The sequence below is a fragment of the Phasianus colchicus genome, chromosome 17, assembly GCF_987193195.1.
Source record: "Phasianus colchicus chromosome 17, bPhaCol1.hap1.1, whole genome shotgun sequence".
Classification (NCBI taxonomy): domain Eukaryota; kingdom Metazoa; phylum Chordata; class Aves; order Galliformes; family Phasianidae; genus Phasianus; species Phasianus colchicus.
Window position 1 is genome coordinate 5,400,719 of NC_143452.1, and position 125,056 is coordinate 5,525,774.

Sequence of the window (125,056 nt, forward strand, 5' to 3'; positions counted from 1 at the left end):
TGCATTTATCCTGAGAACAGAGTCAATTTAATAATATGGAGTTAATACTGCTGGGGAGCGTTGGGTGCACGCTGTGTGTTCAGCACTGTGCTGCTGTGCTGAGGTTATGCAGTTGGGTCTCCAGGGCTACCATGACCAGCAGTGCTGCCAGGATTGTTGCTGGTTCATCTTCCAAATCCGTCTGTTTCAGAGGTGCACCAAAGCCCCACTCTTCCCCTTGAGCTTTCACCTAGGGCTGAGATCTGGGTCTCTATCCAGCAGCTTTGGGCAGAGGTGCAGCCTCAGCACAAAGCCAGAGCAGAGATAGCATGAGGGCTGGGAGTGCCTGGGGTCTCTATACCCCACAGGCTTCTGCTGGCCCCAGGGAATGGAGTGTTCCTGGTGCAGAAGCACTGCTCACCCCCCAGTGCAGCCCTCTGCTCTGCACCATCCCCCTCCCAGGCCCAATATTGACATTGCAGAGGGGAAAGGGTTGGTTTTTAATCACTGCCTGATTATTTGGAGGAAAGGCAGGGAAGCGGGGGGCCGAGGTGGGCCGGCAGCCCCATAGAACATGGAATGAACAATGGGGCCAGTGTTGGGCTGAGCACCACAGCTCTCTGCAGCAACGCCCAGCAAGGAGTTTTCAGCACGTTCCTATTCCCTGCTCAGGTATAATTACACCGGGGAACAAAGAGCCCTTCACAGCTGCCTGCTCCCCCCAGTACAGCCCTGGGGCTCCTTGCACACACACCTCTGTGCCTGCTCTCAGGGACATGTGGGGGGATAGGGGATCATGGTGACAATGGTGAGACAAGCCCTGTCTGATTCTTCTGGGGTCTGTCCACCCTCACTGCAAAAAGCACAGAGCAAATGTCTCCCTGCCCCAATACCAAGCCTGCTTTTTTGGGGTTGTGACATTGCTTTAAGCTGGAGATTGTTTATTAAAGCCTCTTTCCTTATGCCCCATTCACAGCACTGGAGATGCTGTGTTGGGACAGGCAGTGACGCTGTGGTGGAGCAGGTAAGAATCTGGCTCAGAAACCTCTCACCCAAGCTCAGCTCCCAGGGCCAGGCACCTTTCTGGGGTCACATTTGCATTCAACTGTGTTCAAACATCAAAGCAGTGAAAATTATTAGTATTATTTGACACACAGCCCATGCTGACATCTCTGCTCCCAGCCATCTTCACCATGCCAGCACCTCCCTGTGGGGGGGGAGCTGGAGACAGCCCTGCAGGTTTGTAGTCCTCTCCCTGCTGCTTCTCCTCCAGCACCACCAGTAGAGCCCAGATCCACCTGGCCAGCTGGGCTGGGCCCTCGGACTGCACTGACACAGAGCTGGTGGGCACCCATGGGGTCCAGTCCTTCCTTGCACTGCAGGCAGCCCAGGGTTGTGCTAGGAGGGAGTATTTTCAAACTTTGCCTGGTTTACAGCAAAAGAAACAAACCAAATCCCAACTTTCCACACGCTCTGTCTGCACAGGCAGGGCTGAGAGCTCAGAGCTGTGGCCACAGGAGCGCAGTGGGCTCTGGATGTTTTGCAGTGCTTCAGCATCCCTTAGCTCTGCTTCTTTTGGCCTTGGTGTAGCTCCCGCCACTCTTCTGGGTTATTTGTGCCTCTGTCAGTAAAGGATAAGTCAGAGAGGTTTTCTGGGCGCTGCGCAGACCTCCGGCCCCATCCACAGCTCTGGGGCCAGGGCTGCTCTTGGGGGATGCTGTCGGCACGGTGCGCACCAGCCCGGCTGCGGCTCGCTAGGTGGCGGCAGCTGCTCTCCTCCCGGAGTGCGGAGAGAGCCAAGCTGAGATTTTCTTCTCGATGTTTTGAAGGGGCTCTCAGCTCTGCCTCCCTCGTGCTGCGCTTTCCCAACGCCCTCGGGCTTTGCCATCATCCGGAGATGCTCAGTGCTTCCTCAGCCGCTCCAACAAAGCGTGTGCCATAAAACGTAACAACGTGAGCTTGTTCGAAGCCCTTCAAATCAACAAGAACCGCTCCTCCTGCCCTTCAGGACCCGGCTGCTGCTGAACGAAGCAGGGGGCACTTTCCATTCATCAAACAGGAGTGGTGCACAGGAAGGGGAAGGGCTGTGGCTGCAGCTCCTACACAGCGGGTGGGGACTGAAGGAGGTGCTCCGGGGGGTGAGGAGGGATTCTCTGTTTGGGCACTTTGTCTCAGCAGAGCCATGACTGCTGGGAAGAGTTTTCCTTTCTTCCCCCACCCCCCCCTTTTGAAATAATGCCATTTGGGCCTCTAAGTGGGAAAAGAAATCAATAATAACCTGATGCTGACAGTTAGCTGCTGGATGATTCTATTCTATGGAAATAACAAACGTGGTGCAGAGATTTCTCCTATAGATTAATAACACTCACGGTCCTGTTCATTCATGCCCTGGCCTTTAGGTATATGGACAAGGGGCACACTGGGGAGATGGGATGCTCTGTGCCAGCACTGGAGGTAAAACCTGAGGGCCAGTAAAGCAGCACTGAATTGGTAAAGAGTCCATGAACTGTGATTTATTTGTGCCCACACGTGAGATTTCTGCTGTTATAAGAGACAGGTCAGGACACAGCAGGTGGACAGGGGACTCTTGGGCACGGCACAGGGACACTGCTGTCCCCAGGGCTGCTGGCAATGAACGCTGCCCACCCAGCTCACTAGCTCTGCATGAAGAGGTGGAAGTTGGTCCTGGTGAACTCCTGGTGGATGCTGTTGAGCAGTGTGTCTGAGTCCTGTGGGACATCAGCAGGGAGCTGCTGCCCTGGAAGGAAGCTCTGCTCCGGGGTGTAGGTGAAGGTGAAGGAGCTGGAGTAGATGAGGCCATCATCCCTGACCAGCAGGAGTGGGACAGTGATTGGGTACCGCAGCCACCTCCAGTCACTGCCAAAGGCAGAGACGTCAGGGACGACACACATCAGGGATTTGGGGCTCCTGGGAGTAGGACAGTAAAACAAGAGTTCACCTGAAGGGGTCTTGGTGGTGGAGATGGGGCCAAGGACCACCCTCCCCTCTCGTCTCACGTTCCATTCCTCTCTGCCCACTTGTCACCAGCCCAAGGTCCCAGGCCCTGCCCAAACCCAGAGCTGCTCCCCTGCCCCCTCACCTGTACATCGTCTCTGCTTCCACATCCCCGAACCAGACCTTGAGGTGAGCATGGAAATATTCTCCCTGCACCTCCAGCATGGCCACATCCCCTCCGCCACTGAGCTGCATGGGGCGGAGCCACAGTGGGCACAGGGCTCTGCATCTCCTCCGTGTGTCTCAAACCAGAAGCCGAGCAGAGGTGCCAGGGCTCAGCAATGGAGCAGGTGAGCCCACATCCATCCCCCATCCAGAACCATGCCTACCTGCAGGGCTGTGATGAGTGGCACAGGGCTGACAGGCTCACGAGCACAGGCCAGGCTCTCGCTGAAGCTGTACTCCACCGTCTCAGTGCCAATGATGGTCCAGCAGGAGCCGTCATTCAGCAGCTCCCGGTTGGCTTCCTTTGGACATGGCGATGCCTGCAGAGAACATCACAGCTCTGAACACATCATGGTGGGGACAGTGGACAAACAGTGCCGTGACACCTAGTATTTGGTCCCAGTGGAGATCCTTGCAAAAACTTTGGCTAGGAGCAAAGCAGAGGAGCTCAGAGAGAGGATGCAGAGCACCCAGGGGTGTTTGGCCCCCTGTACCTGGAACTGGATGACTTTCTCCGTGGACAAACACAGGTACATGCGGTCGCTGCCCTGGAACTGGAAGGCACACTTGTGGAGCTGGGAGATGGGCTCGTCCACATCCAGCATAGCGTACTGCTTGCTCACCTTCCGAATGATCTGCAGGCAGATGGTCAGCGTGGGGCTGGGGAGTGCTCTGTCCCCACCCGTGTCCCCGTGCATACAGAGCACCTCGTGCCCTTGCAGAGGAGGAGAAAGCAAAGGGACAGTGCCCACATTGCTCTCTGTGAGCCCCTAAGCTCAGGGGGAACAGCAGAGCAGCAGCAGCCCTAGGAGCGCCCATTGCTCATTCCCATGGGGATGGAGCCTTACCAGGGGTGGCAGGGTGATGCCAGTGGCTGTGCAGATGAGTTGGACCACAGAGCCATAGCGGATGTACCCCTCCCGCAGGGGGAACTCGCTTTGGGTGCAGCGCTCATCAGCTTTGCAGGAAGGAGAGAGGTAGAATCACCATCACAAGCAGCAACCTCCAGCTAACTCCCAGTCCTTCAGCCCCCGGGAACCAGCATCATAGGATGCGTAAGCCTAGGCTGGAGGGAGGCAGCCCTGGGGACAGCTCCTTACCCAGGTGGAGGGTGAAGGCTGCCCACTGCCTGGCACTGGCAATGAAGGCTCCTCCCTCCACAGACAGGTAGCGGGTGCTGACGGTCTGTGAGCGCAGGCGATTGAAGAGGGACACTTTGGAGCCTGAGGAGATGCACACTGTGGGGGAAGGCGGCTGGGTTAGGGCTGGAACCACAACCTTGCTGCTCTCTGCAGCTGGACAGGACAAGTCCTGGGTCCTGGTGTGACCAGCACCACAGGAACCAGTGTTTCCCAGCTGCTATTCTCTTTATGGCATCAGGACGTTATACATTGCAGTAGGTCAAACCTTTGGAAGCAGACATCACCTCTGCCCAGGTTCATCTTTTGAGATTCAAACCCATGGGCTCTGAATTTGCCCTGATCGCTTTGGAGCCGAGCCGTGAGCACTCAATGTCCTAACTCACTTCATCCCACTGCACTCCAGCCCATCTCACCTCACTCTGCTCCATGCCATGTCATGCCACGCCATTCTATGCCACCCCATCTCATCCCATCCCACTCCAACCAACCCCACTCAGCCCCACGCCTGCTTTCTCCCTGGCAGAGCCAACTCCATACGCACAATCCGTGTTCTTCAGTGACTGCTTCTTCTGTGAGGGCTTAGAGATGACCTTGATCAGCTTGCTGTGGAAGGTGCCAATCTCCTGCCCGTTGCTGAAGAAGAGCTTCAGGACCAGGCGGAAATGCTTGCGCTTATCCGCATCTGAGATGTACAGAGCCTTGGCACAGCCAAACCCCTGCAGAGGGCAGAAGGAGTGGTTGCTGGATGTAGACTGGGGGCAGCAGGCACAGATATGGTCCCTCCAGCCTTCCTCAACACCCTCCTCACCGCCAGCCCGGGCACGGCGTGCTGCCAGGACATAATGGTGCCCTTTGAAAGAGCCCTGGGTTCATTTACAGGGGGAAATGACCAGAGATGTTATTACAGGTGCAGCGAAGAGCTGGGGATCAGCAGTGGCTTTATTTACACTGGGGGCAGAGAATTCCTCATGGAAATTCATGTTCATGTGTGATTTATCCCACATCACATGAGGGATTGCCCCAGGTTTGGGTTTCCAAACCCAGGCTGGGTGGCTGATAGGCCACGCTCTAGCAGCAGCTCCAGCACTACAAACAAAGGCCCTTTTTGTAATATTTCTGGCCCAGCTCAGACCCCGTGCTCTTTGGGGACCCCAGACAACACTTTTCTTGTTGCCCCTATCAAAAGATGCTAGATCTCATCTCAAGCTCTTGAACTTTAGAAGGGCAGGGATTTCTGTGTGCAATATGTGTGGGAATGGTGCTGGGGGGCTGCAAGAGGGGAGCAGGCAGCAAGCACTGTACCTTTGCATCCGGCTGCTCCTCAAAGCTGAGCTTCTGTGTCTCCATCAGGCTGCTGCCCATGGTGTCCAGCCCCATGTAGCCCCACACACGGAGCCCTGCCTCTCCCACGTCCCTGGCTGGGACAAATGGGGGGAAGGGAAGGGAAGGGAAGGGAAGGGAAGGGAAGGGAAGGGAAGGGAAGGGAAGGGAAGGGAAGGGAAGGGAAGGGAAGGGAAGGGAAGGGAAGGGAAGGGAAGGGAAGGGAAGGGAAGGGAAGGGAAGGGAAGGGAAGGGAAGGGAAGGGAAGGGAAGGGAAGGGAAGGGAAGGGAAGGGGTCACCCCCCAGCATGTACCTGTTAGCTGCTCCTGCTTTAACTTCCATCCTGGTCCACCCAGGTAAACACAAGGTGGGGGGCAAAAAAACCTGCAGAGACCAGAGGGCACTGTTATTGCACCCAGAGAAGGTTCTTGGCAGAGATAGGTGCCTCAAAGTGACCCCAGAGCTGGCTTAGTACTGCTGTCCCGCCTCTGGGTGCTGCTGGTGGGCACAAGGCAGGGACTGGGCAGCAGGAGGGGGTGGGGGTCCCACAACCCACCAGCTCAACCCTACAGAGGCTGAGCTCTGTGCTCTGCCTGCCTGGAATGTGGAGTTTCAGCAGCTCGGGAACAGAGTTTGCATTCACAGCCAGATTTGGAGACCAACGCAAATAAATCTATACCCGGAGTTTTGGAAACCTATTTTCCTGTGTTTTATTTGGGTTTCCACTGTCATTGCACTCGTGTGAATGGTGCAAATTCATTCTCTATTGATACTAGGTGAAATGCCAGCAGCACGGGGAGGTGATATTTTGGAGCCCTAAAGTGCTGGGGTCCTGGTTTGTTTAAACAGACCTCCCCCAGCTCTGGACCACGAGGACATGAAGGAAACCAGACCAGCACCTTTCATCTTTAACCTGGGGGCAGCTCAGCCTTAAAGATAGAGCTAATAAGGGGGGGATTATTTATATCACAAAGACTAATGGAGGATTAATTATACTCCATTGCCACAGCCGACGTCACTGCTGAGGAGTAGCAATTTTGGAGATTCAAGCCAGAACCTCAAGGCACTCTTGCAGTGCGGGTAGGATTTTCAAAAATAGCTTCTGGGAGACCATGGCCATTGATGGAAAAGTCCCAGTGTGACCTTAAAGCAGCAATCTCTCCTCTTTGCAATTTCATGCTCAGAGGTTAAGACCTGAATGGTTTCTCTCATTTTACCCATCTCCCTGACCTTGCTGGGGGGAAAAAGACGAGGAGGAGCACCAGCTCCAGGTTCGTGTGGATGGGGAGGATGCATCCCATTGTCCAGTCCCTGAGGGTGAAGAAATAGCTTTGGGTGCTAAAAGATCATGAATGGGTGGCAAGGGGATATGTTAAATCTGTAGTTCTACATCATTGCCACACCAGATTTGATGAAAGGGCTTTCACAAGCTGAGCTCTGCATATCTGCTTTGGGAAGGAGAAGACTTCTCCTACCTTTTCTCGTTGCCATACGACTTCTGGGCGACTTTGGCATGCAGTATGAGCACTGTCTGCTCTGCTGGCAGCTGCAGGTACCTCCGCACGCCATCCCGCAGCAGGTCAGCTTGGTATGGATTGGACCTACAAGACAGAGGTTCTGCTGAGCACAGTGCACCTGGGGCTGCTCACTGCCTTCTGCAGGGCTGTGGGGTGAGCACAGCTGGATTTGCTGCCCCACAGCCTCACAAAGGGCAGGGAGATGCTGCTCCAGAGCCCTCAGGCTGAGCTTTGCCTGTGGCTTCACCCTTCAGCAGGGTATGGAACAGCTTCACACCAAGGTGAAGCAATGGCAGGGATTGTTTGGCAGCATATTGGCCAAAAAATGTGAATTAAGACGTGTGCTGACAGCACAGTCAGAAGCAAATCCTGCTCTGCAGAGCTTCCTGCAGCAGCAGCTTGGGGCAGGGCCAGGCTTGTGTGGGTACCACCGCTCCCTCCCAGCCTACGTAATGCAGAGGCACAGTGCTGGGTGACTGCACAGCACCTATTAGAGCCCCATCTGCACTAATTACCTTCCTTCTGCTTCAGGCTGGAAGGTGCATGCCAAAGGCAGGTAAAAAGACTGCAGTTTGACATCTAGCAGCAGGAAGAACTACCCAACAACTTTTTCCTTCACTTTATCCTTTCTCTTCAGCCATTCCCTCCTGACTTATGGGGCTATGCTGCCTCAGTGATGCACTCCTGAGCAGTGCTCACCATTCTGACCATGGAGACGACCATCCAGCATCCATCATCTGGTTTACATTTACTCTCAGCAAGTCAAAGGGCCATTGCTAATGGGCGTAGCTACCTACTCAGCTCCTTCTGGCACCTACAGCCCCTTACAGGGAATCATTCACTCCCTCTGACATTTATTATATTAAATTATTAAAATGCTTTGATTGTAATGCAGTGTTAGTTCAGTGTCATGTTAGTAGCACTGCTTGCACTCAAAGCCTTCTTTTCAGAGCCTGAGCTCTCAGCTGGGAATCCAATGCACAAAGTTGGGCATTATGTGGAAGCTGAGCAGGGCACTCCTCAGCTCTGCAGGCCACAACCTCCCCTGGGCTGCTTTTTTGAGCCTGCTCCTCGCCCTGCACAGCCTGGCCTTGCCTTCACTTCGGGTTTGGATGTACTGCAGGAGTGGGTGCAGCTTCTTTGGTTCCACTGAGAACAAAAGCACCCAACCCAGAGGACTGGAGCACCATCCCACCAGCTCTTGTTTGGGTCTACAAGTGCTGCCTATACAATAACTTAAACACCACTCTCAAGTGCAGTTAATTCTGAATTCAAGCAGACTGAGTTTTCTGCTTCCCCTGCCCAGGAACTGCTGCATGCTTTGCTCAGAGCACAGCTGCCCTGCAGCTTGCCACAGAGTGCTGTTGTACTTTCCTGTGCTTGGAGAAACCAAATGTCCTCATAAAGCATATCCATTTTGGAGATCTGGGCTATATTTTGTACAGAGCAGGGGAGAAAATGCCTGCTGGGCTCCTGGGTATGGGCTCAACGCGATGTTTATGCAAAAGGAAAAGCCATTAGAATTCACAGAAATGAGAAGCCTGCAGTTTCTGGCTTCCCTCATTTTTCAATACCTCCTTTAATTCAGAGCAGCCCAACCCGCAAGCCCTTGTATATGCACGGGTATTTATAAATCCTATATTTTCAGTGCTGCACACACAAGTGAAATTCAGCCTTTTCTGAGCTTGGGGGATTTATGGACCACGCCAGCAGCAAACAGCAGAGCAGGGTGGGTGAGCTCTGTGGGGGACCGGAGCTCAGGAGGGGTGGTCCCTGCCTGCCCCACCACTGCCCTGTTTGGTAACACAGCGTTGGCTTGGCTGCCAGAGAGCTCCGATAACGCGGGTGGTACACCGGGGTCCCCTATCTCTGATTTCTGTTAGCACAAAGAGGGAGGGAAGTGCTGTTAAAACACCAAAGCCCAGTGCTGTACAGCGCTAAAGGTGGCTCCCACCACCACTATGTAACGTGAGTGCTGAGATGAGGGGCTGGGATGCTCTGTTCCCAGGTGCCTGAGGGCGATGCTCTCCATTGCTACAGCGCAGCACATCACTTGATGCTGCTGGGAGCTGGACCAGAGGCTCTGCAGCCCCAGCTAGAGAGCTCTCCAAACTCCCACTCAATGGGGCTCAAAGGGAAGGAAGGACGCGGGGTGCTTGGGCGATTTCCTAGAAGCTGATGGGAGACGCAAAGCAGAGAAGGGGAGAAAAATAAACCACCCAACCCAGAAAGCCTCTCGGCAATCACTTTCACGCAGCCCCACGCCCACCCACCCTTGGCGATGCGCTTCCACCTGTGCCCACCTCCCGTTTGCCCACGTTCCTCGGCCGGGGGGGAGTCCTTCTGCCCCTCCCGCCCTGCGCCGGGCCGTTCCGAACAGAGCAGAGCCGAGCCGCCCCGCCTCCCCCCGCCCCGTTAAATGCCGCGCCGCGCAGTAGCGCGGAGCACCGCGCAGCCCCGCGCGTACCTGAGCCAGCAGCGCGGCGGGGAGCGGCTCCGCGGCCGGTACGGGTGAGTGAGGGGCTCCGCTGCATCCGCACCTACGGGAAGGGAAAGGGGAGAGAGTGAGCCCCGAGCTCCGGGGGGGGTGGGGTTTGGATCGGGATGGAGGGTTGGGGTGCCGGGTGCCCCCTTGGAATGAGCGGAAAGCAAAGGGAGAATGGGGAGAGGATAACCCTTGGGCACGGGGCACTTGGGTATCCCCAAGTCAAGGTCCCCGAGCTCTGCTGCCTGCGTGCTTTTCCTCTGCTTCGATGCAGCGCTCGCTGATCCACCTGAGCACACGGCACTGAGGAGTGGGTGCTGCTGTAAGCCCTGCCCTGCCGTCGGGGCAGCACAGCTCGCCCTCTGCCTGCCCTGCTCACCGCTGCCCAGCTTTCGGGCAGGTTCTCGCTTGTACAAGCGAGGATCTCCTTGATCTCCTTGAGAGTAGTAAGCTCTCATACACCTGGGCAAAGCACGCTGCCCATCAGAAGAGCAAAATCCTGCCAAAAGATAAGCTTAAAAATGGGGTTGAATTTAGTTCTGCCCCATTTCGTGGGATGCTGGGTTTGTGCACACCCTGAGTCTGTTTATCCATATACTCAAGAATATGTTCATGCAAGCAATCACCCACCTTTGCCTTATAACTCCAACTGTTCCACAGGGGGAAAAAATAGCTCTGGGCGTATTTGCTACAAGCAATTACATGGGAAAACTTGTTTGGAAAAGCAGAGTATTCTGCTTGGCATGCAGCTGTCCAAGCAGGTAATGCAGTGTGATGGCATGTGCTCCGTTGGGGGCTTTCCCCTTGTTCTGCTGCAGAATAAGGGGGTGCAGAGCTCCCGGATTGCCCTGCAAACAGGAGCTGGTGTGGGTGAGAGGAAGGAAGCAGGGCTCTGCCACTTGAAAGGAATCCACCACCTCTTGTGGGACTGGTGGAGGGGGGAGCGGGCTCCAAGACAGGAGCCCATTCACAGCTCTGCCTCTTCTACGTAAGCTTGCAGGATTTTTGCCTCCGTCAAGCCCAGATTGCATACAGAATTACTCTGAGGTCCTCCCTGTGGGACCCTTTGTAGTATCTCTTGATAGCAACAACAAAATCTTCCTTATCTGTTGTTTTCCTGAGAACAGGAGCCATCAGTTGCAGGCAGCCAGCTTGGAGGCTCTCAGTAACAAGTAGAAAGCGTATTCCACAAGCAGATTCTTGCCATCTGTTTAGGGAATATCATTAGATTGGCATCCGATCCAGGCAGAAAGCCTGAGTGTGGGGAGAAATCTGCTCTCAGATCTCAGCCCTGCTATTTGCCACCAGGACTTGGCAATGCAAAGAGCAGAGTTAACTCCTGGGATAAATCTGGCCTCATCTGAAAGACAAATTCCCATCTGGAAGGCGTGTGAGAGTCCTTCGGGTTCATAGTAAAATGGCACTTTCCATCAAAGCAGACAGAGCTCTGCTGCGTCCAACAGGAGAAAGCTGTTGTTCATTTCTGTGGGAGTTCTAACTTCTTTTTTTCCTCTTAAAGCATTAACTAAACGCTGTGAGATTACTGCAAGTTGGGCTTGGGATTTACTACTGTTGGTGATGGTAGCCACCAGAAGATGCAGCCAACACAGCTGCCTGATGTAGGCAGCCTGCAGTCACGGGACGTGTGTGCTCTGAGCACTCATAGAATAGCGTTTCCCTCGAGGTTGGAATTAGGGGTTAAAGGTTTTCAAGAGAAGCCTTTGTTTGAGCATTTTAAAAGTTTCCAATAGGGGCCCCTTTGTCCGCCTTCCGAGCGGCGTGCCTGCCTGGTTCAGAACTCAGCACTCATAAAATACCATTTATAAATGCTGGATGAATGGGGCTGAAACATAGAGAGAGGCAGCAATAAGCACACACGAGCTACAAGCAGGCCCTACCATCACTGCATAAACCTGGGAAATCACAACAAAAATGATTGAGTGGCACTCATAAAGAAATGTATAAAGATCAGCTGCAGAAAGAGTCCCCTTTGTGTCACATATCCCATGGGCTCCTCCAGCCCTGCTGCAGGCTGAGTGGCTCCTGTGGCCGGTCAGTACCTCCTGCCTTCATATTTCCTCACTTTGGGCCCAAACAGAAGCAAATTGATCACCAAAGCACAGCCCCCACTACCATAAGGGCTCCACTGAGCAAGCTTTCCCCCTCTGTCAGTATTTGCAGCACAGACATGGCTTTAGGCATCAAGTAACATTGCTAGCAGTTGGGTCTCTGTTCCCTCCCCTACCCAGGCTGAATGTGAGGGTTTGAGTTCTCACTTTGCAAGCCCTTGGTTGCATGCATGAATGCATCATGCACTCGTTCCCCCTGGTGCACAACTCCATAGGGATCTGCTGTGACCCCCTGCAGAGAGGTGGCAGTGCCTCAGTTCCTCTCCAAGCACTGAACCTTCCTATCTCCAGGCTGTGTCTTTCTGCTTTGTCAGCTGATTGCCACCCCCTAGTAACAGGATCCTGATCTACACTCTGCAGACCCATAGGAATCCATGGCCCACAGCAGGAATCAGTAGGAGCAGGTCAGCTGAGTTAGCCTCTCTGCAGGAGTCTGCCTTCCCCTTGCTTTCTGTACATCACCACCCTGATGGGAGAGTTGCCTCAGCAGAAAGCTGGGACAAGTCTATGGGGGCTGATGGCCATGAAGTTATATGGAAGGGTTTTCCCATGCTAGCTTTGGGATTGCCAGCGTGAAGACTATCTAGACAAAGACTTCAATCACATTGCTTTTCTGTCTTGAGGAGGGCTGCACAGTCTCTGCCTGCTTTTCTGCAGCAGCCAAGCACTGCTCATTTTCTGCTATTTCAATTAAACGCTTAGCAGGATGGGTAGGATAAAGGGGAGAGGCACATGAGTAGCATTCTGGCATGTTGCCTTATGCCAACACATCTCCAGAGCAAGAAATCTGATATAAAGATTTAAAGAAGGAGGTCAGGCAGCGGATCTGTGATTGTGGGGCTGAAATAGCAGTGGTTGTCTGTGCCCTGGGAGCTCACAGAGGTCAGCTGGGGATAGGGGTTCCTGCAGTCACAGGAGGTACATACCCTCCTAGAAACTATCTGTCTCATTGCCTAAAGATGTTGGTTTTCTTGCTTCAGCAGCTCAGCACAAACATCACACCAGCCCATGAGCTGCTCCAGGACCCTTCTTTTTTCCTTTGTGGTTGAACATGCATATTTCTGGGGAAAAAAATGCACTCTAACACCTTCCTCCCAGAATGAGAATTTGGGCTATGTGTTGCTGCCTCAGCTTCTGGATGGCCCGGACCTCCTCTTCTCCAAAGCCTGAGGCTCAATCCAGCTGCCCTCCAGGTACTCATTAGCTCATTAGATGAGCACTTGATTTTGAAAGAGAATCTGCAAGGTGGATGTTTCCTCAATGGCCATTCTTCTTTAACATCTAAAAGTATTCTGAAGTCCATCCAGATTTGCTCAAAACAGCAGGCAGGAGCAGGGCTGGGTGACCACCTGGTGTTGTCCTCTTAGCCAGATCTTTAACACAAGCTTTGTGAGGCCACGTTTAGTTTGCAGGTACATACAAGCTGATGGGGAAGCTGCCAACTGCTACGTGCCTCGTAGAATAGGAACTGACCTTCTCAAGGAAGTCTGTCCAGCATCCAGCAAGTCTTTCCTGTTACTGAACTCCTGCTGGGGTTGAATCCACGATGTGCTGTCTGAGTACAGCCTTGTCTTTCAAACAACACGTCCTTCCAGGTGGCACTTGGCCCAGAGGAGCTGCCACAGCACTGTAACCAGAGAGTGCTGCGATGTCCTGGAAAGAGCCTGCTCTTGTTCTCCCACACACGTTTGGGAAGAACCAAGGATATGCCAGTCCTTATGGAGGGGGAAAAGCATTTTATCCTCTTTTGTTTTTGGACTAGAAATTCACGCTGTTTCTCTGGTCTCAGCATGCTGGTGCTCCCACGCTCTGGATGCTGCAGAGGTCTCTTTCCTTGGGGGCTTTACAGCACCAGAGGAGGGTGCAAGAGATGCTGGGGCTGAGTGCAAGATCATTGCTGCAGAATGGTCCCCAGGGTGTATTGGTCAGTAATTCAGGGCATGGGCAGCCACAGGCTGGGGTCAGGTATGGAGCCCAGCATCCCTCAGGCTGCACCTGGTTGGTCTGTGGCACACAGGGAGTAACACAGCTGGCTTTGGATTTGCCTCTGTGCCTCAATTTCCCCTGCTGGAATATGAGAGGAATTGCTGTGTGTGTTCTATGCTCTAAAAGAACACAGGTGTTTCAAAGAAGGGAGCTGGGAAATATAATTCTGCTTTGAAATTGGGCTTCTTTCCAGCAAGGAAGAGAAACCAACCTTTGGGCAGCCCTCCAGTACAGCATGGATGCAGCTCCAGGGCAAGTCTGGGCCTCAGCCACCCACACCGCATGAGGGCCTTGCAAACATACACACAACATGCCAGGGGTCAGTGGAGTTTGCACAGCACAACATGATTGACATCAGGAGGTGTCTCCAGGTTGATGCAAGCTCTCATTGCTTCCTTGCCTTTCATGCTTAGGGCAGTACATGCTTCTCTTTGCTTTCCCTGTCCCATCTGCACTTTTTGGGCAGTTCTTTAAGGCATGAACCCAGAAAATGGCTCTGCCAAGGATAGATACACATAGCTACCTATGGCTGCATCCTCCAGCTCCTGCTGGCTTTGTGATGCTGTCCTGAGCATATTCTAGGGTCTCTGACACTTTATAGACCAACAGCCTGAAAGCACAGCAATGACAGCATAGTAGCAAAGTCCTAGACTGCAGCAAGCAAGGTTATGCTCAAATGGGGCAGCCATGGACACAGAAACAAAGGAAAGAATCTGCTTACCCTTAAAAGGCCTCAGGTACGCAGGGATCTCCAGCAAAATACCCTCACCTCCACTGCCAGCCCTTAAATGACATCTGGGAAGGGGTGGATCCTGGCTCCAGCCCTTCTGGTTATTCAGCTATATTGCATACAGCTGAGCTCCCCTGGGTTGGTCCTGCCTTCCCACCAGGTGCTCCATCACAGGTTCAAGCTGTGACTTAGCATTTCTACTACGCACCCAGATAGGATTTGAATTATGCCCTACAAAGCTGCCTTACTGGGTCTCTGTTATTGGGCATGGAATGAAGCAGAGTACACAGAGTCCCATGAGTGGTGGGGATATTGCATCCAGAGCTGCCATCATCTGAAAATCCCAGCACAGAAATAGGTGCTGCTATCTGACAGCTCACACAGCATCGGCGCCGTGCACCTCTGCCGTTCTGCTCATCTTCAGTGTGATTTGTGCCTCAGACCCAGCTAAGCCCCAGAACCATGGGGTCTCCCATGGACAGGATTTGCCCCAAGCTATGAGGTGCTGCCCTATCCTGAGCCATTCACCCCCCACTTTCTGCACCAGCTTCATCCCCCCTGCAAACCACCTGAGAAAGCCCCGATCCCAGAGGCAGGAGCACACAGATCTCTGCTCCTTGCCTGCCTGAGGCGGGATGCGCCCAGGTCCGACCTGCGCAGATGAATCAGAAGGGGAATATTCCGAGCATTTCTGTGAACCTGCGGCCAGCAGAGCGCTGCCAAGGAGGCCAGGCTGAAACCCGAGGCGGCTGTTTTTTTCCCCGAGGCTCAGCACTTGGCAGGAGCGCAGTGCAGTTGTGGTGGGGGGTGGGGAGCACCCTGGGGCTGCCTTACCTGCCTGCCTCTGGGGATCCATCCCTGGTTCTCCTCGTCCCACAGCAGGAGGGGTGCCAAGAGGAGGCTGGGCTCATTGCCAGCCTTTACATGCAGCTCATCCCTTTGTCACCCCATCTCCTTCTGCGAGGCAGAACGGCAGGCTGACTTTCTCCTTGCGTTGCTTTGAAAAATGAGGGAACACTGTGGGGTGTCACGCTGTGGCAGCGCTTATTCCCTCCCACCCCCCAGGCCTTTTCTCCTTTATAGCCCGGCGTTATCTCAAGGTCCCCGTGCTGTTTGCCTTGCCTCACAGCACCTGCCTGCCAGCCGTGTGCTTCCCACCCACCTCCCTCTTTGCTTCCCATCAGCCTTGCTGCTGGGCGCTGCATCGAACGTAGGGTTGCCCACAGCTCCCTGTTGCTGCTGGGTGCATGGCAGTGCCATCGTGCCGTGCTGCTCCCACAGCCCCTCTGGCCACAGGGAGAGTGAAGGCTTCATCCAACACTCAGATGCTGTTAAAAATAGAATCGGTTGTGGACTGGTTTTCTCCTCCTTGGTTCCTGGCCCAGGAGCTCATTCTTCCCTCTGCGCTGGCTTTGAAGCGTTCTGGATGCTGTGAGACATGGCTGGGTGCCAGCCTGCCATTGCAAGGAGAGCAATCTGCAGAAATGCTATGGGTGGCACAACTGTCCCCAAAACAGTATAGTGGTTGGGGAGTGCTGTCTTCTAAAAAAAAAGAAGCACGTGTTGCACTAAAAAGATTCTGCTAGATAAATGGTGAAACCCAGCCAAGCTGGGAGGGGGCTTTGGCTTCACCTGAGTGCTGCTTGTGGGGCACAGAGTTTGGCCCAAGTTAAAGATCTTGCACATAACACTGATATTCTGATTCCTCTCGTAGCCCTTTTCTATCCTTCCAACTTCTTCAATATCATTTTTCAGGTGTGAACACCAGAGAGTACGTTAGGACACAGCTGTGCAACCTATTATCAGCATCCCCGCTGTCAAAAACATCAGGTTCAGGGCTGTGCATAATCGCTCAGCAATTAAGTAGAAACCCTGGTGATGAATTACAACCGAGACCTCACAGGGCTAAACAAATAGCAGCCAATAACTACTGATAAAACAAATTTCCAGTGTGCTTTTTGAAAAAGCCCCACCCCCATGCCTGCTCCCTGTCTCTGGGGGAAGTGGCTCTATTTGTGGTATTCCCTGTTCCCATTGGCTTTCCCATTGGCTTTCCCACTGGGGATGGGGCTCCTGGGTTCCCCACTGATCCAGGGTATCCCACCAGTGCCCAAGCAGTGCCTTTGCTCTCATTGCTGCCATTATTTGGCAGCCTGCAGCGTTTGCCATTTCTTTCAGTGGGCTCTGACCTGGGCTGGCACCTAACCCTAACCCAAAAGCTAAGGCAAGAAATGGGCAGGTGGGGAGGCAAGCACAAGTGGAGGTTTCAGATAGCTGGTCAAAATCTCCATCCCTCAGTTATCCCACCTCAAATGCACCATCCTTCACCCAGGTCCCTGCAAACAGATCTGCACAGGCACTGTCACCACCTGTGCACGTGGAGGTTTTTGCTTTCTGCTTTCCCAAAAGCAATCTATGTTCGTGGAGCTTTTTGGAGAAAATGACCTTTTCCAGTGGCTCTGAGACACTTCTGAGTGGGTTTTTGCCTTTCCTGGCATTTAATTTTGGGGCTTCTGTTCCCAGCACAGAGCTCCCCTCGTCCCCTGGCTGCACAGCGAGCGCTTGGCGGAACATCCCAGCCGCATGGTTTGCAAGTGAAAATAAGGCTTGTCCGGTGGCCAGCTCCACCCAGAGCAGAAAATCAGAGCTTTTCACTTGGCAGATTGTCGCTGCTGTAATGAAATGTAGCTGTGCTGAAGAGTCCCTGCGTGTTGAGCCTGGGGACGGGGCTGGCAGAGCTGCCGCCGCTGTCTGGGTATGTTGGCGGTGCCCGGGCACCCACTGAGTGCCATCAGGGGCTGAGCGCTGACAGCACATCTCCTCCTCCTGTAGTGAGTGCCCAGCTCTGCTCCCACAGCAACGATGAAGCTCCTGCCGCTCGCTGCGTTCCTCCTGCTCGTCCTGACGGCACTGGAAGCCAGACCGAAGCCTGCAGGTGAGCTGTGGTGGCTGGGAATTGCCTGGAACAGAGAGGAGTGTGTGTGTCAGATCAGTGAGACCCCCCCCCCCCCCCCGGAGGAACGCTTGGACATCTTGCTTTCTGGGGCAGCCCTGGGAGGATGCAGGGTTCCACCTGCAGCATGAAGGCAGGGATGTGGTGGGGGACAAAGCAGATCTGGGGCCAGCAGCCTCCATCCTCCCTGGGCAGAGGTGGCCAAATCAGTTTCAGTTTCAGAAGCAGCACCACAGAGAGAGAGAGGAGCACAGGATGTCTCAGAGACCTCTGGGCACGGGGGAGCAGCAGAGCTGACAGCCCTGGGCTGGGCATCGTCCCAATGGGACGCGCAGTGTTTGCTCACCATTAGGGCCAAATTCTCCCAGGCTCAGCTACTCACTAGCCAAGCCAAATATGTTCATTGGCTTTTTGCTTGCTAAACACTCTCGGTTTGCACTGGAAGTTGCACCCATGTATCCAAGAGAGGCTCTTTGGCTCAGTGCTCTCAATGTGCATGCCTGTAGCAGAGCTTTTCACTGTCTTATTCTTTACCCTTAAAAAAAAAAAAAAAAAAAAAAAGAGAAGTGCTGTGTTTAGGCAGGAACTGGCGAAGTGCAGTAAAAACCAGAGACCGTGGGAGGCTGGCACTGCAGGAGGAACAGAAGAATTGCTGCAGAGGTGAAAACACCATTGCCTAAACCTGTGTCTAAGCCTTGTCAGGGTAGATCCAGACAGAGAGAGGTGTTTCTGCAGGAGCAGGGCAGCAGAAGCACTTGGGGACGAGGAGACACTGCCATTCCCTATGGGGATGGTGTCACAGCATGTGTCCTATCCTGTTGTCCCCAGTCCCACTCTAGCAGGCACCCACCATAGGTTTACTTGGCAGTGAGAAGGTGCTGGGCTGCCCAGACCTGCCCTTTCCATCCCCTACAAGGATCCAGTTAAATGGAATGCCTCAGATTCTTGCAGACAAGCACAGGGCTAATCCATCTCCTTGCCCTTCACAGCCCTGAAGTGCAGGACGGGTCCCCTGGACGTTGTCTTTGTGATCGACAGCTCCCGCAGCGTGCGTCCCTTCGAGTTTGAGACCATGCGGCGCTTCATGATCGACATCATTGGCAACCTGGATGTGGGCCCCAACGCCACGCGGGTGGGGGTGATCCAGTACTCCAGCCAGGTGCAGAACATCTTCTCCCTCAAGACCTTCTTCACGCGGGCAGAGATGGAGAGAGCCATCAACAGCATCGTACCGCTGGCCCAGGGCACCATGACGGGGTTGGCCATCCAGTACGCCATGAACGTGGCCTTCACCGTGCAGGAGGGTGCACGGCCACCCCACAAGAAAATCCCCCGCATCGCCATCATCGTGACGGATGGACGGCCCCAGGACCGCGTCTCCGAGGTGGCCGCCCATGCACGGAACGCCGGCATTGAGATCTATGCCGTGGGCATCCAGAGGGCTGACATGAACTCGCTGCGGGCCATGGCCTCACCGCCACTGGAGGAGCACGTCTTCCTTGTGGAGTCCTTCGAGCTGATCCAGCAGTTTGGGAAGCAGTTCCAGGACAAGCTGTGCGGTGGGTGAGAGCCACAGATGTGGCCCTCGTGCCTGCTCCTTGCCAGGCTGGAAGGTGGCAGCGTGCAGCCCCTCATCCAGCAGCTGTCCCCTGGGACACCTTCCCTGTGCTGCAGAGGGATTAAAAGCTTTAAAAGTATTGCAGGCACATTCTTGTCTTCACCCATTCCTGGTAGCTCTGCGGCAAGCCAGGAAATAATGGCAACAGTGATGGCAATATGAGCTAGGAAGAAATGTGGAACTGATTTCCCCAGGTATCTGGGGAGAAGTGATGCCTACCAGAGCCCCATCTGCATTTTGACACGCCTTTAGTAGTGGCTGGGAGCAGGGAGGCTGCTTGTGCCTTGGCCTGTGTTATGGGCAGGGCTAACCAGGTATAGGCATGGGGGCGAGGGTGTGTTCTGCAGCACCATGTCTTTGCTGACGGTACATTGCCCATTGCCTCCTGGCCCCAGTGCCCATGTCCCAGCCGGATCAGCAGGCTCCTGCTCACAGGGATGTGCAGATATATCTGCCTGAGCTTCTTTACATCAATGAACAGCATGTTCCAGCTGAGCTCAAGTTTTCATTTAGCTCCAGCTATCAACACTAAATTAATATTGAGCACTGATTTAGTGCTCTGAACTAAAAAGCTCAGCACTGAAAGCTGAGGCCATTCAGAACCCTGTGCAGAATGTGGAGGTGCCTGTGTCCATGTGCTGGCAATCAGCTCTATGGGTCTCTGCAGGGCAGTGTGGGCAGAGAGCACCTCGGGGGCTGCTCTGATGCCCTCTCTGCCTTCCAGGGGTGGACATGTGCATGGAACGGGACCACGGATGCCAGCACAGCTGTGTGAGCACCCCCAGCTCCTTCTACTGTGAATGCCACCCTGGCTACCAGCTCAACATGGATGGAAAGACCTGTTCCCGTAAAAACCTTTTTTTAACTCTAACAGTTGCATGTCTCTTGGAGGGAAGAGCAGGAAGAGGCCCAGTGAGGCCAGCAGCAGCCAGGTGTTCCTGGTGCAGGGAGGGCAGGGTGGTGTCAGCTGTGCTCTGGGACTTTCCTTTCCTATCTCTCGGGGGGCACCAAAGCAGAGGGTTGACAGCATCTGCTTCCCCGCAGCCATCGACGCGTGTGCTGACGGCAGGCATGGCTGTGAGCACCACTGCATCAGCACCCGAGGGACGTACTCATGCCGCTGCCGCGCTGGGTATCATCTCAACCAGGACAAGAGGAGCTGCACAAGTAAGGTCATCTCCCTCCCTGCTCCTTCCCTTCGTTCTTCTATTGCTCCTTGCTCAGAAGAGTCTCTCTCAGTCCCTCACTGGACCTCCTTTCAGGTTGGGTATCGGGAAAAATTTCTTCTCAGAAAGAGCGGTGAGGTGTTGGCACAGGTTTTCAAGAACAAAAGAAATGTGGCACTGAGGGACGTGGTCCAGAGCAGTTGGACAGGGGCTGACGGTTGGGTTAGCTGATCTCAGTGGTCTTTCATCCTTAATAATTCTGTGATTCGCTGATTCCTTCCCTCCCCAGTGATCGATTACTGCAGCTTCGGCAACCACAGCTGCCAGCACGACTGTGTGAGCATCCCTGCTGGGCACCGCTGCCGCTGCCGCGATGGCTTCATGCTGCAGCACGACGGCAAGTCCTGCCGCGGTGAGTCCAGCACGGGGCTGCAGGAGGCAGCTGCCGTGGCCGTGTCCCCATCTGCGTGGTGGTAACCACCTCTCCATGCCTTGTGTCCCAGCCATCGACCTCTGCAACGGGGTGGATCACGGCTGCGAGTTCAAGTGTGTGAGCAGTGAAGGTTCGTTCCATTGCGTGTGCCCCGAGGGCCAGCAGCTCCATGCTGATGGGAAGACGTGCAACAGTGAGTACTGGGCTTACCCAAAACTAGCCCACTGTGAGGGGATCTGCTTGGGTGGATGAGGGCTTGTGTCCTCGGAGGAAGAAACAACAGGGTTTTGGGAAAAGGTTGAGGACACTGCAGGTGGCTGTGCTGCCGTTCAACAAGACCTGGGCAGGTTGGTGAGTTGGGCAGGCAGGAACACGATGAGGTGTAGCAAGAGCAAGCGCAGGGTCCTGCATCTGGGGAGGAATAACTGCACACATCAGTACAGGTTAGAGTCAGACCTGCTGCAAAGGAGCTGTGAGAAGAAGGCCCTGTATGTCCTGTGGCCAACAGGGTGGCTGTGAGCCAGCAATGTGCCCTTCTGGCCAAGAAGGCCAATGGTACCCTAGGATGCATTGAAATGAGGGCAGCCAGCGGGGTGAGGGAGGTGATCTTCCCGTCTACTCTGCCCTGGGACACTTCCAGGCCTCACCCCAGTCCACGTGAGATCCTGCACATCTCCTCTCACCATCCCATATCCCTGCAGAGTGTGGGGCCGGGCACGTCGACCTGGTGATGGTGATTGATGGCTCCAAGAGTGTCCGGCCCCAGAACTTCGAGCTGGTGAAGCAGTTTGTGAACCGCATTGTGGATCTACTGGAAGTGTCCCCTGATGGCACACGTGTGGGGCTGGTGCAGTACTCCAGCCGTGTCCGCACTGAGTTCCCCCTCAACAAGTACCACAGTGCAGAGGAGATCAAGGAGGCGGTGATGAAGATGGAGTACATGGAGAAGGGCACCATGACAGGCTTGGCCCTCAAGCACATGGTGGAGCACAGCTTCTCTGAACTGGAAGGGGCCAGGCCACTCTCCCACAATGTGCCCAGGATTGGGCTCGTCTTCACGGATGGACGCTCCCAGGATGACATCTCCGAGTGGGCACAGAGAGCTAAAGAGTCAGGTGAGGAGTGCAACCCACTGAGCTTCAGGCATCCAAGGATGGTTCCTTGGCTGGTTGGTTCCTGGGAGGCAGGTTTTTGCTGCTCCAATCCCTGCCTTGCTCAGTCTTGTTTGCTCCAGGCTCAGAATTGCTTGATGCTGGGCAGCTGGCACAGTGCTGAGGATCCATCCTTGCCCTGCAGGTATCGTCATGTTCGCTGTGGGTGTCGGCAAGGCAGTGGAAGAGGAACTGAGAGCCATCGCCTCTGAGCCGGTGGAGCAGCACTTCTCCTACTCAGCAGACTTCACCACCATGACCAACCTTGTGGAGAACTTCAAGCTGAACATCTGCCCAGGTGAGTGTCTCAGCCAGCAGCCTGCCTCTACCCACAGAGCCCATCAGCCCATGGCACATCCATCGGGATGATGCTGGTAAGGACAGTCAGAGGCACCAACCTGAGCTGGGCGCTTCCCCAGGGCCAAGATAGCTGGTATAACCTCCACCAATCCATCCCTCTGTTGTAAATAGTGAAGTGGGGCTCAGGGGGGGATTTGGAAGGGAAGCTGGAGATAGGGTTAATACAAAAGGGCTGCAAGGATGAGGTGGTTGTGTCAGGGAGGATGTGAGCAGGGTCTGCAGTGCATGCCCTGAGCATCCCCAAATCCCTCCAACACAGAGGAGGGCAGAGGGGAGACAGAGATCCGCAGCCCATGTGAGTGCGAGGCGCTGGTGCAGTTCCAGACAAACACCGTGGCCATCCTGCAGAGCTTGACTGAGAGAAATATCCTTTGAGTGCTGCATGGGCTCACTGGGGGGAGGAGGGGAGGAGGCTGCATCCAAATCCAAGCTGGAGGAGGCACGGGGGCCAGCATCAAGGATGGGCTCCATCCTGGGAGCTCAGTCTCTTCTGAGTTCTCCAAGGTGAGGGGCTGGCAGGTGCTCACTTTGTGCTTGCTTTGGGCACATCTCCCACTCTTTGCTCAGCTCACAGTTTTCTTAGCACACGCACTTGCTCAGATGACAGCCAGACTGGAAGCCCTGGAGAAGCAGATTGCCCTCAAGAAGTGATCCTTGCAGCATGTCACAGGGCTCAGAGGGGACCTACAGTAGCTACGTGGCATTGTTATTGATAGATTATGTAAAGCATCGTTGCTTGTTCTTGTATCACAAAATCCCAAGGGGATGTGGAGTGTAATTAAAAAAAATGTTTAAAAAAAAAGGGGGGGGGGGGGGGGAAGAACTCGAGCAAAAACCCTGCTGCAAAGCAAATGGGTTCAGCCCTCACTGTTGCCTCATCCCTCCAGCCTGGCTGGTCTGGGGCAAGGTGGGCAGGGCTTGGAAGAGGAGTCGTGTCACAGCTCCTGATGCAGGTAGGATGGGCAGCAGAACCAGCACTGCTCCCTGCGCTGCTTTGCGTGAGGAAACCCAGCGGTGGCAGCACCCAGAGAGCTGCTATGCCCAGGATGAGCCTGTGCAGCAGGACTGCATGTGGGCTGAGTGCTCCCCAGCCCTACAGCCGTGGGGATGCAGCCCATGGGAGAGCGGGATCCCCTCATCCCTGTTTTGGCAGAATTCTTCTAGAATCGATCATTATCTTCTTTTATTGGGTTGGGGTTTTTTTTTAATCACATAGCAAAATGGTAATAATTCTCCCTATAAATATCTATGTGTGTGTGTATATATATATTTTATTGTGAGAACAGGGTAGTGCTATTTTTAAACCCTTATTTTATATATGGAAATTTCTATCCTGACAATAAACACCCTGGAGATTTGTAGGACACGTCTTGCTCCTTTTTGCTGGGCTGCAGGGCCCTACAATTCCTTGTGCCCGGTCAGAATCCCCCACCCTCTGTCTCTGCACGTCCTCTGGGAAGATCCTTGCTCTATGAGCATCACTCAGGTTGGACCCTCACTGGGGACAAGGATGGGTGTCGCTGAGCCGGAGGTGTGATCCTAATGCCACACACCGCCGAGCTGACATTGCTGATGGGAGCAGCTCCCTGAGGAAACAAGCAGTTTCCCTGAGCTGGGATGTGGGAGACAGCAAAACCCCATTAGGGCAGCGGCTGGGCAGTCCTGCACCGCACCGATAGCGGCGCTCACTAGATGGCACCAGACACCGGCGCTGTCGAGGGGTTGGGATGGGGCATCCTTTCTCATGGGCACCCCTGTGAGCGGGTGGGAGGGATGGAGCTCCAGCCAGAAAGCATCGCATCGCCCCAAGAAGCGGACAGAGGCTGACTGCAGGGCGAAGCTACCCCTGAGGGGCTTTGTGCATCCTCATACAGCCGGGACGTCACTTCCATGGCCAGACCCTGGAGCGAATGGGGAGTGCAGCACTGCTCTCTCCACCCCCAGCAGCTGCCCGACTCCCAGAGATGGTTTCAGAAGTGACCAAGGGCTTGTATCTCTCATTAAAAGAGCTAAATTAGCGGTGCACGTCCCAGAACGCCTGTTTGGGTTGGCTGACTGCTTCCCGGTTGTTTAACAAATGACTTTACAAAGAGCTGAATGTAACCACAGAGTCATTAGGGGAAGTGGGTAATAATTAACAGATACGCAGACAGTTCAAGACCAGTCCCTGTGGCACATGGAGACACAATAGATGGGAAGTCAGAGTTGGAAAGGGTGCAATGAGACATCACAGGGTGAAAGTGGGGCAGGGGGCACAGGGAGATGGTGCCCTCCTTTTCCTGGGCTTTGCCCAAAGCATTGCAAAACCCAGGGCTGCCCCAGGCTGCGTTTGTGGGAACACAGCTGGCTGAGAACTGTGTGCTTGGCTATGGGAGGTGAGGGCACCCCCCTGACTATTCTCCGTGCTCACTTCCAGCACAGCTGGGCTCTGCACGCAGCAAAAATCTCAAGGAAAAGCTTTGGGAACCATTGCACAAGGTAAGGGGGACATTACTCCATTTCCTACCAGAGGCAATTTCCTATTGCCTAAGAGCACCTGAAGAAAACAGCTCTGCTTAGAGCATGGGTGCAACCTCCTCATGCAGGAGAGATATTGCCTGTCCCCAACAAATCCCCAGGAGGGATCACAGCAGGTCACCATCATGTCTTAACCTGGAGAATGGTGTGAGTGCAGCAGGGCACCCCACCACTGCCCAGGGGCTGCTCAGGGGCTGTCCCCCCAGCCCCCCTTCAGGTGCAGCCACACAGCACAGTTGTGCAATGCAGCAACTTTGCTTTTTGAGCAATTGAACAATCGATGTGTGTCTTATGCAAAAGGCTTCCAGAAAACACGATGCAACAGCAGAGGAAAAAGGCACAAACACACCCTCCCAGCTTCCCCCCACCCCATCCTGTCCCCAAGCACTTAAATGCCACTGTCCCCCAGCAAGTCGCGCTTGCACCTCTCAGGAGAAGAAGCAGCATGAAGACTGTTCCTGCCCTCCTGCTTGTGGGGATGCTCATCCTCTGGGCTGAGCTGCCATCAGGTAAAACGCCCAGGGGCAGGGGACTGATTGCAGCAACAAGCCATCCCTGCTTTGTTGCAGGGGTTGCTGCAAAAGGGCAGCTCCTCCTTGTGCTTAAAGAGGAGCAGGTAGCTGCATCAGCTGGGAAATCGTCCACTTAGAGACCTCCCTGGGGTCTCTCAGCTGCAGCAAACCACTTTGTGCTCCTGCAGGCACTGCCTGGTCCTGCCCTGAGGTCCACATCACCTGTGCCATGGCCAACCCAAGGAACGACTGCTACATGGACTGGCAGTGCCCGCGTGGCAAGAAGTGCTGCCAAACCTTCTGCGGGCGGCGATGCATCTCGCGCATCCCTGTGACCTACGGTACCGTCAGCTCCACAGCCACCTCGGGGTGCTGGGGCTGCAGTGACTGTGGCTCCAGGCAGGGAGCTCAGGCTGTTGGGGTAAGCCAGCATTATCTCCTTGCTCTCTCTCCCTTTCCCCAGTGTGAGCTGCTGCCCCCAGCATGGCCAGAGGGTGCCTGCATCCCCGTGCCACCTCCAGCCCCATGCACCTGCAGAAGGACCTCCAGCTCACAGGGGACAGGGACAGCTTCTTGCTCGCATTCCAAGACCTCCTCTGCTGCTACGTGCCATCTTCTCACCCTCTTCCATCATTCTCCGCTGCTGTTAAAACAAATAAAAGCTTGTCCCAGGAGTACTGGTGTGCAGCTCCGTTCTTCCCCTCCCTGCCTCTCGTGGCCCATCCCAGTGCGCATCCCTAGGTGCACCAGAGCTGTGGGATGGGGAGTGGGACTAGTGCTATGGGATGGGGGTACAGCACCCAGCAAATAGCAGGGGCACCCTGCACTGCATGGTGCTGGTGGAGGATACAAACACCAGACGACAAGCTCACCAACCAAACTCAGGTAGGAAATAGGTCATCACTCACCCGCAGTACTGAGTCCTCCCCTGCACCAAATGTACCTATGGAGTGGGAAGCACCATGTCCTGCACGCTATGGGGCACAGCACAGAGTCCCAGTGCTGCACCCAGGCTGGCACAGTGACACAGGCAGAGCACGCATGATGGCATGTCCCATTAGTCACAGTTCCCAGCCCCCCTCCTCCAGCTGCACCAGCTATTATCAGCTATTAAGCAGGCATTTTCATACAGCTGGCTAATTTGATAACGCTGCAATTATCCTGGTTTGTTAACAAGATTAAATCGCTAATTAGTTTGATTAAGCACAGCACTCCAGGCGTGGGGTGCCTCCAGCTGCCCGTCCTGCGGGGACAGAGGAAAGGTGACAGCACAGGAGTGCTTCGTTCCCCTGCAAGCTGCCCTCTGGGACCCGCAGGTCTTGGTGTGGGTGTCTGCAAGGGCCCTTCCTCCAGCCTTTGTCACCACTGCCACCCATCTGGGCAGCAGCAGATGGTGATGGTGGCCTGAGGAGGGGCTGAGGAGCACTGTGTGGGACTCACAGCAGTAGGACCTCCGATCGGGGTCTGAATACAAAGCAGGTTGGTGCTCTGCAGTTACATGAGATCTTTCCAAAGTGTGACTCTGACCCATCTGATAGGAACAGCTTTGCGAGGGGGGGAGGTTTAACCAGCCGTAGTCCCAGCAGGATGCAGCTGCTGCATGGAACCCAAAGAGGGAAATCCCTAGGCTGAGAGGACTGTCTGCTATGTGTAGAGAGCAGCTGGGGATGGGCAAGAATGAGTCAGTGCCACCCCAGTCCCTGCACATAATAAATACAGAAATAAAGCATCCTCCCTGCTGAAGGCTGACCCATGCATGCACTCTCCCTGCTCTGCTTCCCACACAATGGTGCCCCATTTGAGGTTCAGGAAGGGATGAGCCCAGTGCTGAAGCGTGTCTGTGGGCAGCGCTGCCTGCTGAGGAAGGGTGAGGAGGTCCCCCCATAGCAGAGCACAGCTCCTGTCAGCACCAGCACAGGGATTCCTACAACCCTGCCTGTGCCAAGGCACACGCAGCTGCTCCTTCCCCTGATGGCTATGTAGGTTAATGGCATGCAATGTGATTGCGAGACACAGGAAACCGCAAAGCTCTGTCAATATTTAGCTTTTGCACATTTGGCTAATTAGGGAGCAACCTGTGATTCCCTCCGAAGGAGGAGCAGCTGCTCCGCTCACCTCCATCACTCTGAGTGCTCTCACTCTGGATGGGATGGACATCACCTCCTTATTTCTGGAGTTCTCTGCGGTCCCGAACTGCAGTGCCCAGGCTTTGGATGTCAGAAATCATTGCACTAAATACAGCTTCATGCATGATTCATGAGGCAAGGCTCCATGTCTATCAGAGTGAAAGCAGACCGTGGTCCCAACCCAAATGGGCAGACACCAAACATAGGCAATGGGCCGATTCCTGCTGGTACCTTTCTGCTTTGGGAGCTGCTGCAACTCACGTTGCTAATGAGCGTGGGCAGCTGGCACAGCGGCCAGGAGCAGCCCCAGAGATGCAGTGAGCACAGCCAGCTCAGGGCTGATGGAGCCATCTCCTGGCTCGGTGCAGCCTCTAAAAGTAGAGGAATGGTTATTCTGAAATGTCATCGGGAGGATCCTTCCAGCTGCAGAGTGACAGGCATGGGTGCCACGCTGCAGCAGCGGGGATCATCCTGGGACACAAATGCTTCTACCATCACTCCAGACCTCTGGAAATCAGGGAGATGCATCACCTCTTTGTGCCTGGATCTGGCAATGAACGCAGTCCCTGGGCTGTGAAAGACAAGCAACAAGTGAGGGCTGCCCTCGGTGATGGAAGTGGTGATGGAAGCAAGAGATGGAGCAGCACAGTGCAGGGATGTGTCCTGGGTGCAGCACTCGGTGCAGAGATGCTGTAAGATGAGGTTGGAGGTGATGAGCATCCTCCAGGTGTGTTGAAGACAGTAAATCCCTTTTAATTAAAGCAGCTCTGCAAACACGCTATACCCATTTATATTTCCCTCCTATATTTTAATTTCTTGCTACGTCAGCTATTAAATAACAACAACAACAACAAAAAAAAAATGAGCAGGAGGAAGAAAGGAGCAGAGCTGACACGGGATGAGTCACTGCAGCACAGAGATGGCTGCTGGCTCCACTCACTGTGCAGCACAGAGCGTGGCACGTGGCTGCGTCCCTTGGCCCCGCGTGGAGCATCGCCAAATGCTTATCGACAAACCCCCCCGGCAGCAGTGGGAGGAGGGCCACCTTTGAGAGAAGGCAGGAGTGGAGACGTGAAGGAGGGGATGGCGTTTCCAGCTGACCTGATTTCTTCATGTTTCCCTGCGCACATCACTGTGAGTTAGCTCAGGAGCTGTGTTGGTCGCTGGGGCCGTGGGAGCTGCATCCCATGGCGTGGACACACTGATGGTGCTGTGAGCATGGCCCTGTGCTGGGGAACAGCCTGGAAACAGGAGTCCTTCCATCCCACCCCGGCTTCTGGGTGTTAGCGGGAGGTTGGAGCTGGATGATGGGAAAACCCTTCTGCAGCAGGGTTTGTGCAATGGAGGACAATGCACCTGGGTACCACTCGTGCTGCAGCAAAGCTGGAGGGATGGCTGCGATACCAGCACCAGCCCAGGAGAGGCTGGGAGGTGAGCAGTCCCAGGCTGGGAGCAGAGTGCAGGGGCATACAGGGCTGCCCAATGCCTCCTCCCTGCTGCTGGCACAGCCATATAGGGAGACAGGTCTGGGTCTGCCCAGTGGCACTGCACAAATGGGGCTGTGGAGGAGCACTGGCTGTATGTGTAGGCTGCCCAGAGTGTGCGCTGAGCATGTCCCATGGTGAGCCCAAAGGCAGTGCTCTCTCCCAGGAAAACAGAAGGGGAAAACCAATTCCTCCTGGTAAGAGAGCAGATGCATGGGAATGGTGCTCCACAGACCCCAAAGCATCACCCCACAGTTTCTCCCTGCAGCCAGGCAGGGAGCAGCATGCGAGCAGCCAGTGGCAGCATTCATCTCGCAGCTCAGCCATCCCTAATTGCCATCAAAATGAACGCTTCTTGCGTTCGTGTCACAGAACAGAGGAATTTCCCTCACTTAGGTATTTTTTCCGATTTTTTTTTTTCCCAGGCCTCCCTCAAAGTCTCCTCTTTCCCCCCTCCCCCTCCCTCCGTCGCCTCCTTCCCATGTCAACAAGCGCTGGGCGCACACAGCCTGACACATCACGCACATGGCAGCCCGCTGACGGCCCCGCAGCGCTGCCTGGCGCAGGGACGGCGCTGGCACGGCCATGGGAGGCGGGCACACGGAGAGGGGAAGGATGCTCTCCCCACAAAGCAGCTCCTGCACGGCTCCGTGCACACCCAGAGAGAGCTGAAGGCCTGCAGAGTGCTGCAAGCTAAAAGGATGGACGCGGTGTGAAGCTTCGCCTTGTGCTGCTCCAACACGGCTACGATGAGACATCGCCGTGTGGCCACGCGGCCCCAACCAGCGCCCGGCAGAGAGCTCAGCTCATCGCCCTGCCATCTCCCCGCCCTGCCAGCTGGCTCCTGGGGCAGTTTGGGTGCTCGCCCTGCCGTTCCGGAGTGCCCACAGGTGGCCCAGTGATCTGAGCGCAGCGTGTGCCATGCCCTGGGCTCACCGTCTTTGCCCACCTCCGACACGGAGACAGCGGGGAGCCCAGCGTCCGGGGTGGCTCAGCCTGGGGGGGCTGCCCTGGTGCCCCACACGAGCCTCGTGGCAAGGAGGAGGATGGAGCCGGATGGTGTGATGGGATCCCAGGAGGGCCGAGGCACAACGCCTGCAAGGCGCGGAGGGGCACGCTGATTTGGGGGTCCCCACCCACCTCAACAGCTTGCTCTGGGAACTTTGGGCAGGTAAGGACGTGGGATGGGGTACCTATCCTTGGCCACGGCTCCCATCCTGTCCCGCTGCCAGCCCTGGCCCTGTCCCTGTGCATCTGTCACAGGAGAAACTGCCCGCTCACTCCGGAGCTATTCCAATTACCAAGCCGGTTTTGCCAAAAATCGGGTTCCCCCCGGCGTGCAGAACCAGCTCACGCTCGTCTTCAGCTTTCCCAGAGGTGCAGGGGGGGGAATTCCCCAGAGCCCCCCTCCATCTTTTCCCCCGCTCGAAGCGCAGCAGCTCGGGCGGGCGGGGCCGGAGGGCGGCACCCCGCTGTAGGGGAAGGACGGGGGGCGGCGGGGCGGCCCCCCCGGCCCCGCGGAGCTGCCGCCGGCCCCGCAGGGCTCCGCAGGGCTCCGCGCCGGGCGCGCACGTTGCGGCGGGGGCGGCGCCGAAGGCAGGTGAGAGCGGAGCCGGGCCGGGCTTCGGCTGCGGGTGCGGCACCGCGGGGAGCGGGAGACCGGCAATGCAGGGAGCAGCGGGGACCGGGCGGCAGCATCCCGGAGAGCTGCGGGGAGCGGCACGCCGGGGCTCCGGCGTCCCGGGGTGAGCGGGGAAGGGAGCGGCGGGTGAGCGGGGTGTGCCGGCGTCCTCATTCTGGGATGCTGCTGGCAGCCGGAGATCGGGGATGCCCCTCCTGGTCCCTCTGCAGGCGGCGGTAGGGGAGCCCCTCTCACCGAAGGGCTTTCCTTTCACTTCCCTCCCCCCAAGAAGCTCAGGGGCCCGGGGTTCCATACCCCAAATCTGTGCGCCTGCTGCCCAAAACCTGGGAGCGGATGGTGACACAGGGCAGCGCATCGTCTGCAGCAGCGCTGGGCTGCCAGCTCCGAGCAGACACCGGAGCGGTTGATAACCCCCCAGCCCAGAGAAGGCAGGGAATCCCCCGCCGTTTGCCTCCCAGCCCTGAGCACTTCGGTGGCCTCTCAGCGTGCAGCAGGAGCTAACTCTTTGTGTTTCCCAGCCGTGGGAAAACCCCTTCCATGCTCCCCCCCCCTCCGTGTCCCCCAGGCAAACCGCCCAAGGACAGGCGTGCTGCTGAGCATCCTCCACTCGTCGAGCACAGGGATGCACACTGACAGGTATGGGGCACTTCTGCCTCCCCAGTGTTGCCCAAGCTGCCCCCAGCGCTGAGGACAGGATCTCAGCCCCACGGTGCCCCCGGTCCTGCCACATGGGCACCCCACTCCCAGCACACCTGGGGTGAAGGGGTGCATAGGGCTGAGCTGCAGCTGGGGCTGAAGGTTTTCCTCCGCTCCACGTTCCCAATGGCTCCTCTGAGACACGCTGCCAGGAAGCCGTGCTGAGCGGTGAGTACAGGGCTTTTTATTTGGACTGTTAATCTAAATCCATTGTACCTTTGGTTTGGAAAACCCCCTCGTGCAGTACTCCCTGCACTCACCACATCCTACCTTGAATATCTATGAGCATCTCCCTTCCCGCCCCCCTGGGTCCCCTCTGCCAGTTGGAACACGTATACATAACTTCCACTGGAAAGCCTTTCAGAAAAACAAAAAAACAAAAAAACCCATGTTGTCAAGGGAAACTCTTCTAGCATTTCTCACAGATAGGCTCAATCTGCTTTTATACTTAATTTTTGCTGTCATAAATGCATGTATTAGAGATATTTTTTCTCCACAAGGTACGTATTCAAGTGAATGCCCCAATTCATGCTGGGCTCATGCAATTCCAATACTTGCTCCTTAAAACAGCTTACAGTGTATTTCCAAATGTAGCAGGAAGAGACTGGCTTAATCTGTTCCATCATTTATGGAGACGGCAGCGTAACTAAAAGGGAAATTTGCAAATTTGCATTACTCCAGACAGACACATTTGTATTCTCTGCCCGTTGTGCCTTTGCAAAGAAACACACCCGACCTTCCCCATCCTTTTGCAGCAGAGCCCCGCAGACATCGTGCGGTGTCAGTGATCCAACAGGGAGATCACACATTGCTGGGTCCAAACCCAGCCCTGAGACTCAGCTCAGATCCTCACCATTAAGTTAAAGAGCTCTTAATTGCTGCCTTAGATTCCTAGATGAAAGTGAGACGTGGGCAGAAATCATTTGCTCTGTGCAGAAACAAACATTGGAAAGGAGAATCTTCACTGGAGAACTTCGTGCTGCACCCTCAGCTGCTCTCAGCCCCACCCCACCCCACCGGGGGCCATTCTTCAGGGTTCTGCTACCTCCTCTCACCTGCTCTGCTCTGAGCTCCATGTTCAGTCACGGAGAAGCCCCCCGAGGCCACCCAAAGCAGCAGATATATGGAGGGAAATGTGGCTGTGGGGGCTGAGAGCAAAGCCGGTGCCAGGGCTGTGGGGCTGCACCCTGCCAGCTCCACCACTGCCCTGCAAACAGCAGCACTTGGGCACACAAGGTGATCTGTTCTCAAGGTGACTTGGATGGCAAGCAGCATTTACCTTCTTGATTTAAACCTCAGATCAGGATGGGTAAATGTACTTCAGGATGTGGGGATGCTGCTCTCCGTTGGGTGCTAGATCTGCTTCTCGGAGGCAAATGGCATTGCTGCTGTGCAGAAAAGCAGGGCTCCCCAAAACCTGCAAAATGTCAGAACAGTGAAATCAGAACTTCACGTTTTGATCCCTTCTGACATACAGGTTCTTATTTCAGGGCCATCAGTGATTCTGAGTCACGTCTCTGTTATGTTTCAGCACTATAAAAATAAATGGTAATATTTCACACGGCAGGACAGACACGTACAAACACAGCAGGCAGGTGCGCTGTGTTGGCACTTCTGCCATGGAAATTCCCCACTCATTTCCCCCAACAGCACCAAAGAACGAAGCCCGGAGCCACATCCCATTCCCCATTCCCTGCATCCCCCCATCCCAGCCCCTCTGCATCTCCCCTGCAGGTGGAGGGCTTCCCGCTCTGCCGATCATGGTCAACAAGACCTTAACGTACTGGGGTGCCGCCTTCGAGGAGGACCTTATCAACATCAACGTGGGAGGGCTGCGGCGGCGGCTGAGCCCCAGCGCTCTCTCCAAGTTCCCTGACACGCGCCTGGGCCGCCTGCTGTCCTGTGACTCGGAGGAATCCATCCTGCAGCTCTGCGATGACTACGATGTGAGCGCACGGGAGTTTTACTTCGACCGCAACCCCGGCTTCTTCCTCTACGTGCTGCACTTCTACCAGACGGGCAAGCTGCACGTGATGGACGAGCTGTGCGTCTTCTCCTTCTGCCAGGAGATCGAGTACTGGGGCATCAACGAGTTCTTCCTGGACTCGTGCTGCAGCTACCGCTACCACGAGCGCAAGCTGGAGGGCCGGCACCACACCTGGGATGAGGAGAGCGAGGTGAGCAGCGTGGACACGTCGCCCGATGAGATCTCAGACATCAACCACGAGCTGCTGCGCTACAGCACGCTGCGCTGCGGCACGGCGCGCAAGCGGCTCTGGCTCACCATGGAGAACCCCGGCTACTCCATCCCCAGCAAGCTGTTCAGTTTCGTGTCCATCAGCGTGGTGCTGGTGTCCATCGCCACCATGTGCATCCACAGCATGCCCGAGTACCAGCGGGTGGACGAGAGCGGCGCCGTGCTCGACGAGCCCGTCCTGCACAAACTGGAGTACTTCTGCATCTCCTGGTTCACCTTCGAGGTGTCCTCCCGCCTCCTGCTCTCCCCCAACCCCAAGAAGTTCTTCAAGCACCCCCTCAACCTCATCGACATCGTCTCGGTGCTGCCCTTCTACTTCACGCTGCTGGTGGACGTGACGGCAGGCAGCGACTCGGAGCTGGGCAACCTGGGCAAAGTGGTGCAGGTCTTCCGGCTGATGCGCATCTTCCGCGTGCTGAAGCTGGCGCGGCACTCCACTGGGCTGCGGTCGCTGGGGGCCACCCTGAGGGTAAGCTGGCCATCTCCTGTCTCTGAGGGTGAGGGACACTGAGTGAATTCTCCTTCTACACAGAGCCAGGGCTTGCAGAGGGCCAATGTAGGAGCAGGGTGCTGGCATGCTGGAAGGCAGCATTCATGCAGGTCTGGCGAGACAGGGTCCTTATCTCTCGTGTCATGCCCTCTTGTAATAAGAGATGAAGCACAAAGGCACTGAGCCCCTGACCACCTGTCACTGTGGCCCTGACCTCCATCACTGCAGCTCAGCCACCCCGTCTGGTCTCTGCTGTCCCCACCGCCCCTCCCTCATCCATCCCCTCTGAGCTGATGTACCAACAGAGGGTGAAGCTGCCCCCTTCCCTCCTTGCACTCACATAGGAACTCCAGCTAGACGCAGAGGCCAATTAAACCCAGACTAATTTTCTCTCCTTCTTGGTGACCACTCCAAGACAAACCCCAAAGTCAGCCCTTGAAGATGGCCAAGCAGAGCTGCTCAAAAGCAGCCAGCTGGGACTCACGATGGAGCACCACTGGCACAAGGCATCCTGCCACTGGCAAGCTTGGGAGCATGGGCTGGAGCTATGGGGAGAAGCAGCCCTTGAATAGGGCTGGGGAGGAGAATGAGGTCCTGGGAGCATTGTTTGCAATGTAGATGCCTGCAGCATATTTGTTTCTGACAACTCACCTTGGAAGAGCAATTAGCAAGTGGTAACCACACGTAAAACCGCTTGCAGAATTTAAATAAAATTGCACATGCAGGAAAGACTGAGCCCTCTCTGCCCTCCACGTAAGTGCAATGAGGCTGCAGAGGGGCTGCCCAGCCCGCCTGTGTGTCTCCAAGGTGCAGGAACAGCAGTGCTCAGCTCTGCCCACCAACCCCACAGTGATGTGATGGAGTGCCACTTCTCAGGGACCCCGAGCCAGGTGCAGCCAGGGTGGACACAGACAGAGCTGATGCAGCAGCTTGGTGCTGGGACTCACCAGGCACGAAAATGACGACACGGTGTTAATCATAATTTAGTTCTTACTGCATAAAGCAGCAGCAGAGGAACAAAGCCTGCTCACAGCCAGGGAGCGATGGCTTTGGCACGGCGAGGAGCTGTTCACTGCCACCAAAGTGCCGGCAGAGGGATTGCTGCCATTTGTGCATCATAAGCTCTGAGCGATCTTCAGATCACCTGGGGTTTGATCCAGAGTCTACTGAATTTGACAGGAGCCATCCCCTTTCCCTGCTTTTCCTCCCTGCTGTGCACCAGGTGCAGGGTTGGTGCCACTGGCACTGGGCAGTCTGGGCTCCGGGGAACCACGTGGGTTGTCATCTGCCCCTTTGGTGGCCTGGACATGAAGATGGCAGAGCTGGAGTTGCACATCTCAGAGGGGATCTGCGTCACCCAGGTGGGACAGGTGTCACGATGGGCTTGGTCACCATGCTGGTACCTCTGGCTGGGTTCAATCTAGGCTCTTTGATTCATTTTTCTTTCGCTGCACCATGCACGTGCAGTGGGGAAAAATAGCCTGCTTTCCCCTCACCTCTGTCCTCCAACATATCCCAGGGCCATAACTGATGCTCTTAAAAGATGCATGGGGTTATTTGGCTGGGACTTGCAGACATGCTGCTGAGCTCCAGCCCAGAGCATGTTTCTTGGCAACCTGACACATCTGTGAAGCTTGGTGCTCTTCGTCCTTCCCTGGGAGCAGCCCCAGAGCTGCTGTGGGGCTTTTGCAAATAACATACTGTTGGAACTCTGATTCCTTTTCCCTAAAAGATGAAGAGCAAGTCAGCAGATAAGCAGGCAAAAAGAGCCAAGAAATCCACTTGTGACACCCAGAAAGGAAGCGAAATGCAGCGTTCCTGCTCTGTCCCCAGCCCTGTTCCAGCTTCACTCCCCATATTCCTGGGCTCAACCCTGTGTGCTGCCTCTGGATCCCACCCTGTGCACACCTATGTCCCACTGTCACCACCCTGGATCCCCATCTGCGAGCTCATATGTACCCAGGGCTCCATGGGGATGGGTCTGGGGCCCAGCCCAGGGGATGCTCAACCCCACAGGGCTGCACCTTCCTTGCCTATAGGCAGGCAGGTGCTGGGTGATTCTACACACAGGATTTGGGACCACAGAGTGGCAGAACTCAATGCCCTGCATGCGTTCATTTTCACTCACTGTACTCTGCTTTGCCTTCCAGCACAGCTACCGGGAGGTGGGGATTCTGCTGCTCTACCTGGCTGTGGGGGTGTCTGTCTTCTCCGGCATAGCCTACACCGCAGAGAAGGAGGAGGATGTTGGCTTTGACACCATCCCGGCATGCTGGTGGTGGGGCACAGTCAGCATGACCACGGTGGGGTATGGTGACGTGGTGCCCGTCACTGTGGCGGGGAAGCTGGCAGCCTCGGGCTGCATCCTGGGCGGCATCCTGGTCGTGGCACTGCCCATCACCATCATCTTCAACAAGTTCTCCCACTTCTACCGCAAGCAGAAGGCACTGGAGGCCGCCGTGAGGAACAGTGAGAAGAAGAAACCCGAGGAGGTGGAGAGTGAGCAGGACTCGGAGGTGCTGAGCGAGAGCTCCCTGGGGAGGGGCAGCCCCGACCGCCGCAGTCTCACACCCGGTGCCCTCCCTGCTCCCTGAGTCCCGTGCAAAGGACAGGGGGTCTGGGTCGGTGCAGAATGAGCTCGGGAGGAACGGCGGTGCCTGGCACAGGACCCACTCTGAGGCAGGACTGGCTGGCTATGGCCCTCCTTGCATTGCAGGTGTCCCATCCCTGTCCATGGGGCTCCCGCATTCCTTCCAGAGGAGAGGCTGCTGCAGATGCTGGCACCCAGCCCATGCAGCACAGAGCCTGCCGAGGGCTGCCAGGGCATGGGGGACACTGCTGGACACAGAGCAGCTGCCTCTGCTGTGTCCGTGTGCTCCTGACTCCTGGTGCAGGAGGAGCTGGGGCTGCAGCCCCTCTGCAGGAGGGAGCAGCCTTGCTGTGACCCCCTGCACGTTCCCGCAGAGGGAACCTTGCACTGCTCCTCACCAGCTCCAGCCTGACCCCTCACAACCAGGCAGGGGGACACCCCCATCCCATCCGGCTCCCCACCTGGCTGCGCACATCTCAGCACAGCATCAATTCCCTCAGCAACATGCACCCTGCAGCCACCCAACCAGCCCAGAGCCACACAGATGGCTTTCAGGGCACGGCGGTGGGTGGGGATGGCTCTGCTACAGGGACTGCTGACCTCGGGGCAGAGAAGATGAAGCTGGTGCAGACACAGCCCCTCTGCATGGGTGGGAGCAGGGTGTTGGTGCTCACGTCCGTGTCTTCCAGCACCATCTGCCCTGGTCCAGCTCCCATTCCACTGTTACTTGAACAACAGAAGGAGTTTCCCCTTCTCTCCATTAATATTCCAGTAGCAAAATGTACTAAAATAGGAAGACTGAATGACATGTATTAACTAAAAAAGCATTATGCAAATCATTAAAAGAGCATGTAAATTAATTTTCTATCTATGCATGGGATGCATATGGCGTATTTTATTAAAGATGGAAGTGACCCACTTGGGAAGCTGGTTCTCTGTGTCACAGCAGCTCCACCACTGCCCGTCAGAGTGAAGGGACCACACGTCCCTGGGGCAGCAGTTTTCCTAAAAGTGTCTGCGCTCTCATTTGGCACAGAGGGTAAATCAATTAAATGCTGTATCAGGTTATTTCCACATAAATCGCCCTCCACACTCAAGAAGTGATTGATGAAGGAGAGACTGAGTTACCTCCAGGAGATGGTGATTAAGTAGTGACCTTAATAAGCTATTCCATGCAGCTGAGAATTGGACAATGCTGCTTAGGGAAAAGCAAACTTCATTACTTGTTTCAAACTTTTTCCCTTTGCCAGCTGCCACAGCCCTGGCTGCCCTGACCATGCTCTGTACTGGGTATGGGAAAACCAGGAGATCTTAAGGGTTGGGAGCTGGGGGATAGGAGACCCCTCACCACAGCACAAAGGCTGTCCCTGCTGCTGCAACAGCTCTGGGTGGGACTCAGCCTCTATTAAGTTAACAGCAATGAGCTGGCAGGGAGCAGAGCAGGATGCGATTCATAGATGGGATTGAATTGTTTTAAAGTTTTTAAAGAAGTTGGCTGCTTTCCTGGGCTCTTAAATTAAAGGGTAATTAAGTCACTCTCAGTCTGGAAATAGCTGATGGGTGTTTCCTGGTCTGACTATTAAATTTTGCTAGAGTGATTAATGCAATGAGAAATCATCAGCTCTCAAATCAGGGCTGTCAGCCAACACCGAGAGCATTTAGCTGAGCTCCTGCTTGGGCTCCTCTGGCCCACAGACAGAAGGAAAGAGGGCAGAATGAGGGCTATCCATCAGCCATTGTCTGTTAGCCACATGCAATTCATATCTCTGCAGCATGGGCACTGTTGATGGCATGAAAGGAGTGCAGGTGAGGACTCCCCTGGGGTGCAGCCCTCCCTTCGTGCAGGTGTTCTGCAGTTCCATGGTGATGTTGCTGAGAGCACGTAAGCGCTCTGGGCTTTCCTAGCTACTAGGAATGCCTGCAGCCTCCCTCCCATCGGATTCCACACTCCTTCCTAACATTTAAAAGCTCACATCTATTTTATTTCTTCCGGCATTGCTAACACAAGCTGCCTCCTGAATGAATTCTGTCTCTGCCTCAGTTAGTCATCCCTTTGGGACAGATTTAGTAACTGCTTAGGGAAACCACGTAAAAGCCAACAGTTCGCTGTGGAAGGCAGCACCCACTCACTGTCAGCATTCTGAACGAGCGAGCTGAGAGTGCAGACAGGATTAGGAGTGCGACTCGAGCCTCACCTGCTGTGTAGGAAGGGATGGATTGCCCTGCACACGGTCCCAAAGCACCTCCTGTCACTGCCTGCCAGCTCCGTGCATGCGTACATAACAGTCAGGACAAGAAGCTTTCCGTAAGGACAGTTTATTTGCCCCTTTGAACAAATAAGGCAAGAAACGTTGAGAAAGATCAAACACAATCTCCTGTATCAAACTCAGAGGAATGCAATAAAAGTTACTATTTCATACATATATAAACTAAAGACCCAACACTATTATATACAAACAGGCAGAACTTACAAAATAGCATTTCAAGTCAGCACTTTATGCCAGTGTTGCTAATTTGTTACAAAAAAGTTAAAGCTACAAACTTCACATTATTAAGTCTCGTGTGACTGACATCATCAGCATCTCTGGGTTTCAGAAGCAAAGATCATGGTTTGTCCAGAACGCTTTCAGCAATGCAGATGGGCCCAAGGAGCACTTGAATGCAGCTTCACAATTAAGCAACTGTTTTGCTTAAAAACCTTGTCAGAACAGCTCTCCTGCAGGGTGTGAGCCTTGGTCTTAGTCGGTAGGGCTCTGAGAACTGAGAGGGTACAATGCTCTACGAGGGGATCAAAAAGGGAATTAATTTCTCTCTACTTGATAATCAGTGAAGGAGAAAATAATTCGAACTCCAAGAGCAAGAAATATCATCAAGCCTTGGCCACCGCAAGCTTGTAAGAAAGGTTCAAAGGCAGTTGGGCCAGTTTTACTTATTTTGGTTCATTTGCTGTATTTTAAGACAATCACACCAGCAAAGCAGAGCATCTCAACGGCGCTTACATTCAGTTACAGCAGACACAGGTTGCATATTCCAAAAGCATACACCACTATGTGGTGCTTCACCTAAAACTCAGGTTTTCTAATGCCCTACAACCAGAAAGTTACCTACACAGTGCAGAGGTAAAACTACTCCCAGCAGGATCTGCCTGACCAGTGTTACACCCAGCAGTGCACGGTTTGCCATGTGCCACATCCCTATGCCCACCAGAGGTACAAAGCAGGCTTGGCAGAACAGTGCTGCTCACACTGGGACAAACCGATAAGCCAGATCTGCAGGGGGGTACAAATGGCTTGGTTCCTTTCACAGCAATGGAGTATACCTGTTAACAGTAGTCAGCAGTCTGCTGCAAGCAGGGAACAAGAGCCTCTCGAGGCATGGAATGAGCAGCATTTGATTCAGGAGACAGCGATGTTTAGTTTAATTACCTGCAGGATGTACCAAGGCCTATTTCAGAGGATTGCATGGAAACTCTTCTTTCCATCAGAGCATAACAAAAACAAATCAGTAGGAATACGTGGTTCTGTCCAAATATTTCACCATAAGCTAGGTACACCTAAAGCTATGCAGAGGCATCACTCACTCTGTGCCCAGATCTGGGCTCACCTCATGCTACTTCAGTTTCCTCCTCAGCTCCACCAGTGGGAGTGAAGTGCACCATCCTCAGTGATTGTACACGCAGGGAAATTTAATGAGAAAGGAGCACTCAGAGGGACTGGAAGAGAATCAATCTCTTCCCAGACAATGGCTATTGGGACATCAGTCATTGGCCTCTCTGGATCAGCTTTGCCTCCACTCCATCCAACAATGCACATCTCTGATAACCCAACAAATGTCTGCTTTCCGTTTACCTATTTGATGTGCTAAGTCTGGCAGAAATGCAAAGTATTGTGAAGTTTTTATTCCAGCACCTAAAGAGGTAAATTTGAAATGATGAAGCGTATGAAATATTTCACAAACTGCAGAGTCCTTCCAGTGCTCTCAGACACAGCAGAAGTACCAAATTCTGAGAGAGGTTCACCCAACTTCCACCCATTCACACACCGTGCCCTCCCAGCACTCTGCTGTCAGCAGAAGGACATTTCCAAAGGGACAGACAAAGGGGAAATCTGCTTTGTTTTAGGCCAGATCATCGATTGGCTTTCAGCCTTAAGTTAAAGTGGGTTTTAAATTACAGAATGTAACTTCTCCTGGAGGCACAACACACTTTCATCTACTCCTATTAATTCCTAACGTACATAAGCAAAGGACAAAACCAAGTTCTTGAAGAAATCCAAGAAATCCCACTTGATCAAAGCACAAAGTGTAAGGCATGGGGCTTATTACAGGCTTTTTAAAAATGAAATTTAAGTGTCTTCCAAACAGCTGGGACAGTCTGTAGGTGTTCTCATCTACTCTCTCCAGCGACCTAAAACTTATCAGTACCTTAACAGCAGAACCATACAGTCATCAGCTTGAAACAGAGTCTGTGCATTCACAAAGAACAACAAAAACAATTAAAAAAAAACCCCACAACAGATGCAGCCATTAAATACACAATTCATATTAACTTAAAGAAAACGGAGTATGGAAAGGTTCAGTTGAAAAGAGAGTGAGCCATCTTCCATTGGTCTATTTCTATCCACTCATCTGATTTAAAAATAATCCATCTAAAAACAGTAACAGAACTCCTTCGGATACTGCTTTAAATATTGTGCCTAAATTAAAACACACCACAAGGATTCTCCACTTAATGGCATTCCTGAGTTCACAAAGGTGCTATGGAAAAATAAATGAGCAGAAGTATTGCCCTCTATTTTGCTAGCGTATTTCAATAGAAATCAACCTGTTTAGTAGTCACAGAAGCAAGGAGCTGATTGCTGGAGGCTGGAAGGACATTCTACCCGTGGCTCAGAAGTTCTGCTGCCGCCGCTTCTTGGCTTCGATGGCATCGAGGATGGGCTGCCGCTTGGATTGGTACTTCTGCCGGATCTCCTCAATCTCCTGCTCCATCATGGGGTCCAGCGCCGACAGCCTCCTCTGCAGCTCATCCACACTCCACGTCTTCAGCTGGCAGGGAGAGGAAACGACAGATATTGGCATCAGAACTGAAAGCACACACAACCGCAGGTACTTCTGTACACTCAGGTTGAACATCAGTCATGGTGAGGAATTCAGACCCCTCTGCTGAGTAAGAAATCCCAGAGCGCACACGTCGGGTCACTCAGGTCAGCCCTGCACTGATATAATATGCAAGCACAACCTGTGTTTTACAGTACAGCTGTATTTTACTGTGAAGATGTCAGGCTGGTCTGGACAAGCCTCCCTCACTGTCTTCACTATGTGCCTGCCCTTGGCTTAATTGGTTCTCTTGTGAGTGCCAATTTGCTGAGAACTGGCATAGAAAAGTTTTATTCTGCGATTCAAGGTGCCAAAGTTTGCCCAGGACAGCCTGAATTGTCCACAGCTACGTCCTTTGTGTGAAACTGTAACCTGGAAAACAAGAGGATTTTAGGATAACACTAAAAATATAGGGATGCTGAGTGTGCTTCCCCCAGGCGCCAGTCCTTCTCCCAACCAAGACAAAGAGAAAACGTCCAGAAGCACGTGGGAGGTGCTGCCTGGCAGGCACTGCAGCACAGTGGGGATGACTGCCTGCACGCCTGCTTGCAGCTACAGGATCACAAATCTGATCTAGTAGTCCAGGAGAAACAAAACTCTTTCAGTATGGTATACAGTCTGCTTCTCCAATCAGCAAACTGTTCATTAGAAAGACAAAGCACTTCCTCTGCGAAAATATACATTATTTATACACAGTTGTGCACTGTTAGCAGGCAGCAGCTTAAGTTGATGTATAGCACCAGTTACCTTTTCACACTAATTTATTACAGAGCAGGTGATCATTCAACATTCCCCTCCTTCAGAGTCCAAGGAATTGAGAGCAGAGATGTCAAAGTCTGCAGTGGGCAAAGGCCAGCAGGTAGACACAGGGTCAGTGGGCATGGTGGTGATGGGCTGACGGTTGGACTAGATGAGCTCAGTGCTCCTCTCCAGCCTTAAGGACTCTATGATTAATAGGAACAGATCTGGAAGTACATTACCTGTGCAGATAGGTGATGCAGAACCAGGCTGCTGATCATGGGTTAAACAGAAGGGAGGTGCTGGGGAGGGAGGAGAGGGAAGTCAATGCACTGCAGGACCAAAGAGCACAGAAACACGTCCTGTGCATAGTGCTGTGTGATGGTGAACCAACTGCAGACAGTTCATCTGGAATAGCATCAATGTGGCTGTGAATGCCACACTACTGCTAACAGAAGCAGAGAAGCCAGAGGGCAGCCCCAGCTGAAAGGTGCAGAGCGTGAATGCTCACCTGACACTGATGGTGTGCAATTACTCATGGCTGAGCAGCAGTGCTCACGCAGAGCAGGGGAAGGGGAGCAGGGATGCACGTCCCTGCTCCCACACGTCATCTTCTCATCATCTTGCACACACGTCTTTGAAAGGAAAACCAGGAGTGCTTAGAACCTGACAGTCTCCATTTCACTTTGCTGCGCGGCCCTGCCTCGTAAACCAGCCCCATAGACACACTTTCTCCTGGAAATGAAGTTTTTAAAGGCTGGCACATCTGTCTCTGTACGGTTAGGCTTCAGGGATAGCAACATTATTCTCCAAACGAAGCGCCAGGAGCAAAATAAGAAGAGGACAAGGACAGAGCATCCCGTGATGCTCAGGGTGAAGTCACAATGCTGAGAAGCTGCAATTAGAGCTGGGCTCAGCCCCAGGGCTCAGCCCCATCCCCTCCTCACTCCTCAGTGATTCCTCTGTGGTAAAGAGCCCAAATGCTTTTGTCAGAGCTATCTATTTTCATCCGCCGTGATCAAACAGCAATGACAACCTTTTAAAGGAAGGAATTGCATTTCAAACGTAAAGGCTGATATCAAACACTTGTTCTGAGGCTAGTGTCTTACAGTGAAATGTATCTCGCAACAGGGAGAGGGGGTAGAGCAGGGAAAGTGTTCAAGTGAGGTCCCATGTGCAGCTAGCTAATTGTTAACTATTTGATTAACAGCTTTCTTTCTATGCAAGGTTGTGAGGCACAATTTCCTCCTGCAAGTAACAGATCCACAAGCTGCCACTGACATCCCTCTGCAAGCAGTTCAGACACTCACTGATCACAAATTCAATGCACAGTGCTCACCTCAGCAAACTGCCTCCCCAAGTCACCATCCTTTCAAATCAGCATTTAAAAAAAAAAAAATCATAAAACAACCCACCCTCAGCATTTGTTACAGTCCAGACAAGTGTGGCTGCAACACGATATTCTGCTGAATGCAACTGAACCTGAGCAAAAGGGGAACACGTGAAGGCTCTCTGCAGGGATGTCAGACCCTTTTCCTGCAGCAGGGCAGCAGCATGGCCAGTTTGGGGCCCAGCATAGCAGTATGGTCCCTTACCAGCCCTCCAGCAGCACAAGGGCACCGCTGCCTCGGGCCAGCCTGAACCACTGCCAGAAATACGGTGCTGCCCAGCAGTCCCACCTCAGCTCCCATTCCTAGTGCTCCTCTTGCAAAAAAGACTGCCAAGAACATCCATTTGCTGCATGAATTATAAGCATCAGACAGAAAGGAGCCATTTCCCAGCAGTTGTAACACTCTTCTCTCCCAGTATAACATTCCAATGGAGAACAAACTGCTGCCACCTCTCCACTGGGGTCACAGGAACCCTGAGCACTGCCCTCCTGTAGCTTTTCCCTTTCCCATGACAATGCTGCATTTGATCCCAAGATTTAGTGCAAAGCCTTTTCTTTGCATCTCTCCCACCACATTGGCTTTTTTTCAAACACTCTTAAAATTCCTGAAGCTGGTGCCCAACCTGAACCCATCCATCACAGAGAGGGGCTGCAGTTCTCCTATCACCTCGCAGATCTGCAGACAGATGCTGCCTTCTGGAGCACAACCAGAATATAAATGCCATTGGTGAGATGGGGTTATTTCCTCCCGGTGAAAACATTTGAGCAGCCCTGCAGAATTACCACCACCAGCTGCGAGTTGTTTAGGAAGTGAACGCCAGCTACCAGCCTGCCTTCAACCCCAACATTCCAGGTGGCATCCACTGCTCAGCAGAACTTGGAGTTGTCTTAGAAGTTTTAAATAGCCCTTTGAAAAAGTGGCTTGAGCGATTCTCACTTCATAAGGGGCAGTGGGAGTTTGAAGACTGAAATACAGAAATAATGAAACTGCAGCTTCCCACGCCGCACAGGGAAAAGACATCAGCTAGATGGGAACTAAAGAAAAAAAATAATTCTTGCTTGAGCATAGCTTTTGTTGTTCTCCCTCCCCTTTCTGCCTGGTTTTACACTGCTGCTTAACAATTCTTGACTGCACACCCAGAGATCAAAGCCCCTAAACAGACTCAAAGCATCTCAAATCGTGTTAGCAAGGAGCACAACGCTCTGCATCCAGGCAGGCAACACTGAGCATGGCTTCAGAAGGGTGTCCATCCAAAAGAAGTTATCCAAGCCATGCTAAATAGTCAGTGTCAAAAAGGAGTTTGCTGCTAGAGATGAAGAAAATCACCACTACTGTTATAACAAACCCCAGAATTAGTATAAACTTTCAGATTAAAATGGGTTTTGTAGAAATGGCATATGCACATGCAGACATGTGGAACCTGCTGAGACCATGGAGTATCTAAGGATGTTTGCCAGCTCCTGGGTGCCACAGGAGTTAGGGGTAGGCAGGCTTCTGATTTTCAGAGGAATGTGGAAGTCAAGGCCACATATAAGGGGCCAGACAGTCCAAAATCAGACATGAATCCTCCAAGAACAGCAGTCACCCAGATAACACCAAACCACCCAAGAGCCACTCCAACTACGTAATCAAATCATTAGGGACAAGGAGCAGGAAGGAGCAAGGCACAGCGACAGCCAGGTTAAAGGGACAACAGCAGCAACGCTATCAGGATGTTTCCTTTCCAATAAATCCTTCCAATAAATCCTGGGGCAATGCTTACGTTTCGCTGTCAGGATCCAGCAACTCCATCTGACGCACATCCACCTCAACTTTCCAACTCTTCTTTTATCACCTCCTCGAGCAGAGTTTTATTTTAGGGCTGCAGACACTCATTGGGTGCTACGTGCAACTATTTGTGGCAGCACCTCGGAGCGCAGTGCTGCGTGTGAGAGCAGCCCAGGAGCTGGGGAGAGCTGTCAGAGATCACAGCCCATGGACACGAGCTCTCACGGCTGTAAGAACTCAGGTTATTCTTGAATTAGCCTTCTGCAACCTGCAAGGCTGTTTAAGTGCTGTATCAATTAAACGCTCATACCAAATACACGCAGAGGAAACAGATCACTGAATAGTACTACGCACTTTTTTTTTTTAAAGCCAGAAAAAAAAAGCATTCAATTTCTCAGGCCAAAATTAAATGAAGAGGGTGCTTTCTCATGCTAAGCAGAGCTCTGGAGTCTAGGTCTTGAAAATGGTGATATAAATTGGTGTTGGAATAGCATGCCATTTTCCCTTAGCGTTTTTCCTGAAATGCTGGCTCAGTCCCATTTGGCGTCCTTTCAATCACTGATCTAAAAATTAAGTGCCTTGTTCTCATTTATGTTCCCAGCGTTAGAAGGCCTTGATGGAACGTACCAGCAGGCATTAACCACTTATTCACCATAACCTTGTGCCCGACACAAGGGACACAGGGATGTAAGAACCTGCAGGCACTCCCTGCCCACTTCTCATCCTGACAGTCAGGTCCCCACAGCCTCACACATCTGTCAGTCTGTAGCCATGCCACGGAGAGGCTCCAGTAAATCAGAACCCCAGCACCAACACAAATATTAATTACCTTGATTCTCCCCCTTTTTAGCATGAGAAGTTTCATACCGTTATGAAAGCAGAGGATGAAATGCACTCACTGTGGGATTTCATGCAAGATTAAAAATACAGATATTAATCTTTCAAAGGATTTGAAAAATAAGTCTCAGCAGCACAAGCTTCTGCTTTTAATGCATCTTAATTATTTAGCAAAACACATCATGGGCTGCAAGCATCCAGCACGAGTTAAACAGACTGCAGCCAGAATTTCTAAAAGAAAGGGACTTCTTTTAGGAGTCTCACTGCAGTGAGATGCAGTGAGTGCACATCTGGAGACAGTAGTTTCAGATCACCCACGCTCAGATGTGGACAAGAGATGAGTCCACACAAGACAGATGACCCCAACTTTCAAGCAGATCATCACACACTTCAGAGGCCAAGTCAACCTAAGTCAGTGCAAGGCAAGCAGCTACAGCAGTAACATGGCAACGTGCCTTTTTGGGGAGGACAGGCAGACACTAATGCACTCAGCATTCAATCCTAGCTGAAGTAAAAAGAAGTGTTTTAGGAGAAACGTATTGGAGAAGACCCGGCCCTTCTCAGCTGGTGTGCTCAGGACAGCTGTATCTCACTTCTGCAGTTTTAAGGCTCCTGGAAGTGAACCATATTCCTGGTACAACACCAGTAAGGATCCTAGCTATGTGACATGCAGCTCTGCTGATACAACTGCAAAAAAGGTGCCTGATCCCAGTGCACATGGAGTTACTGGAAGCCACTGCCCCTCTGGCCTGCTCCCTGCCAGGCAGGGCTAGCTCTAGCTGGGAACTTCTGTGGGACCTCCTTCCAGCCCAGCAGCTCGCTTAGCAAGGCTGCTAAAGCTGTCACAGGACAGTGATGGGCTTCTGAGGAACTGTCTGAGCTCCAGCACTACCTCACAGCAGGAGCTCCTTCACTCTGGCTCTGAAGCAGAAGCTGCTTCCAGCTCAGGATCTGTCTCTTCTGCAGCAAGCTCTCTCTTTCTTCAGGCTTTATTTATATCCGCACGGTTTGATCCCGCTGGTTCAGCAAGGACCTTGCTCCAGCACATTTGCCAACTCTGTCACTGCTATTGAAGAGATAAATAGACACACTTCAGATACACATCTGCTCCTTCATCACCCACGAGGCATCTTTCCTCTGCTGGCTGCCCTTCTCCAGTTTGCAGCTTTGCCCCGTTTCCTTGAAGCCTGCAGAACCAGGGGGAGCTTTGCTGTTGGCAGGGTGTCAGAAAACTCCTAATACAATTTTCAGAGGACTACAGCACACACAGACCTTGCTGGCAGCCCAGGCTCTGCAGATATACCGGCACTGAGCAGCATCCCCAGGGCAGAGATGGTCCAGATGTGAGAGCACCACACTGCACATCAGCACTGCTGGCATCCCAGAGCTGCTCACAGCCAAGAGCTGCACCTTACCCTTCCTTACTGCAATCCCTAAAAGGCTCTAGGAAGCGTCACTGCCAGCACAACCATATAGCATCTACAAAGTGTTATTATCCTCAGTAATGTACAGAAATTGTATTCAGGGGAAAAAAAAAAACATCAAGCATCCAAAGGAATCCTCATTGATATGACTGGCCAGAAAAAAAAGGTTTCTTTTCTTTATCTTTTTTGCATTTTAATCTTCTGAGCTCCAAGATTAAATTCCCTTGTATTCTAGCTTTATTTTCAATTATTCACTCGAAAACCATCCCAAGTACTATAAATACTTAACCTAAACAAAGGGAACAACAAATTGTTTTGGTGTTGCTCTGCAGCAGGAAACTTCAGGAGGTCCAAACCTTAAGAACCTTCGGGGACTTAGAAAGTGACTGAGTAATCCTATAACCACAAAGACAGGTTATCTCACTGGTTTTATTTCAGTAACTGAATTACAAACCAAGCTAGAAGGTCAGCCTGTCTGGACAAGGAGGAAAAAAAAACAGCAAAAAAGGAGCATCGCTTGCTTATAAAATACACTTGCTGACCAGAGATTGGATTAAGAAAAAACACAGCAGGTCCAAACCCCCCTCTAAGTGATTATGCTTTAATTTCCTTAAGTAAGAGTACCAAAATACCTCTGGACACGGTAAAATAAATCATTTCACTGAAGATCCTGCTAGCTGTACAAATCAACTGCAAAGTGCGCAGCTGGCTAAGTTGCCTCCCTCTCCCCTTTCTTTTTAAGAAAGGCAATCTGTCAGAAAACGCTGATTCCTTTAAAATGAATACACGTCTCCAGCAATGTGAGGCAAGCTCTGCCTGGAAGGGTACGTGTGTCTGTAACAGATTTCTCTCTCAGCCAAATTCACTCTTTGTTTAGGAATTCCTATGGGCTCTTGACTCACTCACTTATTAAAAATCAATGTATTTCTTCAAGATCACTTATCCTGAGTGCAGCAAAATACCTGCAGGAGCAGAAGTAACACCACAAGTCCGAAGGATTCCTTCATACCACAGTGCTTCATCCCAGAGCACACCACTACCAGCAGCCATGAGCAGTAACCACCACCTGGGGTTGCTCAGAAGGCAAATGCTGTTTGTTACATCGCAGACTGAGTGTTTTGCTACTGGAAGACAAAGATGCTGGAAAGAAATTCAGAACCACTAAGTGAGAGTTATTGGGGAAAATAAAGGTAAGGCACAAGAAGAAGGCAAGTACATCAGTGTATCCCCAGCCTGCAATTCTCTGCTTTTCCAGGAAGACTGAAGCTGGCTTAGTGAGATGCAGCACGTTAAGACACCGCACTGGCATTAGTAACTTATCTGAGCGCATCACACACTGCAGTCCGTAAGGCACAGCAACAGCTTAGGACAAGCAGCTTCATCTTCAGAGACGGAGACTAAGTCACCCCTGGTAAATATCAATCTCCACTCAATTAATGCTTTTAATTTCACTCTTAGTCCTTCCTACTCTATTCCCTGCCCCAGGATTGCTTCTGAGCAGGGCTGGCCTGCAGCAGGGCCACGGTGCTTCCCAATGCCGTATGCCCTACAGCAAGTAGGAACAGCACTGCCACTGCTCTGCCTCTCCTCCGCCACGGGGAAGGAAATGTGATCTGGCAATGTGAACGCGAGGAAGGCGGCAGAAGAATTCAGCATTTTGTGCAGAAAGACTGTGGGGATTTCAAGGGCGTTTTGAAAATGAATAGCTGCACGACCCCAGGAGAGGCTGCCAGCTTTGAAAACAGGGGCATATGTTTGGTATTTCAGAGACAAATATTTTTGCAGAATGGCCCTCTGGTGAGTGAGCCATCTCCTTAAAATCCTTGTCACACAAACCCGCACGCTTTGCCGTGCGAGCTCTTCTCAAGTGTTCGCTATGACTTAGGCATCTATTTATAATGACACTGTGTGAAGGCGAGCTGCAGAACAAGGAATTAAGCGCTCTATTTCTCAGTAATATTCCTTGCAGACTGTGTGCGCACTAAGTGACTCTTCCTCTCTCTTTCTTGAAGAGAAAAGCTTGGGATCACCTTCAGCACAGCACAGATGAGCAGGGCAAAGCTCCCAGCGCGCCCGCAGCTCACTGCAAACTCCATCACTCTGTTTGCTGGAGACGCCACAAACGTGACAAAACTCCCACTGCAAAGTCCTCTGCTGAGGTAAACCGGAGACACCCAGCAGTTCCAGGCACCACACGCCAGCAGTGAGCATCATCTGATTTTTCCATAGGATTTACTGCAATACGCACCAAGGCAGAAGGCAGGTCCAGAAGTCAGAGCTGACTTTGCTGCCGCACAGAACACAGCTGCAGGCGGTGCTCTGGGTGAGGCTCTGGGAAGCACACAAGGCTGGATGCAGGCTTCATCCCTGTCCTCATTCTTCTGTCCGCAGACTCCATCTTCCAAGGCGATCCCAAGCAGCTCTACTGGGCTCCTGATGCTGAGCCACCAAGAGGAGCTCACCTTGCTGAAAACAACCTGAGCAAACCTGCCTTTTTTAGCGGTGTTAACCTTTACAACATTCATGCTGGCAGATGAGCTGCAAGAAGATTTTAGAAGCATTTCCAATCGATCTCATCCGAGCTGCAATGCTCTTCAAAGGAGACACTGTGCCAAGAACACACCCAGGCTTGAAAACAGGTCTCGGGGCATAACAAGGCTGGAACAGGTTTTCTAAAGAACTCAGTATGTTGTGAGATGATCCCAACGTCACACCTTCAATTATTAATTCCTCTTCCCTTCCTCCCAGTGCAGCAATGCACACTGCAGCCTGACCGTGAGCACACAGCACTGAGCAAAGCCAGCACTCACACTGCCTGCTTGGAACACAGCTGGGCACTTCACTCATCCACACAACCTTCAGTCAGTGTCTCAGTCAATTAAACGTTAGGAAAGGACAGGCCAGGATGCTGCATTTACAACCCTAAATACTTTTGTAAGAAGTTGATTTCAGGCTGCATTACTTCTGTCTCCATTAAGGGCTGCGACCTCAGCAGTGCAATGCAAACAGCAGCGACTCACTTTACTTCCCCCTCACTGCAAGTTTTGTTTGAAAGCCTTATGTCACAGAAGGCCTGCAACAGACAAAAATACAGGAATAACGAAATTCTGACAGCAAGTTGTAGCAGTAAGTGCTTTGCAATCAATGTCAGTACACACCAAAGTGAAAGCAGGTGGTGAACAATGACCCTGTTTTAAATGGAAGAGGACAGAAAGCTATTCTCTTCTACAGCAGATAGAAAATCCAAGCCACTGCACTATTCTTCCCATTGCAAGTATTGCTAACAAATTATAAAGCCAAACGTGTACCTTCTGATCTTATTACACAAGGAATTGAGAAAGCTTTATGGAACCTACGTGGTATGGAGCGTGCTGTAAATCACAGCAGTGCTTGGAAGCAGCCATGAATTCAGGAGGTTTGTAGCAAGGCTGAGAGTGCCTCCTCCATGCAAACGCTACAAAAGATACAAGACCACTTAAAGATGAAAAAAAAAAAAGGTAAGCAAGCTGTTCCAAGGCTTATTTTATTTGTATGTTTGATTAGGAGGTAACAAAATAAACCATTTTTCCTTAATAAAGATGTCACTGGTTAAAGTATTTGTTGGGAAGAACACGCCAGCAAGGTAACACTTGAGAGAAGAACAAACAATTAGCTGAGCTTTAAAAAATTTTGGCAGATGGCTGAAGGAAAAAAGAGGAAATCCATTTAAGGGACATCAATGCTATAAATCAAGGCAGGTGACATTTAAAACTGTTGAATAAAACATCACAAAAAGCTGTCTCTTTGTATAAATCATACTTCACAGCAGAAATTACATCCAGGCAATGTGCTTCCAGATCCTACTCAATTAGCAGGATATACGGTTGGGGTACAGTTTTAGAAGTGAGTTTTCTATTCTGGATTGCCTTCTTTTGTCAGAAAAAACCTTTCAAAGTGATGATCTCAATGCTCTCAAAGCCTTACTTTAGAGTCAGCAGAGAACAAACAAATAAATACCTTTCAGTTTGTTTGCATCCCAGCCAGCAATCTGCCACAGCTCTGGCGAACACAGACAGGAATGCCTATCAGCCATCCCAGATCTGGCTTTCTCTCTCAAACTGATCAAAATTCTAGTAAATAAGTTCACTTTAAGATTGAAGTAAGACTATTTGAATCAATTGGTGCTTGAGAAGTAACTGGGAAAAGGCGAGATCACAGCACATGATGGGGAAAAACTCTTGAACAGAAAATTCTGAAGGTTCACTGAGTGTTTGGTCAACAGCCTTAGAAAATAATACAATAAAAAACAACTCTACTTTAACCAAACTTCCCTTTTATTCTACACAAAACCACATATGTTTAAGCTAATTTTTGGAACAACCAATCCTCATTCATCACGCAAGGGTCAGAGAAACTTGCTTCCTTAGAAGATAAGGAATGTATCACAAGATTCACAAATCAATAGCAGCTGAGATTAGTTGCTTCTCAATGAACTTCTGAATGACCTGCAGATCTGCATGCTGTGAAGGATTTTTTGTTGGTGGACAGACTTTCTGGAGCCTCAGCAACCAGCTCAGATTATTCCCTTGAGTAATTTGGGTGGGGGAAAAGAGGAACAAAAAGATTAGCGCAGAGACACCTAAACCACGCTGCTTAAAAGACAGTGGTAAGTAAGAAGGAGATAAAGCTCACTGGATCGCGTTAGAGGAAACATTATAAACTGATAAACTATAAAAAGTCACACAACAGCAGCTTACTCAAACAACAAAAGTTCTTTCCTTCCAGCATTTGCCTCACCCACGTATCCTCAGCGTGCCTTTCTCCTATTGCTACAAGAGAACCCATCAACGAAACAAGGACCAATTACTGGGTCTGCTGTTGTTTTCAAAGCCTGCAACTGTACAGAAAACAGTGCCAAGTTTTTAATCTGTTGAGGAAGGACAGACAACAGGCAGCGTGGCCATAAAGCACCAACAGTAGATTGCTAATAAACGCTATCCAAATGAATGTTCAGAGAAACCACAGGCATTGAATGTTCCAGGTACTGGTAGACAACAAGCTGTTCACAAGACAAATGACATCTTCACAGACAGAATACAATAAATTAGAGCCTTTGGTCATTGTAAAGCAGAACGTGTTTACTGTTATTGATAAACAATAAATCACCTGCCCCCTAGCAGTTCCTCCCTATAAATCACTTCCAAAAGAAACAGATGGCTGCAGCACGCAGCCACTCAGCGCAGAGCTGGGAGAGGAAGCACAGCACCCAGCAGCTGCACTTCAAACCTGGCCTCCTGCAGCTGCACGGAGGAAGCAGCAGGGCGATGCATGAGCCCCAGCTCTGAGTTCTCAGCAGCAACTCACAGCAGGGCTGAGCAGAGCACAGAGCTTGGTTCACAGCAGCTGCTGCACCTCCCTGGCTTATGACTACAGCCTGCACCGAGCCATCGTGGCCAGCATCCTTCCTGCTGCACCATCCCTGATGTGCAGATGGAGATCCTGATCTGCAGGCATCACTAGGTTGATATCAGACTGACAAATGCATCATGATCCTTATGTGATTTAATTTGCTTTTGAAAGAATTACACTTCCTATACACTCTTCTGTAAGAACCACATGCTCTTGCCGACTCAGCATTAAGTCATTTCTCTAAACTAGAAGGAAAGGTTTTTCCTTAGTTGGAATATGAGCAACATGACCCGCAGAGAGGTGTCCCTGTATGTAGCAGGGGAGTTGGAAACAGATGATCTTAATGGTTCCTTCCAACCCAAACCATCCCATGATCCTATGATTGATTCTATGACTTTATCACCAACCAACAGCCCTATGTGCAATGGAACAAGCTGAAGACACTTATGAGACACTAGTATGCTTTTCTGCTGCTAAAGACCAGTTTTTGGTTTTTTTTATCAGTTTCCAATGTAATGTTTCATGCTAACTAGAAGGGCAGAAATGAGGATGTTATTAAAAAACAGTATATCCCAGATAAGAGCGGTGTAACGGCACACTATCTCAATAAACAGAAAAATTTAAGTTTTCTTTACTGCTTTAGCAAATAGAATTATATCCTCATTTAGGAAAAGGATGCTTTCATTTGTTATACTTGTAAGAAGATGTAAGCAATAGCTCTGGCTAGAACCAGCTTAAACAGAGACACAAAAATCATAGTTTTCTATCAGGTAAATAGAAATAGATGTAATGCCTTCTGAGTCTGAAGCCTCCAAAGTTACATAGAGGAGGCTGTAGTTGGGACACCAGCTCTTACAGTGCACAAGAGCTCCAAGAGATGTGAATAGAGCTCCAGAAAATGTACCTTATTAAACAAAAAAGAATTGCACTTCCTTGACACTTTCCCAGAGTACTGCTTTGTCTCTGAGCAAATCGCAACCCTAAATGTGAAAGGTGTTTCTGTTGTTCACTTCCTGGTACCACCATCACCATGTTCCCAGCTCAGCCTCCTGCTCCATGCAGCCCCTGGCAGGGGCACCTGCACCACGGCAGCTCTTGACAGACTGCCTTACAGGGTCAGGAGTGGTAGGCTGTACCCATAACACAAGAGATGGAATCATAAAGCCTTGGAGCAAACATCTTTTGTAAAGCCTGCAGAAAGACGTGATGCATGCTGTGCTCTTACTCTAGTGCATTACAAATTAACAGTAAGTCAGAATGGCCTGGGTTGAAAAGGACCACAATGATCATCCAGTTCCAACCCCCTGCTATGTGCAGGGTCACCAACCAGCAGACCAGGCTGCCCAGAGCCACATCCAGCCTGGCCTTGGATGCCTCCAGGGATGGGGCATCCACAGCCTCCTTGGGCAACCTGTTCCAGTGTGTCACCACCCTCTGAGTGAAAAACTTCCTCCTAATATCTAACCTAAACCTCCCCTGTCTTGGTTTAAAACCATTTCCCCTTGTCCTATCACTGTCCACCCTCATAAACAACCACTGTCCCTCCTGTTGATATGCTCCCTTCAAGTACTGGAAGTCACATCTGGATGACAGCATTCAGGACTGATGGGGCACTCACTGCTGCTTATTTTCCCCAGTGAAACTGGGATCATTAGGTGGAACCAAAAAGGTTTCAGGATTGTCACAGGTCCCATAAGACATGAATGTAACCATAACTTCCTAATGAAACAGACTTCCAGCAAAGTGATTGGTGCTACAGTGCCTGAATGATCCATAAGAACCTGCTACAGTAGGCTTGAACAGAAGGGTCTTTTGAGCAGGTCAATGTTAAAATTAATGGTAATAATAGTAAATGATCCCACTTTAGTCACAAGTGACACTGCAATACTGGTCTGCTCAGAGCAGTTAAAACTAGGAATAAATAACCCTTCAGAAGTGTTTAAGAGTAGGAAACACCACACAATTAATCCTGCTGCACTATGGTACCACTGAAAGATAAGAATGGAAAAAACTGTATGACATTATCTAAACAAATCTTCGAGCATTATTAATTTATAACATATGTGACTAATGTGCCCTGCTAAAATGAAATTCAACAACAAAAATGTTGAGGTGTGATTATGGCAGTTTGGAATTGCACGCACAATGCAGCCTGCCCATTAGCAGCCCACCCTGCAGCACCTTCATACTGGAGGTTACTACTATGTTCTTTCTTACAGCAAGAAGTCCTGCCCACAATTAGAACTTTTTTTCCACGGTAAAAATCATGATGTTTTTGAAAACATTTCTTGCAATCAAGCAGGGCTAAAATCTTTAGAGATCCTTGTTGAAACCTGAGTGGGGAGAAGCAATAACAACACTGGGCATCAGCTCATCCCTAATTTCAACCTCAGAAATCTAAGGCTGCAGATACACCTGGCTGAAGCCAACTTAAATGAAAATCAGGGCATGGTTAGAGCACCATGTTTTGGAGGAATGGAGTTCATCACCTTTCAGAACAGGACCTTTGGGTTTTCTGCTGCACAGCATATGGGGCTTGATCCAACCCTTATCTAACATGACATTGCCTTGTGATATAAATAGCTCCTTATTTGCCTGCTTCAGAGCAACAATTCTAGTCAAAAGGTCAAATGGTTTTACCACAATGGAAAAGAGAAAAATCTTCAGTAATTTAATATTGTCCTTTTTTTGCTTTTTTTTTTTTTTTTTTAAAGACAGGAGACCCCAGGTGCCACTCAGAGGAAAGAGGGGAATTCAGAACAGAAGACAAGGCATATTTATCTAGGCTGCATCAGCACAAAGCAATAATATTTCAATTGTTTCCTGAGGCTCTGGAGGCACTTGCACGCACCAAGCACCTCACTGAGCTCGTCTGCTTTGAATCCTGCAAACTCTCTAGACAATGCACAAACCTATTTTCCTTGGCAGTGCAGAAATAAGTTACAGCTGCAGCCGAGCCCAGGACAGATGTATCTGAAGCACGTAATGACTGCATTCCCTCTTATTCTGCAAAGCTTATTGCATTGATGCTTCAATTACTAAGTGTTAATAAACATGACTTTTACCCACAGCTAGCCATCACACGGATCTCTTTTAGCCAAACAGGAGAAATTATTCAGTTTTAAGTCTTGGATGAGGATTCACCATAGGGTTATCACTTCCACAGCCCAGAGCAAGACCATTTAAACTCTGAGCATATTAAATAAGGTTGTTTTCAAGTGTTTTTCCTGCCTCACAAAAAAAGGAAGCAATGAAGTGTGAAGGCAGCTCCGTTACAAAATCTGCATGCAGGCCAGGCCGGCACGTTCATAATCAAACCAGAGAAATACACACAGCTGCCTACAAATTATGACATGAAGGTGACCCAAGGCCTGATTTATTCCTACAGTTTATGGTTTGCTTTTAATGCTCATAGCACACTGGTAATCTATGCACGTGGCAATACTTCAGCACTAATGGAAATGAGTAAACAAGGTCATATTTGTGTCAAACAGCTGCTCTGCACATCCTATAGCCTGCACCTACAGCTCGCTGGGTGCTGGGTGGAGCATATCTTTCTTGCTGGAAACAAGGGCAACTACTGAACATCACCCAAATTAGAAAGACAAAATAGTTACAGCACATTTTCCCTTGGGCCATATCTTCTGCAGACCACAACAAAATTTTTAAGACGCTGTCTTTCCTGGGAAATGCCACACATCAAAAAATAATAATTTATCATTAAATTAAGGTACAGAATGTAAAGTTAATGAGACATACTGGGCACCTCGCTAGACCAGAATCGTGTGCTTGGCCCCTGCAATACACAGGCTGACAAGGCAGCTTGCAGGTTATTTTTGCAAAGCATGTACATGCAGTCAGTTTGAGCCTTCAGGCTAAGCATGACGTAGTGCAAAGGACTACAGAGAAAGAATGCAGCGGGTCCCCTCTGCCAGCTGCTCTTCCCAGTCTAATAAAATCAGAGATGCAGCAGCAAGAACTACAGAACATACATAACAGCAACAGCCTGCCCATTTGTACAGCCAGAACAAATGGCTCCTGCTGCTGTTCAAGTCACCAAGTGAAGCATCTCTTCTGCTGCCTTGCGTCGTGACGAGCAGAGGAGTTTGCCTCCTGCACAGCTTTGTGAAGGTGGAGTGAAGCTCACCAAGGGCTGAGTGCAGCCTGACAACCTGAATCACAGGAGGTAGCAGCACGCCCTGTGAGGGTGTACAATGCACACAGAGCCAAGGAGTGCTTGCACTGAAGCATCGTTGAAAGGAAACGCAGTGCGGGGAATGGTGCTCAGCAGAGCACGTTTCTTCTGGCATTTTAGCTCACATCAGAACGCTTCCCTCATAAAGCTTATAAATAATGGAACACAGAACCTATGATCTTTTCTTCTGACTTCTGAAAACTTCCTGAAAATCTATGGTTCGTGTGATCAGTAAAGACTGAAACTGCAGATTTGTAAGAAAAAAGAAGATCAGCTTGATGTTCACATAGTAACCCAAAATCTACCACTGAAGCTTGAGAAAAACAAGGAAATTCAATGGTTGTAACACTGTGGCTGTTTTTGTTGGTTTTTTGTTTTTTGTTTTTTTTTTTTGGTCAAGCACTCTGCATTCAGGATTAACATTTTCCAACTCCATCCTGAATCCTATTTTTCTATTTTATTTTAAATGTGTAATGGGGAATGAAGGCATCAAAGTTTCTACTTTAATGTCTTCAGGCTTTTCTTTTTCCTGTTTGTTCTTCAGCAAAAAAAAAGTATACAGATAATGGCTGGTTACGATAACTGAGAAATACCTATAGAAAATGAATTTTTCAAAATGACCCATCCAAATGCACTGGCAATTACAAACCTGCTCAAGTTTCCCATTAGTTTGTCAAAATAAGAAGTAACATTACAGCAGCTCTCACTAAATTCTTAAAGATTGACACATTGATTGAATTTCATAGTATAGACTTACAAACTCGTAGTCTCCATCCTGTGGTACTTTCCAATCAGATGAGTTTTTTGTCTGGCCAGACACATTCTTCCCAAAGCTATTGACTTGATTCTCCTTTGCTTTCTGCTCAAAATATTCCAGGAATGATGGTCTGGCTGGTTGCATCGTTTCATCCCTCCCTGGAAATAGAAAAAAAAAGCACAGTAGTTTTAAAAATATACTCTCAGTTATGCTGCCTTGTATCACACCCAAAAGCGAGTTCATTTTTTTAGCACACACTAAATCACGCAGTACTGCTGAAGTACTATTTTTCAGCAGCCGTTCAGATAGAAAGCTATTCTGAACCACCCAGAAATGCAGAAGGGAAGCTCAAGGTCCACTACACATGTGATGACAACACTGGAACCTTGTGCCCTACAGCTGCAATCTGTCCCTCAAACCGTGCCACCAGGTAACCGAGCTCTGCACACTGAATGCTGCAAGGAAGCTGCCACCTACTGCTGCAGTTCTACATCCCAGCCAGGGTGCAGGCTGCAAACACTACACGTGCCAAAACTGAACATCATTGTTTTCCAAGCACCAACCCACATTTATATTTATGAATGGAGCAGTACAAAAGTCAGCCTTGCCACATCTGCCTCACAAACAGTTCCTAGTTTGTCTTGGGTAGGAGAAGTTCTAGATTTCTTGGGTAGAAACTATTAGTTAATTTGATAAGTAGCTTTCTTTTTAGAAACAGTCAGTTAGTAAGCTATCAGGTTAATTGTCCTGCTTTGTTGTTTTGGTTTTGTTTTTAAGTTAATTCCCCTGAACTTATTACATTACGTGAACAAACCACATATATAAATTAACTGTCCAAGTTCAGACCACGTTTAAGAAACTTAGGTCAGTAACAAATAGGTAAGGAAACAAAGGGAAACATAGCAGTCTCAATAAATGCCTGAATGCACTTTGATTTGGAAGAGCAGCCTCACAAGCCTCCCAGGCACCAAGTAACAGGGAAACGCATTCACCATAGGGCAGCACAGCAGATGGCCATGAGCACAACATCCCAGCACAACGAGGTTCACCTTGCTCTAGCATTTCTAAACCATCCTTCAGAACAAGCAGAAGTGCAACAAAAGGAAGAACACTGCTGACCATTAAGAGCAGTGAACCAGCACAATTGTAGTCCCACTGGGTAACCAGGGATGTCATACAGTTGGTCAGATCGTGGATATGAGCACTTCTCCCACTTCCTCCAGCCTTCACACAACCTGAACCCCTATTCCTATCACCTTAGTACACCATTACATCAAATTGCAAGCCAGCAAGCAACAGGCCTCCAGCACCAAACATGCAGTTTAGACTACTCAGAACTTAATGCCATCACGCTGTTCTTCACAATAAAACGCCTCATAAAAACCCGTGACAACACCAAGTGTTTTTGTTGCAGTAAAATATTGTTCTTAGACAGTGGAGTAGGTCCACCTATTTAAAACATATTTTTAGCCAATGCAGAAACTGTAACTTTCAGAAAGCAGGACTGGGGGTCTGAGGACCAGAGTTAACAGAAGCAGGCAGCAGAACTGCCAAACATATGCACTACTGCAGACTGTGAGAACAGGTTCACTGCTGAATGCCATTCAGTTGAAGTAAGCCCCATCTGCCTGGCAGGCAACCAACCAGCTCTTCAGAGCCCCAGAAGTACACAGAGAAAACAGAGCCGTCCTTGGAATGGCTCGCTGGGTCTGCACAGTGCACACCAGGGTGTGCAGACAGGGCTGTCACAAAAGAGGTGCCAGGCTGCAAGCGACTCAGCAGTGCCTTCCTCTCAAAAAAAAATATTACCTCCTCCGGAAATCCATTAAGATTTAATCACAGAATATCACTCTTGAGCATAAAATTGCCATCCAGTGATCCAGAACTCCCCTGGCAAGATGTCTGAGCCTCAGACAAGCGTACCAATTCCTTGTTCAGCCATTGGATACTCAGGAAGTTATTTGTCTGCAGACATGCTAAAGGGAACACATTTTGCCTATCCCTAGCATTAATTCTCCTTTAAAAACAAAAACAGAAAACCCACACCCAAAAAAAACCAACTTGTGCAGAACTAGATCAAGAAAGACATCTTCAGACAGAGACTGCGTGAAGGTCAGTCACGAAATGTCTGCGAAGGAGAGAACAGATTTGCTATTGGGAATAATTACTGAAATACAATAGCAATCCAATTACAGCTAAGTGATAAAACATTTATTTAGAATTAAGTAAATACACCACTTGCATCCCGGCAGCCCAGCCAGCATGAAGCAGGGGTTAGTTAATGCTATAGCCAATCGGGGCAACGTTTAGCATTGACAAAGCTTAGCAAAATAAATGAATTCCTAATGACCCAGGCTAATCTATACACAGCTTACCAAGAGCCAGCTTAGGTCTCAAATTTAATTTGGGCTTCCTAGATGAAAAAGCCATCTACATTAAGCCTGCACTGCGCACTTACAAAACAACTATTAGCACAGGGGAATCTGAGAGCAAATGCCCCACACAGGAGACTCTGGATCAGGCAGTTCCTTTAGGACTGTTGATTCATACCAGAGAATAATTGCGTGACTTAATCACACTCAGCTTCCCATGTTTGCGTTCTACCCATAACTGCAATATCTGTGACCAGTAACTCGGGGTGGGACAAGAGGTGATGGCCTCAAGTGGCAACAGGGGATGTTGAGGTCAGATATCAGGAAAGATTTCTCCTCAGAAAGAGAGGTGATGGGTCAGGCGGCCCATGGAGGTGTTACAGCATCCCTGGAGGTGTTACAGAGCCATGGAGACGTGGCACTGAGGGATGTGGGCATGGAGGGGTGGGTTAGGGTTGCACTTGGTGATTTTAGAGGTCTTTTCCAACCCTAATGATTCCATGAATTAGTGCAAGGCACATCTGAAAATAAGTTTTATTTACTAAAACTTCTGCTTTCACACCAATACGAAACTGGCAAAGAAGGAAGCAAACAAAGCAGCAGTGGTAGTTTATAATCCTGAGTACCACAGGTTTTTGGCCTCATCAGTGCAAGCAACCGAGAGGACACAGCAGAAGGGTGCAGCAACGACTGGCTGGAAGTTGGGATGGAGGGGAACAGCCATGAGTTTGCTCAGCCCAGAGCAGGCAGGAGAGGCCCAGTGAGGCCTCCCAAAGGCCTGCAGGAGCCAGAGCGGCCTTCCTGTTACCCAAGCAGTGCCATCTTCTCAAAGATGAGTCGCTGTTAATTGAACAGAAGGATCCCACTGCTGTACTTATAAGATTTTGGTAACAGGCAGCCAAAGACAATACTCTACTGCTGCTATTTACAGGATGAGGTGCTGCTGAGATGACATTGCACTAAGCACGTCTGTGCCAAAAAGCATTTCAGCTTCCGTGTTTGTAAGATTAGACTAAAATACAATAGTTGACAGAAAGTGAGATCACAACTGTGGCAGAAAAGCACCTTTTATTAGAAGGTCATCCTGCAGTGACAAGAAAGGCTTCTCTGGGCATTTATTTCGAAACCTGAGGAGTAGCGTGTAAGGCTGTGCTGCGAGAGATCTCTGGAGCCATTAGCAGCCTGCCATCGAGATGTGCAGTCATCTTTTAGGAGCTGTATTAATTACACAAATGGAACACCGCGGCTCTGCTGGAACCAGTCCAGCCGACTGCAGAACTGCAGATTTGGGCTAGGCACACAGAGCGCCCAGCACTCGTAACGCCACGCTGAGTTCGGCCCTACAGCAAAGGGCAGAAGCCTTATACATGCCATAAAGCCTTCCCTACACCAGTGCTGCCTGGTATCAATTCGTATTTAGATAAGACCAGAAAAACATCAGCCCAGATAAGCCAAAAGATGACAAAGGTTGAGTGCAGCACACAGACCTCTCACACCGAGCAAGAGCGGGCAAAGGAGGCATCAGTTTTTCCATATGGTGCTGCAGAGAAAGTGAAATGATAAAGAAATAGCGTAGCCAATTAAACCAGCACAAGATTTAGCTTGTCCTCCAAGAGTAAGGAGTGCCAGTGCAACCAGATCATTCAGCATCATCCAGCCCCAGAAATGAAAGTACTCATTTCGTTGATTTTGTCAAATTAGCTCTCACAATTGAAAAATTTCAGAAGCTCACGAGCTTCAAAGGAAACCTTCAAAAGGAAAGTAGATTTATAAGTCCTTCTATCTGACTGAAGGAGCTTGCTGAGCAATGAAACTGTAATTTCTGCTTTTCTGAAAGATTTCTTCTCTATTCAATTTGACAGCAGAAGAATCCTCGCTTTGTTACTCTTCCCTCTTCAAAGAGATATCTATCACCAGCTAGAGTAAATTCTAGAATCAAACAGCCTATCACGAGAGAACCATAACCTCAGGAACACACTCACTCTTTACTCAAGGCACTTAAGTTAATACTTCATTATTAAAACACCTACTCTTGAAGCCACAGTGAGAGATTTATCCCTTCTCTCAAAGAAATGGGAGAAATGGGAACAGCCCAGTGACTGGGAGCAGCCAGGAGATCCCACTCCAAATATGGTTTGAACTACTGCTGGATCTAGCTAGATTTTAAGAACCAGCACTCCTAACAGTTTCATAAGGGGAACATTCATCTATAAAGAAGGTAATTTAAATCAACAACCATGAAGTGATGAATTACTGCATTAGCAATATCAAACTAAAATCAGATACTTGGTACATGAACACATATTTGTCAAGATTCCAGGAAGCTGCAATCTTTAGACAACTGAAACAAGACAACTGTTGTCAGCTTTGGAAGATACTTGTGTTTTAACAGGATGTCAGGAGTAATGAGATCAAATGTTTTAAACCAACTCACACTAAGGAAAGTACAACCAGCTCCTTGAAAAAAAGCTCAGGAAGATGCTTTTACAATAAAACAATCTGTGATTCTTTAATTGCAAAGAACAAATTATATTCTTTCATATAACAAACTATACTCTTGAATTTGAGAGCATATGTTTTTTTTCTTTCTTTACATGATGATGTTAGCAAGCTCCCACAGGCTGACAAGTCATCTTGGAATTGTACTCAATGACCCTTTATGGGTTCCTTCCATCTGAGAATATTCTATGATTCCATGACTCCTGTGAGCACAAGCTCAGAACTGAGCCCTGCACAGACACAGAGAACACCACTATTATTATCTCTAAAGAAAGAAAAACTACAGCTGTCTTTTGTCAGACTTAAGGCCACAGAGAGTCCGCTGGGAGAAACAGCTGTCATGTACACGATTACACCTTTTCACTGAGGGACTGAGATCTACTGTAAGGCACTTGCTTTGGTTTGTCCTTGCTGCCAACAAACCTGCAGTTCTGCTAGAGCTATAAGCCCTCTCACCTTCAGTCTAAATTTTATTGTTACTTGTGCACATGCACTTGCTCCTGAGCAAGTCTCAACTCTCAGGTAGTCAAAATATTATTCTCTGCAGTGCTCCCTTTCTTTACCACTGTCCCCTTTAATTTTTTTTTCTTTTCTTTTGATTTAAATAGCTCTCATGTTCGTTTTCAACCTCCATTTATGTGGTTAAAATAAGCACAGATCTTCCACTGACCCCTCATTTCACAGCCTTAGTCCTCTGTAGCCTTAGCACTCTCTGCCTGCTTTGGCTTGAATTATGTAACTTTGAGACAAATTGCTCACATATCTAAGATGCACAAGACAGTGCCTGATCATTACGTGCAAGCAACACTTCATTAATATTAACATTTCCAATGGAACTGTAGCTTTATTTGCTTCAGGCTACTTCTTCAAGATCACAGATGAACTCTAGCAGCTGGACAGCATAATTTGTACAGTATGAATAGGACTGAGTCATTTCATACAGCACAGCAGAGAGATGCCAATTTATTCAACCAGAGCAAAAAGTGCTCCATCATTAATGAATTCAACCCATGGCAATATGGGCTGAAATCTCCTCACATAAAAAGCAGACTGCATAACACTTGATACATGTCAAAGCTTATGAGGATGAGTCTTCCCATAATTATGGCCCCTCTCAAACTAAATCAAAGCAGAATGTGTCTGACAGGCCCTGAGATTACGGGGGAGCTCCTGAATGACCATCAGTATCAATGCTGGCTATCCTAACTCTTCTCTTTTAATAAATGTAAGGCGGAGACATCTAAGGAAAAGAGTTCCCACACACTCAACCCAATCTGTGGTGTACAGAACTGAGGACTCTTGCTGAAAGAGGAGAAAAGGCTTTCATTACTGTGCGGGTTTCAAGACCAGACTGCCTCCTCTTGGATACCTAAAATTTCTGTTACATAAAAAAATCCAAAAATACTACAAATTTATAGCAGCTTCCTTTCTCCTCCTCCACAGATTTCCAGTGCACACCTATATCTTTAAATCTCATTTGCTTGAATTGCTAATTTAGTCCACCAACTACATTACATCACCCCAGCAGTGAGCTGTGAAGGTGCATAAGGTGCAAATTTCATATCCCACGCCATCTGGGTCAAGTTCTGAATGAACTTTAATAAGAAACAATGTTAGTGCCAGGGCCACGAGCAGCAGTTCAGGCTCCCCACATGGCACATAACCAGGAAGCACTTGCTACCTTCGGTTCATAACCTAGGAACTCGTGCTTATCTAGAGAGAGCACAGAACAACACAGCAATGAACACTTTTTTCCCCAAAGCTTCAAAGGCTGCAGGTAAAAAGCATTTGTTTTTCAACTCCTGCAATCAAGAAACATAATAATTTACAGAGGGATTGCTTCCTGCTCAGGAGGAAAGCTTTCCCCGTGCTTTATTCTGACCCAGCAGGAAGCGAATTTATTGTTGGAAGAGAAAGGTAGGTCACTTTTTGCCTGTATGTATGTGCAAACATACCTAGGCATAGGAGACAGAGGCACTTCAGTGGTTCACTACCACCCTGTCTTGTGGTTGAGTCTCCTGAAATGTACTACCTTCTATATGCCATTCAGTAGTAAGTCATACTTCCCATCTTCATCAAGCAAAACATTTCTTCTGCTTTCAAACCCCCACCATCATCAGTACAGGAGTGCTTAATAAGCTATGAACAGCAAAAACAGTGGTGCTAAACACACATCTCTGTCTCCAGTTTCAGTGTATATGAAAATACCAACAGATCATCAGCTTCATCTTAGTGCTCTGTTAAACACAGCAATTGAAGATGGATGAGCATCCAACTCCGATCCCAGTGGTAACTTCTTGATGCTTCATTCTGAACATAACCACTGTCCTACTAGTGCAGGCCATACACAAGTCCAGTACTCAAGTAAAGGAAAAATAAAATTCCTCAAAAATGAGAGTATATACAACTCCTCCCATTGATCAGAAACACTGTTTTCATGTCCACTCAACTTATTCTTGAACAAATGAGGCTGCCTGCTGTTTAATGTAAAGCCTGCCAGCAAGCCTCCTATTAAGATGAAAGTCAAAAAAAAAAAAAATAGCACATATGGAAGACTTATCTGGGGAGATTTATATTCTCCACAACCCAAGAGTGACAGCATAATGCTTCGTACAGTGAGAGGAGAACTCAATCAGTGGAGGTGTTTCTATAAACACTGTGCTATTTAAATGCATAACACAGAGAATGGTTTATAGTCCAATTACGCCTAAGCGGACCCATTTATTTTAGATACAAAACCACTGGACATTACTAATGCTAAGTAGTATGAAGCTGCTATGTCTGCAGGGGGAAATGGATGCAAAACATATCCAATGCCTTTGATAAAACACAAAGCTATTCTCTCCAGTACCTGCATTATCCATTTGGGTAACGTGCACCAAAGCCACCTCAGTCAACTACTGACATGGATCCCACTATTGCTATCTCAGCAGCAAACCATTCATGTTTTATTTGAATATTATATTAACGCAATCACAAACACTTTGCTATCTGTATTCATTTTTCCGTTCATTTCAAGTTACTGCTAAAGCAGTCACTGCTTCATATGACAAATTACAGGTTAATTTGGGGGTTGGAAAGCTTCCAGAACTTTGGCAGCAACACTTCTCGGGTTTAAGCATCATCCACTGTACGCCCTGCAAATTCACCAAGACTAACAAGCTTATTCTGGATCATTTTTCTAATAGGAAATTGCCAAGTTTGCATCTCAGCTCATTTAATTTGCTAATGAAATCCAATCTCCCCTCAAAAAGAAGAATATCTTTTTTTAGAGGACACAACCAAGCTTAGCAGTGTGAATATGGTAAAAGCGTAACAAAACCAAGACCACCCCTAACTTTAAGGACTGAGCCCAGCAATTTTATTTTAAACATTAACTATTCAGAACATTCACCTGCACGTGTCAGCAGGGTAGTATTAACTGTGTTGTTAGGGCTCCTGGTCCATCTCCACACCAGATGATCACCACAACGTGTGCTACATTAACAACAAACCCCACACCCACAATTCCATCCTCTCCCAACCCCTCATTCCTCTCGACCCAAAAACCAAATGGTTCAACTCACATCTCTGCTGACAGTTCTTCATTCTGCAGTGCTACATCGTGCTTAAACAAGAGGCACTTTAACAATGATAATAGGACAGATTCAGGAACTAGACAAACTAGATCCTCCTGCATCAGATCACATTACAGTCCAAGAAAGGCAATATGTTCATCTGCTTTATTATAAAATTATGTTCCATTCTTTCAATTGAAAAGACAAACTCATGCCTACAGACCTACTCAAGACCTACAGCAAATAAAGAAGGAACAATGGAGTAAAAGAATACGCTGCAGTTTACCAGCACCATATATTCTCACACAGAATAATTAAAAAGATGATTGCAGGCACATCCATAGCTCAAACTTATTGCACTGCCAAACACAATGGAAATGGCTCACTGCAAATCACTGTTTGCCTGCAGTCCTTCAGCTGCTGCTCAAGTCTTCACAGAACAGTTAAACTGCAATCCATAAGTAATCCGGTAGCTATTGATTTGTAAGTAAAATGTGTCACAGCACAATTTAGTATCTGCAGTTTCATGCAATCACTTGAGTGCTTTGAAAATGCATAAGAGAATGTCACGGTGACATTTTTAATGCTGCCTGAATGTTTATGTTGAGCGTCCAGAAAAAAGAAGCCAAGCAAAGGAAAGAGTTCAAGCAAATGGAAGTGCAGCTCAGTCAACTACAAAGCAAAAACAACTGTGCATTATGTACAATGCTACAACATAAGGATGCTTTTCCTCTGAGCCTGAAATGTCATGAGCTGATTCAAGCAAGAATCACCTGGGAGGCTATCAGAAATCTCTAGCAAACAAGTTCTAAGACAACACTGTTTAAAGCATTGTATTGCAATGTCTCAAATATTTTTACATAAAAAAAAAAAAGCTAAAGCTGCTAAAGATAGATTTTTGTTCTCAGAAGAGCAAGATGTGTAGCTCAGAAGCTCACAGTCAGGAAGGTGGCTCGCAGCCGCCCAGGAAAGCTCATCTCTCCTGCTAATGCCACGCAAGAAAAATCTGTACTTCTTTATTGATTTAAAGCAGGTTTTATTGTGAGTCATAACAGAAGCTGCCAAGTAAAACACTGACTTCTTTAAAAATATGAATCAATGAAGCTTCTTCACATTCAGCTGCTTCCAAATACCATTATTACTTTTATGTTTGGGATTACAAAAAGAATTTGCTCCAGAGAGTTCTGCAGCAGGCAGATGAGCTTTATAGTTAAATCAATTTAACTGCACGTTAAGCAAACATGAACATGGAGTTGGCTGAAAAACAGAGCAGTAGGCAATTCATGTGAAAGACATCTGCAAGCTGGTAAAAGACACTGCTCTGCAGTGTGCCTAAGAAACCATTACAGAACCTCTGTGTGCAGAAGTAAGAATGTCAGCGTATGGTACTGGGGAAGAAAGAGAGTAACGTGCTAAGGAAAAGTTAAGCTTCAGTTTGGTACAATCATATTCATTAGCTTCACATCTATCAGTTACAGCAATGCAGCACAACCTGCTGAGCAAGCTGGGTTTCACTGGACGTTGCTGTGCAGAACCTCTCGTGGTGGCAGTGGTACCAGTGTCACACTGCACTCGACCCGGGCCTCCAAGTGCCTCCTGCGGGATGCTGAGCTGCTCAAGCACTTCTGCTCCACGCTTGGCTGCGAATCCTAGTCGCAGAGCTACGCTCTTAGAGCTTGTTCTGGAGCTCCCTCTTGAGGCTAGATGCTAAACCATATCAATATGCAATATCCTTCTGATTCTACTCTAAATCCTTGCAAAGGAAAGGTTATCAAAAGTGTCTCCTCAAAGCTCTGCACACAAGCTTGTAGAGCACCAGAGCTTTTGAGTTACGAGCACTGCAATCTTAAAAAGAAGATGAGAAAATAAACACCTATTAAGCACAGAGATCAACTGAAGCACCGTTGCTTTGCTGACACAGCTTTGATAGCCACTGCAGGAGCTCCACAGATAATGCCTCTGCTATTGTAAATCATGAAACAGAACAGCACAGACTGTTTCTATTCGTACAGAAATAGTAACTTCATCTGATATAGAGGTGCTAACACATCCTGTTCTCTTTGGCTGAGTTTTAAAGTCCCCTCAGCATCCACCTGCCTCCCGCTGGTCATCTCACTCCACAAACACCCAACAGCATTACTCCCCTGGCTCTGTTGCACGGGCTGACACCTCCATTTCTAATCCATTTCTACAGCACTGAATCGGTGTTTGCTAAAGCCTGCAAAAACCCCCAGGTTTTACTGAAATTTCATCTGTTAGGAGAAAGCAGTATCCCCTCACAAACACTAGAGTGCACCCACATAGAAAAAGGATTCAATGCAAAATTTCATAAGAAAATTATTTTTCTGAACTTCTGCTGAGAATTCTTTTTTCCCCTCCACAATAGCTTAAGTTTAAAAATCAGGTAGCCAAAGCAGCCTCTGGAAACACTGCAAGAGCCTAAAGAACAAGCCCTGTCTATGACATCCATGTTCTACAGCCACTGAGCCCCCCAGTCAGCACTCAGTCCCTGAGCAAACATCCATGCCTGCCAGCTGACCCATCTGTGACCACCTCTGCCTTAGACTCTTGAGATCACCAACTCTGTGGGCACAGATTTCTATGAGAATTCATAATTGACAAGATTTTTTTCCTCCTAGTCACAGTTTGCCAAGGAGGTTCATTCTCCTTACCAGCTTTTCATTCAAATATTTATTTTCAACTCTTCCCCAGATCACGCTCTGAGGTCTTGCACAGACTGTCAGCTATCAACATGGCATCATTTTAAATCTTACACCTTGTGATAAGTCTTATCAAGCTCTTCTCTATTGGGGTGGAACACATTTCAACTCGAGCACCTCAGAACAGTCAGTCTGTTCAGGTGTCCCTACTAACAAAAGAAAATGCACAAGTTCTAGAGATGCTAGCTTATCACACTGCATGTCCTGCTGCATTTGAAACGTGTGAGCTATCTGTTGCTATAAGTGTGGCTCTTTATTCATTGTGTCAGTTTACCAGTAATTTTGAGTAAGTTAAAGATGAGTTCTTACTTTTCATGGTGCCCTCCTCCTCTTCATCTTCGGTGTTTATGACCATTGTACCCAACTGGGATTCCAAGGTGCCATCGTGTTCTATCATGGTATTGGCTCCATCACTCATTGTGTTGACCACTCTGATGGTACCAGTTTCATCTCCACTCGCCCTCACCATGGTACCTGAATCAGTTTCATCTTCCTCCTGTACAAAGATACCAGAAATACATTTTTACTGATGGTGGTGAGGTCTAATGAAAAGTGGCTGCATTCAAGGATGCTGGAAAATCTTATTAACTCAGAGATCTTGACAGACACAGACAGAAACCAGCAACAGTTTGTTTTATGCACTTAGATCTTTCCCTGATATCTCCAAATATGTAAGGAAAACTCTTCACACTGTCAAAGCATGAAATAAAAATAGAAACAATCACTGGAAGTTTCTCAACAGAACCAGCATCTCATTGCTGACCTGGTGAGCCAGCCCTAAGTAGATTGCAATACTCATTCAGACATCAATGTTTCTATTCACTCTGCCAGTCGTAATAGTTGATCTAAAACCCTGTCTTAAGTGCTACAGTTCACTGAGGAGATATTAATTACAAAACTGCAATAGCTCTCAGCCTGTATTGTGCATGGCATACCAAAGAAAAGCCATTACCCTCCATTTTAGAAGTCTGCTTTCAACATTTAGGTTGTTTTATTTCTATAAAATTCAGAAGCGCTGAAGAAAACTGAACCAAAAAGGAACTAAACTATCAAAGCCTAATCATTTTTTGTTTCAGATGAAAACTATTTCTTACCCTACCATTTATTAACGTGTATCAATATTGCAGAAATTGAATTATTGCTGCCAAAATTCAAGCAACAGAACCTGCAAGAAAAGAAATTTCTGAAACAAGTTCTAGTAGTAGTGAAGAGTGAGGTCAGAATGATTTCTATCTACTTAGTTTACCAGCAATGTGCAGCTGAACAACAGCAACAGAAATCAATTCCTAGGCTTACAGCAGTGGTACTTATTAAATCCGGTAAAATAAGTTTCTGGACATCTCATCTTGAAAACATTTAAAAAAAATAAAGCTTATATTTTGGGTTGAGAATTAAGTTCACAGTTCTTTAACCTACTTGCAAACATGGGCTTGCTGATCTGAATTATTGATAGAGGGAAAACACAGCATTAAGGCTTGTTGGGCTAAACCTATCTCAATGTCACTGGCAGAAGGAAGAACACCTTTTCACATTCTGGTGTTCTATGCATTTTCTTTGCTCTGCTAAGCATGCCTATATAAATGCATCTCCCAGTCTCAAAGCCAGCAGCACGAGGAGGGAAAGACTACATAAGATGTTAATAGAAGTATGTTTTATGTGGAGATGAGTGGGTGAGAGGAAGTAATAAATTCCTTTGCTACACATCATTTAACAAAGAACTACAGCAGAAATTTCCACAGCACTTTGAAAGCACTTGAGAACACTTTTCTGCTAGCAGACACAGAGTACAGAAGCTTCAGGAAAACAAACAGGCCCAGACAGAGACCACTCAGCTTCTCTACAGAGACGCCATCTCTCTGCACCCCAGAAACAAAGGAGAGACAGTTGGGACAATACTCTTCAGGTTAACATCATGGCAACAGAACCAATAAAATTACTTCCACGCTGAATAAATACGCAGTCCTAAGCTGGAAAACTAGATTAACAGCATACATCTTTTTTACTGTGCAACACACTCCTCGTGTCCAACCTCCAGAAAGGACTGTGGCACGAAATGCCTTTTGCTGCCCGTGTCATTTATTCAGGTTGAAGCAAGCAGAGGCTCACGAGACAGCTTTCAACATGCTTTCCATATTCACATGCTGTAATCACTGGAACAAGGCACCCAGGACAGAAATTCACAGCAATCCCCTGCACACTTGTCATGCCCTCACCTCGTACTTCTGGCGGTTGCTCTTGTGTAGTACAAAGTTTCTATAAGGGATGTTCTAAAGCACAACAACAGTGAAACAACATAACACACTTATATCATAGTGCATCACAGATATTAGTTTGTTATAAGAGAGCAATATAAGATCTGACTCTACAATGAAACATTCTCATTGCTGCATAAATATCATCATCCAATTAGAAACCCATACTAAATCTTTAGCATGTGCTACTACACACTCACAGTCAATGGCAGGTCTTAGCTACACTTTGAGCTAAATATAAAGTCATAATTGCTGACTGCCCCATTCAAACATAAAGGCTGAGCAGAGCTCAAATATCAAGCTAAGCAGCCATAAGTACCAAACTCTAGAGCTATGCAAAACCTTTGAGGAGTTGAACAAAATATTACAAAAATAAGGACCAAAGCAGCTTAGCATTATACAAAGTTCAGACTCTTGGACCCTGCATACTGTAGCTATTAAATACTCACTGAATTTTCTTCATCTTCTTGATCCAGCTCACGCTGTTGTGCCTCTTGGCGTTTCAGTTTGATATCCATTGCTTCGTTAATCAAATCGCGCAGAATTGATGCTCCTTTGGCACTTTTAACAAACGGATGCTGTGTAGTATGGTAAAGTTAGTAAGCATTGCACCTGAACCAACATGTAACAGTAAAACACTGTTAATGTGGCCCATTTCCAATCAAAATTAATGTTTAATTCAGTACCTTGCTAAAAACAGAACAAAACAAAAAACCTTCTGCATGGCACAGGAGGGAGACCTCCTGTCTGCACAGACAACATCACACTCTAAAGGCATTACTGCTGTGACACCTGGGGCTCATTCCCCACTCACAAGCCCTACTTATTCCTCACCAGCTAAACTGTCAACAACCAACTACAAATGCATACATCATTCTGAGCAGTTACTTTCATTAAGAATCATGTAATGGCTTAGGTTGGAGGGGACCTTAAAGTTCATCTAGTTGCTTTTTGGCGGTTTAAGAGACAGGTACTTAGCACTGCTGGTGAGAATTCAAAGGTTAGAAAAGAAGACCAAAAACCAAAAACATCCACAAAGATAGGAAGATAAAATCAGATCAGATCTTAGGGAAGAACCGAAAGGCTGAAGTTGGGTTTTTAGGGTTTTAGATCAGCTACTAGAGAGTGAAATTTGTAGTGAGAAAGATAACCCAAGAAATGAAAACAGCCAAGGGGCACAGCACTGCCTACACTATAGCAAGCCTTCTCTAGAGTTCACATTCTCCCAAGATGAGGCAGACCTGCAGAAGCTGTGTTGCAGTAGCACGCTGCTCAGGGCTCTTGACAAGACACTGCTTCACGAAGTCTGTGAAAGCATCTGACCAGAGCTCTGGTTTCCGAAACGTTGGAGGCGGATTGGTAGGAATCATGAAAATTGCCTAAAAAGAGAAAAATATTCCAGGTTTCCAAACAAAGTTTAAAATCTCCTAACATAAATAAATAAAAACATACACAGGCACTAAAGAATGATACACGTTTCAAGTTCGCTGCTTCTGAAGAGTCCGTACCAATATTTTATATATTAAGCTGCACAGAGGGAGGTTGGAGCAACAAATCAGACTTTTCTCACTAGGAACTTACACGTCTGTCTGAGCCATTATCTGCACCAAGAGGTGTGAATCTGCCATTTTAATGTCTTAAAAATATGTGCTTGCTTGCAAAAAAAAAAAAAAAAAAAAAATCATTTTGTATAATGCACAGCATAAAGTATATTTCTTCACACTCAACACTGGAAGATTCAGCTGTGCCTTGATAGATGAGGATCATGATTTTCCTTCTCCACCTTTCATTTAATCAACAGTACAACAGACTGACAGAAAGCAAATCATTTTCTCTAAATTATAAACAAGATGGCATCTTGATATGCCACTCATCCAGCTGTAGGAGCAAATCATTTTTGCACTGCAATACATTTTAAAAAGTCACAGTCCTCACCCTCATAGGATGAATATCTGCATATGGTGGTTTGCCTTCAGCCATTTCTATCGCAGTGATTCCCAGTGACCAGATGTCTGCAACACAATTATATCCAATCTCTTGAATCACTTCTGGAGCCATCCAAAATGGGGTCCCTATAACTGTGTTCCGTTTTGCCATGGTATCCTGAAAAGAAGAGCAGGATAAAGATCCAGACCACGGCAATTGTCATTAGCCACAAATATTCATTAATGATTTACAATTTTAATTATCTTATGTATATATTACCAGGTTAAGCAAGACAAAGATATGGAAAGTAGCAGAGAGAAACTGAAATATGCTTGCAGACATTAGACATGAACTGAAGCAAACAGCAAACGTTATTACAAACCATTACTTAGGTCTAACAGCTCCCACAGAGGAAGCTCTGCTGCTGTTATAGTGTCTCATTATGTTGATGTAAAGTGCAGAAAACACTTTTGAATGTCTCAAAGCCTCCACAAGCACATGACGCTTATATGTACATTAGAAAGAAAAACTGAAGTGTACATAATCATCTTGGTTTTACTTACTGTGAGTTGTCCTGCCACTCCAAAATCTGCAAGCTTAGCATGTCCCTCTGTATTTAGCAATATATTTCCAGCTTTGATATCTCTATGTATCTTCCTCATAAAATGCAAGTACTCCAGTCCTTTCAGTGTTGACTGTACTATCGTAGCAATTTCCTCCTCTGTAAGCTAAAAAGCAGCGTTACTGTCAACCCCTTGGTTTCTGAGATGGAACACAGTGGTATTCCAGTTTATACCTCCGTGAGATTTACAGACTGTTATTTAATTGCCTTTATTAAAAGTTGCCATACTAGCTATAATAGAGGAGTACATATACTTCTAGGTAGCAACCTTCAGCATTACATATGAGAATTACCTTTCGACCAGCATACTTAAACATCCGCACCACAGCCTTTCACACCTAGTAATAATTCTTACCCTGCAAAGCCAAAAGCAAGGCAAAGCAGTCTGTCATTCAGAATCTGCCTGGGTTTTCAAGAATGCCAACCAAACACCTTACCAAAACCATGCAAACTCATTGCATTAGCCAAACAACCCAAACTTGGTCAACATAACCAGCCTCCTTATTTTCAGATGAACAAAGGACCCACATGGCAGTGGTAGCCCATGGTCGCTTCAGACACTGAACACGTCATGAGAATTACACTGAAAGCACTGCACGTGCTGCTCAGCTTCCTGAGCTACCACTCCTGTTTCCCATTTATAGTGTTCAGAAGAAAGAGTACGTACAGTTTTATTTCGTAACCGAATAATATCAGACACGGATCCAGCGCCGCAGTATTCCATGACAATCCACAGGTCTGTGTTCTTAAAGTAGCTGCCGTAATATTTCACCACATGAGGGCTATGAAACGTGAAAAAAGGAGAACAAAGGGTCAAATACTGGAGACCAGCACAACTGAATAAGCAAAGGCAAACAACACTGCAGCCTCCCTATGCAGGTTCTAAAAATTCAGACATGGAAGTGCCACTGAAGCCCTGACCAAGCGTTTCACACCAGCCTGAGTCTGCAATGAGCAACCACAGTCCTGCAAGCCTGTCCTAGCAGTGGTGTCCATGTGACCTGTCACAAAGGGAGTTCAGGGAGCTAAAATGTCTGCAAGTAAATCCTGCAGAAACAGGGAGAGATTAGCTTTCAGTCTGGTTTTGGTCCCTACACTGTGGCAGTCAAGTAGGCAGGGCATCAATGGAATGAAAAACGGACCTTGGTAGATCCTGGTAAAGCTGCTGCAGAGTGTCTGAAACCAAGCAGAAAGATTAAATAAGGTCAAAAGCTGGAAAATAGCTACTGTGGTGATTATGAGGAATGTTCACCTTCTTATTTCTATTATTCAGTCCAGAAATGCAACTTATTTTAGGAATTAAGTACAATCTAAATCTTTCCCATATAGTCAACTATTGGACTGCCCAGAGGGTGAACAACAAAGTATAGCACAGTCAGAATGACCACTTATCCTTTAGGAAGGTAAAGCAAAAAAGTAAACAGAGAGAACCCTTCTGATTTAGTGAGGACAAAGCTAAAGAACAGAAGTGCACTTAACCTAAGCTCTGCCAAATGTTTTCTAATGAAGAAGTTCAAGACTAGCAAAACTGAGAAGCCAGTCCCACCCCAGTGTATTCTTTAACGTTGGAGAAGAAAATCTGATGCTCTGTTGATTCACACAGTAAGACTTTACAAGAATAAATTTTTCAGAAGTTTCATTTTCTTAGCTGCCACCAATTATCTTCACTTAACGACAGTAAGAGTGAAGAGCAATAGAGTGAATGACTAGGAACATAGTTTTATATTGCTAATGTCATTTATTTTAAATGGTTTTCTATGCCTAAACTCCCTCAAAATAGCATCTCTTGAGGCTGGATTCAAACCCTAGGAAGAAATTTATATGTTTTAAGCTTCAGTCACTGAGAGATCATCTTCTGCAGCCCTTGTCCTTGTGCAGCTGAGTTCATATAATGACTTTTCCCATAAAAAACATGCAGACAACGAGAGAACCAAACATCAGCCCATAAGTTATTCTCAGCATGCTAACATCAGCAGACAGCTTGTCACGCACTGCAACCTGCACTGTAAGTACAATTCTGCCACCTAAAGCAGATGACAGCACGTACACTGCGCACATGCAAGAGCAGTCATGCATTAGCAGCTCTCATCCACATGCCCCTTAAAAACAAAATAAACCAAAAATCTCTCTCCTAGTATTTTCATATCCCAAAGCTGGTGTGCAATTCACTGCCCCTCTGCACAGGGGAACTGGTCTAACACACAACCTCATCATTGCTGTCCAGAAGTTACGGTGCATCAGGAGCACTGCAGGAGCTGCTCACACGCTTTGCTCTGTGCTGGCAGCAAGTGCAAGGTTATTTCACTTAGTTAGCTTAATGCTCTCACATTGCAAGCTAAATTGTTGTTGTCTTACCTTCACTTGGGTTAACACTACCCAAACATGACTCAGTTGATACGGGGTAACTTGACTGTACAAGTCCAGCCTTTCAAAAAACATTGAAGGCAACATCATCGCTTTTATGTGACTACATGCCAGATCACAGTCAATACTTTCTTTGCATACTGATGATGGGTTTGGCAGAATACATTTACCTGTCACACTGCTGCATTATAGATATTTCCTTTATAATCTCTTGCAGGTCAGACTCCACAGGAACCTGTTTGATTGCAACAACCTGACCCGTCTCCTTATGAATAGCTTTGAACACACTGCCATAGGAACTGCAGAACAAAATATTAAACAAACAATGAACACAGTAATATTTTTAAAACACAAAAAGCATAATAATTGCAGTTGCAGACTTGAGAGGAAAAAGCAGATCACCCTCCTGCTAAGATAATTTTTCAATTTATTTACATAATCAACCCACAGCTTGCATACACTGTAACAACCAGCAGCATGCTGAGATGGTCAGAAAGCAGCCAACCACCATTACATGCCCACAGCTTTGGAAGAATCCAATAAAACCAATTCTCTCCTTCTCTGGCATATGGTACTGCTGAGCAACAGTAAAAACCACAGCTCAGGTCAGAAAGCTTTGCTCACTCATCAGACACTGTTTACTTTATTTCCACCTTCTTACAGCAGCTAGGAAGAATTCCCACTCTGTTTTATAAATGAAGTGCTTAAGGTGGCAAACATGCTATTTAGTGTTCTCAACACAAGCGACCCTAGGAAACAGAAGCTGCTTCCCATCACACAGACCTCCTACAGAGGTACTGGGGATGAACTACAATGCCTCGAGTCACTGCAGCTGCTACACTACCAAATACTTCTACAGTAATAGGATCATCAAAAGTGAAAAATCAAAGCCCATTGAGCACATATTGGTTACACACATCTGTTCTTTGATAAATGTACTTAAGGCACGTTGTCACATAGCACATACCCTTCTCCAAGCTTCTCCAATACATCAAATACTTCTTCAGGCTGTTTGGTTAAGCTGTCTTCATCTAACTTCTTCAGCTGCCTGCGCATGTAAAAATAGAGAAATTTCACTTAATTTTATGGCAGTTTGGGCTCTGTTGAAACAGAAAAATTTAAAAATGCCATTTAAACTTACAAAAGGCTGAGTATAAAATAGGTTGCTTATCAAATAAGTTTATTTCTCATCATCAGAAGACCAAACATTAGCATTATCTAATAGCAGAAGAAGATTGAAAATTACAGAGCACAGGATTTGATCACAGACACACATCTACAGTCCTTCTTTGCAGAATGCACTGAGGGATCTGTAGGCTGGTGGCCAAACCCCAACACAGCACAGCAGCCTCTTGCAGCTACTGACCATACAGTCCTGTCTGGAAAGTACATTACATTAAGGGCACGCAGGGCACGCAGACAGGAAGGCAGCCTTCTCTGATGCGTTCCATACATACTGTAAGATGTTTGCTGGGAGGAAGGAGGCAGTACTGCACTGATCTCACTCGTACAACTTTAATGACATTAGTTCAGTTCAGACACTGGTTTTGTGCCTGGACAGATACTGCACAAAAGAGGAAGAGCCAGATGGAGTTGTACTGTGAGCCCCCACTTATCAACCCAATCCCCAGTACAACTTTATGGAGATCCCACACACAAAACAACACGGCAACCAACTACATTTGTTTCAGTTCACTCTGCCATGCTGACAGCTGTTCACCAAGAAACTTCTATGGCAGCTGAGCGCTGTGTCTTTATTTATAAAAGGCACCATCTATCCTATGAAGACATGTTGGAGGAGCCGGGCTGGTTCTGCCCGGAGAACAGAAAGCTGCAGGGAGACCTCAATGCAGCCAAAGGGAGATTATAAACAGAAGGGAAAACAACTTTTTTACACGGGTGAATAGCGACAGGATAAGGGGGGGTGGTTTGAAATGAAAGGAGGGAAGATTTAGCCCAGGTGTCAGGCGCCAGAACGGGCTGCCCCATCCCTAGGGCTGTTCAAGGCCGGGCCGGCGGGGCCCTGGGCAGCCCGATGGAGCACAGGCTGCTGCGGCGGGGGGTCGGAACGCGATGATCGCTGATGTCCCGTCCGACCCAAGCCGTTCTGTGACGCTAAGAAAAATGTTACAAGGACACGCCGTACGCATACACTAAAACAGACCACTGTAGAGCCAGTAAACACCGCCGCTCCGCACTGACTCGCTACGTTCGTCACTAAATACGCACTTTTCTCCCCTTTTTATCTCCGTGCAGAAGCTCGGCGCAGCCCCGGCGCACAATGGCTTCCTGCAGCGGAGGAAACGTGCCGGCGAGTCAGGAAGTGGCGAAACGCCGAGCGAAGGAGGCAGCCGCTTCCCGCAGCGCTACCGCCGCCCGTGCCGTGCTGAGCCGTGCCGTGCCACGTTGTGCCGTGCTGTGCCGTGTTGTGCCGCGTTGTGCCGCGCCGCTCCCCGCCGTTCCCAGCCCGCACGCAGCCCGAGCACAGCGCCGGACGACACCGCCGGCCCCGCTACCCCTGCCCGCCTGGAGCCCCGCACAGCCGCCCTCAGCCCCAGCCCCGTCCCGGCTCCCCAGCCCCGTCCCGGCTCCCCCGCCCCGTCCTCACCGCCGCGGGTTCCGCAGCTGCACCGTCTCCATAGCGCCGCGGACGGCCGCTCCCTGCCCGCGCCCGCCGCCCTCACTCCTCCATCGCGGCCCCGCGCCGTTTCCGCCCGCCGCCGGAAGTTGCCGCCCTCGCGCAGCGCCGCGCGGCCCGGGATGGAGAGCGCCGGCGATCTGCGCCGTGCCGGCAACGATGAGTTCCGCCGCGGGCAGTACGGGGCGGCCGCGGAGCTGTACAGCCGCGCGCTGGCGGTGCTGGAGGACGCAGGTACCGCGGGGCCGGGCGGGGCGGGGCGGGGCCGGGCTCGCCGCGCCTCACCGCTGCTTGTGCCGCGCAGGGGAAGCCGCCGCCGAGGAGCGCAGCGTGCTGCTGGCCAACCGCGCCGCCTGCCAGCTGCGGGACGGCGCCTGCCGGGGCTGCGTCGCCGACTGCTGCAGGTGAGCGAGTCCTCCTGGTCCCCTCTGCAGCGGAAAGTAGACCGCTGCTCTGGGGCTGACGGGCGTTGAGGTCTCGGGAGCAGCTCCAGAGCTGCAGCCCTTCCGGTTTCCATCCCCGAGGAAAGAATTCCCTTCTTTCCCCTTTGGTTCGTTACGGTAGGTAATGAGGCGGCGGCTCCCAGCCCGTTTCGCAGCGTTGGGCGCTGCTGTGTGTGAGCACAGACCTGCGCCGCTCAGCGCTCGCAGGACACGTCCAGTTACAGGCAGTAGGGAGCTCCCTGAGGCCTCTCTGCCCGCTGTCACCTCCTCTCTCCCCGTCACAGCGCTCTCAGCCTGACCCCGTTTGCCATCAAGCCCCTGCTCAGGCGAGCGGCTGCCTATGAGGCCCTGGAGAGCTTTGCGCTGGCCTACGTGGACTACAAGACCGCCCTGCAGGTGGACTGCACCATACAGGCGGCCCACGATGGGGTCAACAGGTAACCCTGACTGCGCCCTGCTTTCTGCCTCTGAGTGCTGCGGTCCGGTTTGCTGCTCCAGGCTGCCCGGAGAGCTGTGGGTGCTGCATCCCTGGAGGTGCCCAAAGCCAGGTTGGATGGGGCCCTGGGCAGCCAGCCCACGGCAGGGGTTGGAAGTGGATCAGCTTTAAGGTCTCTTCAAGCCCGAGCCTATAAATCAGAGCTCTGTTTTGTTTCTGCAGCAGTGTCAGGAGCATGCTGTGTCCTGAGCACATTAACAAGATGGCTGAGGCTCTGATGCTTTGTGCAGAGGGCAGGCTGGGTCATGCTGCCTGCATGTGCTGACGCCCTCAGCTCCTTGCGGGCTGCTGGCACATCATGGAGGCCTGGGAATGATTTCTTGCTTTGCCCAGTACTTATTATAAAAGAAAAGTAATTTACAAGTTCTGGTGTCCTGTGCATTGTGCCCCCCATGCAGATGGGATTGCAGACTGCTGGAGTCATTTTCTCTTCTTGGAGGCGTCCAATTCACTTCACTGCTCACCAGGCTGAGGAGTGACAAACATCCCCTGCCCAGCTGAGCATTAACAGTCCCAGCCATTGTCTTGTGGTATTTTTGGCCCTGCTAATGGGAAGACACACCTTTCCTTAACACCCCGTCTGTAGTTGAGATGCATGTAAAATTGTTAGTGAGGAGATGAGGTCCTCAGTGTGAGCCAGGTTAAAAAGTAGTCCCCCCAGCTCCTATGCTGTCAACCAGTGCAACCACCAGCCATCTCTTCCAGGATGACCAAAGCTCTGCTGGAGAAGCACGGGGCGAACTGGCGCGAGAAGCTCCCACCCATCCCCACGGTCCCCATTGATGCCCAGAGGAGATGGAGTGTTCCTTCTGCAGGAGCCCCCACAGGAGGTGCTCCCTCTGGAAACACACCACGGGGAGACCCAGGTGAGAACCCCTCAGCTCAGCGGGGCTGCAAACAGCAAGGCAGGCTGCCATGCCTGCATGGTGTCTGTAGCTGGGGCTGAGAGCTGCAGGAACGTGGGCTGGCTGCTCATTCTGGATCCTTTGATCTGCATCTTGCCTCTGGGATTGGGCTATTTGCCTTCTGAGAGACTGGTCTGATCTTACCACTTTTATATGTTCTGTATCTTTTTGCACTGCTTCCAGCCCAGACTGCTGCTGGCATAGAGAGAGCTCGAACTCTTAAGGAAGAAGGAAATGAACTCGTAAAGAAAGGAAACCATAAAAAGGCAATTGAAAAGTACAGTGAGAGTTTAAAGCTCAACCAGGAATGTGCAACTTACACCAACAGGTATTGCCCAAGTGCTTTTTGGCATTTTATAAAAGCCACTTTGGTACTTCTGACACAGCTGTCTGATGTTTTTTCCAGACAATTGAATTTAAAAAAAACAAACAACAAAACACCCACACATTTCCCCCAAGTACAATCTTCCCTGTAGTTTGTATAATGTTCTTTGATCAGATTCTACAACAAGCCCTGGAGCCATTCAGCCTAGGACTGCCAGGGGCTTCCTCCCTTTAATGCTTGTCTGCCAAGACTGTGTCATTTTGTTATTTGTGTCTGCTGCCCCATGAACCACAAATTATACACTGCTGTACTCAGAGCACTTCTGAGATGAACAGAGCATGTTCCAGAGTGGCAGAGCTAGGAGCTGTTGCTGTAAAAATGCTGGGTTTTTTTTTGCAGACTGAAAAACTGTTTGCTACTTTTTGCCCTTCTTAATTTATACAAGCATTGAGCTCTGATCAATGATTCCTTAGCATATGCCCTGGTTTGGGAGTCCAGCTTTGTGCTGTGGCTAGTTCTCTGCATTGCAGCAGTAAATGCTGCTTTTACCCAAAGGTTTCTAACCAGGTGTCTGTATTGCAGAGCTCTCTGTTACTTGACTCTGAAGCAACACAAGGAAGCAGTCCAGGACTGCACAGAAGCTCTGCGATTAGATCCTAAAAGCGTGAAGGCGTTCTATAGACGTGCTCAGGCACTTAAAGAACTGAAGGTAAGTCAGGAGTTTTTGACCAGTTTTCAGGTAGGAGCCTGTTAATGCTTTTCAGCACGTTTGAGAACAGCTACACTGATGCTGGTGCTCAAAAGCAGCTCAAAAACCAGTCCCAGGCTGTTGTGTTGCTTTGCTCTGTCGCTGGGTGTAATTCTCCTGCAGGACACTTAGACTACATTTTCAGTGCACTAACACTTAAAAATTCTTTTTCTAGGATTACAAGTCAAGTATTGCTGACATCAGCAGCTTGTTGAAAATTGAACCAAAGAACACAGCTGCACTGAGACTATTGCAAGAATTGAACAGAGCCTAGGGTAACCAAGCAACAAGGAAAGCTTTTTCTGCTGCAGAAGGAAGTTTCTCCCTTCTGATGCTGCAGGGACCAATCTGAATGCAGGATTGGTACTGAGATCTATCTTTAATTGCTGCTGAGATGTGACACGTTTCTGTGCCACCACAATGAACGTTAAGATAGTTGTTTGATACAGTTTGTGTATCTGGATCTAAGATCATGCAAAGTTTTCATGCAATTGCCTGAGAGGGAGGCACATAGGTGAACTTCCCTGGCTGAAGTCAATGTGCCTGTACCTGCTGGCCTCAGGGACTTTATCCACTTGGCCAAGATACACACAAAGTGGCTGCTCTTTCTGAGAAGTTATAAACTGAGAGGTTTTTTTAGTCCTTATTCAGGTGACAGTTTTGCTGCATTTGTGCTGCTCTTAAGTAGGGTTGCTAAAGGAGTGCTGCAAGAAATGCTGCAGTTGCCTGAGCACTGCATATCACTCTTAAAACCAAGTGATTGTTACTTGCACAGGGTTGAGCACGTTCCCTCTCCTACCTGACACCTGCTGGCCTTCAGCTGAGTTTCTGCTGCATAGTGTGACTGGGCAGGTGTTTACAGCAGCAGCTTTCTTTCTTTTATCTTTAATTATTCAGCACATATAAGAAAACTTCAACCTGCCTTGATCCACTGTGCACTACTGTCATGTTACAGGTGCTTGGGCATTTTGCAGCTTCTTTTTTTGTCAATTTTTGTTCTGTTAAAAGTTGAGCTTGTCTGTGCCTTCTGGAACAGTTGCTACAGGGTGTGACATCCCAATTGAGGGCTGGCTTACTACTTTCATGCATGTTTATACTTCTTGATTTATTTTTTCTTATGGTATTGATGGCACTGAGTTAAAATGGTAGATTAAGAAACGGTTGGAGTTATTCAGAGATGAGTTGGAGTTATTCTATGATCTCTTGGAACTGTTCACATTAAAATGATGTTTATTTTCACTCTTGGAGTATGTTTTATATGGGATAGAAATGGGGAAACTGGGATACTTTCATGCTGCTTTATTTCATTCTGTTGCCAGTTTTTTGTCACGATGCTGGACAACACTAGATGTGATCTAACAGCTTACAGTAATAATCCCAGCTGTTGGTACTCCAGGCAGATGCTCCATTGAACTGAATTTAGAAGGCAGACATTACTAATGCTGTTACACTCCTGTAAGATAAAGACTTACCTTGGCCTGACATTAAGCAGCTCTTTATAGGTCCCAGAGTTATACACCATCAGCTGCAATACCACCACGGTTTGAAACAACACCCCCTCCCCCCAGGAGCAAATTCTGGTTCCTTAAATCCCTGTCCTCTAAACACTGTAACTCCATTGACCTTGCACCCACCTTCCCCAGGCTGTTACAAGGTAAGCGTGATGGATTTCAGGGTGTGAAGCACAGGCCAGCCATACACAGATAAGCAGAGGAACATTTCTGAACACAGGAAAAATCTTATATAAGAGCCTGCTCTTAAATAAGAGCTCTCCTTTCAACATCCCTGTGTTATCAGGGCTGGCAGACACCTGCACTGTTCCAACTACAATTCATTACAGTGCTTCTACACAGCAGCAATCATTATCTCTTGCCCTCCTCTTTCACCCCCCCCCCCCCGCCCCTCTAAACAGAGCAATGCCTTTTTGCTGTCTTATCTCTAAGACCTTCCCCAGTAAAGTGCAATACCACCAAGCAGACACAGATCAAACACAGCAAAATGATGCCATGCTTCAAGCCCAGGCCTCTTCTGCTCTTCTCCTCCTCTTTTGTTCCAGCAACCGTGCTGCTGCCTGCACAAAGCATTTTCCAGGCAGGCAAAGATGTTGCAACCCACATGGGCAGCTGGAAATTGCTTCTCACAGAGGCATTCCATCTACCTCTTTCATATACCACAGTGACTATTCCAGACTAGACTCCAGACTTACATGTGCATTGCTGCTCCTGCCTCAACCTGCTGAAGCCTGAGACCTCCCTGAGGAGTTCAACCAGGGAACTACTCTGAGAACTCACCAGCATTTTCTTGGACTCACGAGTATTCAAGTGGCAAGTTTACATTTTCATGTAAAGATTTTAAGGACTTCAGTCTTTGTTAATATCCTTTCTCTGGCTGTTCCATATTCTGCTCATCCTGAACTACTGCTAGCTTTTTTCTTGAAATGACTTCTAGTGCTATCAGTGATGCAACAGGCACATCCTAAGTGGCATACTATGCCTGAAGGACTGCTTCAGACTCAAAACTAGGCAACAGAATGAATTTCAGCAGTACAATTCCATCCCAGCTCCTAATATACATTTCTCATATGCAATATGCACTTTTCCTCTCTAGAGAAAAAGTATAAGAGCTTCCAGCCAGCTACACATTGGGGAAAAATAACCAAGAGGAAGTAAGCATCTCACTGATAAGGAATTGTCCCAGTAGTGCACAGCTCAGGCTGTGGCATCCTCTATGAAGAAACAAAATATTTAAAGAGCTCAGAGCAGGAAAGAAGAAAAGCCCCAGGAAAGAGTCCCAGCTGAGCAGAACAGTGGCCATGGAAGAGCAAATGTGTAAGTGCTTCTATTAAAATGCTGGAAAGAAAACAAGAGGTAGGAGGGATGAATCAGTAGTGAGTTGAGGGGAGAGTGTGATACAGCACAGAAGGAAGAATGAGACAGCAGTGCCAACACACAAGATGGATAGAAAGAAGGTGGGCTGTGCTGATGGAGGTGTACTCCTGTGAGCTAAAGAGTCAAATAAGGTCAGTATATTGATTGTCAATCCTAAGTATAATTCTAAGGAAGCACTGGAGACAGAAATTCCACTCTTGAATGCAGAGTGGAGCATAGGGCGAGGATGAATGACTATAGCAACTGCAGTATGCTCCAGGAGATACTAAGAGCAGACAACATTAATAATAGGTCTTAACATCCCCCATGCAATTATCAGTGTTTTCAGCCCATCAGCCTGAAAATACATGGGAGAAGCAGCTTTTGATCCACAGTAACTTAAGCTGGGTCTCGTGCACCACAGAGCCACATACAGCACAGTGACAGGCAGAAGGTTCTCAGCCCCAGTAGTCCTGCAGGCATACAAGCTCTATTATAAAAGAAGAGCTGCAGGAAGAAGCAGTGTCTTAAAAGAGGGAAATTTAGAAGGGCCACCTAGAAAGGATAAAATCCAAGTGGATAGTGCCAAATTTGCTTAAAGACACCCTCCCAGAGAGTGGAAGGATCAGGATAGCTGCTGGTCAGCAGTCTGTGTAGTCCTACATGGTGCTTTTCCTGTCACCCTGCCAACATCACAAGCTTCAAGCACTAATTGCAGCAGCCTAGCTGATATGTCTCTCCCCTCCAGCACAAACCAGGGCAGAGTATTTGCTGCCTTTCTGCAAAGGAGCTAACTCATGCTTCGGAAGTGGAAGCATCAGTTCTTTATTAGCATCAGCTACAGGAACAAATAAAACTACAGAACCCAGTACATTCACTGAAGCGACGATTCGTCTGCACTTGTCATTTCCTGGGCAACTGAGTCAGACTGAGTTCCACATTACATTTCACAAGATGCTTTCAGAAGAGAAGAGAATTAACTTCTACAGCAGTGCAAGGAGGAAGTGGTTCTGCAAGATGCACAGTACACACAAAAAGCAGGATGGGTCAGTGTGAGGGCACAGTTCCAAAAGTGAGGTGAGGTGAGGTGGCTGCTGCTGTTCTCCATAGGCAACGTTCAAGGTTCACTCCCAAGTCACGAAGTCTACAAGAAACACAAAAGAACCCACACACAGAATTTCCAACCACTAGAGAACAATTTAATCCAGAGAACAATTCACAGCTCAGCTCTGAGCTTGGATTAACACACAGTTTCCTGGTGATTACAAGTCAAGAAATCATTATCTTCAAAGAGGTATGTGAGAGTCCTAATTGCTTACTAACGAATCCGTCCCACAATCAGCTCCAACATTTTAAAAGCTTATCTGCTCACAAGGTTCTGCAACAACAGTGGAGAAATCCCAGGGAGGCTGCACCAGTCCTTCACTGGACACACAGAAAAGCAAGATCCTTTCCTGTCTTCCCTTCTGATAGCACAGTTTTTACTATCATAAACACATGAGGAAATAAAAGTAACAAGCACCACACACACAAAAAAACACCACGTGCAGAATTGTGTCTTTGCAGTACAGTTAAGTCTGGAACATGGAGGATGAATCACCTCATAAAAAGTGAAATACTGCACACATCCCTACATTGCTCATCAAGTTTCACTTGGCCTGGACAAGAAACCCAGCCCCCAGGCTTCAGAGTCACAGCCACAGACCCTGAGCAGGCAGCAGCTCATGCAGCAGCTCTGCACCTACCAGGGCTCAGTGCAGGAATGGGGCCGTGCTGCCCTTGTGAGACGCCTCAGTGGCCTGGTGTGCCTGGAGAACAGCAACTGCTTCCTCAATCTGATGAGAGAGCACATTTGGGGAAATGCTGAGTTGCACCACCATGGAAACATAGTGCACAAGAACTGCAGTAGCCCAGGTTCCACACAGGCCACATTTCAAGGGAGTAAAGAGTTCACATAAATACTAATCCAAGTCTGCTGCCTGTGCCAGAAGATGGGTTAGCCCTCAAACCTCTGGTGTCTCCTCCCTAAGGAGGGGCTGGAGCATTTCTCCTTTTCCATATAAATCACAAGCGGCCAGAGAGAGAACTCACACCTCTCCAATGTGAAGCTGGTTGGCACTGCCTAGCAGAGCCAAGGCTCCTCCAAAAAGATGGCAACAGAATGGTGAAAGTGAATCCTGCCTCCAAGCAGCAGCAAGGATGTGCAGTAACTCACTTTCACTGTTTTGATGGGAAACAGAAGCGAAACATTCACTAGGACTATGCCTAAACTAAATAGCATTTTGCCATTTAATTGCTGGCAGGAATTCTTACTCCACTTTTCTCGTTTCTTGCTTCCTATCCACCTCCAAAATCAGAGCTTGGCTGCGCTTTCAGAGAGCTGCTCTGAGCTCCCCCTCTTGCTGGAGACAGGCAGACACGCTATCAGCCTTGGGGCTCTTTCTGTTTTCCTTTCACTATGAAAAGCAGCTGTTTTATCTTTCTGTGGTATCAAAGTCCTTGGCCACAGCCAAGGCCAGAGCTCTTGTCTAGCATTTGCAGCAGTAATACTGCACCCTTTGGGACAGATCTGTTTGGACACCACATGCCCCCTACCTTGGAGTGCAGGGATTCAGGGGACTCCAGCAGAAGCAGCAGCTCTGAATTGTCAATCTCCAGCAGCATGCCTGTGATCTTGCCAGCCAGCGAGGCATGCATTGCATGGATCAGGGGGTAGAGCCTCTCACCTGCCCAAAACACCAGGGAAGATGTCAGTGGAAGTCCCCCGCACTCCCAACTCTACACCTTCCCTCTTCCTTCCTCAAAATGCTCTGCTCCCAGCCTTCTGCTGAGCCCAGAGAGGTTTCACACACGAAGGGAAGCTGTCAGATGAAGTCAGACAGCTGCATGGGGCAGCACAGGCAGGATGGAGCAGTGTGTGTCCTGTAGAGCCCACCCCACTGCCAGACAGTGAATGCAGACAGAGAGGAGATTGCTAGTTCCATATCCTTCCAACACAGCCTAGACACATTTCCCCCCTCCTTTTTAAAGCAACATAATATCAGAGAAATCCAACACAAGCTTAGAGCTTCTCCTATTATCTATGCATTCCCTAGCACATGCAAGTCCATCTGCCCATGCACACACAGACAGGAGGATCTCTGGCAGCCTGGACACCCACCTATCATCTGCTTCTGCTCCTGTGGAGGGGCTGCTGCAAGCATGGATGCCGTCAACGGCTCCTGCCCTTGGACGTGCACAGCAGGTTCTCCCACCTGAGTGAAGAAACAGAGAAGAGCAGCAGTCAGGCTGGAAGCAAAACACGAGTTGGCATTCAGGAACAGTGCTGGCTCTTGGATGCAAGGATGCACAGTGGAGCATTTCGTCCTTGAGAGCCACCAGTGCAAAATCTGGCACTGCCTGCTTGTATCCCAGTGCAAACTTTTGGGGAAAACCAGCGCCAGGCATCACATCTACACTGCTGCAGGATGAGCACCTGGAGCTCAGGAAGGGATTCCATCACACCAGTTAGGACCAAAACCAAAGCCTGGCACTACCTGCTGAGCCCCAGGTGGCACACTGCCCATGGGCTGGATGTTCCTCACAGTCAGGGAGTACTTGTAGTGCGGGGCACCCCGCAGGGTGGGCGAGGAGGGCACCCGGGCACTGACTGTCTGCGTCCCTATGTTGGCTGCAACAGGGAGGGAAGAGATTGTTAAACACAGGCTTGCAATCAGGCTAATCCCCCCTGTGGACTCAAACAGCCTCTAAGTCCCCAGGAGGGGCACTACTCTTGTGCCCACCGGTCTGTGCAGAGACACCCACACCTTGACCCTCCAGAAAGCAGTGCGACAGCCCACAGCCCCAAGCAATCCTGACACAAGCATGTTTTACTGAAATGAGCCTCACAGTAGTTCACTTGGAGCAATTGAGAACCCCTACTTCAGTCTGAGCACCAAGCCATAGCTGCACCATCACCTTTAATGATGGCATGCAAGGAGCAGCATCTAGCAAAACCAATCTGCGTATCAGAAGCTAAAAGGCTACAACTTTCCCCAAAAGTTACACACTTCTATCTGCTCCAACCCCATCACTACCCAACCTCCTCTGCAAGAAATCACACTATCCCACTCACCCCAGGGGCAGCCAGCCCCTATGCACACCCACTATTGCAGGGCCTGAGTCAGGTCCCCGTGGCACTCACCCACTCTCTGTGCCTGGGGGGGCACACGAGGCACTTGGGTGGACGCCTGTCTCATGGTGCTGATGTTGGACAGCAGGCGCCGGGGCTGCGCAGCAGTCCTCAGGATGGGGGTGGCTGCAGGGTACGCTGCCAGAGAGATGGAGCACAATTAGTGAAGTTTCTGATAGAAAAAAAGCATGGGAGGAGGCCGTGGTCAGGGAATGTTTCTGTGGTCAGCCTGAGCCCCAGTGCCTGCCACCAGTGAGCCCTACATCAAGACACTGCATGCTTCTCCAGGTGACAGCTTCCCATGACCCCGTGCTTTGTGGTGTCTTTAAGAGAGTGTTCTGACCCCTGAACCAGCCCAGCTGACAGCAAGGGACAGATGGATGCACTCACAGGGAGGCCGGGAGGGCTGCGCACTCCAACGAGTGGCAGGACGGACAGGGACAACTGGGTTGGGGCTGTAGAAAGCAGCTCTGGTTTGCGGCTATGGGAGGAGAGCAAATTATCTGAGGTGACTGGGGAGCTGGTCTATAGCAGATCAGCAGGGCAAAGAGCATCTCAGCAGCCAGGCAAGCCAAAGACCTGCTTCTAATCATACCACCTGTGTTTCCTCCAGCAAGTCCCTTTAACTCCTCCCCATGTGCGTTTTCCACATTTCCCCAACCCTCCTGGCTCCCCTCATTCCATTAGGAGATTCCATCTCCACACTCAAACCCCTCCACTAAACTTCTTAGTGACCCAAGGAGCACCCCAGGGCTACCAAACACTCAGCCTGTTGTGGGAGCACCTCAAGCCAGCTTTCCTGCACATCCTACGCTGACTTTGAAGCCAGGTACTGGCACCAAAGAGCACCCAGGTCTGTGCAGAACAGAGATACGCTCCTAAATCCTACCAACCCCAGCTCCTCCCCACATACAGCAAATTCAGGTCCCCATGCAAGGCTGTCCCTGAAGGACTCACCTGAGGGATGGGGGGGAGAAAGTACCCTGGGGGAGGCTGGAAGGAGCCAAGAAAAGGGCCAGGCAGTGCCCTCATGGTGGCCAATCGCTGCATGTACTGGTTGGTGAGAATTGCTTTTCTCTCCTCTTTCCTTTGTGCGAGTGCAACGTAGAGAGGCTTAGTGCTAACGATCCGCCCGTTCATTTCGGTCACGGCCTTGGTAGCCTCTTCTGGAGAGGAAAAACATACAAAGCCAAACCCTTTGCTGTGGCCACCCTCTGTCATCACCTAAAATTGGATTAGAACAACACAACTAAGTCCACAGATCAGCACAGCCACCCACAAAGCACAGCATGGTCAGAACCTCCCCTGGATGGTTTGTCAGCAGGACAGAGGGACCCCATGGCACCCACACCCAGGGTTGGACAGATTATAGGATGCTCCCACCTGTCCCAGCATTTCCCAAGGAAGGAGTGGATATGTCTGCTTGAAAAACACAGGTTTGCTAAGTGCAGAGGTCAGAGCCCAGGCCAGCTCAAGATCTGTGATCTCCCTCAGCCCTGCAGGGCTCTGTAATGCTGCAGCATCTGATGCTTGCTCAGAAGCAGAGTTGCAGCATCATTGGCCATGAACTATGCTAGCAGCTGTGCAATATTCAGAGTGATTTGGCTTTAATGGGCCACATCCTGCATTTCACTGGGGCTGGGATAACTCAGCAAAGTTAACAAGACTTGCCGAATCAGAACTGGATACAAGTGACAAATCTTTCATGCTTGGCTTGAGATACAAGCCATCAGTAGGGAACTGTAGTTCAAAAGGACAATCATCCCAATCCCTCACAGAGGGCTGAGCAGCCAGCCAGCAAAGCCCAAGGACCCACAACCCCTTACCTTGGCACTGGTGATGGTGCCATAAGGAGAGAATTCCTTCCTCAGCCGTTCATCATCTATCCCATCATCCAAGTTCTTCACATACAGGTTGACCCCCTGCAAAGAGGCAGAAAAAGCACAGCTTGGCCTCCTCCTAAAAGTAGGTTAGGATCCCAAGATTTACAGCAGGTTTTAAAGCTGATGTTTCATCAGCAGCTCAGCCAGCAGGTGGGACAGTCCAAAAAACACCCCAATGAAATCAGCGACTTGAAGAGGAGCATGTGTTTTGCTCTCTTGGGGATACACACCCAGACAACTGCTATGAAGTGGCTTCCAAGAGCTCAAAAAAATTCCCAATTTTGAGAATAAAATGTTATTTTTGTGGAAAAAAAAAAAAAAAAAAAAAAACAGACCAGTTTGTCAACCTGAGCTTAGAGCTCTTTGCTAATATTGCTTGATATTGCTTCCCTGGATGTTAGGGAATAGCAGCTGGATCTCTGTGTGGTTACCTGTATTGCAGAGGGCACACCTGCAGCACAAGCACACGTGAAGGAGCACCCCATCCCCCTTACCTGGTACCTGCTCACTCGCTCCTGCTTCATCTGCTCAAATCTCCTTTTCAGCTCACTCTGCCGCTCCAGCCGCTTCTGTGCCCGACCCACGTACACCATGCGCCCATTGATCTCCTTCCCATTCATGTCAGCCACGGCCTGGCAGCAGAATGCAGCTCTGAGCCCAGCAGAACTCTTCCCCACTGCCCCAGTCCCACAGCAAGCAGGGCAGGAGCTGCGTCCTCACAAAGTCCACCCCCTCCCTGGCCAAAAGGCTGGCCTGTACACGTGCTGCTCATTCAAGCTCTCCCAGCTATGCTGACACTGTGGCCAGCAGGGACATCAAGCTCCTACTCCAGGACAGGGGAGAGCTCAAGAGGCGAGCAGAGCCGGCAGCCAAGCTGCCCACCAGCTGCACAGCAAGGAGCTGCTTGCCTTCTGGGCTTCTTCGTGTTTCTCAAAGTTCACAAACCCAAAGCCCTTGGAGCGCCCGCTGTTGTCCATCATGACTTTGACGCTCAGCGTCTTTCCTGGAAGAGGGAAGGAAACATCTGTAAAGAAAGCTTGCCCCAGGGGAGCAAACAAAGCCACTGGCCCAAAGAGAAGACTGGGAGGCAGTGGGGAAGAGGTAAGCAGCACGAGGAACTGCTGGATCCCTGCTGCAGTGTGGGGAAAGGAGGCTGTGGGAGGCCAGGATGATCCCTCCCATCCAGCATGCTGCTCTCATTGCTGTTGGCTTTTCAGGTTCTTTGGCCATGAGTTCTCATCTCTTCAGTGCATCACCACATATGTCAGGTTCAGATAAATGACATTCACAGATGAGCTGAGCTTGCACTAGCCAAGCACGGTTTATGAGCTGGCACAGCACCAAGCTCTGCTGTGAGAGGCACCCTCCAGGAACAGACTGAACAGGGAAAGCTACTTTTGCTTTAAATTCAAACTCAACATCTCTTATTCCCACGGTTCTTAGAACCAAACAGCATTCAAGACAATTTCAAAAACAAATGATTTGTTACTCAGAAATCTAAGGAAACCAACACTTTTCTTGGGTCACGTAATAACATCCCGTCATTACAGGAAAGCACACACAGCATCCTGACAATGCAAGTCTCTGCAACCCTTCAGCCACGTGGTGTTTTAAGTAAAGCAGGTCACAACTAGAGAAGAGCTGTTTCAGCCAAGTGTTCCTCATCTCAATTTGTGTCCCCAGCTCACTTCCCAGACATTTGGTTATTTGGCCTCAGCAACTACACTCACCAAACCTGGAGAATATTTCCCGCAGTCTGTTATCATCCATGTCATCCCCGAAGTTTTTGATGTAGACGTTGGTGAACTCCATTGCCCTGGCCCCAAATTCTGCCTCGCGCTCTTTGCGGGATTTAAAGTGGCCAACAAACCTGCAGGAGGCAAGCAGAGAACCATAAAACCTTTTATGTCCTCTGCAGGAGGAAAACAGGCACAGGCTCATCTGCCTTGGTACAGGCCAGGAGCATAGCTGGAGGTGTCACCCCAGAAGAGACACTGATGGATGCCACCACATTGCAGCTCTCTTCCTCCAAGGCATCCCCAGGCTCTTTGGCAGCCCCTTGCCAGAGAGGAAAGTAGCCCAGAGGATCTGAGGTGAGGTAACACCAGCAGAATGCTGCTGCAGGACAAAACTTCCTCCTGCCCCAGACTATATCACCCAGATGATGAAGACTGAGGACCAGCCCTGCTTTGTGGGTATTCATTACACTGCCTTAACAATAAAACACAGCCCCAGGTCAGGTTCCTCCCCCATCATTAGGAAGGGCTCCAAACCATTATCACACTGCCATCAGCAAAGACTGCAAGCGGCTCCAGCTCTGGAAAGCAGAACTGCATTGCTCAACTGTGAAGGGGAAAGAGGAGATACTGAGGGCAGGAGGCAGCAGCAGCTGGAGCAGGGCACACATTGCTCACAAGCAAGCACCAAGCCAATGGAGGAGCTGTGCAAGGCAGCCACAGGGCAGACTTACACCTTGCGGTCATTGAGGAGCATCCCATTCATGGTCTCTATGGCACGAGTTGCTGCCTCTTGAGTCTCAAAATGAACAAAGCCATGGCCACGGGATCCATTTTCATCACAAACCACCTACAAAAGCAGAGCAAAGGAAAAGAAAATCCACAGATACTGATTTTCGTTGTCCTTGCACATAAGTAAGTCTCAGGGAAAACCACCCCTGTTTCCAGAGTGTTCACCCTCCTTACAGCCCGCTCCCAATGCAGCAGAGCTGTGTTCAGGTGTTTGTAGGCAGCAGGTCAGGGATCAGGAGGAAAAAATAAAGGGAATGTGGGGGAGGAAAAGCCTTCCCCACCCCCATGGAAAACACAGAACGCTTCTATCCAGGCAAAGGGTGGGAATTCAAAGGAAACTTAAGAAGTGAAACTAGGAAGTGAATTTCAGCTGGTTGTAACACACTGCCAAGAATGGGGAGATACACCAGGTCCCCTCCACAGCAGCACAGACACAGGGATGTACCTTGCAGGACAGGATGTTCCCAAAGGCTGAGAATGTGTCATACAGGGCTTTATTGTCAATGGAGTCATCCAGGTTCTTGATAAAGACATTTCCAACCCCTGACTTCCTGAGCCCAGGGTCTCGCTGTGACCACATGATCCGGACAGGTCGGCCCTTGATCACTTCGAAGTTCATGGTGTCCAGGGCTCGCTCAGCTGGCAAAGAGTGAGCATAGAGGAGACAGGATCATCACAGGGACAGACCTTTTCCATGTCCCAGAGCCCCTGAGACAGGTGCAGGAATCAGGGACATCTCTAAGCATTTCCTTAAGCTAAAGAAGGCAGGCAGCTTCAGCACCTGGCAGAAAAGCCTTCACCTTTTAGGCAATTCTACCATTCAGTGCTGCGGTCAGCAGGGTGAGATGGGATGCCAGCAGAGGGAAACTGGGAGAAGAACCTTACTTCTGCTTGGTATAAGCCAGAGGGCAACCAGCTGCCCAGCAAAGGGCAGAAGGGGTTTGGATGCCCTTCTTAAGCTGAGAAGGAGGAAACCAATCCTCCCAAAGCCCAACTATTGCAGCATCTCCCAGTCCCTGAGCAGACATAGGTCACCATCCCACAGGAGAGTGCAAACTAGGATTAATGACAGCCCAAATCCAGCACGTGAAGGGTATCAGCATCCCTAACAGCTGCCGCCCCAGCTCCTCCCACACCCTCCTGAGCCCCAGGCGTGGGCAGCTCCGCAGGGCTGAGTTCCAGAGCTCACCATCCGCCGGCTGCTGGAAGTTGATGTAGGCATAGCCCAGCGATCGGCGCGAGGCCACGTCCCGGCACACCCGGATGGACAGGATGGGCCCTGCAGGTGAGAACTTCTCATACAGCATGGCTTCGGTCACGTCCGGGTGGAGGTCCCCCACGTAGAGTGAGGCCAACGGGTAGCCGGGGCCACTGGCGTTCATGGTCAAGCACAAAGCTCAGCTGGAGGGGGAGAAAAACAAGCGGCGTGGGTCGGGGGCGGCAGGGAGCAGCGACGGCCCCGTGTTGGAGCCGGGCTGCTGCAGGGCCAGGAGATGCGCCAGAACCTCCGGGGTCGGCAGCAGCAGGGGGAGCTCAGGGTTTGCGGGGATATTTTGGTGGGGGAAAAGCACTCCAGAGTCGCTGGCACACATCGCAGCCCCCAGCACAGCGCACTGCGGGCACAGACCCGGGCCTTCCAGCGCTCAAACGCCAAGAGCAAAGAAACGGAGCTTCATCCCAGTTAAGTAAGCAGCCCTTCGCCAGCACAGCTCCACGCCAACCCCGCGCTGAGGCGGGGAGCAGCGCTGCGAACGGCCCTAAATCAGCACCCGAAGCCACCGGCGCAGGAACGGCGCAGCTCCCGCCCTGACACTTCGTGCTCGCAGCTCGGGAACCTCAGAGCCGCACGAAGGCGTTCTGCGGACACGGGGAGGTGCGCGGGGCAACACCGCCGCCACGGGAACAGCAGAGCCGAGCAGCGGCCCCAGCCTCGCCAGCAGCCCGAGCCCTCGGACGCAGCCGGGCAGCGGGGCAGCGCCACAACGACAGCGGGTAGCGGAGCGGGAGGAACCGGCCGAGAGCTGAACGCGGCCCGGCGGGGAGAGCTGAGGGAACCCGCCCCGCTCCCACACTCACACCGACCGCTCCGGCGGCTCCACGCGCAGCACCGCTGCGGCCACCGCCCGCCTCTTCCCGCGGCGGCGCCGGGGGCGGAACGGAGCCGCGCCTCCCCGGGGTTCCTCCCCGCCCTCCGCCAGCTGCCGCCCCGCCCCGCCCGACTCCGCCCCGCCCTGCTCCGCTCCGGGCGCTGCGCGGCTGCAGGTCGCGGTGCTGCTGTCTGCCGGCCGCCCGCGGTTAAAGCCGGCTGCTCTCCTCCGCAGCACAGAGCCGTCGTGGCGGAGCGGAGCGGGCGGCAGTGCCGGGGCGGAGCGGCGCCGCTCCCGTCGGGGCGCGCACTGAGCGCAGCGGGGCCGGCACGGCTTCGTTCTTCTTTACGGAAGGATTATTCCTTCCCCAAAAGATAGAACGACTCGAGATGTGTTCCCATAGCTCCTCAGCACCGCTCTACGGGCGGGGATAGGCAGCCAGCCCCTTTCTGGAGCTGACAACGTCGTTAGCGCGAGTGATAAGAGTGAGAGTTAGTGCTCGCTATAAAATTATCTAAGAGCACAGTCATCTCTAAAGGCAACGAAGATGCATCGTTAAGCCGCGCTGCGGGGCCGGCAGCGCACCCCGATCCAGCACAACACCTCGGCAGCAGGCAGACGAAGCCCCGCGGCTGCGCTCCGGGATGAGCGCAGCGCAGGAGCCGAAGATGCTCTCCGAGCAGGCAGGGCTCGGCCCCAACCAGCCCCCTCAGCGCTCTCCCCTAACTGAGATGCTGCTATCCGTGCCTTTCAGCGCTGCTTGCGGGAAGACGCCTCAGCCGTGCACCACACCGTTATCGCTCTCGCAGCTCACCAGCTGAGTTGTTAACTGGAGCGTGTGCGGGCTGCGATGTGCAATGGGAAATGCACGCAATGACTGGGAGAGGCGCGGCTGGAAAACCGACCCCCTCATTCAAAAGAATGCATTTCAAGTTTCCCCCAGGAAAAAGCTTTAAATTTAGCTGGCCAACAGCAGTGAGTGCTGGCTGACTTCTGTATGTACGTTGTGTTCATCCATGCAATATGCAATCACTCGTGATAAATTAAACAGAGATTTACAGTTGCAGTTCTGTTTAGTCCTGTAGTGGCAATACAGCACAAGTGTGACCTCAAACAGAGAATCTCTTCAGAGCTGGAAGGGCGATGGACAAAACTCCCTGCAAAGGAGCAGGTAATGAATCACTGAATGGCCAGGGTTGGAAGGGACCTCAAGGATCATGAATCTGCAACCCTCCCACCACATGCAGGGCCACCAACCTCCCCATTCAATACCAGACCAGGCTGCCCAGGGCCCCATCCAATCTGGCCTTGAACACCTCCAGGGATGGGGCATCCACAGCCTCTCTGGGCAGCACCTCACCACCCTCATGGTAAAGAGCTTCCCCCCGATATCCAACCTAAATCTTCCCTCCTTCAACTTAAAACCATTTCCCCTTGTCCAGCTGTTATCTACCCTTTCAAAGAGTTGAATGCAGTTGGGTGAAGCATTAAAGCCTTTGGGAAAGCACCAGTCGGCTCACACAACCCAAGATCTGAGCATGTAATAAAAAAAGAAGTGGTGATTCGACTGCCACAAGAAGGATGGCAAACATAACAGGCACAAACAACTGATAAAATTTTTTTATTATTCACTTTTGAATTCTTTTACACTTTCCTGATTATTTTGTGTAAGGTGAAACTAGAACTGTTTAAAAGACATACACAAATCTAGTACATCAATAACCAGGTTTTTCTTTTTGCTATACTATTCTCACAACCACATGTGTGCTAGGCAATATAACCGTCACAGAAGCAAACTTTAGGCAGAATACTGGTCAGTAAAAACAAAGCGAAAAGAGCTACCAGATATACAGACAGGCTCGGTTCCACATTCACTACTGCATTTATCAAGCGCCAAGTATTAACTGCACAATTTGTTCAGCTAGTAGAGGGGAGTTTTAAAATCAGTGCATGAAATTCTCTCTTCAGCAGACAGATGGACAGACAAACAGATGGAGCCTATACCTAAGTGGAATGTGAAGGCAGGGGATGATACCGCGAGGCTGAGAGGTGACCGATCCTCATCTTTTCCACTGCATTATTCACACAACTCTTATTAGGTTTTCTTCAATGGGACATGTTTGAAACATAATAGGTGAGGACATGGGGAGCTCAAATATTACAAGTGTTACAGATGGGTAAGGTCTGCATTCCAGTACAATACGTGGGAAATCCTGAATATTTGAGCCAGATCTTGGAATTATAAAAAAAAAAAAGGCAGATGAGCTGAAGACTGCAACAGCACTGACAGCTCTCAAGCATCTGAGGCAGAAACCTGTCCTCTGGCAGCCTCAGCTCTCACCTGCCATACTGATATCAGCCACAATCAAAGAAAGGATGATCTGTGTGTGGGAGTCTAAAATCGCTTCCATGGAGTTTCAACAGGTAAAAGGGTCAAGGATGAACAGAGCAGGATGGGAGAAAGTCTTCTATAAAGCAAACTTAAAGAAGGCTCGGTGGAGTAATTAAAAGGCTTCTGAGATAAATTCAAAATGGGAATACCATGGAGTTTTTATTCACCCAAGAGTATAGTAATGCAAAAGTGGCAGATCACTTCATGGTATCATCCAAACTAATAAGGCCATTCAAAAAATTGAATCTTCTGCTATTGCAAGTCCATGATAGTGAACCAAGAATTCTCACTACTGAAGAATATCGAAGATATAATTAAGTTATTGCTGTGGGAAGGGGCCTAGTCATGCATGTTGTATGAGCACAAAACCACTTTTAGAAGTCAAATCCCAGTTATTTGCCAGTGTAAAGAGTTTGGAAATCAAGCTGCTAGCTCCCCCATTACCCTCCTCCTCAAAACAAACCCGGTCCTCAGAAAGATAGGATTGACAAAGTGAGCTTTTGACTGAAAGCGGTGCCTCAGACTTGGTTAAAAATGTCTACAGAGTGTGCCTGTTAAACTAACTCATAGCAGTGTGTTACTAACTGGAATGCCATACATCGGATTGTTTTCCTTCCATGCCCCAGTGTCACAATAGAATCTTTATAACTTTCTGTACAACTTTACAACAGAATTGTACTTCGACTATTTCGGTGCCAAATTTTACTTTCCGCTGTTACATAATTGATGTCTATTTTTCTACCAATAAGAGTTTTGTAAAGTCAATTGCAATCACAAAACCCATAATCACAGTGTTCAGTTAAAAATATAAACACGGTAATCATAACTGTAAATGTTCATAATAGGAAAATTCGGAATGCCATTATAATAACCGACCTCCATTTTAAGTACACAGAACACCAACCAACCGTTTTTACCCCACAGACAGTTTTTGCTACGTTGAGGTTGTGAAAGTCGATGTACTATTCTTTTTGCTTGTCGCACAAAGGGATATATGTGTAGGATACAGGGTGACATTGAACATATAGTGAAGCGTGACAGCCATTAGTTCTCTCCCTCCCCAGCATCACCTTCATCTCCCTGGTTTTCTGACGTCCATAGCTGTAAGAAAATACAAATACATGTTCATGCTGAAAGCATACAGTTAATTATGACCGCAAGTAAAACGAAGACAGCATAATTAGCTGCTGTGCAATTCACTCAGCTAAGAGTAACTGAGAACTGAATTTAAAGTAAAGATAAAGGACAAACTAGAAAATTGGTAGAGGATTACAAGTAAATGCAAACTGTTTTCAAGCCAAACACAAAGACAGCCTGGCAGTTGAGAACAGGCACACTGCACTCTGTATTACAAAAAGGCTGTTTGTTGCAGTGGTTAACAAGTGGTCTCTGATTTAAGCAAGCAAGTCTGACTGGTCTGGTTACAAGAAGCAGTGCAGTTAAGACATTGACTTAATGCTTCACAAAAAGTGTTTTCAGTGGCACAGAACTACATGAATCTTCAGCTATGTCCTACTTAGCAGAGTCCAGCTGCCTGAAGAAGCAGCAGCACAGAATGCAGCGGTTTGCCCTGTGCTACTTACAGTGAGGTTGTCTCTAAGCAGCTGCATGATGAGAGTGCTGTCTTTGTAAGACTCTTCATTCAGCGTGTCCAGCTCTGCTATTGCTTCATCAAATGCCTAAAACATGCAAGAAAAAAAAGCACTTTCACTCTGCTCTCTGAACTCATTTCTGCCTACACAAATCACGTACGTTTGTAACAAAGCTTCCATATTTTTCTTTTCTACCAAGAAAAGGAAACCAGAGTAAGCACCAGATTGCTAAACAACCAGTGGGAAAAGAGAAGTCTCCACGAGGGGCCAGATTAAGGCCAACACCAAGTACTGAGGAGGTAAGCACACACTGCTATACTGAACAATGACTCACATAGCTGAAAGTCAGGTCTAAGAGGAAAACCTAATAGCAATACTTTAATTAAAGGAAAGGCGAAGGCCGCAGTGGTTTAAAGTGACAGTAGAAGAGAAAGGTACTATTCAGTTGATACATATTAAACATAAATAAGTAGGAAATAAAATGAAAGTCAAGGGCTGGGGGGGGGTTTTGAGGGTAGAGTAGGATTCTTAGTTTTGGATTTCTTTTCAAAACAGCACAGCACACCAGGTATGTTTTAACAGAGATTAAAAGCCATGCTGCCCATCCAGCTGTTACACATGAAAATGCACACTGCAGGTCAGAGCTGAGAGCCACAATTAGACTGCCCTCTCATTCAGGTTTCAAAAAGATGTAAGTATATTAACTAAAAACAAAAAAATCAGGACTAGCAGCAGTATTTTGCACAGAAAAACTGCACCTGTTACAAAATATTGTTAAAATGTATATCAACAACACAACAATTCAGCTGATGCTGTATTACACAAGTTACTACCAGTTATCATTCACAGATGTAAAAAATGTTTCACTTTAGGCTTTAAGCCTATTTTAGGGAGAAGACCAAACTGGACAGTGACAACCTATTTGTTTAGCACAAACTGTCACACAAGCTCTTTTTGGTCTTTGGAGGGAGGTGAGCATGCAAACAAGGCAACATTTTGAGCTATGCCTGTAGAAGACAACACTCCACATATTAGCTAAGTGTTCAAATTTAAATCAATTTCACTTTAAACAGTGTTTTCAAACTTGACACAAGGACATTTCAAGGTAATGAAATGAACATAAGAAGAATCACTTGGTCACCCCTATCACTGGATCAACTGCACTAGCAAATTAGCTGTACTGAAGCTAAGCTAGCCCAGCTAAGTTAACTTACCTGAAAACATATCAAGATGACTATAGTTTAAAGATGACAACATAATTAAGGAATTCCATCTGAGAAAGCATAATCATCTACAAGGTGCTATTGTAACCATGTAATTATCTCCTTAGCCCACACAGAAATTGGTAACACAGAGTCTGCTTACCGTCTTGGCCAGATTACAGGCTTTTTCAGGAGAATTGAGTATCTCATAATAGAAGACAGAGAAATTGAGAGCCAACCCAAGTCGAATGGGGTGCGTTGGCTGCATCTCTTTCTTGCTAATTTCAAATGCCTCCTGGTAAGCTTGCTGCGAGTTTGCTACCGTTGCTGCAAGAAGCAATTACAAGCATATTAATGTACAGTACATCACTGTACTTTGTGGTACTTGCATTCTTAGTCTAGACTATTTATGCCACTAGGTATTTATAAAACCACAAAGGCATTCAAGGTTCTTTCAATGATTTCAGAGGGAACAGCCTCTGGCTTAACTACTAAGGCTGAAATATTTGTTTAGATAAAGGTTTGGGCTATAGTATTTAAATTCTAGTAAATCCAGACAATACAGTACGGGGGAAAGGAGTTTATGTAAACAACATGCTTAAACTCTCCTGAGAAGGAAGCTTTCCACAGGCAGGTCATGTACTCAGTACCTCAGTATGGCCTTTCAGAAGAAAGCAAATAGTCCATTCCCTGCCTAATGGGTAACAATACATTCAAGAATGATGTCAAACTAAGCTTACAGTTGTGGGCCAGACCAGACACCCACCAAGAATTCGGGCATAATTCAGTGTTGCTTTAACACTTCCCAAGATTATCTGGCTTAAGACTCAGTAACCCAATGTCCCACACCTCTGCAAGCAGAAAGCTTGCAAACATAGAAGAATTGTGAGATAAATGCATAGTTGAAACAAAAAATGATAGCAACAAAGCATTTTTCATGGGAAAAAAAAGCTCTCCTCCTCCACGCACCAGAAAAATTATTTCACACTGCCAAATGAACTTAAAAATCATAGAGGTTGGGTATTGCAAGCAGAATTTGATTGATGTGATGAATATTGGTTAAGTGCTTCTACTAATTTCATAGAAACTTGTTTCTCTAAAAGTGACTTGCACTGCACTCATCTTCAAAACTATGAAGCACGAGCAAAAAAGAAAGAAAAAGGAGAAAATGAGAAGTGTTCCCTACACTTTATTTTGCCCAGTCCCCTGTAGAATGAGAGCTTTCACCTCTACCTACTTTGCTTATTGTCCCCAGATGCCACTTCTGACAGGTATCTGTAGTAATCGCCTTTCATTTTCAAATAGAAGACCTTGCTTTCCGGCTGCGTGGCATTGACAATCAGGTATTTATCCAGGAGTTCCTGAGAAAGGAAACTTGTTTTTTTCCCAAGTCATAACAATAATATCTGAAACAGAGCCTCCATCACAACAGTAAACACAAACTGTTGGAACATTAACACGTGTATGTGTGTGTCAGTCACTGTGATGTTCCCTAAACCCAGAAAGGAAAAAAGACATCATATGGATCCTTATCCTCAGAAAATCTGCTCTATTGAAGCTATAGAGAATCACTCCTCAAGAATCTAATGGCTATCAGAGCTTACTACTGCAAATATTTTCCTAGAAATACACTGGAGCAAACCTACACCCACAAGCAAACTAATGAAGAGCAGCAGCTTGCCTTTAGCACAAATGCAGTCAATTTTCCCACCACAAGCTTCAACTCTGAGCACATCAGTGAATCTGTAACAAACTGATTCTATCTGCAGCTCCAGCTGAAAACCTGAACAATGGCACAGACAGCACATGCACATTCAGAAAGAAGTGAAAAGACTGAGAGTACTGACATCATCTGTTCCTGAGGGCAGATCAGTAGCAAAACAAACAGCAATATAAAGGACCCCTCTCGTTTAAGAGAAAGAAACAACAGAACTAATTTTGGGGAAGTGCAAACCTTCTCCTCCCCTAAAAGGTACTGAACAATCCTCAGGAAGTCAGCATTCATTAACAAAACAATTTAAGCAAACAGCAAGCTTTTTATCAGGATTTACACTATTGCTAAACTCATGTTCACGCTGAGCACTGGCCAGCAGTTAGGCAGTCTTCAACACTGCCTTGTTCATTTCTATTTAAACAAAATGCTATTTTTAAAACATGTAAGAATCCAAAAAATTCCTTAAGAAACGAACTAGATTATTTAGGAGCTAGAACTGGACTTAAACCTGTGGTTAAGCAGAACCATTTCCCTGCTATGGTGATGCAGTATCTACAACCCTAATAAGATTCCTTAAGGCTCTCTGAAGAATACTGCAGTACTAGCTACTGTTATTTTTGCTGTTGGATTATTACCAGAACATCATTGCAGATATCTTGCAATTCAGCCTCAATTTTCTCACGATATTCTCTTCCCATCTGCTGTTTTTTCTCATTCCTCTCTGTTTTCTGTTCAATGCTGGAAATCACACGCCAAGAGGAGCGGCGGGCACCGACCACGTTCTTGTAGGCAACTGAGAGGAGATTCCTTTCTTCATTGGACAGTTCATGTCCTTGCTCAGTGACAGCCTTCATAGCAGCAGCCATGTCATCGTAACGCTCGGCCTGCTCGGCCAGTTTGGCTTTCTGTACCAACTCACTCTTATCCATGGCTATCCTGCAATTAGCGGGGAATAAAAACAGAAAACACTTTTAGATCATCTATACAGCAAAAGTTAATGCTGATGGGTGAAGGACAACTCACAGCCACTAAAAGGTGCCAAGATTACCCACTCCAGTAGATTTTTTTTTTTTGTAATGTAAATTGTTATTTCTCAATTTTTATGTAGGAATTACGTGCAATTACAACCCTGAAAGCACATAACCATTATTCCTCATACTTCAGTGAGGAATGAAATAAGCACAAAGGTAGGCACATCAGTACGTTCCCTGCATAAGTCTCTCCTCTTTCCCATACTGGCCATAGCTCAGCCTGGGCCACACACCTCATGCCCTAATGCAGGGATCAGCAGAGCCTTTGTTTGTACTGGTTGTGCATTGGTCTTCAACAGCAGCTGTTTCAGAGCACAGACCAACACCACGGATCTTCTGCTCACTGCAGGAGATGTTTCTGTGGGAATGTACCACACCCTCTACAGACACAGCTGTCAGCAACCACAGAAAATACACTGCTCTACCAGAAATTTATTCTTTCTAGATAGATAGATGTCTAAAATGGGCAATTCCACACAGCTAGGGTGGCTGGGATTCAGGCTTCTAAGATCCTTAAGTAACCCTGACATGAATGGGATGTGGCTGCATAACAGTCACTGCTGCAAAACCAATTGCTTGTATGGAAACAACTTGTTTATCATCTCTGGTGGCTTCAGCTAAACTGCACCAAGAAAAACACATCACACGACCACTGTGTCCTGAAGAGCTTCAGCAAAGAAAAAGGAAGCTAGTAAAGAACTTGTCAGTAAGCAGACTGAGTGCTGCTTGTTCCTACGAGACAGCAGCAACATATAGTTAACTTGGCCATTAAGCTAACGTTGTATTCCATCAGCTGGGCCCCAGTTTGAAGGAAAACAAGATGAATCTCCATGCAGAGGACCTCAATGCCTTACAAACTCCCAGGTGTTCAGATTTATCAGTAACATTTACCCACACGCTTAAATCTGCACATCCTGGCAGGCCCAGAAGGGTCATTTTTGTTAGCACTGAGCAGTAAGATTCCTTTCTTGCTGCTTCAAGTCAATCTGGGCTCTCAATGTCTAGATCAAGATGTCTGCAACCAGAAATTTTCAGTCGAGACCTAAACAGCTTACAAACAACTCTAAAGGAACAGGAAAAAAAATGAATGAGAACAATAAGTTCCTAATTTGCTTTCACAGGCTTCTATTAATTAGGCAAGAAAACGCAGCCCTATTTAAAGGGCTGACAATACACTGGTATATCTACACACATATATAGTGAGGAAATCAGCAGAGTGTTTACCATTGAGAGGATCTATTGCATTTACAACTGCTGCAACTTCCAAAACCACTCCCTTAACTCAGCACTGTGTTCAATTATGTGCATCATGTGGGAAGTAATGCCACTTCTCCACCCGTGAGCAGAGCACACCTGAAGAATGCTTTTTATTTAAAGTTGGCTCTTGTGACATAACAGGACCTCTGAACAAAACACTTCCAGCTTCCTCAGTACAGCTTCTAGAAGGAGTTTTACTGCCATCATTTTCTTTTCCTTTCAGGGAACACAATTATACATTAGGAAAAGGCAGCATGCTGAAGCCTCGAGGCAAGCAACAACAGCAGTTTACGCTTTGCCACTGAAAAAGCCAGTATGATCTTTGATCTGCATTCTGCCAACAGTGGTCTGACGTGCACACAAGTCATTGGTCCAGAATTCTGTTTACAAACAATATAGTTTAGTTTTGAAATGCTGAAGAGTTTGTTTTATCAAGCTAACTGACATATTTATCTTTGGATGCAAGTCAGTTTGTGGAAGCCAATGGGTTCGTGTAAGGACGTGCTAAGGAAGTCAGAGGGAACTGCAAGGACAAAGTGCTAGTGGATAAAAGAGCTCCAGAAACCACTGTAACACACCAGCTACACAGCCAAAGCATTAGCACAGAGCATTACAACACTGTTTCTCAAATAACTTTCTTTAGTAGCATAAATTCATGCACATCTTAAATGCAACTCAAACTCATTACTGAAGATGGAGCTCCTCAGAACTTCACTGGCTTAAATTAAGAATTCATTATACAGGGGTTTGAACTGCCAATTTATCTTAATATCTGTACTCTTAGCGTGTTTGCTATGAAACCATCAAGTACTATTCCATAAGATGGAGTTAACAGAACTTAAAAGGCAGCAAGAAAATCATTGCCCACACCAAGATGTCTGCAACCCGCCAGTCAGCCTACCATCACTTCAGTCACAGGGTGCTGTGTAAAGAACACCATGTTATTCTCCGTTGCTTACCTTGCTAGAAGCCTGGAGAAGAGCTTTGCAGAGCTATGCTGGCTTGAGCTCCAAAAGAGGGAGGTGTTTGCCAGAAGGAAAAAAAGATACAAGGAAAGGAGTGATGTTTGAAAAGGCAAAGAGGCAAGTATCACTTATAACTAGTCCCTCCCATAAAGGAGATGGAAGCCACACTAACAACGGATCAGTGTGCCACAGTCTGAAACAAGCAAAGCCTAGAGCTAAAAAATAGTCCTAGGCCACAAACAGAAGCCAGCTAACAAAGGTTACCTGCAGCTAGGAGCCAGACACACAGAGGTGACAAACAGAAGGCCAACAGGAATGATCTACTCTGGTGCTAATGAAGCCATGCCATGTTGGCAAAAGGGAAAGAGGGAAGATGGAAAAAGGAGGGAAGACGTGCAGATCACAGCCATGGAGGAGTTGCAAAAGTTGCCTGTTCCAAGCGGAAGATTCTCAGATTTGTTAATACAGTGCAAATTCTTAAGATTGCCTTCTTAAGAATCCGTCAAACGACAACTTAGCAGCCCTCCAGAAAGAAGGGCTGGACACCACTTACAGTAAGGAATGCCACTACTAGCCAGCAGCTGCAGCCATTAGTACAAGCAGCCAGCAACTCAGAGCACTCTGATTCCCCACACTCAAAGTAAGAGACGAAAACCATCTCTCCCTCATACAGCCTAAGCTTTTCCAACCTGTTACAAGCACGGGATGGCACGTATTGATTGGAGAAAATTACAACTGCTTACTTCCCTCCCCACAGTTTGACATCTGTGTAGGTGAGAGCTGCTACAATTACAAAATACCTAAGGTAGAGGTCAGGAGGTTTATAAATGCTTGGCTGCTTTCTGTGCAAGAGGCAGTAAGGAGGGGAAGGTGTGCCCATCCTGCACACAGCACCTGAAGTCAGTACACCCAGAGCTTTCAAGAGAAGAGTGATGCACAACATTGGAGGTTTACATGTCAATACAGCTGGAGAGCAAACCATGTAGGTAACGTTCTTCAGAAGACTGCAAGAGCTTGAGGAGGACTGCATCTTGCTGCTCAGCAGTTACAACGTCTGCTTTGTGGCCTTCGCTGCTTCCAGGCTCAATGAACTGTTTTAGGACAAAGCCAAAACAGATCAGAAATAACTGTGTTTATAGTCTGTAGGAACTAGATGAAAAATGACACTGAAAAAAATCTGGCTTACGTAACATATTGAACTGACAAGACAATACTAATAAGCTGATGCTGGCCTGAAGTCTGCCTGTTCTTCTGATGCTAATTAAGTCATTGATTGCTGTGTATTGCTTTTCTCCTCACAGCAACTGTTAGAGGCTGTCAAACAAACACTTCCACCTCATTGTAAAACTGGTGCAACTACTGGTTTGACAAACCCATCACTAATGAGTCAAGTAGAGATGCAATTTAACAGACTAATGTTTCACTGTGAGAAATGAGTGTAAAATCAGATTCAGCGAAACGTGACAAACATTTCTCAGTCACAAACTGTGGAGATCCATTCAAATTATAACAGGAAAAGCAGAAGTGTGGTATAGCACTTGTGGTTCAGCTACCAACACGTGAACATACCTTACAGGTTTTGTGGATAGGCAATTAATTACAAAATTAAACACGTCTGTGAGGTACACTCCATTCTATGTTCACATTTCACATTCTATTTCTGTAATTATTGAGACTAACAGCTTTTAAGCTATTTGTAAAACAAATGGCAAAGCCATAATTCAGGGGCACACATGCTGACACTAGAGCTACAATGCTGGCAGAACCTGTGTGACACTGATGGCAGTCACATCAAGCAGGCATCACTCAGTATTTCCTGCAGGAAAGGAATTGGCCCTCTTTAAATGGAGTGCAAGGAACCTTCTTTGCTTTATCTCAGGCATTTCACTTCATTATTTTTGTCTCTCTATTTCAGTTCCCTCCCAGGCAACCATCTATTGTTAAACAACTGATCAGAAAATGGACGCCTGCAACGATCAGAACACTGAATTCTTCTACAGCTACCCTGAGCTTGGCTACAACAAAACTTCAGTAAAATATACTGCATACTTAAGGAAGGGAAAAGAAAATGGTTTCACAGCTGTGATATTCTTGCTGACCTTGCGTAGCACATAACACCATAACACAGAGGAGGTCCTCTGTACCTGCTGGTTAGAAATACATCCCGGCCTTCAGTGCTAATCATCCTGCAAACGTTAAGATAACATTAACATTCTATAAAGCCATGCCTCAATTTGCTTGGGCCACTTTCTGCCACCATCAGTTGTTTCTTCCTAAAACTGACCAACACCATTTTGGAAAAATGATACACAAGGTTTTCAATCTCTGCAATAACCATGGGATTTTCTATCAGAAGTAACAAGAGTACGGATGGAAACTGATATTGTGTGGACAACATAAATTTAATGACCACAGCCTTGCTGTCCCTAATAACTTTGGATGAGAAACTTGAGGCTGAAAAGCACTGCACTGCTGCATACCTTATGGCACTTCACACAGGACAGCTGCAGGTGGAGACAAGCACGCAGTTCCAAAGTACAACATACTTACATGGTAACACCTTGTGGTTCCAATGAGTGTGCTTTTGGCCCGAGTCCAAGTGGAAATAGTGAGTTATCCCAAAAAATCTCCCCCTCCAGGCATAAAATTAATGACAAACTAATGTATTCGTATCACAGGGAAATCACTTTTGTTAATGACTGTCTGAAAACATTTCTGTTACAGCATAGAGCAAATAGCGTGGCCATATAAAAGACACTAAAATAAGGCCTAGCCCTGCTGGGATTTATCAGGATACCAGACAGACTGCAGTACTGGCTTTTCATCCCATCATTCAAATAATTATTTACTTAACTCCTCATCAGGGTTTACTCACATACAGCACAAAAAGCTGCATACCAGCAAAGGCCTGCTTACAAAAAAAGGACTCAACATCAAAATAGCAGAGATCAGAACACGCAGTACTGACATAATGAGGTTGAGAAAACTGCACCAGGCCCATCTGTGCAAGGAGTCTACTACTTCATTGGTACCAATTTAATAAACTAAGTGTTACATAAATGATATTTTTGTAGGTTTTTAATATCAAGAGTGAAAGAAAACATTCACATTCTTTTTTTTTTTGTTTTCTAGACCACTTTGCATCTCCATATTGCTCTCAAACAAAAGCAAGCTTCTCTTTAAATACAAACATTAGAATTTCTGACTGAGATTGTGCAGCAGTGCATATGTGAAGACACAGGTACTCCTATAACCACCAACGCTCCACAACCTTACAAGTTCTTTTGTAGGAATGTAGCTTTTATAATGCTGCATGATATACAGTTTTTTCTTCCTACCACAAGAAAAGTTATTTTAACTGTTAGCAAGGAATTTAACTAAGTAACTGATTTATACTGCAATGTCTGCATGAGATACATTCTTGCCCTACATGCTAAGGCAGTCACTGCGTCTCACTGACTCTCTATCATCCCAATTAATATCTGATCATACATACCTCAAATAAGGCCTAAAGTTATCAGCTCTGGATTACTACCCAACCTTCTTTTCTGCTGGGGATAGCGTGAAGTCACCTTCTTTCTCTCTGCAGTCCTCCCTAAGCTCATCTCTACTCCCAAATACGAATAATTAAAAATTAAAAATAACACCATCGATATTACGTCTTCTTCCGAAGCACTGGAGACGCTTCTCCGATCGCCTCTGCTAAACCTGAGCGGGCTCACACGGACGGGCACCGCCCCGGGGCCGCCTCGATCAGCTCCCGGCTTTGTGAGCGCCGCGAGAAGGCCCGGAGCCCGGAGAGGGTCGTGAAGGGAGGAGCCCTCGGGAGGAGGGGGCCGCGAGCCGGGCTCGGCCCTGCCCCGGGGGCGGATCGCCTCCTCCCCTCGCCCCGGCCGAGCCCTTCACGGGCGGCGACAGAGGGCGCGGGCCCGCGGCTCGGCCAGGTGTGCGCGGCCTCGCCCCGCGGCAGCGCAGTGACTCAGGCGGGTGGGGCCGGGCCGGGAGCCGGCCGGGAGGCGGCGCCGTCCGCGCGGGCTCCGCAGCGGCCCCCGCGGTAGGGTCACACCGTTACTCGGGGCGACTTCGCCCCGCCGGCGCCGGGAGCACGGAGGGACGAAGGCGGCGCGGCCCGGCCGCCCCCGCTCCGCACGGCGCGGCCTCCACCGCCCCCCAGGCGGCCGGGCGGGAGCGGCAGGCCTCCCCCGCCCACTTCCCGGGCTCCGGCGGGACCGCGGCGGCGCGGCCCGGCCGGGGGAGGGGGGAGGGTGAGGCGCGGGCGGCCGGAGACCCTCACCTGGCGGGGGGGCGGCGCGCACCGCAGCCTGGATCCCGACGGGCGAGGCGACTGGAGCGCGGCGGCCGCTCGGCGCACGCACACACACCCTGCGGAGCTGCGGCCCCGCTTCCGGCGCCGAGGACACGCCCCTTCCGGCGCCGGGGGGAGGGGGAGGGGGAGCGCCGCCTTCCGATTGGGCGCGCGGCGGCGGGCGCCAGCCGGCCTGCGGTCGCTACGGCAACGCGGAGGGAGGCGGGCGCGTAGCCGCGCGGCGGCGGAAAATGGCGGCCGCGGGGCGGGGTGCCGAGCGGTGCCGGGCCGCACGATGGGCGTCGGTGCGGCGGCCGAGCCTCCTGCGGGTCGAGCCGCGCGCTGCCGCGGTTGAAAAAAGCAATAAATCCCCCCGAGATCCTTATCTGAGCGCTCGGTTTTGTGTGGGCGCGACCACGGGCGTAACGGGGGAGCGGGCGGGGAGCAGGCCGTGGCCCGGCGTGAAGAACCGCGAGGAGTTCGGTGTCAAGCGCGTGGCCGGGACTCACGGCAGCACCGCCCTCCCCGCCGCGCCCTGGGCCCGAGAGTCGAAGCCCATCCGATGGCGGGATGGCGGCGCCCGGCCGGCCTGCACACACAGCCCCGCTCCTCGCACAGCATCGGAATCCCGCCTGGCCGTGGCAGAGCCGGGGCGGCTTCCTGCTTCACCTCCGTCCAAAGGTCAACGGCCGGGAGGAAGGTCGCTCTTAGCCCTGTGCTGGCTGCAGCAGCGAGCCCGGCTCGGTCACTGCTGTCCCCCCCGGGTTTCTCCTCCCCAGAAGCAGCGTTCTGCTCCCCTGCCCGCCCCGCCACCTCCCCCTCTGTGCCCCGGCCGCTCCTGGTGCTGCTGGGTGATGCTGCACAGCCGCGTCACGCCGTGTGTTCGGCACAATTCTGCGTTGGTTTTGGGGAGTTCTGGTGCGTTCCCCATCGCATCATGCGGGCAGAGCACCTCACCAGTGTGCGGCAGCCGCCCCTGCAGCTGGGTGCCATAGGCACAGAGAGCTGTGCCAGTGCTCCAGCTCCTTCCTCCGTGAGCTTTCCTCGCTGCTGCGAGGCTCAGGGAAAGAGGTGAGGAACGGTAGTTGGGGGCTGGAGCTGCTGCTCAGCCTCAGCTGGGAGGCCTTCGGAGCACCACCTTCCCAAGGAGGTACTGCAGGCTCAATGGAGCTGAGAAAAGAGCTACAAAAGCCATAGAATCACAGAATCATAGAATCCCCAAGGTTGGAAAAGACCTCTAAGATCATCTAGTCCAACCATCCTCTTATCAGCAGTATTTCCCACTGACCATGTCCCTCAGTACAACATCTAAACACTTCTTGGACACCTCCAGAGACGCTGACTCCACCACCTCCCTGGCAGCCTGTGCCAATGCCTCACCTCTCATGGAAGTATTTCCTAACGTCCAACCTGAACCTCTCCTGGCACAACTTGAGGCCGTCCCCTCTCATCCTATTGCTGTTACATGGGAGAAGAGATTGATCCCCACTACATCACAACCTCCCTTCAGGCAATTGTAGAGAGTGATAACATTTCCCTGAGCCTTCTCTTCTGCAGATTGAAAATCCCAGTTCCCTCAGCCTCTCCCAATAAGACTTGTGCTCCGGGCCCTTCACAGCTTCACTGCCCTTCTCTGGACACACTCCAGGGCCTCTATGTCTTTCTTGTTGTAAGTGGTTAAAGGAAATCCAAGACATCCCTTAAAGATTAATCAATTTTTAGACTTCTATAGGTTACTCTTGCAGTAAGGAGTAAATTGTGTTCTGAAAAAGAGGCAGGGGCTGTTATCTCAGCCCATGGACAGGTTCAGCAGAAAGGCCCCTCTTGCTCAGCTCAGGACCAGGCCACTGTTCCTGGTCCTGGCTCTGCTCATAGAGATGTGCTCCAGGATGCTGCTCCAGCCAAAGGGACAGCCGAAGCGAGGCCCTTCAGTGAAGCGATCAAGTTGTTGCATGGACTGAGAGTTTTCCTTAAGGAATAAATTATTGGGTTGCTCAGATTTTGTGATTTTTTTGTCATTTTATTTTGGAAGCAGTAAATCTCTGAGGTAGATACCAGAAGCAAACAGGTGATGGCAGTGCACGATTGCTGTGTAGGAGATGCTGGCTGCCCAGCAGTGTCACCCAAAGAAAAAGGGAAGGTGCTACACTATCATACTGAAAGAAAGCATTCAAAATACAATTGCAATCTACTAAGTGAGTTTTATTTTTTTATTCTCTTACTCCTTTTTTTTTTTTCTCCTCTGTGTTCTGCATCCATAGTCTGGGCCTTCCAGTTGTTCCACAGCTGAATTGCACAGATCCCTGATGTGGCAGGGGATGATGCTGAATGGAATTAGGATGCTGGTTTAAGGTATCTGCTATGACATGGGCGTCCTACCTTTTGTCTTGCCTGGGCTGCATGAATAGGAATTGTCTAGGGCTGCATCATGAAGGTTGCTCTGAAAGCAATACCTCTTAAATGTTTGCATGTAAACTGCAACCAATAGAGCACAATAGCACTATTTAATAGAGCACATTCTCAGCTGCAGAACATGTTTTTTTTTAACAGTCACCACCATTAGCTATGCATTTTTAGCAGTGATGGACAGGGGCCTGCATGCTGTGCATGCTGTGCTTGTAACAATCTGCACCAGCAATGGTGACCTGCTGTCACCGCTGCTGAAACGCACCACCCAGCGCCTCACTGTGCTCAGCCCCACTGTTTGCTGTCCATAAACATTCAGCAAGTGTCACCAAATGTCCACGGGGGGCATTTTTTTCCACGTGGAGGAATTCAGTGACACATCTTTGTTTCATACGCACTTCCATCTCAGATGCCATTCGGTCAGACTGCCCCTCTGCTGCCATCTGTCATATGGCAACAAAATGCCATGCCACCCACATCCACTTCTGACAGCATGGGTCAACATCATAAAATATATAGTTAATGTATACAGGTGACAAAACTTATTTTATTATTATTTTTTTATTAAAACATATTTTAAAAAAAGAGCAGCAAAGCCATAAAAGTGGTGGGATATGTCACCTTGTTTTTATGAAGCTAATGCCTCAGTCTGGTTCAAATGCAAGAATTGCAATTCGTAGTGAGTTCTCAAGGTGTTTGTCAGAGATTTTTTGATGAAACGTTGCTCTTCCTGTGCTTTGTCCTTGAAAGCAGTTGTTCACAGGGGTACTTACTGCCAAAAAGCAATGACATGAATAAGGTGAGACTGTGAAGTGAGGGGTGTTTCTCTCTGGTAAGAGAGGGCTGGTAAAAGTCTGGTGATGAGATGAGATCACCCAAACTCAAACCAGACATAAACATCCACGTAGGATAGAATTCAACATTATTATTAATTTAAAGTGGCATCTGAAGCAAAAAGCAGCTGGTTTTCTGCATGCCCCCCTCTCAGATAAATACTGGGCTAAGTACAAAGTGGTTTGGGCATCTTGCAGTTCTTCCTTCTATCCAAGGAATGTGAGTGGTTTGGTACAGATTTCCATTAAATGCAGCTTAGACTGTGGTCAAACACCTATTTTAGTTTGAAGGTCTGAAGATTACTTTATACAACAAAGGTAAGAGCAAAACTGCAAAGCAACAGAGGAACATATGGCAAGGAACTGCAAGAGCAAGAAAATATAAATGACCTAAATAGCAGAAAATGGTATGATGGGAAATATGGGTAGAATAAATGTCTTGGACAGGGTAGAAATTCAGCTCTAGGAATGCAGTCTTGGCAGTAGTGTCCCAAACAGAGAATGCTATTTCTGGGGAAGTGCAATGAACTTTATGTCGTGAATTAAACTCAGGTAATTTATTACAGCCTGCAAGTAGTGGCAGTGCAGAAAACCAGCATAAATGGAACAAAATACATTGCTATAAATTTTGAGACCTGTGGAGTTGCTGTGCATTTCTAATGCCAGGTAATGCCTAAAAGAATTCAAGGAACAAAAAGCAAGCCTTTCCAAGATGTCAGCTCCAGGAAATCCAGTTTCCAAAGGTAGGAGAGGCTGGAAAGAAACGCCAGCATCTGGGCTTTTGGTGTTGTCATGTTGAAGGCCTAAAAAACCTGAAGCCTGAAGAACTACAAAAGCTGCCCAGAGCTCTGAAGAAGTTCTTCATGATGAGAACAAGTGCATAGAAAATTTAGCCTTCATCCTGTGCAGAACCTGACTGTCAAAAAAAGAGTTTGCAGCAAAAAGCAGAGCTTTATCTACTCTTAAATAGGACCACAATTTCCCTTCTCCCATTTCTGCCCAAAATCTCAGGTTGGGACATGCAGTGAATCAGCCGCAGAAGAAAAGATGACTGTTCTTCTGCCTCCCCTGGAAATGACTCTAAAAAACCTTGTTTTTCTCAGGGAAGTCACGGTGAGAGCTCTGAAGCAGCACTTTTCCAGCCTCTGGTTTGTAGTTCAAGGTGTCCTTCTTAATAGACACCAGCCAGTGGGCCATCAGCAGCTTAACAGTCCATGGGAGCTTCCAAGGAAGTGGCTACTGATGGTCAGAGCTGGAGGATAACTCTGAAGATGGCACAGGGCTGATAAAAGGATTAATCAGTAACAGCATGGAAAGCTGCAAGGGCAGGTTTGTTTGACACTGGCGCTGAGGATTATTTCATGTGCTCATAATTGATTTCCTCCCCAGAAATTCAGTGTGCAGCTCTGGGATGGGCTTTCTAGAGCTTTTCCCAGCAACATGGATAAGATTTTCTTCTAATTCATGTTTATATGCCAGTTCTTCCAGCAGGCTCCTGCATTTGAGGTGTGCTGATTAAATTGATCAGGCAGAGGACGTGGGGCAATGCCTTCTCTCACTTCCTTCATGGCAAAGATAGAATAGTTCTGCAGATTTAAGCTGCAAACTATCCCAGCCTCACTTCACAACTCCACTTTTCTTGGAATTTTTATGTCTTTTTCTCTGGAAATAAAAGTCTGATTTGCTTCCTGCCACCTGCTATTTCCATAGGAAAAAGCTGTTCCGATGTCATGAAGGTACAGCTGCTCCCAAGGGCAAACTAAGGACATTTCAGCACACTGATCTGCAGGAAATTTCAGTAACTACATTCAGTATGTTGCTAGAATTGAGCTACTTTTTCCATAAAGCAAGTAAAGCCTTACAGGGAAGTCTCAGCTTCTATCTTTGGGTATTTCCAAAGCAAAATGACATCCCTCTGCCAAACTGGAAGGCAGTCAGGTCTGGCAAAGCGAGAAAGAGAATCTGAAACTACTCTTCATTTTAGCACCTTGTATTGAAGCTTAGCATCACAAGCGCTGCTCTTCCAGCACTGTGGGTCAGTCCCACTTCCTAGGAGGAAAGCAGTGCTGCTTGTGGGCCATCCGAATTCCCTCAGCAAGATCATGCTTCCAAGAATCACAGAAAATGGACAGCCTTCTTCATGTTTGTATGGACAGAAAATCAAGTGGAAAGACGCAGGACATCCAGGGCTCAAGGCGCTGTTAGGCACGAAGCCCATAACAGGCTGTCTTGAAAATCCCAGCTGAGGCTTCCCTGTTCATACTAAAGATCTGCCTGGTTCTGCAAAACATCTTTATTTCTGGCTGGATTCATTTATTGAATGCTCACAGATCAGCCAGAGGCCAGGAGAGTATATGGGGAAGTGTTAATGCATTTACCTTTGGAGTGCCAGAACATAACCTAATTATCCATTTTAATGCCAGCTGCCTCGGAAGACAAAATGCTCTTAATAAAGAAGCAACTGGGACAAAGAAATGGTGGAATGAAGATAGCAGGGGTTAGTTCCCATAGATGGATGAGTTTGAGATGTGGAGGGATAAGAAAGCCACCCTGCATGCAAACAAACATTTCACAAACGTAAATGTATTGGAGGATCTGTGACCGTAGCCCCAGAGAATGAGAAAGGATGTGTTATTTTATTTTAAACCAATTTTCTGCCAGACCTCTTGCGGGAAGCACAGCAAATCCAAGAGCCCTGGGACTGTGGGTGACAGCAGCCACTGCGTCCAAGCTCTGCTCCCAGACCTGCCGCCCAGCAGCTGCTGCAAACTGGCATGGCAGAGAGAAATGTTTTAGCTGGCTGATAGAGCTGGGAAAATGAGATGAGCTCCTGAGCACACAGACACCTTTCTCTGGGTCCTGTAGTCCTAGAGACTGCAGTGATGGTGGTGGGAGATCTAGCAAGGAGCCTTTACAGGTGGATCTAGGCAAGGGCTTCCATATCCATGCTAGTTGTGTCAAACCAGGATACAGCCACACTGCTGCCACGGCAGAAAATCCACTATTTGGACATTTATAAGCTCCCTAGAATAATAATACAGAAGAGCATAAGAAAAAGGAGATACATATTTCTTGCTAAGATAGTGACCTGCATATGGGGGCCATAGTAAGGTGCAATGCCAGTTCTCTTTCATTTTCTGTTCCTTATTTTTGGCTCTGTGGCTTTGCTCAGCAAGCTTCACCGATGCAAGTCCCTATGCACACATCCACTGCTTTGTGCACACTGTTTTTCACTACATTTAATTGCTTTCCCAGATTGTTCAGAAGGTTGTGTGGGTATGGGCGCAATGCAGGAGAAAGTCGTGAATTGATTACTCAGAGGAAAGAAATGGAGAATGGCTCAAGCATTCACAGTCCTTTCCACATCAGAGTCATAGATATTGGCACTGTGTGGTGCCCCAGACTCAGCCCCCTCAGCCTGCACCCCTGCATGCAGTGGCTGCACTCCTATTCCTGCTCATAGAGCAGTAACAGCATAACACAGATCAGGAACCAGCCAACATACCCAGTAGGGGCACAGGCAGATTTAATGTGATTTGTGATCAGTCACAACCAAGCAACAGAGTGAATTTTTGGCACTCATTCCTGGGAGTAAGGATTCAGGACAAATTCTTGATAAGATTCAAAGAAAGAATGAAGTAGAGGAGTCTGCAACCGGCTCACAGAAGGAAAGGAAGGCATGTTAATATAAGACATGACTTTTGCGAGCTGCCCACTGCACTGCTGGATGAGGAGGGATGTGTGTCCCACCGCTCGTCTCCTCTGGCCGCTCCTGGTTGAAGGAGTGAGGTTCTGGGATGCAGGGCTGGATGTGGTGCTCGAGGCTCTGGCAGTGCTCTGCTCTCTTGCATCCCTCCCCTGGAATGCAGCAGCTCCTGAGCAGGGTGGGACAGAAGTGGAGTGTGCAGGCAGGAGATGCATGTAGGTATCTGCTCGTGCTCTGGGACAGGTTGGGTGGCAGTTGTGCTCAGTGGGTCCTGTGGATGAATGAGAACGGCAGGAAGAAACCATATAGTAGTGCTTTCCTTGGTATGGAAATCACCACGTCCTTCTCCTCTTCCTCCCACCCTGCTTACAAGCCAGTGACACGAGGTGACAATTTTTCCTCAGTAGTTTTATAGATTCTGTGAGATAAACTGCTGCCCAGTGAGGGAAACAAGTTCAGTACAGCTTGTCACAGTGCGGGGTCTTGTGAAATCATAACATGGTGACCTCTGAGTAGGAACAGAGGCAAATCCACACTACTGCCACAGCACCACGTCCTTGGAAAATGGACTCAGTCAAATCCCGTTGTTTGCATCGCTGACAGTTCTGAGCCTGTGCTTCTATCTCCAAAGGGCAGTTATTATCCCACACAGCATGTCCCTTTGGTGCTCATTTTTCTTGGTCTCCTATGCCCGTGTATCTAAATAATGAAAAAATCAGAAGCTGCAATGCCACCATTCCCACCATCATCATAATTGGTCAGACCTGTTGCTGTGCATTGCTCATGCTGTCTTTCTTCCATAACCATGGCAATAAGATATTCCTGGGCACAGAGAGCAGGCAGTGCTGGCTGGGCACGGCACAGCGATGGCCCAGACAGGCCCTCTCCCAGTCTCTGTGCTGCTGCAGACACCCACTGTGCCCATCCTGGGCTCAGCTCTGGGGCTGACATGTCTCTGTGCAGTGCCAGGCAGGGATGTGTGAGCTGGTGCAGCCTGCAGGCTCCAGGCAGAGGGAGCCCCTTGGGAACAAAGGAGAACTAGCAGGCCCAGCCTGACCCTGCCCTTGGAGCACAGTTCTCCCGCTGTTGGTGAGGTTCAAGTTCAGCTGGTGAGGCTGGAAACACTGGTATCACTGCTTCATGCATGCCACAGAGCAGAAAGCACGGAGTCCCAGGACTCTTCTCCAGAGGCTGCAGTGTCAGCTTGAGCCTCATGACAAAATTAACTTCTTCCTGCTCAAGGATGAGCTCTGCACTCCCTGCAGAGCTCAGTGAACACGGCCACAGCAGCTTCCTGCAGTGCAGAGGACATGTGCTGGGACCCAGGAACCGACCTTAGCAGTGAGCTTCTCTGTGCCCCAGGATCTCTCACTGCACACCACATCTCGCTTTTCAAGAACTATTTTTCTACTTAACCACCAGCCCCAGCTTTCAAAGTTAATTGGGGTTGGGGAGGTATAAATAGATGTTGGACCAGACGGAATCTCTGCTGCAGTTTATAGCTAGCTGAGCCATCGCATGTTCCTCTCATAGCCTGAGCAAGGGCAGTATTAATTATGGCACTGCCCAGGCAGATTGCATGGGAGGTTTTGACAATGATGCTCAAGCTGAGGTTAAATATAACCTGGCCAGGACGTTTTGCTGAGTGAGCACAACATGGACAACCAGCACAGTTTGCAGGGCATTTCTGCAGCAGGCCACAGGGCAGCAGGCATTTTGCTTTAAGAAATCATTGGCCTTGCACTTTCCCTGCACTGCATGATGTACAAAATGCATCTCAGTGTCGCACACTATTGTCAGACATGGAGAAATCTTTACAAAAGCTTCCTTGGGAGCTCTCTGCATCACAAGCTGAATCAGATGTGCAATTACAGAACCATGACTTAAGAACCTAAAACCCTTCTAAGCTTGATAGAAGGTATCAGGCCTACAAACAATATGTAGGGAGAATTTAATCTTGCAGAGGCTGCCGTTATTTGCAGGGAGAGATTGTATTTGGGATTAAGAGCCAAATTACTGCATAAGTTTTTATTAAGTCTTTATATTTTCAGCCATACCTTAGTATGGCTGTTTTGGGACAGGATCTTGTTTTTATGATGGACATAAATCCAGAAAAATATTGCAGATTCTCTGAAATGGGCAAAATATAAGCAGAAAAAAAAAAAAAAAGAATTTGTATCCTATCTGAGCTGCTGATTACTTAAAGCTTACTCACAAACATTTCATTAAAGCAAGCAATTTTCTGGGAGGCACCAAAAGGAGGCAAAAATATCTAATTTTCTCAGCATCCCTAGAAACCAAAAGAAGCCCTGGGGGATTACAGCCAGGATGGTTGGGTTGGAAGAGACCTTAGAGCCCACCCAGATCTCCCCTGCTGTTAGCTGGCTGCCCCCCCAGCTCAGGCTGCCCGGGGCCCATCCGTGGCCTCAAGCACCCTCAGAGATGGGTCACCCACAGCTCTGGGCAGCAGTGCAGGAGTCTCACCCCCTCTGAGTAAAGAATTTCCTCCTCACATCTGACCTAAATCATGGGATCACATGGATCTGCCTTTAGCACAAAGACCCCCAAGTTTGGATTGAGAAAGTGCACTCATCTCCTGCCCCGTGCTGGCAGGTGCCTCCCCAGCTCCTCTCTCCTGCATCCAGCTGCAGCCCTGCTGGCACTGTGGCCCTGCAGCACCTGGCACACAGATGGTCCCCTGGCTGGGAGCTGTGGGACAGAGAAGCAGTCAGCACGGGGCAGTAGGCAGGGACATGGTCAGCAGGATCGGGGCAAGTTGCTTCTTGCAGAAGAGAGGATGAGCACTTCTGATTTATGATGAAAGAGGGAAGTAATTTGATGTCTTCTGGCAGCGCTACTCCTGCATGAGCCATAACTTAATCACAGCTGTGCACCGAGCTGGCTTGGCATGGAGGCAGCGTCCAGACCTGCTGCTGGCGAGGCTGCAGCCAGCTTTGTTCCAGCAGCTCAGTGCTGCCATGCCAGTGCTGAAGGGACTCAGCACTGGGCCACCTCCCTGTGCCCTCCCAGGAGAGAGAGCCATCCTGAAGCCTGGTGGGAGCCCCAACTCAGGCACAGATGAGGCAAAGCGAGCCCCTACCTGTCCCGGTGCTGGACTCCCCAACTTCCCTGCTCATTCCCAGTGTCCCCACGTTGCTCCTGCTGCACTGCTGGGTGATTAATTCAGCGTGAGTAATTTTGGAGCAGATGATCTCATTCCTGTGGTTCCTGCTGTTTCTCCTGCAGAGGAAAGGAGAGGAGGGGGCAGTGGTGGCAGCAGGGGCGGTGCAGTGTGCCCCCCAGGCTGGGGGTCCCCATGGCCAAAGACAGTGTCCATTGGAGCCATCTCCACATATTCCTGGTAGCAGAGCACAGCTTGAGAGCACTTGGTGCTGCGAGCTGAGCAGAAGGAAATTTGCTGGCAAATTGATTTCTCTCAACAGAGGGCAGTTTAATCATTTAGGCTAATAAGGACTCAATTATGACTTTGCGACAAGGCCAGTGTTTGGGGCATGAGGCGGCTGCTGTGGCTGGAAAGCTGCTTTGATGCTCAGTCCCTGGGGCTGGGAGGAGCCCCGTTGTGGGGTGGCCAAGCCACCTGGGACTGCCAAGCTCTGTCCTGCCAGGGAGAACAGAGGAAGGTTGTGCTCCTGCACCATTGCCACAGCCATAGTGGCCTTTACCGAGTGGCAGGGACACGCCACATGGAAAACCCATTGCATGTGGCACCCTCTAGCTTCCCACCAAGAGAGCTGGCAGTGCTAAAGGAACACAAACATGGTCCTAACCATTCAGCCTTTGCTGAAGTGCTGAGTGCACATGGAGGTATACAGACGCAGATCTACAAATATACATTTTCATATACAGCTCCATTTTAGTTGTTTTCCCCTCATCTTGCAGATGGAGTGGGGCTGCTGCTGGCCCTGGGAGGACTGTGGGTGCAGGGCAGCCTCTGCACATCATTCCCATCCCGCTGTACCAAAGAGCACCTGGAGGGAACCCTGGGAAATGAGATGAGATTAGCAAAGCGGTTGAATTATTCTAAGCTAATAAATTACACAGTCCAGATGGCTCCCACCATGAATACTATTAAAGAGAAAAAGTCAGGGTAAATTAGGAGATTTGGGACTAACGCTTTTAATTCCTGTGCAGAAGATGCTCTGTGGGGAGGGAGCAGCTCCAGCCCCATGGTTGCCCCCTCGCAGCCTTGCAGGGAGGAGGATGCATAGCCCCAATGCTTTGTTCTCTTTCCACTCCTGTTTCCCCCCAGGACACCACACTGAAGGCTGTGGGGTTATTTCCCTGCCCTGCACGCTCAGCACCGCATGCCCTGCCCAATGGAGTCTAGTTGAGGATGGACACGCAGAGCACATTCTTATCTGGACAGGGAGAGGGAGAAGGGAGCTGCCTCCTGTCCCAGGGATGGGGACAGTCGGTGGCAGTGTGTTTGGGTTTGGGATTACCCCAATGAGATGTAGGGTTCATTATTTGAAGAGGTCAGAGAAGTGGTGGAGTGGGGGAGCATGGAGATGGGGATGTTTGGAGATGGAGCATCCTATTAATACCCCTGCTTGTACAAAAGGCCATCAGCAAACCAAAGAAACATCAGTGAGAACCACTGCTGGGCAGGGAGTGCCGTGCTGAAGGTACCAAAATCCCCATGACTGAGAGAACCAACAGGGTGAGGTGGTGGTTGGGGGGGGGAGGGGGCAGTAAAATCTCCCCTTGTCCATTTCTCTTGTTTTTTTGGCTCTTTTGGAGGTTACTGTGATCACTGTGTGTTCCCAGCCCACGCTGGAGCTGTGCTTACCCAGGAATTGATTCGCCACGCTTGAGAGGGAAGGAAGCACAGATTAAATGTAAGCTATTTGCTCAGGATCTCAGTTATGCAACTGGACATCATAGATTAGGGAAGGTGACCTCCTGTAGCGTGGGGATTTACTGACATGTTCCAGCAGATTTTACACATCCTGGGATCCAGCGCAGCTCAGGATGGAGGAGAAAAGCACTGCATTGCGAACTGTCACCGCCTCTGTTTCCTGAGAGGCTTTTGACTGACAGCAGCTTGTCATACTGCCAAAGCGGGGCTGGGGGACTGCAGGGTGACAGCAGCAGCTCTGGGCAGCCGTGCAGGAGCTGTGCCCTGCGACATCGTGGCATGGACGGGGCCACCTGCCCAGAGACATCTCCTCCTCCCATAGCCCTGAGATCCCTCCGGTCCTTCTCTGCGGTTTCCCCCCTTCAGACCCTTCTGAACGGCCCAGGTTTGCTTTCTTGATGTGCGATCTTGCAAATGGAAATGATTTCCCAGCAAAGCATCTGCTCCTCAGGCAGCGGCTGTACCACTGCAGGCATCCTGCAGGAGACGCCGCTGGTCCTTCGTGCAAATATTACGTGAAATAAATAAATCAATAAAAGCAGTGGGAGCAGCAAAGGGTTTGGTTGTCCGTGCTGGGAAATACCAGAGCTACCTGGGATAACTGCCCTGCAGCTGTGCCTGGATGGTTTCTGGGCCCTGGGACACCTGCCTGCCGATGGAGTGGTTCAGCCCATCTGGTTGGTGCTGTGCTAGCTGGGAAATTATTTCTTTGCTTTGGCTTTAAATGATGAATCGTTGCCTGACAGATTATCCTTTGTTTATCTCCCTTTGTTCCAGTGGCCCTCTTAGCTGCCTGCCCTGGGCAGGAGCTGGGAACAGAGGCGGTCTTCCCAGTGATTCCCAGCCTCGAGCTCAGGGCAGGGGCTCTACCAGGGCACAGACATGGCCAGTTGGCACAAAATGATGCTTTGGGCACAGGTGGTGATGCAGGGGATGGGCACAGGGTGAGGGCACCTGTAGTGCTCCCCACCTCACTCCAGCACCCCAACCTCAGAGCACACGGAGTGAGCTCACTTCTGCAATGGCTCCTCTGTTTTCCCTTCCTCTAGCACAAAGGTACCTACAGCAGGAATGTATCAGCATTATTTGTGATTTACATAATTTCCCTCAGAAAAATCCCTGGGCCACAGCTCTCCTGGGGGTGCTGAGCCCATGCTGATGACTTTGCTGCTCTGCCTGAATCCCAGGGCAGCTGGGGCTGCATGTGCCCTCATTGATAGGAACAGGAATGCTGAGTGCTCAGACCCTGTGGCAGCTCCTCCTTTGCTTATAGGTGCTCCTGAAAGCTGGAAGCCAGCATTCATCTGCATTTCCTGAGCGCACGCTTCCATGCAAGTGAGTTTGCTGGGGATGGGCAACCATTCATGGGGACCTGTTCCCAACTCACTTCTGCATGCTCATGGAGGACAGCAGGCACAGGCAGGAGAGGGGGACCCCAGCTACTAGCAGAATGGGGACTTCTGGCACTTCTCTACAGCATGAGTCCTGCTCAGAGCACAAGCGCCAGAACGAGGAACTAAAAGTGACAGAGCCTTCTGTAACTCGGCTGCATCTGGGGTGGGGAAGCTGCAGAAGGTCACAATGACACTGGAGAGGAACAAGTGTGTTGTGTCGAACCCTGCTCAAGTTTTCGTGTCTTGGTAACAGAGCTGGAGCATCTATAACTAGCAGCAGGTTATTTTTGGCATCTTAACCTATTTTGTAGCTCCCAGGAGGATGAATCTGCTTCTGTTTGACTTTGCAAAGCCTGGATTTCTTTTTGTGTCTGCAGGATGCTGAAATCTGCATTAAAATTCTGCCTCTGCCTCTCTTAGCACAAACATGGGGGTCCTGACAATTCCTCTCCTGCTTTATGCAGAGCACTGAGCTTACAGCCAGGCAGAGGGACTGCATTGTTCAGGACCCTGTTCAAAATAACTATGCATAAGGCTATTATGACCCTAAAAAGCCTCAAATCTGAGCAGACACAATCTGAGGAGGCACACCTGCTCTTGCAGGTGGGTCACTGGGCCGTGGGCATTGGCTGGAGATCATTGGAAAGCCAATGGCAGATGCCAGAGGTGGAGTGCAGGGGATGGAGCAGGCTCCTGGAGGCAGCTCCCATGGCTCTCCCCATCACTGCTGCACTCTTCCCTGCGCTGAGGATGCATCTGCCCCAGATTCCCTCACTTCTGAAGGTGGGTCCCTGGTCCTCTGATACACCATGTGACACCTGCTCTGCCTTTCCCCTGCTTCTCCCACATGGAGAATTAGAGAAGGGTGGGAAGATATTTAAGCCAGAACACGCAGACCCATCACAATCAAAGTACTTCACAAAACTGACTGTATTTCATTGGAATTTTGTTTTGAAAGCAACCCAACAAGAAAGCCTGGCAGCGTGAAAATATCATCTTTCAGCATTTTAGGAGAAGGAAAATCTTCCTGCTCCATTCTGAAAAGGCTTTTTGCTGCTGAAATTGTTTCAGAAATCAGCTAAATCAAGCAGAAAGTAAATTAAAAAATGAAAGTCTCTTGGGGATGGGTCCAGTTGTGTTTTGCTGTGGTTGGCTGCTGGGGAAGGCAGCGCTGCTCTCAGCATCCCCATGTGTTCGGGTGTGCAGGTCCTGCAGCACAGCTCCCTGCTGGAGAGTGGAGCTGACACTGATGAACATTAACCCACATGTGTTTAATTAGACATTTCCTTCGGGAAAGAATGGGAATGGATGTGAGCCATGGGAGCTCACGCTGACCTCACTGTATTGCATGGTCTATCCAGTTCCCAATGGATCTGAAGAAGAGCTGGCATCTTACATGCTGATACTGAATGACTGTCAAATTCCTCCTTTCCTTATTTCTCCCTTCTTCACCATTTTACTGAAACAAACTGCCAGCAATTCTTGGGCCTTGTACGACAAGGTAGTTATCTCTGCAGACAGCCAGCAGCAGATTTATTGACCTCTAAGATGCATTGAAACCATATTTTCTCTCATCTGACAAGCGCGCTATTTTATTAAAACAGTTTTTCAGCAATTCTGAATCACTGCTGCAACTCCATTTTGTCAAAAGCAAACTGAAGACATTTTCCACCAGAGACAAGGGAATCGAACAGAGCTGCTCTATCTCCTGAAATGGAGAGCATCAATCCTGTGGTGTTAAGAATGGAGGCAAAAAAAAAAGGCAGGTTTTCAGACAGTAATGATAAACTTCTTAATAATTGAACTTGAAAGTGAGGGAGTCTTTTTGGCAGAAAAATTAACAAATATGGGAAACTGTTGGTACAGTACTTTCAGTGAACATCCGAATGAGTGGGCTTCATGTTTTGAAGACTGGAAG

The 125,056-nt window shown here is 49.1% G+C and overlaps 8 protein-coding genes across 15 annotated transcripts; 4 read left to right on the plus strand and 4 right to left on the minus strand.

Moving 5' to 3' along the window:
- Positions 1-2,287: 2,287 nt before the first annotated feature.
- RBPJL (recombination signal binding protein for immunoglobulin kappa J region like) lies at positions 2,288-15,805 on the minus strand. The gene is made up of 12 exons (XM_031590993.2): positions 15,304-15,805; positions 9,607-9,679; positions 7,098-7,223; positions 5,936-6,006; positions 5,604-5,719; positions 4,843-5,017; positions 4,260-4,397; positions 4,008-4,117; positions 3,654-3,794; positions 3,324-3,479; positions 3,080-3,183; positions 2,288-2,907 (listed from the first exon to the last, which is right to left on the minus strand). Exons 1-12 carry the CDS (start codon positions 15,323-15,325, stop codon positions 2,634-2,636), a joined length of 1,506 nt encoding a protein of 501 aa, XP_031446853.1. The 5' UTR covers positions 15,326-15,805; the 3' UTR covers positions 2,288-2,633.
- Positions 9,498-22,960, plus strand: MATN4 (matrilin 4). The gene is made up of 11 exons (XM_031591446.2): positions 9,498-9,650; positions 17,302-17,404; positions 18,412-18,981; positions 19,765-19,887; positions 20,085-20,207; positions 20,496-20,618; positions 20,710-20,832; positions 21,341-21,754; positions 21,936-22,088; positions 22,410-22,514; positions 22,743-22,960. Exons 2-11 carry the CDS (start codon positions 17,332-17,334, stop codon positions 22,799-22,801), a joined length of 1,866 nt encoding a protein of 621 aa, XP_031447306.2. The 5' UTR covers positions 9,498-9,650; positions 17,302-17,331; the 3' UTR covers positions 22,802-22,960.
- A 2,065-nt stretch (positions 22,961-25,025) lies between these two features.
- LOC149915612 (caltrin-like protein 2) lies at positions 25,026-25,853 on the plus strand. The gene is made up of 3 exons (XM_090152126.1): positions 25,026-25,176; positions 25,368-25,520; positions 25,643-25,853. Exons 1-3 carry the CDS (start codon positions 25,113-25,115, stop codon positions 25,645-25,647), a joined length of 222 nt encoding a protein of 73 aa, XP_090008252.1. The 5' UTR covers positions 25,026-25,112; the 3' UTR covers positions 25,648-25,853.
- Positions 25,854-29,266: 3,413 nt separating this feature from the next.
- KCNS1 (potassium voltage-gated channel modifier subfamily S member 1) lies at positions 29,267-38,225 on the plus strand. Of its 7 annotated transcripts, none has more exons than XM_090152303.1 (4): positions 29,267-29,960; positions 30,997-31,295; positions 32,862-33,853; positions 36,025-38,225. In XM_090152303.1, exons 3-4 carry the CDS (start codon positions 32,888-32,890, stop codon positions 36,466-36,468), a joined length of 1,410 nt encoding a protein of 469 aa, XP_090008429.1. In that variant the 5' UTR covers positions 29,267-29,960; positions 30,997-31,295; positions 32,862-32,887; the 3' UTR covers positions 36,469-38,225. The 7 variants fall into 7 exon arrangements, with proteins under 7 accessions (XP_090008429.1, XP_090008431.1, XP_031447297.2 ...); XM_090152305.1 differs by having other exon boundaries at positions 31,093-31,295; XM_090152304.1 differs by lacking the exon at positions 29,267-29,960 and adding an exon at positions 30,311-30,389.
- A 539-nt stretch (positions 38,226-38,764) lies between these two features.
- Positions 38,765-79,148, minus strand: STK4 (serine/threonine kinase 4). 2 transcript variants are annotated; one of them, XM_090152302.1, is made up of 12 exons: positions 78,979-79,148; positions 77,338-77,418; positions 76,541-76,669; positions 74,674-74,788; positions 73,948-74,112; positions 73,394-73,561; positions 72,700-72,837; positions 71,908-72,036; positions 71,420-71,473; positions 69,516-69,702; positions 58,059-58,216; positions 38,765-41,510 (listed from the first exon to the last, which is right to left on the minus strand). In XM_090152302.1, the coding sequence occupies exons 1-12, from the start codon at positions 79,008-79,010 to the stop codon at positions 41,352-41,354; spliced, it is 1,515 nt and encodes a 504-aa protein (XP_090008428.1). In that variant the 5' UTR covers positions 79,011-79,148; the 3' UTR covers positions 38,765-41,351. The 2 variants fall into 2 exon arrangements, with proteins under 2 accessions (XP_090008428.1, XP_031446829.1); XM_031590969.2 differs by lacking the exon at positions 71,420-71,473.
- On the plus strand, positions 79,109-83,164 carry TOMM34 (translocase of outer mitochondrial membrane 34). The gene is made up of 7 exons (XM_031590980.2): positions 79,109-79,242; positions 79,313-79,412; positions 79,736-79,888; positions 80,653-80,813; positions 81,036-81,180; positions 81,760-81,886; positions 82,101-83,164. The coding sequence occupies exons 1-7, from the start codon at positions 79,131-79,133 to the stop codon at positions 82,197-82,199; spliced, it is 897 nt and encodes a 298-aa protein (XP_031446840.2). The 5' UTR covers positions 79,109-79,130; the 3' UTR covers positions 82,200-83,164.
- Positions 83,165-85,442: 2,278 nt separating this feature from the next.
- Positions 85,443-95,555, minus strand: PABPC1L (poly(A) binding protein cytoplasmic 1 like). The gene is made up of 16 exons (XM_031590948.2): positions 95,451-95,555; positions 94,564-94,775; positions 93,820-94,013; positions 93,317-93,432; positions 92,577-92,716; positions 91,755-91,849; positions 91,341-91,478; positions 90,790-90,885; positions 89,921-90,187; positions 89,354-89,444; positions 88,976-89,101; positions 88,329-88,462; positions 87,953-88,046; positions 87,388-87,518; positions 86,538-86,627; positions 85,443-85,936 (listed from the first exon to the last, which is right to left on the minus strand). The coding sequence occupies exons 2-15, from the start codon at positions 94,754-94,756 to the stop codon at positions 86,544-86,546; spliced, it is 1,899 nt and encodes a 632-aa protein (XP_031446808.1). The 5' UTR covers positions 94,757-94,775; positions 95,451-95,555; the 3' UTR covers positions 85,443-85,936; positions 86,538-86,543.
- Positions 95,556-97,066: 1,511 nt separating this feature from the next.
- On the minus strand, positions 97,067-110,067 carry YWHAB (tyrosine 3-monooxygenase/tryptophan 5-monooxygenase activation protein beta). Its single transcript, XM_031590937.2, has 6 exons — positions 109,909-110,067; positions 102,997-103,297; positions 101,885-102,008; positions 100,811-100,974; positions 99,437-99,532; positions 97,067-98,954 (listed from the first exon to the last, which is right to left on the minus strand). The coding sequence occupies exons 2-6, from the start codon at positions 103,288-103,290 to the stop codon at positions 98,898-98,900; spliced, it is 735 nt and encodes a 244-aa protein (XP_031446797.1). The 5' UTR covers positions 103,291-103,297; positions 109,909-110,067; the 3' UTR covers positions 97,067-98,897.
- Between the last annotated feature and the right edge of the window lie 14,989 nt (positions 110,068-125,056).

Excerpts from the sequence above, each read along its gene's own strand:
- RBPJL (XM_031590993.2), bottom strand. The coding sequence starts at position 15,325 with ATGGATCCCCAGAGGCAGGCAG. Across the intron at positions 5,720-5,935 it reads AAAGCAGGAGCAGCTAACAG|CCAGGGACGTGGGAGAGGCA; the intron begins GTACATGCTGGG and ends CATTTGTCCCAG. Across the intron at positions 3,480-3,653 it reads AGAAAGTCATCCAGTTCCAG|GCATCGCCATGTCCAAAGGA; the intron begins GTACAGGGGGCC and ends TGTTCTCTGCAG.
- MATN4 (XM_031591446.2), top strand. The coding sequence starts at position 17,332 with ATGAAGCTCCTGCCGCTCGCTGCGTTCCTCCTGCTCGTCCTGACGGCA. Across the intron at positions 18,982-19,764 it reads GTTCCAGGACAAGCTGTGCG|GGGTGGACATGTGCATGGAA; the intron begins GTGGGTGAGAGC and ends TCTGCCTTCCAG. Across the intron at positions 22,089-22,409 it reads CAAGCTGAACATCTGCCCAG|AGGAGGGCAGAGGGGAGACA; the intron begins GTGAGTGTCTCA and ends CCTCCAACACAG.
- LOC149915612 (XM_090152126.1), top strand. The coding sequence starts at position 25,113 with ATGAAGACTGTTCCTGCCCTCCTGCTTGTGGGGATGCTCATCCTCTGG. Across the intron at positions 25,177-25,367 it reads CTGGGCTGAGCTGCCATCAG|GCACTGCCTGGTCCTGCCCT; the intron begins GTAAAACGCCCA and ends GTGCTCCTGCAG.
- KCNS1 (XM_090152303.1), top strand. The coding sequence starts at position 32,888 with ATGGTCAACAAGACCTTAACGTACTGGGGTGCCGCCTTCGAGGAGGAC. Across the intron at positions 33,854-36,024 it reads CGCTGGGGGCCACCCTGAGG|CACAGCTACCGGGAGGTGGG; the intron begins GTAAGCTGGCCA and ends TTTGCCTTCCAG.
- STK4 (XM_090152302.1), bottom strand. The coding sequence starts at position 79,010 with ATGGAGACGGTGCAGCTGCGGAACCCGCGGCG. Across the intron at positions 73,562-73,947 it reads GAGTGGCAGGACAACTCACA|GATACCATGGCAAAACGGAA; the intron begins GTAAGTAAAACC and ends TCTTCTTTTCAG. Across the intron at positions 72,037-72,699 it reads CTGCAACACAGCTTCTGCAG|CATCCGTTTGTTAAAAGTGC; the intron begins GTCTGCCTCATC and ends CATACTACACAG.
- TOMM34 (XM_031590980.2), top strand. The coding sequence starts at position 79,131 with ATGGAGAGCGCCGGCGATCTGCGCCGTGCCGGCAACGATGAGTTCCGC. Across the intron at positions 79,243-79,312 it reads GGCGGTGCTGGAGGACGCAG|GGGAAGCCGCCGCCGAGGAG; the intron begins GTACCGCGGGGC and ends TGTGCCGCGCAG. Across the intron at positions 81,887-82,100 it reads AGGCACTTAAAGAACTGAAG|GATTACAAGTCAAGTATTGC; the intron begins GTAAGTCAGGAG and ends TTCTTTTTCTAG.
- PABPC1L (XM_031590948.2), bottom strand. The coding sequence starts at position 94,756 with ATGAACGCCAGTGGCCCCGGCTACCCGTTGGCCTCACTCTACGTGGGG. Across the intron at positions 91,479-91,754 it reads AACACGAAGAAGCCCAGAAG|GCCGTGGCTGACATGAATGG; the intron begins GCAAGCAGCTCC and ends TTCTGCTGCCAG. Across the intron at positions 87,519-87,952 it reads GGAGCAGAAGCAGATGATAG|GTGAGAGGCTCTACCCCCTG; the intron begins GTGGGTGTCCAG and ends TGTTTTGGGCAG.
- YWHAB (XM_031590937.2), bottom strand. The coding sequence starts at position 103,290 with ATGGATAAGAGTGAGTTGGTACAGAAAGCCAAACTGGCCGAGCAGGCC. Across the intron at positions 102,009-102,996 it reads ATATCTGCAATGATGTTCTG|GAACTCCTGGATAAATACCT; the intron begins GTAATAATCCAA and ends TTCCTTTCTCAG. Across the intron at positions 100,975-101,884 it reads ATCTGGGGACAATAAGCAAA|CAACGGTAGCAAACTCGCAG; the intron begins GTAGGTAGAGGT and ends TGCTTCTTGCAG.